Source organism: Oxyura jamaicensis, chromosome 8 (assembly GCF_011077185.1).
Source record: "Oxyura jamaicensis isolate SHBP4307 breed ruddy duck chromosome 8, BPBGC_Ojam_1.0, whole genome shotgun sequence".
NCBI classification, from domain to species: Eukaryota; Metazoa; Chordata; class Aves; order Anseriformes; family Anatidae; genus Oxyura; species Oxyura jamaicensis.
In genome coordinates, this window is record NC_048900.1 from 3,695,186 (window position 1) to 3,839,364 (window position 144,179).

Consider the following 144,179-nt stretch of genomic DNA (forward strand, 5'->3'; position numbering starts at 1 on the left):
TCACAAACTTTAGAAAGTTATGGTACATTCAGTAGGTAATGTTTTTTTGTTAGAATTTGCATTCTGGAAGCTGATATTTAGGAACATTGTTTTTTTGAGCATTTGATTACATACTGAATTAAACAAAAGCTCAGGAACTTGGGGAGGTGATACTATAGTGATGCTGCTCCTTTGACATCTATGGACCTGTGCTAATTCCCACCATTTATGCATCTGACATAATGTGTTCTCTGGAGTTCAACCTCTATCACCAAAAATGAGATGTTCCCACTGAATGCAGATATCAAAAGTCAGGTGTGGTTCTGTAACAGGTCTGTTTCAGTAGACCGAAGCTGATCTGTGCAGTATATCCCAAAGTTAGTAAGTGTACACCAGCTGCAGTCACAGTTAGGAAATGTGAATATAATTTAAATTCCCAGAAAAATGTAGGCGTTTTGGAAGTTCACCACATTTGCTTTTAATCCACACTTAACAATGTACTGTGCTTTACACGTACTTTCAACATCTTCACACCATTTGATGAGGCATACCAAAATCTTTCACTGCCTAGAAAAATTTCCTTTATCACGTACAGCCAGAGATGTGCACAGAGATTGACAGACCTGCTCTAGTGCCTGAAAATCAATGGTTAGGTTAGCTGCAGGGGAGCAGGGAACAAAGAGTCTGTCAGGGTCCTTATTGATTTTCTGAAATATGAATGAAGTGATAATGATACAAAGCTCTGCATCATCCAGTGTTTTCACATGAAAGGAGGAGCAAGAGGCAGCTTCTCTGGGAGGAGGTATGGTGCACATATGTGGATGGCTCTTCTTCATTGATTTATCTGTCCTGTCTTGCCTTTTGTAGTCATCAGGTTCTGGGTTTAAAGGGGAGCTAAGGATTAGAAATGAAGGCAGTATTTATTTTCTCTTTATCTTAATCCTTTCTTCCCTATGATGACAAGGAAGCTCCAGCTGGTAATGCTTAGCATGTATGTACCCCACTTACTGTGTGAGGGAACCTGCCCTGGAGAGGTCAGCTATCAGCTAGGAAAACAGAGCTCAGAGTTGACTGAAGGTCATTAAGGAATTGAGAGCAGAGGGTCACCCTGTCTGGCACCTTACATTTGCTTCATGAAGACATGAGTGTAAACCACTTCATGGTTGCTAAAGCTAAGGTAGACGCTTATCCTCTTTTTCATCTTTTTGCAGAGAAGACAATATTAAACTGCCAAAGCTCCATCATGCACTCAATTATCGAAGCTGGAAAGATACTTTATAGCTGAAAAACAAACACAAATTAGCTCTGGCACTCAAGTGCAGGAACATCCAGTTAATTGGAAATGGATTTTGTTAGACCAAACATTGATGGAGTCTGGATTTATTCTGCTTTTGTTTGACATGTAACTCCGTAATAGTTAGATTAAAAGGAATCAAAGTAAATGCTACTAAATATTCCTCTTCGCAATTTGATCAATGCAGTCATTGTTTTCCACCAGATATTAAATATCTAAGTAATACTTATTTTTCATTAATATTTAGGATTTCATGGAAGGAAAATGAAAGAATACAGCTTGTCTCTCTGTACCTACTTATGTATGTATTGCAAATTTCCCCCTTTTTTTCTAGATGAAAAATGACCGTGACACTCACTTTTGAAGATAACTTGTATGTAACCTTCTAAAGAAAGCCAAGTATTTTAACTGCATGCAGCTACTGACTCTCCTAGTTCAAAGAAGGAAAAAAACAAGCAGCGAAAAGAACAGATACTGTAGTGTGCAGGGTTTTTTTCTGATGGCTCTTAAGACATTATTTTTTCTTCATGCTGTGACAATTAAAATTAATATATAGTCATACTGCCAACGCAACGTGTATCCATCAGAACTGCTGCATAAAGGACAGAAGATAAAAATGTCACAGCTTTAGGAAGTAAGGATTATAAACGCTGATAGGAGTGTAAGTCCTGCTAGGAAAAGGAGTGTTACGTCTGCTGCAGTCATGGTCAAAAATACTGTCAATTACAGTTTACCTATTTATTTTGATAAAGATATTTCATGTAATCAGACCTGTTGGAGAGCAAATTAGCCATATTAATGAAAAGCATAAAGTATTCATAACTGATGGTTTTACACTCAGCTGTGAAGCGACTGAATGGACTTCAGTGTTAACATTCACTAGGCTTCTCATTTTATGAATAAAATTGACCTCACAGTGCACACTTACTGTATTTATCTTGTCCCAGTGATCAATGCTCTTTAAGGTGAGGAACTTCATGTTCTTGTGTTTCTGTCTATGATTCTTCCTTTAACTCTAAGGCGTATTTCCTTGCTGCTTAAATAGTTGAGAAAGGCTTGAATGAGTGCTAGGGCATATTTATCATCCTACGCATCCAACATTTATCCAATAGTTGTGAGAGTCTGAATTTGTTCCTGGCAGAAACTGGAGTAGGTAGAAGGAAGGAGACAATTCACCCTCTGATCTCAATTCAGAAAAGATGGTAGCCATTTAATTTTGGTATCTCTTTTTAACTGCGATACATCTCCAGGAGCTGTTCTGTTCAGGTGGTAATTCCTCACACCTGAGTCCTGTGCTATGTAACATCTGCTGGGGTATGGCAAGAAAAGAACTCATCCAGAACCAGCATGTGGTCCCTTCAGGTCTAAATCAAAGGTGTTCTTGGCACTATTTGGCAACACATATGATGCAAAGTAATCAGAATATTGTGATTTCCTGCCCTTTTCCTATTGAGGGCAGCGTAAGTTTTTGATTTATTATGTATTAGGCATTGGGTGCAGGGCTGGGAAGTATAGCTTACATTTGCAAAAGCAGATTGTCTTCTGTGCTAGATCCTGCTCTTCATTGATCTCCTTTGAAGTAGCCTGTAATTCATAGTTTGCTGTATCTTGTCACCTAGTCGCGTTATCAGCTGCTGCACATTTTTTAGTAGTTTTATGAATTCGAAAATGGTTAGAGGAAACGGTCTAAAAGCAGGCCCATCTAGGAAAGTATAAGGCTACTGTAAGGAAGGAGAGGGCTGCTCTTGGAAACACACACTGACACATTTCTCTTTTGTTTCTTGTTTAGTATTTTAGAGACCAAGGCTCCATTTCCTTCAGGGTTTTAGCTCCAACAGCACGTACCATTAAATTATGTTTTCTGGGGTAAACAAACAGGTTTTAAAAAAAAGGTTTAAATTCAGATCTGATGTCTTTATGTTGGTTGAATAATCTGATTTATTATTGTATATGGTGTACCTGGATGGTATGATGTACTCTCTTTCCGTGTAATTTCCTATCTCGTGTAATCTGAATTCCATAAAAGAAAACAAACAAACAAACAATAAACCCTACTATTTCTCTTATCAATACTGTTTTAAAAACAAAAAGCCTTGAAAATATTAATTGAAAATACTTGTTGCTAACAAATGTTAAGAAACTGAGAAAGCTTGTCTGAACACAAATAGTCATATAAAGAGGCAGAGCATTTGAAATCGCTGTTGTATGTAGGAAGAAGCTGTTAAAATGTCATTTTATATTTTAAAATGTTCGTTTGCAGTTTCACTTTGATAGGTGATTTTAAACTATTGGAAAATCAGCGTAGAAAATGTCTTAATGGAATTCCTCACAAAGGACTTATGCTAGAGTTACATGATAATAGATTTTTTTTTTTAACATGCCTCTCTGTGAACAAGAAATGTATTGGGCTCCAAATGCCTATCTTTATTCATGCAACAAAGGTACACTACTTGTTCAGCCACCATCACAGAGTTACTCAAACAAAATGCTCTTTCAGTATTGTTACTGAATTGAATATTTTCTAGGCTCAGTACGATGAGCAAGTATCCTTAGAGAGAAGAAAGAATAGCACCAAAATAACACTTTATTCCTAGAACCTCTAAAGTCTTCAATGTGTGTAGCATGTAATTAGCAGCTGAAGTACTGAAGCCTGTATCAGACTAGAAAATGGCTAAATCAGAAATAATTGTTCTAGGTGAGGTAAATCAACTTTTCTCTGCAAATAGCTCTGAATGCACTTGACATTCTGTGAGCTATTTCCATGAAGGATATTACCGATTTCAAAATGTTAGTGAAACAAATCACTATTTCATAACATATGTAAACTCAGTGACACCTGAATACTGAGCCTGCCTGTGTGGTTTTGAAAGGCGATGAGGAAAACTCAATCAGTTATTTCTTTTTCAGGAAACAAAGAATATTTTAGAGGTTCAGGATCTATCCTGAATTGAATGAGTGCAGATTTGGCTGGCTAAGGACAAGTAAGTATGCCGGATCCAGGCATACTCTTCCTTTTAACCCTTGGGGGATGCTATGAATGTAGTAATTAAGGCTGAAGTATTATAGTAGTATGCATGGGCTCAGAGACACTTGTGGAAAGATCCTTTCAAGGCACCCTTTCAATGTGGTGCCTCTAAGGGACTTGCTCTTAGTGTGAGCTATTACCGAGCTCATTTGGTGAGGAGCAGACGGAGGTGTGATAACCCACGCATGTGTGGTCCCTGCAGAGCCATACTGGTGACATGAGCAGGGTAAGACCTCCAGGAAGAAAATGTTAGCAAAGGGGTAGTAAGAATGGATGCCAACAGTTTGTCACTGGTGGTGCAGAAATGGACCCTTGTTTACTTGGATGGAAGAGGTTTAAGCCGGTGGCTTTTCTGGTTGGAAAGGTGGCTCCCTGCCGCTGACTGATTTGTATCTACCAGTTCCCGAACTGTGAAATTCTCAATATGCTGTTTGTGTTGCATCTAATTCCTGCCAAACAGTTCAATTTTTGGATGAATGACATGCTTCATAAAGTTAAGAACCTCCTTTTGTACCTAATGGCATAGTAAATCTCTCTCATTTACATGACGTGAAATATGTTAGCTTTGCACTGGTGGTTCAGAAGCAACATGTTATTCAAAAGCATCTTGTTATTCTACAAGTGAAATCTCTATACAAAAATATTTGGGGTGAAAGTGTTCTCATGGTTTGACCTGGATTTGTTTTTAAAGCAATTGAAACATTATATATCTAATATATTTCTTCTCCTTTAAAAAAAAAAAAAGGCTGTTTCAGATGAAATCTGTTCAATAAATTCATATACTTTACAACTATACAAGTTCTTCTCATACACCTTTCTATACTTCTATTGAAGTCTTTTATTTTCACTAACGTTCAGAGTATATTAAGGCAGTTCTGATATAATCCCTTATCTTGTATTCCTGACCATTCTACTGCTAGCATTACAAGTTACAATAGGAAAAGTGCTCATCTTTGGGAGTTTTTCTCACGGTTTAATCTTAACAGAAGTTCTTCAAGGCACTTATGTGATTAAAGTAGTATTGTCAGTATCCTCTTGATTTAGGGAGATTAAAACTAATTCTTTAAGAATCATCATTATTTTGTTGTTAAAGAATGAGCCAAGAATGATAGCTGCTAGTTCTTTCACAAACATAATCCCTTAGAGCGTTCTTTTTATTTATGCACAGAGCTGCCGATGAATGAATGGAAGTAGGATTTAGTGGGATTTAAAAATACTCTCAGTAGAAAGGCTTAATTTAATATGCAAATTCTAGTGGGAATTTTCTTTCCCAAAGAGATTTTTATTAGCATTTAGACATTTTAAATGTACAAAACAGAGATCCTGCTCTAAAGCACAGAAAACAAGTCCCACCAAATATTATTGTATTGAAATATAGGCCTCGATAGAAGCTGCATACAGAACTCATAAAAGTGAAATGTAGGCTTATTTTTCTTAAGGCTTTGAGGGGTCTGTCCTTTCTCATTACTGGCTCCATTTAATACTTTCTTTGAATTTGCTTGATAGTCCCAGTAAAGCAGAATGCCACAGCTGGTCAATTGTAAAGAACCATGAAGCAAGCGTCAACTACTGGGCATTCATCCTCACATGGTCTGAGCCTTCTCTTCACAACCTGCATTTGTCATCAGCAGTGATCCTGAAAATGAATGCCTTTCACTTTCTATGAGTGACAGATTTGCTGCAGCTGCACCACCCAGGTGTGATAATGCAGATATAAAATTAGCTGTAAATCTGACTAGTTGAATAGCTTTATACTACCACATGGTAACTATGAACTTGTTACACCATCTTCTTCCCCCAGAATTCACAGTGGTTGGGAACAACGCATTTGAAACACTCTAGCATCTTCTGTGTCTGTAAGGAATTATTAGCCTTAGAAAACCATTTTAGTGCCTCTGGGTTTTGTAGCTGAATGCTAGGATAGGATCTCAGACAGTCCTGCTGTGATATTGTTGGATGGATTTTGTAAAATTGAGAAAAATTGTTGGAATATTAATGTGGTAATAGCTATTTCTGTCAGCTGAGCTGGAGAAATAGCAGCTATCAGTTACTTAGTACTGGTTTGGAGATTCCAGAGGATGGTTTACTGAGCCAGAAAATTGTCTAATAAAGTGACTTTTTGTAGAGATGTTTTGTGTAAATTTATGGTTATCTGCTGAATTACACTCCATGTAATTGTAAAAGTTTGAAAGGTATTTATTTCAGCCTTTTCTACCGAGGTCAGAGCGATGGGCTTGGATCAATTAATAAAGAAAATACTTTCTGAAGAAAAGATTGCTTTTTTAGAAAGATGATAACTTACACTCAGGAAGATGACGCTGCTGTTGTTGCATACTTTTAGAAATATTTCTGCCCATGGTGTTTTAATATACTGACTTGGAAGGTGAGTAGATAAAGGAAATATGTTCACAGCACTGTTATTGTACCTTCAAGAGTGAAAAGCAAAAATGTACAGTGAATATAATTGGACTTCTCTCTGAAATTAGGTAGAAATATGGAAGTTTCTAACTCTTGTATACTTGTAAAATAAAAATACTATCTTATAGTTAAGATGGTTGATATTTACAAGCATCATCTGTACATACATTACAGTATTCACTGAAGTGAATAAGCAGCCAGTTCTGGACTCATAATGACATAGCAGTAAAGGTCATGCTAGCCACCAGATAACATCTGTCAAGATCATCTGGCTTGTATTTTTCCAAACTATTTGGGTTTCTTTAAGCCATACTGAAACAGCTTGAATCCCCTCTGTATTCCTGAGGCTTGTGTTTCATGTTGGATAGGCATCTTGGCAGGGCAGAGCAGGCCAGGAGAAACCCCAGTGTGGGGGATTGGTGTAATTTGGACAATCCCTGTAATGCTTCTCTACTTACCCAGAAGGGTTTACTCAGCCAAATCTGTAACTTTTTCCAGCTGCAGCTGGCTGGAAGACAGACTCTGATGTTATCAAAGTGAACTTGCTACAAAATCTGGAGAGGCCTTCTACTACAAATACATTCACCTAGGATGAAAACTACTGTCTTAAATCAGTTCTCTACAAATGTAGCCTCTTCCCTAATTGGCAACACAGAAATCTGCATCCCTCTGGCCCCCTTAGCCCAACTGTCAGTGTTTCTTCTGGAGGAAATGCACTATCACATGAAGTCTACCACCAGGATAAAACTAGCTCACCATAATCATCTATGTAGCTAGCGTATCATTCTTTTCTTTTAACCAAGGCAGTTTTTAAACTTCATCTTAAATTACTCCAAAAATAGCCAGTTTGCTGCGTCCTGCTGTTTGTAGCAGGTGCTTTTGGTTTTGTTGCTTTAACATTTATATTCTAAGTGCAATTTTAACTTTTGCTGTAGCCAAGGTAGAGGTCTGGAAGGCTGCACATTTTGTTACAATTCACTATTCAGTTTGTAATCACGTTCCAGAATTGTAGTGCATACTACATCTTTTCTGTTTAACTTCATTTCTAATTCAAATCCAAGAGTATCACATTTTTTTTTAACCTCATGAGATACTTGTGGCTACTTTTCCCAGTGTGTGTATCAATATATATAGTTGTCTACCTACATCCCCTTTTCTGGACTTCTTCACCCGAGATTATTCCATTTACCCATTTTATAGCACACCCCACCAACAGTTGTATCAGCTCAGGCAGGCTGTGAGCTGTGGCAGAGACATGGAAACAGGCAGCGAGATGAACACGGGAAGCTCTTTAACTGCTTTTTCTACTACTGAAAAGGAAATGTAAAACTGTCCTTTCTTTGTAGAAACTCGTGAGTGCAGTCTTGATTCATGCCAAATCTGGAGCATTCAGTTATAAAACAGAAACCACTCTACAATTTTTTCCAAGCGAAATACTCTTTCTAATAAATCCTCAAAGTTATTTTTAACAATTTGTCCTTTACACAAAAAGATGATTAAATGTTGGTATGTTATATGTATTATCAAAAGACAGCCCAAAGTAACCATTGTTTAAGAACAGTATTGTCTACTTTTGTATAGCACAAAGCCATAAAGGGTTTCCTAACAACTTTCATAAATCCCTGGGACTGTCTAGATCAATAATTCAATAAGCACACAAGAGTACGTGAAGCAAGGGGGCAATGTCTTTAACGTTAACCTTTTTATGTTTCTTGAAGCATTACTGTGTGTTTATTCAGTCTTTATAAATCTGAATGGAAGAATGCACCCGAAAGAGCTGATAAATGCTTCAGATGTAAATATGTCAGAGAGTCATGCAGTCAGAGTTTAAGGCTATAATGAATAATGCACCACCTAATCTGACCTTTCCTATTTCACAGACCATTACACTTCTCCAAAAGAGATTCCAGTATGGGCTCCTTGTTCAGTCCCATCGTTTGGGATTGAAACAAAACTGAAGGTGCCATTTATGCCAGTTCACACCTAGTTAACATCACTGGGTGAGAAAGCTTCTCAATTATTTTACAACTCATACTGATTTTAAAATGTGATTTCTTTAGAAGTTTTTCCTTAACATTTCCACTTTAAAGTTACTGCAGGGTATTGCTTATGTAGGAATAGAAATGGAAAATAGTGTTTACAGAAGTCATACCTCCTTATATCTAATTACTTGAAGTCCTAAGGCCCCTTGTCTGTAATGTAGTGAAACACTTCGTAAAAGGGCTGAGGAACTTAGGAGTGTGCCCAGCAGTGTCAGCAAACAATAAGTGAGCTGATCCTATTCAGAGGTGGATTCAGACAAGATCATATCCAAGCATGACAGTAGAGCCGATTTGTATGTCAATGCATGTAAATGTATGCTAATTTAAATGGGTAATTTGGCAGGCCAGAGGAAACCCTATTTAGCTGCAGATGAGCAAGGTAACCCAAAAGAATACAAATTAGGATAAAGTTGGAAAAAAAAAAAAGAGAGAAAGCTTGATTAACTTTACTAGGCCTGCTGTAGCTGTCTGCTTGTTTATCAAAATTTCTGTCATACATCTCTCATCTCCCTCACCTAATTTCTGGGAGGCCAGGTGGCAAACATGTAGAGAAATGCCCTGTTTGTGAGGCTGTGTGACCAAGTGGACTAGTTAGGCAGTGGCATGAAACTTTGGCAAGCGGGATTTATTCTGTCAGACAAAACTGCTTATGCTCAGTCCTTTTTTCTAAAGCTTGTTATGCTGTACAGTTTGCTTGACTTTATTAAAAATGTTCCTTTGATTATTCAGGCAAGCAAAGGAGGAACACGATAGCTCCTCAGGAACATGTGCTGAAAGCTTTACAGCTTCCCCTGGATAAATATCCAGCTGGGCGCACTGAACAGTGGCAGCTGCCAGGGCACTGGGGTCTGTGGCTGTCCCACTGTGGCAGGCTGCGGTCCCTGCAGGGCACGGCAAATGTTGTTCCAGGTAGCGAAATCATCTTGGGTTCTGGGAGTCCAGCTGGGAAGGGGGTAGTTTTCTCATGTTGGGTGTTCTTAGATTTTTTTCTGCTTCTGGTTGGTTTTGCTTCAGTTGGTGCGTGATTGCCCCAAGATGCTATATTCTCTCCAGGCTTGCTCTTAAATACCACATAGAATTCAGGCACAGTCATGTATCTATGATTACATCTGCTTCTATACTATACATAAAATCAGTTCTGTCCTTTTTTATTTGCAACTTGGAAGGAAAACCATGAAATAGAAATTTATGTAGCTCTGTCATTCAGATGTATTTGATGCACTGTACATACTAATTTATAATTTGCCTTTAACATAAGGATCACCTTACTCTGTGGTGTAAAATACTTCCATTCCCAGATCTGCTTTCTCACAGTTTTAACGTTGTTGAACAAGCAGTGTTCCATGCTCATAATTATGATTTTCTATATTTTGTGATCTAGTCTAATGACATAGTAAATACCCATTTTCCTACGGTACATAAATATCCGGTTCCATAATTATCTAGGCATATGTCATGCATATTGACATTCAGTAAACACTAATAAAATCAACAGTTTGTTTACTTAGTATGTTCTACTGAATAGCAGTAACCGAGTGCTATTAAGGTAGATGATGTATTGTGGAAAAGTGTACTGGGATCATTTCATTTATTTAATGTTATACTTTGCAATGTTTATCGCCTTTCAGACTGGGGAGTTGCTGCATATGGTAGCATTTTTCTGCTCCGTATCATGATATTGCCATGCTATTAGAATAACAGCATATTAACATTTGCCATAAAAGTGCAATTTAGTCTTTCAGAGTGAAATTCATGGCTGGGCATAGGGCCAGGATGAGGCTTGTGAATCTCCCAAGTCCTACTTCAGCTCTCCCATCAGTGTAAAGGCATATACAAACTGTCAGGCTTTCTTCCTTGTTTAGCCTGGTGAACAGATGCTTTTGTGTATACTTTGGTGAGGTTTGTGCTCTGAAACGAAGGGCACTAGTCTAGACAGATAAGAGCCTAAAATATGTGTAGGTTCCCACTGTTCTTTCCCAGAACATATGCACAGCATTGTGGGTCAGTGCAGGACTCCCCTAAGGGCTCTGAGATAGGTTATACCCATCCCTGGCACTCACTGTGGGAGCTTCTTGGTTGGATAAAATGCCCTGGGCTGTGGTTAATCCTGGTCACGAGCATGGGAAGCTGGTCAAGTCCAGCAGCGCTGGAGTTGCTGTAATTCAGCCTGTAGGAAAGACAGGCCTTTGCAGGTACGTGAAGTAAGGGCAGCATCAAAGCAGTCACATATTGCACCCTTTGGATTTCTTCCCCAGGAAAGGAAACAAAAACCTCCTTAGAGAAGTGGTATTTTTTTCTTCAGAAATCACTCAGAGCCTGTGATTAATGGCAGGCACATGGTAATCGTGAGCTAACTGGCTGCCTGTGCAATACGTGCTGCTGAGACTGGAAGTGCTGAGTTCAAAATAACACCTTGCTGGTGTGCAAAGACATCTTTGCAAGGCTGAAAGCAGAAAGAGCCATGAAAAATCAGTGTAAGAGTGCAGGAACTGAGGTTGGGCAGAGGTATTTGATCCTGCAGATGAATGGTATGCTGACTTGAGAGACAGGAAATCTAACATCAACTCTTGGTGAGCCAAAGAAACCTTATTAGTTTTAGCTTAAGCCTAGAAACCTTATTAGGTTTAGCCTAAGCTTAGTTCAGCTTACACTGAACTGCTCTCTGTCCAAACTGCTCCGTCTGGAGAACGAGATTTATAAAAGTGTTCTTTCCTCCCTGAAGGTGTGGGAAGCTTGCTTAATTATTGTCTGTGTATTGCCTTACAGTCCTGAGGAGGTGGCTGAGAAATGCCTGCTGTGCTCAAGAGCTGCAGGAATGAGTTAAAGCTGTTCTTCTGTGCACTTTAAAAGGCACTTGTCTCTTGAAATCCTGAGAAACCATTAGTCTGTTATGTCCTTCAAGGTGACAATAAGCCCAGTTTACCCAGATGAGGGAAGGCTGAATAAATGGCCTGTCTGCGTGCTGTGACACAGAGTTGGAGCTTAGCGTGAAAGGCATAAGCGTCTTTGACAGGATGCACACTCAATTACGGTGACGCCTGATGTCCTGGAGATGGAAGCGTTGCTGACCACCTTGAGGGTGTGCTCCAGAAGGGAGAAAAGGAGGATTAGCCTGCTCTGCTGAAAGATGATTCTAATTTAATTTCTCACCATTGCAGATATGGAACAAAATATTTCCTTAGCTTTATTCCCTTTTATTTATTTCTATCTTGAATCTGTTTTTAAATTATTTCTTTACAGCAGCCCATGATATACAATCAGTACTGCTTGTAGGCACTTTTATGGGCACAGTAGATCTAAACTTTACATAACTGGGAACATAAATTTAGGCCTTCTCCAGATGAAGCTTGCTGTGCTGTAAACCTTTTGTACAGTTTGAGTTCTATCTAAATAACCCTTCATTAAAATTCACACTGCAAGATGAGAGGGGTTGGGGAGTTTAAGTGAAGATCAAGAAGATTAGAATAGAACAAACAGAAGAGAAAACTACAAAGAAAAAGAAGCAGGAGAGGTTTGTGCATGCGGCTGATGTTGTGTGAGGGAAATCACAAGAATGACTTTAAGAAGCTGAAGAAAATGAAAGGAGCGACACAACTCAGTAATACAGTGTGGTACATTCCTTTCAATTTTTTTTACTTTAAAACAACAACTTGCCGTATAGTCATTTTTGTCTCCAGTTGTTTTTCATGCTGTCATCTTTCCAACTACATGTGTATCTTTACATAAAGGATGTATGGCAGTTGGCTCCTATGTACACAAAATCCCATTTTCCTCATGCTTCCAATCTCAAAGCAGTGAGACTCAAAGCGATCAGATCTCTGGGGCAGAAGAGTTCTTCTCCACGCACACCCGAACTGCATTGCCTCGGCGTGGGAATGAGCGACTGCAGACGGACTGCACCTCTCCAAGCAGCCCACGGTGGGCTCAGCCCTGTGCATCTGCAGAAGGGAAACTCGTCCATTGCTAGCCGCGGTGTAAGTGCGCCGCTGCACGGCTCCCGAGGAAAAGGGCATTTCTGTACAGTGGGTGCAAAGTTGGGGGGCGGGATGCAGCTGATCTAAATGATCTACATTTGTGGTAGCCTGTGCCTAAGACTGCCATTTTGGGAAGAAAAAATCCTGAAGAAGCTTTGTTACACTTTCATGGCTGAAAGGTTTCTGCAGTGTAATTTTAATTAAGTGGTCTGGTGGAATAGATAGAGGCGGACTCCACAGGCTCTGCTGCTACTGCTCAGCTGGCAAGCTGTGTGTATGAGTCTAGCAGAAACTTCTAAAGGTGATTTCCCCCCCTCCTTCTATCTCAGTGATAGACAGACACCACCCTGAGTCTTTAAGAAGTTGAACGCTTTTATGATAAGCTTCTGCAATCCCTATTGATATGCAGATCAATAAACATGCTTTGTATTTTAAGAGCAAATATTTCTTCCACATGCTGTTTCAGGGGGATACATATTTTGATATCTGGGGCCAATCCCTACATTTATGAATAATCCCTGTTGACTTGGATGAGAGCTGGCCACTGCAGCAAGGATATGTCCCTTGTGTCCCTGGTCTGATCAGAGGGACCGTCTGTTTGCAGTGTGGAGAAAATGGAGCGTCTCGTCTTCGTGACTCTGTGGTTGTATCCATCTAATCAACGCAGCATGTCTCCTTCCTAGGTCCCCAGCAGGAGCCATGCTGCACAAAACTTTTGTTCGTGGATAGTCTCTGGAACATGGTGTTGGGCAACCGTCTCCTGTTTCCCAGTAACTGAGTGTAGAAACCCTTGTAAGAATGAGCTTTGCATAATCTGTGGGGAGAATAACTTTATTAATGAACAATTCTAGGATTGTTTGACAGGATTCTCTGTTCTTAGCGAGGCAGAGGTTTCGGGCTAAGCCGTATGGCATGTGAAAGTCGCTGTGCATGCCTGAGGCCCTTTGTGAGCTTCTGGTGGAAGGCAGCTCCTGCAGCGTGTGGCAGGGCAGGGGGCAGTGCCTGTGGCAGCACGGGCAGCCGAGATGTGGCTCTGCGGCTGCATCAGCCTGTTGTGAAAAACATGCCCAGATGCTCAGCATTGCTTCCTGAATCCAGGGTGGAGAGTAACACTTGCTGCAGGGAGCGCTTAGATGATTTATAGGAAGACATATTCCCATCCAAAGGATTTCCAGAAAGATTTTGAGTAGCACAGAAATCAGTACAAATCACAACTGTTCCCTGGAAATTCTTGAACTAGAAAAGGACAAAACCTACCAGCTGAATAATTTGCTGTGAATGGTTTGTTCATGCCTTGCCCTCCTGTTTTCTAAGCACTTGGCTATTATAACAAAATACCAGGTAAGGGATTTGTTCATGCTGTGGTTTGAAACAATCCTGTTGTCTTTTGCTGCGGATCCAGCCTACTGAGCTGAGTGACAGCTAGTGCCCCGAGCTGTCTAGAAATATTCTCAGTTATAAGTTTTTATTTTATTATTATTTTTTTCAATTAAATATCATCTTTTCCTAGTAGTGATGAGAGTGGTAAGCAGGCTCCAGGGTCACTGCCAGTGCTCTGCTTAATGCACCGTGACAGATGGGAGCAGTTGAGCAGCCTGCCTGCCTAACTAGAGACTTGATGGTTACTCGCTGGGAAGAGCTGCCACAAGGGACTATAAGAGATGATTACTGTTCAGGGAGCCTTCTCTGTGGAGAGTAGTTGTACCCCTTTTGTCATGGGGAATGGTTAGCCCGTTGCAGGGAGGAAGCTGCAGGCCTGGCAGCCTGCATCGTTTGCAGTCCTCAGGCTCCTTGGGAGAGGCACGCGTGGGGCACCGCAGGCGTCCCCGCTGCCAGCCGCATGGCTCTGCCAAGAGTTGTTTGAGGTGCAGAAAGGATATGGTCCTTTTACATGCTTGAAGCAGGAGGCTGTGATTTGTCACCAGGTTAGTAAAATAGGCTCTACGACTAACTTTCCAGTGTTTAAAAGGAGATATTTTTTTTCTAAAGTATCAGTACCTCCAACAAACAGCCTATGCTTCAATTATAGGAATAACAGTTTACTTTGATATGTAGGTTTCTGCTATATTACAAAGATTTTCTGCTTGTGCTGCTCGGTTATGAAAGCAGAGTTTGTAACACTTACATTTGCACATACGAAGGCATGGTGTTTGCAGCCTTTGCGGAATATGACTTTGGAATTTCCCATGTGGAAAAGGCGTTTGGATCGACACAGGTTCACAGAAAAATGAGTGCTTCCTAGCAGGGAGCAGAGCTACTTCCCAGGCAGCAAGCAAACCAGGTTTTGTTGTGTTGAAGCTGTTATTTCGTGTTCAAAGGTATTAGAATCCAGCCCACTGTTATGAATTTAGAAGGGTAGGATTTCTCTAGTACGATACCTATCCTTTAGTGCAGTAGTTTCATCAGTAAGACAAATAGCCCTTCAGAGGTGCTTTTCTTACCCATATCCAGCACCCTTCAGTCATCTCTTTCCTTCCTTTGACTGATAGGAGTGTAGACTTTGCTGTTTAAATTGCTAACTAAATGAGATTAATCCTACTGTAAAAAACATTATCAACTTGTACTAATGTATGTATGATAATTACACTTTATGAAAATTCCATAAGCAAATACGGTAGTGACATTTTTTTTTCAGGTATGTTTATTAATGTTAGAAAGGAAGTTTAATTTCTCCCTAAATTTCTTGGGAGCACTGCATTTTCAAAATCTGTTTTGCTGAAGTTACTCTATGAGGAGGAAAGGTTAGTGTTTGCTTTATGGCCTTTGATTAAAAATCTGAAGATATTTCATTCTGATAAAACATTCCTGAATGATATAAAATACCTTTTAAATCAGCAGTCACGTACACTTGCACGTTGCAGAAGAAGGTTTGTTGTAAAGACACGAAGGTGTGGTACCAGCAAGTGGGAACAGGAACGCAGTGGTTTAACGTGTCTGTTTACCTGGGCTCTGCCTCCTCTGTGAGTGATTTTAAAGGATGACAACGATTGTTTTAGCAAGGTAGGAGAGTAACTTTTCTCTGGTCCTGTTGTAATGTACTTGTTGTTGTTCCCCTGCTTTATCAGTTCTTGCAACCTCACAGGTGTTCTTTTGTTTTGCAACCAGTATGAAGCACAAGGCAATTTGTTATGCAGCCCCACATGGGCTTATATTGTAAAGCAGACTTATTAGCGTATATACAATAATTATTTATAATAATGAAAACATTGATGAGACTTAAGGTGGTCTCAGCTGGTATATTGGAAAAATCAACAAATCAAATGGCTTCAAAATAGATCTGGCAAAAATATCAGTGCATTTAACTTTTTCTTCTTAAACAGGAACACTTTTGTATGTGTTTTTTGCTTTTCTATGAGCCCAGTTTCAAAGGGTTTAAAAGAGGAAAAAAGGAGAATCTCAGGTTTTGTGAGGAACAAAGCTTTTCATGCTTTCAGATACCTCTACGTTATGTGACAGCCCAGTTTAAGAACTAGTATAGACGTTTTATCAATGTTAGTTTATTTCTGTACATGTCAAAATAGGTAAATAGCACCTCATTCTTTTTCCTCAACAGAATACCTCCCTCACCCCCCAGATTTCCAATGAAATAGGGGGTGAGCCTCATTCTTTCGTCCTCAATAAAACACCCCTACCCTCCAACTTCTAATGAGAGTGCAGCAAGCCACATAGCCACCACGTTGCTCTCTCCCTTGCCAGAAAGCAGCCACAGCACTGACGCCAGCTGTTTGCAGAGATGTTTGGCTTTTGCTAGCAGTAGTATCGTTACTTATGGTCAAAGCTAATACCTTTAAGAAACAAGTATTTCTGGGAGCTATCAGGTGTCACACTGATCACTTGAACCTTTTCCTTGGTGTTTTCTTCCTAATTACTGTCATCCCCAAAAATCCTTCATCAACAGATAAATGTTCTTCTATCGTGAATACAAAGATGGGCAGATGAAGGAAAGGAACTTGTCTTCCAGCACCGTTCTGCGCTGCCCCAGAACAGCACCAGTGCGGTACATGCTCCCACCCCCGGGCTGGGGGCATCAGCAGCAGCCCACTGTCAGGGTCAATCTTGCAAGGCCCAGCCCAGAGAGGGAGCATAAAGGAAAGAAAATAGTGGGAGGGAAGAGCAGGAGAAAAAGACTGAGAGCTTGCAGGGTGGTAAAAATTGGACAGGGTTGTAAAGCTGGGATTGGTGTGAGGCTTCAGAACTGCAAATTTGCCAGTAAGCACCAATGGTAAGAAGGGATCTACCAAGCAAAGCTGAGAATGGGGATCATGCACCTGAGAAACTATTGATCCGTCTTTCTGAGAAGTAACACCCTTTTCTCTGATTTACCGCTTTCAACTGACCCATAGGCAGAACTGCAATTAAGCTTCAATATATTTTATAAAAAATAGTACTTAGTTTACTTTCACAGAAGAGATACAATTGCACAATGGTGGTTACAATGGTAGAAATACATACTGTTGATAAAATGTTTGCAAGAGATTTAAAAACATACTATACAGCACCACATCTGAAATTGGTTGATGGCAAAATGAGTCCTACTCCATGTTCATGTAAATTAAATTCCTAAATCTTTCCTTTAGAATAAATAAAAAATACAATGTGCAATATGTCTGCTACCAAAATGTTTCCTGATGTTGAACAATAGATTAAAACCAAAAATGAGGTTAAAAAAAAAAAAAAGACATTCATGCATTTAAGCCACCATAAGTCTCTGACTCTACAATAAGGCAGATCATAATCTTTTTAAAACTGTCTTTAGCCACTTAAATCCTCTTTAGTGCTTTTCACAATAAGGTCCATCAAGACCTTGTAGAATCATGAGTTAAGATGCTTTTATATCCAACAGGTCATTTTTGACAGGCTCAGCCATATTTGAAATGCATTGTGTAGTACAAAATGTTGCTTTTCCTTAATGAAAAACGGAAATGTAAATTAAAAGGAATGGAGAGAGATGAAGGCTTTAGAATTTATCACAAATGACACTGCTTTGAGGGGGGGAGGTGAGGGAAAGGAAAGGGAAAGAGAATTATGTATCATCTTCAGTCTTAATGACGTGGAAAAGGGTGACATTAAACAGGACTTGATGTCCGTTATTCCAGGCATAGAGAGCTCTATCCCTTGCATTGTAGTCAAGCATGGATATATGAAAATACTGATTATGGAAAGGAATGTCTGTGTATTCATAAGTGGAGGTTTTGGTGGAGTAAGAGTAGTAGACCTTGGCTCCTGTTAGGTGAGAGTTAGTAACATACAAGGTGCCACAGATCATGAAGGATTCCCCAGCACTTCTCTTTGGGTAGCCTGTGCTCCAGCTCTTCAGCACCTCCAGCGTGTCTTGGTTTAGCTGGCTGATGACGATGTTGCCTGCGTTCTGGTTGGTGGCATACACAGCCCATAGCCCAATCTCATCTGCCATCAGGTCAATATCAGAAAAGCCACCCCAGGTGTAAGGGTAGACATTGTGAAAGCCGGCATACTCAAGGCTACGCTGTGCAAGCACCCGCCCAGTGTCAAAGCTGTATTTGATGATGATGTTGCTCTGATACTTGTTGAAATAGAGGGAGCCATTGTAGACAACGTGGTTGGTTCCCGCCCACTTGAAAGGAAGGTTGTATGTCCGTGATTCAGCCCCACTGACGAAGTCGGCAATCGATTTATATTCGCGGACAATTTTATTGTTAGTGTAACTGTCCATGTACCAGACCTGGAAAGAAAACAAAGTTTGGAAGTGAACACGTGGAACGCAGTCATGGCATGGCATGGTGGATACATTGCCAAAAAAGACAGAAAAAGGTTTTGGGTGTGCAGCAATCTATCAAAGTACAATATTGTCCACCTTCCTGTTAAAAAGGCATTGAGGAACTCTTGAATTTCTAAATCAAAACTTACCTACACGAGTCAACTCTTAGGAAGACTGTTAGAGCTGCAGTGCCTGCAGTTATTTAATGTTTGGGTCTCTGCTATACGGGACTTGCTGAAGATATTCTCAGAGACCAATAATTAAGGAGAGAGTTGGAAAGGGCATGTGAGCTAAGCTTGGTTTTAGGTTTAGAAATACACTTGGCTGAATTTTCCTCAGTTGAATCTTTGACCAGTGAAAAATGGTGCACAAAACGTAGTAGCAATTAAACCAGTAAAGTTTGGGAACCATTTTTTCCCTTAAAACAAAAGAAAACAAATTCACTTTTTATTTAACATTCGGTATCCCCCATTTTTCCCTTCACGTATTTTGCCTTTTCTCCAGTTAGTTCCTCTCAGAGGAAAAATCAGATCCCGACTAACAAAAGAGCAGAGCAATTTCTGCAGGCGTTTTTGCGCAGATTCCAAAAGCCCTGATAACACACAATATTTGCATGGACCCCAGCAGAGCTCCCCATCTTCCTGCTAGCTGAGATCCTGCGAGGAATATGGTTTGCTGCTTTATTGGTGTGCACGGGGCAGCCTGTGGGCTGCTCTGAGAGGGGGGCACTGGGGAGGGCCTGTGCTGAGGACTATGGAGCAGCCCCGCGGGTGCTGAGGTGGCAGGAGAGACTTCTCGGGCAGCGCTGAGCGGTGTCTGCTGCTGTCCCAGAAGTAACCGAGACCGCTGGCGGCAGCAGCAGCAAAACAGCGCGGGTAGGAGAGAGCTGCGTGTGAATCTTTAGTTATTACCATTTGTACGCTGCCTTTCCTATCGGCTGTGGTTTTTGTCGTCGTTGTTGTTCAAAAGATTGACCTTTTGGATCTCACAGGAATGAAACCTACTGTTTTGACTTCAAAAGCCCTTTGAGGGAGGGAACACCTCTACAAAGATGTAGAGGATCCTCTCCTATTTGGGATCTTATCACAGACTGAAACAATAACCCAGCTTGCATCTGAGGAGGCCAGTGGTCTGAAGACCACTTATCTGGGGCTTAATCCTGTGATTTCTGACTGTCGTGTGTTATGGGTTATGCTCACTGGTGAAAGTGTTGATTTTTCTGTTAAATTTCTTAGGTTCTTAAAGAGCCAAGGTCAATAAAATGATAGAAAAAAAAAAGTGTAGCCATTTCAGATGGATGTTATCCCTAAACATGTAACGAAAGGGCACAAATGTGCTCAGCTGTCTTCTCTCTTTGGACACTTCCTAGAGGGAAAATCTCTTTTTAAAGATTTAAATCAAGCAAGTAAATCTGTAAAAGAACCCAAAGATATTTCAGCGCCTTAACATACTCGGTTGTTTTTCTCTGATGCTAATGGATCTGTCATCCAGGCTCCAAATCGGGTTCCGGAGATCTTGACTGTAATGGGGCCTGTAATTTTCATCAATTTGCCACATGCTGAAATTAGAAAAACAAATCCATTAATGCAAATAATTACACAACTCTCCTTGACATAAGACAGAGCACAAGACCAATTGCTCAAAACTAAATAGTGACTCCAGGGGATTTGGGATTAGGTTGAGGATGGATTGTCATCTTCGCTGTATGAACTTTTCTCTACTGAGCAACAGTAGAAATAAGTTAAGAAAAATGTTTTTTTTTTTTTAATGTATTTTAAAGTGCAGTCACTTTTCGAGACGTGAAAAATACAACATAGTAAAGTATCTTCGCAGCTGAAGTGAATAACATTTAATAATAAATGAAAAGACACAAAAAAAAAGCCTTATTTTTGTCTTCAGAAAGTTCAGTGAAAAGTTCAGTGAAAATGGATGTTTGTTTCCCATTGATCATGATACTTTGGAGTTTCCTATTTTAAAGACTCTTTTGATAACCACTTGTAGAAAACATATTATATATTTTTTTATCCAGGTATTTTTTGGAGATAGTATCACCGCTAGTTTGTGTGCCAGGAGCTGTTTTTCTACAGTGTTGAGCCGCAATTAGCGTGGAAAGTGGAGGGCTGTATCTTACAGTGGTCAAGCTCTTTTTTTATTTTTGAGTGGTACATAGGTAAATTGTCTCAGAAACGGGCGTTAGGCAAACCCAAACCTTTGGATGGGGCTGAAATAATTTCAAAGAAAATTATCAGAAAACTAATAGTGAATAGAAGGAAATTAAGAAAAAAAGTCATCACTCTTGAATTTGTAGCTTTAAGGTTATCAAAATACAAGTGTAGTATGAGTGAATGTATGAGTTAGAAGGGTACGCTGTGTAGCTTTACGACGCTGTATGGACATGAGTAGCAAAACATATGCAAAGGATTTGCAACTCTGAAACCCACCATTTTTTTACTAAATAAAGAAACCCGTGCAGCGAACCAAAACTGGGCCATGAAATTCAGGGTCTGCACTGACAGCAGTTGAGCAGCCCGTGGCAGAGGTTGGGGTGCAGGGAGCCCACCTCTGGCACACGCGTAGGAGCCTGCAGCACGAGCCAGAATTGCAGATCTCTCTGTGAGGGCAGCTGTGTAGAGCTTGAGGAGGACAGTGGAGCAAGCAGTACTGCAGAGGCAGTCTGGCAGCAGACATCCATCCGGTTTGGTGCGGGCAGCTGCAAAGCCACGAGTTTTGCTGAGGCCCAGCGGAGCAGTCACCTCAGCGGGTGCTGTGAGCATCCTGCGGGCGTCCGCCTGTGTCTGTGTCAGTGTCCGTGCACTCGGGCAGGCTTTCTCAGCGGTGTGTGGCAGGTTGTGGGGAGCAGCATGCGCCCACCTGTCCGGCAGGAGGTGTACGAGCAGGCAGTGCGCTCGCAGCTCGTGCTGGCCACCGTAGGGCATGCACACATAGCTCTGCCTGCGGTGCGTGCATGTGGCTGCAGCTTTTGGACACGAGCCACAGAAGGGTGGTCAGAAATTTGTAGGTTTATTAATGTTTCTTAAGTGTCTGCTGTTGTTCATCTGTTTTATCACTTATATTGATCCTGAACGTATAGTTCACTGATTGCCAGTTAATTTCGTGTCATCATTAACTCAATAAAACTCCTCAGTCCTGATTTGGTTTAACTGTATGAACTGAGCAGCTTCCCTGTGTGGCAGGAGTCAGATGCTGTTAGAGAATGGTCTTTCAGAATGTATTGAGCAAACAGTGAACAATCAGTTCAACGTGAAAAAGAGATGACATTGTACTTCAGTGGCTAAACGATCGGTACTGTGAATCTGGGGTATATCCATGTGATTAAATTTTTATTCCCAGATAGCATGTAGTGATATGAAGAAAGGAAGACAGCTAGGAGATTTGCTGGGTAGCTGAGGGGCAGCTGAGCGAAAAAGCGACAAAGCTCCTCTTTTCAGCATAATGAAACAGAACATCTTGTAAAAGGCATGAGGATGTTTTTATTCTCCTGCCCTACAGTCTGTCCCATCTTTTCCTTGTTCATTAAACACGCTCAGCCATCTGCCTATTTGTGGTATATCTCGATGGAACAGCTATTCAGAACTAAGTAATGTTACAAGTACTCTTTCCACCTATGGTAAAGCAGTCCCGTTATACCGATCCTTTTCATCCCATCAGCAGGTTTCCGCTATAAACCTCAGCGGTACCTGAGGTCTGTCTGCCAACTGACAGGTAGCGTGGGCAGGAGGAAGGCAGCCCAGAGCTCAGTGCCCACCACTGTCCTGTCACGACAGCTGCCTTGCAGCTTGGAGAAATTTAGGCACAAGAGCTTAATACATGAAGCCTCCTCCAATGTGTAGGTCATGTAAGTCTATACCCTGCTATTGCACACAGCCTCTTCATAAATTTGTTAATGTGGCTGTAAAACTGGGGAAATACTGTTTGCACTTGCCCACCCTCACCCTTACTCTAACTGAAGTTTATTTCACAACCTCACCTCTTCAGTTAGTTTGAAAAATATTTGGAGTCAAGTATATAAGTGGCATCAGTCTTTTGTTCTGAGCAGTCGGATCTCAACCCATTGCTTCAGACACATGCAGACTGGAGCCAGACACCAGGGAGGTCTTTGAGCTTGCAAAGAGCTGCTTGAAAGAACTGGGCAGGCCTCAAATCATGTCTCAGCTGAATGATCAACTTGATAAATCAGCTTATGTTTTTTTTGAACTTGTAAGGCTGCACAAGTAATCTCTATGGAAATAAACTATCCCAGGTATTCCCCAAATCAAGTGACGTGCTAAATACTGGTCTCGAATACAGTGAACCTATGCTGGCTGATGATCAGAAGGCAAATGTGAGACAATAGGCTTATACTATAACTAGGAAAAGCAATTGAGGCCAAATTTTCCTCCCTTCTCATGGAAATCCATTTGAAATTCATTTCATGCTTTATTCTGTCAAAGCTTTAGATAGTTATCTAACATGGTGCTGCTTCCAGTATATGACTGGAATGTAAAAGAATCAGGTGAATGCAATTAAGGAAACAGTAAAGCTGAGCTCTCATTCCTCAAGAGAATGGTATCGTTCTTTCCTCCAGTTCTGTCTTTTGGAGGCTTACTTTCTAATGTGTTTACCCATTTGTTACAGAAGAGCTGTAAAACGTTGCCAAAATCAGGGTCATTTGTGGTTTTGCTCATTCTGAAGTAGCAAGTTTGCTGTCTGTGCTGAAGTATTATTGACTTACTACTACAGTTAAATAAGTTATTGCAGATGAATAACAGCATTCTGATGACATGTTGCTATAAAATGCATTTTAACACCGATATAATTAGTGTTACTGACTTTATGAAGATAATTCCTTTATAGCTTGCCCAAGCTCAGTCTTTAATTTGATACAGAAAGGAAATGAATGAGAGCTCTTTCAGGAATAAAGCTCAATACAGTCTTTAAGAGTTCACTGACAAAGCAAGGTGTTTTCTGTGTGGTTGTAAATACTTCCAACTTTGTATTAGTGCAAGAAAATTTCCTCCTTCCTCCACCAGAATTGGAAACAGCTTCTTCTCATCTACCTAAGTGTGAAATGTGTTGATTTAATCCCAGCCTATATTTGCAATGTGAACCTTATAATTGTTCATGTAGCTATATTAAAACAGATTTTGAGTGCTGAGGTTTCTTGCTAGGGTGTGGTGATGCTAGTATACTGAAAAAACAGTATTATTTACATAAAACTTCTGTGGCATGGCATGCCTAGGAGTCTGAAATTGAAAACAAACATACAGGCAAACCAACCCCCCCGAACTCCAAAGAGTTTCCCGTTGAGACTTTTCTTTATCTTGGTTTGTAGGTAGGAAAACAGAACATAGAAAAACATCATATGAAATGGGAAGCACTTCTGAGCTAGCATCTGTTAAGCCTGTTAGGGACTGTCTTAGACAACCTGGGGATTCCCAGCTGCCTCAGTACCCTGGTGACTCTTCGACTCCTTGGGTCTTATTCTCAGAACATCTTTATCAGAGGATTCCTGCCAGGGAAATGGGAACTGTCTAGTGGGTCTGTCGGCCTCAAGCTTTGTTGGCATTTTGGTGGGTTTCTCTAGTCCTTGGTGCATCTTTGAAGAGATAAGAATACTTTTCTGCCCTAGGATTTGTATTCACAGTACCTCTGCTGTTCTTGGAAAACGTGACTGCAAAGGTATAGCTTCCCTGTTGTATGACCTGGGAAACTAGAGGCCTGTTAGTTTGACCTCAGTGCCAGGGAAGCTCATGGAGCAGATTATCATGAGTGTCATCATGTGGCACTTGCAGGGCAACCCGGTGATCAGGCCCAGTCAGCATGGGTTGATGAAAGGCAGGTCCTGCTTGACGAACCTTGACAAAATGACATGCTGGGTGGATGAGGGAAAGGCTGTGGATGTGGTCTGCCTTGACTTCAGTAAGGCTTTTGACACCGTCCCCCACAGCATTCTCCTTAAGAAACTGGCTGCTCTTGGCTTGGACTGGTGTACGCTTCATTGGGTCAGAAACTGGCAGGGTAGCCGGGCCCAAAGAGTCGTGGGGAATGGAGTCAAATCCAGTTGGAGGCCGGTCACTAGTGGAGTCCCCCAGGGCTCGGTACTGGGGCCAGTCCTCTTTAACATCTTCATCGATGATCTGGACGAGGGGATCGAGTGCACCCTCAGTAAGTTTGCAGATGACACCAAGTTAGGTGCGTGTGTCGATCTGCTCGAGGGTAGGAAGGCTCTGCAGGAGGATCTGGAGAGGCTGGACCGATGGGCTGAGGCCAACGGTATGAAGTTCAACAAGGCCAAGTGCCGGGTCCTGCACCTGGGGCACAACAACCCCAAACAGCGCTACAGGTTGGGAGATGAGGGGTTGGAAAGCTGCCTGGCAGAGGAGGACCTGGGAGTAGTGGTTGACAGTCGGCTGAATATGAGCCAGCAGTGTGCTCAGGTGGCCAAGAAGGCCAGCAGCATCCTGGCTCGCATTAGAAACAGCGTGGCCAGCAGGTCCAGGGAAGCGATTGTCCCCCTGTACTCGGCTCTGGTGAGGCCGCACCTCGAGTACTGCGTTCAGTTTTGGGCTCCTCGCTACAAGAAGGACATGGAGGTGCTTGAGTGAGTCCAGAGAAGGGCTACGAAGCTGGTGAAGGGTCTGGAGAACAAGTCTTACGAGGAGCGGCTGAGGGAGCTGGGCTTGTTCAGCCTGGAGAAGAGGAGGCTCAGGGGCGACCTTATTGCACTCTACAGGTACCTGAAGGGAGGCTGTAGCGAGGTGGGGGTTGATCTATTCTCCCACGTGCCTGGGGACAGGACGAGGGGGAATGGGCTAAAGTTGCGCCAGGGGAGGTTTAGGTTGGATATTAGGAAGAACTTCTTTACTGAACGGGTTGTTAGTCACTGGAATAGGCTGCCCAGGGAAGTGGTTGAGTCACCATCCCTGGAGGTCTTTAAAAGACGTTTAGATGTAGAGCTTAGGGATATGGTTTAGTGGAAGATTTGTTAGCGTTAGGTCAGAGGTTGGACTCGGTGATCTTGGAGGTCTCTTCCAACCTAGATGATTCTGGGACATGGGGTGTCAAATTTTATATCTCTGTCTCAAGCCCCTGTGCCTTGCTGCCTGGCAATGGGAAGATGCTGGTAGTTGAGCTTCTCACGTTCAGTGTGGCAGAGGTTAGCCTGATGTGACTTCTGTTGAGTTTTTCAGTTAGAGCTCATCTGGGTCTCATCAAATGAAAAGGAAATTTTGAGACAGAGTAACTAAGAGCACCTGCAATACATTTTTTTTTTTGAGCCAGAGTATTGGCTTAATTGGGAGGGGAACACACCACCAAAGTAAAATAAAAAGAGCAGAATTAATGGGCACAAAATTATCTGTATAGAGAAAATTTTGGTGGTTTCATTCTTTCAGTAAAAATAAAAAAGGAGCTCTTTCTCATGATGCTCAGTAGATATCTAATGAAAGAAAGGTTTTGTGTTTCTAGCAAATGTCAGGAAGTTCAGGAACATAGAGAATAAATAGGAAAAAAAAAAAGTGATATTTCTAGGCATTTTTCTCACCACTAAAGGCTCAGATGGTGTTACATAGAGTGGGATTTTTAGAAGCAATGTTGGTCTCTTTTCCTTGTCTTTGAAAGAAGCAGCTGACTATCTTAAGAAAGTCCTAATGATAACTCATTGTAGAAATTGGAAAATCAAACCTCTGAGAATTTATCTATCCTAAATGGGACTGTACAAGGAACATAATGCCACACACAGTCTGGGTGTTGATGGCCTCTCTTTGTAACAGTTTTGCACCATGGACTTCAGTAACTCTGCTTGTGATTTTGTGTATTTATTTATATTAGGGAAGTAGTTGAGCATGAGTTGGCCATTAAAAGAAAAAAGGTGGATGTACTCCTTCTGTGGGCTGGAAACGTCTGTGGGGCAGAAAGCATCTGGAAGGCTGTTCCAAAGTGAGCAAATACCGGGAGAAGGTTGTGAAAACCAATTGGGCAGAAGCTATTTTGAAGATAGCTAGGAAAGATATAATATTTCTAGCTGCTGTGATGCAAATGAATATTGTTAGCTGCTACATATACCAAGTGAGTGTATGATTTATAGCAGGACTCAAAAGGGAAATAAAATCAAAGCAACCAAAACATCCTCCTGAAGTGTTCATAAGCATTATTATTCTATTCATTGAAGGTAATAAAGAGGGGAAAATGAAGTGAGTATTTTTTTCTGTGGTTGCACAAACCAATTCCAAATGCTTTATTTCTTTCACTCTCCAGTTTATGATCAAATTTGTTCTAAGATTTCTTTCCCTCACGTTACAAAGTAGAATTAGTTCTTACTTAATTGGTGAATGTCTGTTGTCATACATAGTACAAATCCAGGAAGCTCTACAGTCTCATTATTAGAGCTTGCTGAGAGGAAACTCTGGATCCCTACGGCATGTGTGCAATGACTTGCTAGGTCATCTTTGGCAAAGTCACTTTTCCTTCCTGACATGTTTCTCCATCTACAAGAAGGTGATAATGATACATCTCTCCATTGCACAGATTTGTACTAAATGACATTCGTAAAGCTCTCCAAATCCCCCTGGGGAGGGTGCCTTGGAAGTGCATGTACCCTTGCAATAGGCAGTAATCTTATGCCTGCACTAATACGTCTTCTGCTACTGATATAGCAGCATTTCTTTGGGTAAATGGAATATTGTACTTCTGAAGTTTTAACCAAAAATATTAATGTAAAATCTTGTTTGGATTTTGTTATAAGATACATATGTGAATGAATCCAATGTGTATCTACTTGAACCACTTATTTCATAAGCAATATTAGGCAGAATATTGGCTTCTATGAATGCTAGCTGTCATTTTATTCATTGCACTAAGCAGATTATGACAAGAATCGAGGGGTCCCAGACTTACTGTGCAAGCAGCATTGTCTTACTCAAGCATGTACGTGGCTGCCAGTGACAGACCTGCACGTGCATAAGTGTATGTGAACTTGTGGTGTGTGCAATCGTATGCACTGTCTCCACATGTATAACTGCATGCACTCTTTTAAAGTTTTATGGCTAAATTTCTCAGCAGCTTTAGTCTGAATTTTCTCTTATTCCAAAGAGAAGGAGCAAGTTTCAGGCAACACAACTGCTATGGTAATCATTACATCTCAGTGAAAGGGAGACAACTGCTTACGGTATGCTAATGAGCATTGAAAGTGTTGCCAGTGCAGATGGAAGATCTCTTTTAAGTGGCCAGGACAGTATAAATAATGCATTATAATGCTGAAAAACACCTGCTAGGGACAAGAATGGAAAATAGCTATTACACACACTGGTTAGATAATTATATTGTGAAACACAACAAAATCTGTGAAGGTTCAAGGCAGATCCTGTGACACATTGGGGCCAGTCTGCCTTCTGCTGCCATAGGCCATCAGATGGGCATGGGCAGTCACAGCTGGCTCATCTCCAGCATGGTAAATATGGCTGGGAGAGGGGGGAGGCATGACAGCTGTTTTTCCTTGGTGCTTGCTGATCTGGGCTCACGCTACCATTTGTCAGGAGTTGCTCTCAGAGATCCTAACTTAAGCTGTTCTTAGACTAATACTAAGGGTGTGCAAGGATAGTCATTTAAGTACCTAAGCCCAAAGAATAAGGATGAGTAAGTCTGTATTTGTGCTTGAAAAGACCAAACCACTTAAAATAGTCAGAAGCCTCGCATTTGAATTTTAAAATATGTAAAGAAGTTGTACCTTTAATATGAAAATACCAGATTGATAGTAGACCTCCTAGATGACACCATGTTACATTGTTGTTACCTCAAATTGCACCTGTCTCGGGGTTTTGGAAAATGTAGCTTGTTATGGGACTGCAGTGGTTTGACCCTGACACTGCCACTTGCTTGTTTCCCTACGTCCCAGTGCAATGGGGTGACAACTGGAAGTGCCAAAAATAAAATAATAGAAAATAATAATAAAAAAAAAAAATGCAAAGGCAATCAGTCACCACAAGCAGATTGGTGCCCAGACAGTCTGAGTTGTGGCTACCTTGGAAAGCAACCTTACTGTTTTTATTGCCGAGCATGTTGTGACTTGGCAAGGAATAAACCTTTGGCCAACCTGAGTCAGCTGTCCCAGCTGTGCTCCCTCCCAGCCTCTTGCCCACCCCCTGCCTACTCTCTGTAGGAGGAAAAAGAGAAAGCCTTGAGGTTGTGCAAGTAGTGCTCAGCACTAGCTAAACATTGGTGTTATCAACACTGCTTTAGTCACAAATCCTAGTAACAGCAGCATGCAGGATGCTAGGAAAACAGTTAACTCCCCCTTGGCTAGAACCACTACAAATGCTTCAGATAATTTAAAGGAGAAAGGATGTCCAGGGAGCCACCCATGTACTAGGAACAGGTTATGTTTATCTGGAATGCATTGGAGGCATGGTTGTGCTCAATAATCTATTTCATAAAAAAAATTTCTATCTACTCATAGTTTTAATATATATAATTTTTCTGCATTATTACATCAAGAGAAATAGAATGTGCTACAGGAATGCAGGGTGGATAGGAGGGGAAACATGGCTAAAAATTAGGGAAATAGGAAATAAGTTGAGAAGAGGAGAAGAGATCCTTCATATGAATACCCCTGGTCATATGAATACCCCAATGATATTTAAAAATGCATCCTCTACTCTAGTCACGTCACTAATCATTTTTAAAAGAATACACCATAAAATCAAGGAAAAATGAAATGCTTGTTGAAGATGTGATGATGGTCTTTTGTTGCCTAATAAACTTACTGGAACACTTGCTATCAGCAAATACTGTTTATATGAATTTGCTTGTTTGCTGCGGTATTGTAATGCAGCCACTTTCTCTTGACTTCCTTCTGTCAATGCAGTAACGTGCTATAATTTGTGTACTGAGAGGAAAATAGGATTATAAGAAGTTTCTGTTTGAAGAAGTCTTTCATGTACTTAGCCCATCATCACTATGTTATTTCAAGTGTAAAACAAAGAAACTGAAAATAAATAATTTAAGAGGGGAAACTAACCTAGATTTTTCTCATTCCATTGCCTCACAAAAATAGCACTGCCTATCAAATTAATAACATCATGCATAGCCTTCAAAAGTAAACAGCCCCCACCTGATAACAGATACTGATCACAGGATTGAACCTGGGAGTTTCTATTTTATTTATTTTCTTTCTTGACTTACAAAGCATTTATTTCTCATAGTGGGGGTGGATTGTTGGCTATAGCGACCAAGATTTCCATAGCGATTCCAAGATTTCCAATCAGGTTTCTCAGAATGCATGGACATCTCTGAGGGCAGACTTTGCAAAGTAGGTAGGTACCAATTACCCTGTTTAGGCAATGAAGTTAAGGCTGACACTTAAAGATAATTCAGACTTTTAGTTTTGGTAGCTAATACTGAGCTAGTGCTGATTTTTGGAGATGCTGAACATCAACTTTTTCTAACAAAACCCAGCAATGTGAGCCATGAAGATGGAGGCTGCCTGGTGTAAATCTAGTGCAGTGCTCATGATGGATTTTTGCTGTGTTTTCTAAAAAAAAATAATCATGCTTTACTCCACTAAATTAGATACAATGCTAATTTTGTTGTGTTCCAAATTGGAAAGTGGCACATCTGTCTTAATGCTGGTATTACAGGTCTAAAGACAGTGCAGTTGGAGGGGCCTCCCAGATGTCACAGCAAGATTTGTATCATCATTATATGGACAGTGCCAAACTGATTCCAGTCTACTTCTGACTAATTTTTTTTTCACACTCGTGAAACAAAGATGACCTAAAAAAAAAATCCCTGTCTGAACTTTTTAGAAAGAACCTTTGTAGCTCTCCAATGAGTTCTAAGTCTCTTAGATTTAAAGTTGCTGTCTTTTATAATTTTCCATCTCAATTCCTTTTGTATAAAGTAGGGTAGATATTATCTAAAATACGCTGGTGCAAATTTCGAGGGGTATGACTAACCTTAAGAGGAGTTACTCTTGATATTTTCTAGGGTAGCACAGATCAGAATATGGAATCATAGAGTCATTTAGGTTGGAGAAGCCCTCTAAGATCATCTAGTCTAACCTTTTACCTAGCACTACCAAGTCCACCGTTAAACCATGCCAGTAAGCACCACATCTACACATTTTTTGAATACCTCCAGGGATGGTGACTCAACTACTTCCCTGGCCAGCGTGTTTTAATACTTCACTGCCCTTTTGGTGAAGAATTTTTTCCTAAATATTTTTGTAATTTTTCCTAAATATAGTTCAGTCTTTCATCAAAAAAGAAAACTTAATCTTTCTATAGAGAAAACCAAAATTGTACAGCTGTGGGATCAAATCTGACATGAAATTGTAAACTTACTGAGCTTTTTCATGCAGTCTCGAAGCCTGGTTTCTAAACTGAGCACCCTCTGGTGTAGTTCCTCATAGTCATAAGCACCAATTTCTTCCTGAATCCCAGTGAGGACAGTAGACAGATTCCTAATTTCTTCCTTGAACTGGGTAATTAGTTTGGCATCAGTTTTGTATTGTTCCAGAACTGGGATCAGTGGAAGGAGCTCATCCATCTTTTCTTTCAGCTCCTGTTAAAGGTAATCAAATGTGTATTAGAGCAGTTTAAAGGAATTCAATCCTCTTATTCCCTTTTATGTAATATTTACGCCTGATTATTAAAATGACTTGAAAATGACTACTGATTTTCGTTAGAGCTTTTATTTCAGTGTATTGTGAAAGTCTTAGAAATCTCAGAATTAATGGCAGTAAGCAGTAGATAAAATGTGTGAGACAATAGTTTGTTTCTACTGAGGTACATGATTACCTTCAGGTGATCTCAGCCAGACCTGTTGTGGGTCTGACTTTCCATCCGGAGCATATAAACCCCCATGGACTGTATCTTTCTTGAGGAAAGGTGATTAGACCTGAACACCTGGTGACAGTCAAAAACATCACACCTGTTCTATAGTGGGTAAGCTGTTCATTTTTATTTCACTCCTTAGAAATACTGAGTTCGTTTTTTCCTAAACGTCTGTTGGACCCTGTTTAGTTCTGATCTGGACACAGCGATATATACCTCTTTCTTCTGACATAAAAAATCCAGGGTTCTTAAACTGTTTTGTACGTGTGGTCCTTCTGCATCACTAGGTGCCTTTGAACTTCCTCAGTTCTTGGTTCTGGGCTGTAGCAAATCATTTTATTGCTATGTGCAGTTGGTATGGTGTTGCCAATCCTGTTCCTAAACATTGATTGAGGAAAGCAAGGCTCCACTTGGGAATTTTTGGTTGTCCCTTTCTCAGACTTTTGTCACGTACATGGAGAATTTCTCTTTGTAACTTATAATGACCACTTATATATATATATATATATATTTTTTTTTTGCAATAATTCTTTTACATGCGCTAAACTTAATCTTTACTAAATTAGTCTAGATTGAGGTTATTTTTTTTCTTTGTATTTTTTTTTTTTTTCTGTAGATAACCTCAAAGAATCCTTGCAATCAGAAGGTTTGGCTTTATGAAAAGCATGCAGGTTTGCCCTTGATTTGCATATCTGCTTATATTTTGAGAAAACAGCAGGACTTCTGTGAGCTAATGCCAGAGGCGTGAGGAGATGCAAGCCTGGACAAAACAAGAAAAAGGGTGGAAATTGAGACTTGTTAGGTACTAGTATTAGGTGATAATAGAGACTGAGAATGGATGAGGACACACAGGGAGGGACTACTGAAGAGATTAGTAAACGGAGTCCTGAAGGAATAGATGGAGTAGTCAGCAGGTTAAAAGGGAAAGCAGAAGAGAACTAAATGGATGCCTAAGCACAAGGAAGAGGTGCAGAAGCAAATGTGGCCAGAAGTTAGCATAGTCAGTGAGACGCATGGAGATACGTACAGTTTGTTACATCACTTGTAGAAATGGATGCAATAAACATGGTAAAACATTTTCAAAATAAATAACATAATGTCAAACAGAATGCTTGTCTACTGAGGAGATGTGAAAGAAGCTGATAGTCAGGGTTGGCATTAGATCTGCTTGAAGATCTGCCTCTGAGTTTTTACCTCTCAAACATGTTCTAGAACAGCTTGAGAGTTCTATATCTCTTCAGTACCCAGCTCATCCATGTAGTCTTAACAATTGCTGTCATATTGGAATTATTATTTGCTCAAAACAAAGACCTATGTGTGGAGTTGGGGACAATAGTTTGCGCGCAGGTTATCATAATATCTTGAAAGTGGCATTTGAATTACAAAGATATGTTGTTGTAAACGGATTAGAGACCATCAGGAGTTTTCTTTGTATCTTTGGCTCTGTTCTCAAGGGGTCTTCCAATTGTAGAATATTAGCAGAATTATTGATATGGACAGAAGGAAATGAAGAGTTCTTGTCTACAGGTAAAACTATTTTTTATTTGTCTGTCCTTATTAAACATTCAGCTTGAGCCTAATCTATCTGTAAAAACAAATAGTCGTGTCTTTCTTGATAGCAATGAGACTAGGTTTTGTGATGTGGAATGCAGAGCTCCAGAAGCCAAAGTTTATATTTAATTTTGAAATGATGAACTCAGCCTTTGGTTCTAGGGGCAGTAAGCAGTCAAAAATCATGGGTAAACCATGGATGGACAAACAAAAGTCAGCAAGATGATGCGTTTAGGAGAATTAGCGGAGGTAGCTTATTCCTGACAGAATTTATGTCAGATGAAGTATCATTTGAGCAAACTGCTGTAACTTTTTTGGAGGGGACCAGATATCTTTTGCCTGGCATGAATGCTGATTTGACAGAAATATGACCACGAGAATTTGTACTATTTGGCTCTCAGAAACATGGAACCATAGCATAAAACATCTCACTTCAGTAAATGATATAAAGATGTTTTAGGTGTTTTCATGAAAAAAAGCAAACCAAAACCCAAACCGTAGTGTTTGCTGACACTCCTAACTTGTTGCTATGATGAGTGGTATAGGAACTAAATTGTGCTGCAACATGAATGGGTGGTAGGCGTATTCTGGTGCTTTGTGCCTGCTGATGGGAGGGGTTCTGTGATATCAAGAATAAGTTTCTGTGTCTCAGGTAAGATAAAGCACTGGAATTTCAGTAGGTTGAATTTCAGGAAGTCAGCAGCATACTGTGTGATGTGGACCTTCTAAATTACTCTATCATTTGATTGGCTGGAAATCTGTTTTGTGCTCTTGGCAAACTATCAAACTGAGGTTAAGTGACTGACCAATATAAATACTGAATATTTAAAAGGTTAGAATACTGCAGAAGTCTGCTATCTTTGACATCACATATCAGACAGTCAAATTTTGATATTTTGTTCAAGAAAAACTATTATGAGGATAAAGAATATACAATGGCATTATAGAAATGTGTTGTAGCAATGAGTGATGAAAGGAAAAATGGCGGAGCTTTACTACCTGAAAATTACTGGAAATATGTGTTTGAATATGAAGAGTGATGACCAAGAATAATGATTAGTAGTCAGATCATTAACGTACTTAATTCCTGATGCTATTAAGCCCAGGATATTCAGTGTCTCTGGAAAATAAATTAGCTATGTAATTGTTTAGGTATACAACTTTAATGCTGATTAGAAAAGTATGTCCATTTTGTGTTTCATGAAGGGTTTAAATACAAATTTTGTTAATGTAATCTTTGGAATATATTTTCTAGATCCTATCTTGCTGTCTTGCAACCTGAAATACCGTTTATCAGACTTGATATTTGAAGAACTTAACTATGCTGTAAATTTTTCTCCTTAAAAGTACTTCAGTTGGGTGTTTTATTTATTTATTTATTTTTTATTTATTTTTCAGAATACACAAAGCTGTTTTGTAATCTTTGGAACCCTCCTTCCTCACAAAAAGATTGGCTTGTGGTTTTTTCTTGTCATTAAAATTCCTTAGAAGTCTTTTTTTAATCATACAGATGCGACTGGGAATGATTGCCCTCCTCCCCTATCCCAAACTCAGAATAGCAAACATTCAGACATGAAATTAGATCTTAATTCTACTGGATAAAAATTACAACAACCTGATTTATCACAGGCTTTCTTCCCTTCAACTGCAGTGAACATCAGGCAGCAGTAAAAGAGCAGAACTCTCCAGTTGCTTGCTATTAATTCCATTGGATCCCCCCATTTATCACTGGAGCTTGAATGAATATAAATTTCTCAGTATGACATGCACATTGACACAGGAAAAACAGGAATCTGTTTCTAGTGACATATCTCCAATATCTTAATAATTAATGGTTACTTCCTAGTACAATTAAACTGAACAGAGCAGAAGATTATTATCATAAAGGAAATCTTATTAAGCTTTTCACTTTAATGTTGCTCTTGTATGAACATTTCAAGCTGAGATCTTAGCAGTCCATGCATTGCTGCTTAGTACATTGCTTCCTGCAGGCTTTCAAAGTTATTGTTAAAATAAAACCTACTTGAAAATGCTTTGTCATTAATGTCTTCCGATCATCTTCAATTTGCCGAAACTTGGCCTTCAGCCCTTTCATTTGTGTTTCCATTTTTAAAACATACTGGAAATCCCTCTGAGTCCGTAGATTTAAAACTTCAATAGATTGGGACATATTCTGAACCTGTTAAAGAAGAACACTCTCTAAATGCACTTTTTGTTGCTTTACTTTTTTTTTTTTTTTTCCCTGCTTAGATAGTTAAATGTCAGGCAATAAAATGTGCTTATGTCAAGGCTTATGTCAAGGCTTTAGTCGTGAGTCATTTATACCACAGTATAGGTTTTAAATTCCGTAACTGCATGACAGTACAAAAATTGGGGGACAGGGCTAACAGAGGGCTAGCAGGAGCGAGATCTTAGAGCCACCGAGTATTTGGATAGTTTCCTTGAGGTAGAGAGGGGGATCCTTTCAGCACCATTTTCGATGGGCTGGAAAAATGCTGTTAAGTGTTAGAGTCTACTTTGTCTTTTGTAGTAGATGCTGCCTGTTCTTCAGGACGTTCCATGCAGCATGTGTTTCCTCCTCCACTTGAGGAACAGGACTAAGACTGGGAGAAAATTTCTGAGTTGTTACGAAGAGTGTGATTTTCATAGCTAGTAGGCATTGGTATAATAATTCACTATAAGGAATACATGAGACTGTCCAGAGATAAGCTGCGATGGGACCGTCATTAAATTGGGATTTGCTTGTGGTCTTACAAGTATAAAATTAGAAGCTTTAGCCAATTGTCTTAATAGTAGAAGAACATTTTGTATAGGTAAGTGAATGTTCAGGAAACTGTAGTACAGCAAGTGACCTCCTTTAGCACTTTCACTAAAATGAGGCAAGGACTTTTCATCTGGAGTTAATTATATATTATCCAACAGTACCTATTATTAAAACAATGCTTTTCCCAGTCATAAACATGACACATTTTGCAAATGCAGTTATTATTTTCAGTAAGTGTTCTGCCCACTAAAACAGGAAAAAAAAGTGGACTAGGGAAAAAAAAAATATTAAGTGCTATATTGAAGTTTTGTCTCAAAAAAAACAAAAAAAAATCGACCTTCCTAATAAACCACAAAGGTACCAGCACTCCTGTTGTCTGCAAGAGCATGTAAAATGTAAACTGATATTTGTATTTGAAATTAATATGTTGTAACCTACGGACTGCGGGGATTCAGAAACATATACTCTTAAAATAGTTCAGATCAGCTTTTGGACAGTTGCTCTGATTGCTCCTATCTCCTGTCATGGATGGTAGGTGGAAAGCCAACTAATTGAGTTTGGTTGGGATTTTTATCAGTTTTGGAAAAATATGAAGGTCGTGTGAACCCCATTCGAGGAGACTCTACCCTCACCTATGTATTTAGCTTGGAAAAATTCTGATGTTTTATTTCGACCCTGAGATGGAAAAATAGCTCATTGAAACCTGTTAATATATTCTGTGGAGGAGAGGGCAAGGAGAAATAACTGAAGATGGGTACCAGGAGCAAACGTGCCTGCCTGTCCTCCCATCTCCTTTACATTTCAACTTTCTTCTGAGAAAGGGATTGTTCTTGGCAAGTTTCTAAAACTACTTAGTTGCGTGTCATGCTATGGACTCTGTCAAAAACCGAAATTAAGTCCCTGCTGAAGTTCACGGAGGTTTATGGAGGGAACATCTGCAGGATTTAGCATTGGTGTGATTTTTATGTAGCTGGAAAAATACTGAAAATTGTGTGCTGAAAAATGCATATTTATTTTTTTTAGGTCTACATTTTATGTTGCTTTCTGCTGTTGCTGTTCAAATGCTGTGTCTCAGTCTCTCCGGTTATGAACTACTAGCTCTTACACAGTAGCTACAAACTTGGTTACCTTCGTAAGGAATGCAGAATAGTAGTTTGTGTTCTCATGGCTGCAGTGTTTTTTCAGTTCATACGAAATAACACTTTACCATTTTTAATATATACACAGTAGTGGATAATACTGGGAATAAGAATTGGGTTGTTTAGACAAAAATTGCACCATCAGAGAATGAAATAAATAGTATTAACTGAGGAAATAACAAATAAAAATAACTTAGAGCTGTTTCTCATCTGTACAGTCTGCTTTGATGGTGCTGTCATGTCTGTATCTCATTATTTGCTGATAAGAGACAGGGAATGACCTTCAAGAGACTTACACGTTTGAAGCAGGAGCTGTAGTTTAAATCCCACAACAACGAGGAAGTTTAAGGTGGGATTTGTAACTGCTTTGACACAGGGAAAGTCAGTCCTGTATGTGTGTAAGGAAGGGTTTGGGGAATGAACACGAGAAGACGCAGCTTCAGTTTGCTAGATAAGTGGCTTGGGTTGACAGAGGTGTGCTATAAGGAAAACAGACAAATTCAGGTAAGTGGTGAAAACACAGGTAGGGGATATACCCTGAAGGAATATTTTTATAGATAACACTTCAGGACACCGTTATATATTAAACTTAGAGAGACAGGAGTGGATTTCCAGGGGAAGTTCAGTGATCAAAAGGAGATACTCACTGGGAAGACTTACCTTCTCTAGCAGCTGTCTGAGTTGTCTGCTCTTGGCATCTCTTGAACATAGGTTTTGTTCGGGTGCAACAACAGTACAAATGCAACGGCCATCAGGATCTTGGGCTGAACTATAAACTTGCCACCCCTCCTTGGGGCTAATCTGAGTCTGTAACACAACAACAACAACAAAAATAAAGGGAACAGAACTGATTTCATTGTTGTTTGAAAACACCACCTAATTTTCTTTATTTTTGTATCATGTATTTGCAGTGAGGTTCCTCCGAGTCATCACTCATTATTTTCTTAACTAATTAGGCTGGTGATTTTGCACAGTTTTGCCATGTCTCACGTCTGCAGAAGAGTCTATGAGCATTGTTTCCAGTGTGGGTGGGAGCAGTCTCCTGTTAGTGATTCAGCACAAGTGGTTGATGTAATCCTTCGCAGAGGGATGGTAAGGTTTTTCATTAACAGAGAACAAATATGTCCTTTCAGCTTGAATGACTTTTACTTTAGACTAATGGAAGCAACAAAGACAGAAAAGAACAAATACAAAATCCCAAAGAGAGAGCACAGTCTGTGACTCACGCAATAGGGAATAGGCTGGGAAGCGGTTCTGGAGGTGTGTTCGCAGCTTTGCTCTTAAAGATGCAGCACACAGAAAACTCTTCTTGGTTGACTTCAGCCACACATACACCAAAGGGAAGACGGGGCGGTACTGAGAAGTACTAGGTTAGTTTGGATGATGGGGGCTGATGGCACAGGGCAGCAGAGACACCGCACTGTCCTTTACGGGCACGGAATTCTAGAGATTCCGAACCTGTTCTTTATCAGCAACCACCACCACCAGGAAGAGCAACGCAAAAAACTGTATTTCCTTCCAGAGCCGGCCAACGCTCCGCTGCCCTTAAAGCACATGCGATACCTTGCAAGAGTAGGCATCTACCTGCTTAATGGGATTTACAGAAATGCACAGCATCAGAACGAGACAGAGCAACATAATTAGATGATTGAACAAATTCAGGTGAGGGAATGAAAACTAATTGGCACCAGAAATATTTTGACTGTTTCCAGGCTGTAATTTCAAGCTAATGTTATGCATTATTCTTTTCTAATAATACAGTATTGACTCCTGAATTTTACAGTGCAGTTGCTAATGGATGGCACTGAAGCATTTTTGGTCTGGATGAAGTTGGAATAAATTAATTTTGGTATGAAATTGTACTCAGTGTCAGCACAAAGAGAGACTGTTAAAACTGCCAAGCTTTGATATGATGCTTAGTGAGGAGTAAGTGGTATAGTTCCTTGCCTCAGAAAAGGTACAGTATCTCTGTAGACTGAGGTTAGGACAGGTAGCAATATTTTTCTGAGTATCGGCACACTGTTAGAGAAGAGCATAGACTTTTTTCCCCCCACAATGTCTATTTTGAAGAAGTCATTGAAGACAGCAGTGACCTCTTTTACTGTGGAGTTAACTAAAATAAGAACTGTATTGTTCCCTTGTTTTGCAAGGAAGAATAAGGTATCATAACGCAGATGACTAAATAGAGGACAGTCAAACTTGGGTTTGATAGAAAGGCATTTCCAGAGGTCAGTGCTAAATTGTACCACTATGGTTGTGTTCTTGTAGCCTTAATTTTTACAGCACAGGTGATCTAGTTTAACACATGGAGAACAATAAAAACAAAACAAACTTACAACTGGAGAGATGATTTAAACTAGATGTGAGCAGCTACTAAAATTGTCAGCTAGAACAACTGAAACCTCTTAAGGCTGGTGACCCTTGCGAAGCGTAAGCTCTGCTCACAAGTTTCCATGCTTCTCTGTACAACGGCTGCCCAGTGTGCCCACACAAGAGCAAGTTCTTGTTGAAGTTCAGGAGCCTAAAGCTTGCAATTATAATGCCTACAGAACAGAAGTTTATGAATAAACTGCGATATTTGCAATAGCTGCTATTTGTAGATTGATAGCATCCTGATTTTACTGCATCCAAGTGAATGGAGTTCTCTGCAGTGGAGAATGGATGCAATAGCAGGATCGTGCATGGTCTGTGGTAAAGCAATTACAGTCCATGCTGTGTTGTCAAAGGTATTTGTGTATGCTAGCAATGTGTATCTCTGTGTTTCATCTGAGAAAAGAATATTTATTGATTAATTTGGCTGATGTTTTCTTATGGCACCTAACATATATCTTGATTAAAAAAAAAAAAAAAAAGACAAAGTAGCTATTTGGGAAAATATTTTTCACAGTGGAAGACCTTCAGGCACAATATGAGTGCGTTGTGATGGGCTGCCCATGCAGAAATGAGTGCTGAGATGTTTTTTCCCAGTATTCTTTGCTACCTGTGTGCATGCCATTGGGACACCTTTGTTAACTAGGATGGGTAATATGAATAATTGCAAAGAAAAATAAGCGTGTGCAGGTAGGTGCACTTAGCTTTTTTTTCTCTCTCTTCTTTGTCACTTAATGCCTATCTCAAGCAGAAACTGCTGTGCCACACGGAAGGAGCTAGAATGCATCAAAACCTTTTGAAAGCTGCTGAATCTACTCTCCAAATGCAGGCTTCCTGCTGACAGGCCTTAGTCAACAAACGGGGAAAGAAATAACGAGTGGTGAACAGCAGCAATGATGACAAATCATTCTAGTTCTTGGAAATCTGGGGAAAACAGAAGAGTCTCTACAAAGACCCATATTAATCTCTCTTGGCAGGCTGCTGAGCTACAGTCACTTTACTTACCTCCAAAAGATTTACTTTTTTCACTTGCACTCACATTCTGATAAAGCTGCTAGAGCTGCCTCCATTGTTACGAGTAATTGGGCAAAGGGAAATACATATAGTCAGTATCAGTGCTCAGATATAACAATTATGTCAAATTGTCTTGTGGTTTTGGTCCTGGGAGTGAAACTTTGCTGAAGAGGGGGGTCTTTCCCCTGACCCCACCTCACCATACATTTCTTCCAGCAAGGGCAGGAGAAAATGTTAATAAAGGTGGGGAGGTTTTGCTCTTTTCTCCTGGTGCAAGGTGTGCAACTTTTGAGCTGTGTATAGGGGAGAACTTCGGGAGAACTGCTTGCGCGGCACTGTTCGCTGGAGAAGCTGCCAGGGGATGACAGTAACTTGACAGCTAACTTTAATTGACAGCTAACAGTTAAAAAACCAGGTAGTGATGACCACAGCATCACTGGGCACCTGGGCCATAGAGCCTCAGCTAGAAGCTGAAGTTCAGAAAAAGGCAGCCGAGTTGTGGTGCTAGTTTTACAACAACACCCCACCTGATTGAATACCAGATGGTATTTTTTCCACTTGGAGGGTGTTGCCAAGCTCAGATAATTGGGTTTTTGTGCTTGTGTCCCCAGCTCTCGAGGCTCTCCTGCTAGCCATCTTGAAACCCCAAATGTGCATATAACTCCAACTTTTGAGTTTGAAGAGCATTACTAAAATAAGACTTCGGAGGCATTTGTCACATCAGTGTTCTGTTGAAGCCGCGGGAGGCATGGCAGTTTACAGTACTTGGAATTTGAAAATGACAATATATAGAATCATGCATTAGTGTGTAAATATATATATGGCTACATGTTACAACAGCAAGTCTGCACCTCTTAGCCACCCAATTGCAACTTTTAACTTGGATTTAAATTAGATAGGGAACTTTATTTCTTACAATATCACATTGCCACAAGAACTAGCAAACTGTATTGTAGGTCAGTGGGCATAAACTACATTTACAGAAAACAAAACGGAGCTTTTCCTTGTCTTCTCACCTTGATGCTCTAAAACTTAAAAGAATTGTTTCTTACAATATAATCAAATTTAAAGTAGCGATATTTAAAGTCTAAATGCGGTGACTTTCTGCAGTAATGCTTTTCCTGTGTGCATATATTCAATTAATTAAACGATTAGTTAATTAGTCAATGCATTTTTATTTACAACTGAAAAATTAAGTTCTGTATATTGTGCTCTACTGTACAAACAGTTAAATACATCATTTACGTAACACGCTATTATACAAACATCTGACTGCAGCTATAATAAAATAGTTTTACTAACCATTTAGAAAAAAAGGTGTTCCAGTTTAACTTACAAATAACTTATAAGTAGGATGGTGTTCCTTGTTGTCCAGCTAAACTATGACTTTAATTTTTACACTTTTCATTAATAGCTAATCACAGCTTTTCTGTAGGTCTGAATTAACAGAGGCTGCTGTATATGAGCATCAAACATACCAACTGATATTTGTTATTTCTACAATTACCTTTCTGATACCCAGCTTCCTAGTACCAATTTTATTTTAACAGCTATTTATTTGCTTAACCGTGCTCCAATAAAGAAAAACTAAGAAAGAATCAGGCTCCTTGAATATTGTAGTCAATAGCTTATGTATAGCACTAATCAGACACAAATTAAAAAGAAATCTCCTGATACCTGTTTTCCTTAATAATGCAGTACATTTTTTTCTGGAGCAGTAAACAGGCAAAATATCGAAGCAGAAGAAATGGCATTGCTGGGCTATTTTTAGCATTTCGCCCTCAAGATGAAGGCATTTGTTCTTAAATATTTAAGGATGCTATTTTAAAATCTTTTCTTTCATAGTAAGACCACAACATGCTCACCAATGTGCAGATTTATGATGCCCAAAAAGAAGCATGCATTAAGTGATGACAGGAAGATTAGTACTCTAAAAAGATTCACAAAGAGGCAACAGAGTAAAGCTTTTGCTGGCACTTACTAGCTCAGCATTCAGATGGATTGCAACACATCACAGCTACTTACTAGAGTATCTGAAGTGGACAGTCTGGTGCTATTTAGTCCTACCAGAGATGGGAGAGTTTGGGACATCCAGTTAGAGATCATTGCCACGGTACTAAGAACAGCACCAAGCTTCAGCAGTGGAGGGCTCATTGCTGTGGAGCTAATGAGTTTTCATAGTGACTGATTATCATCCCAGTGCAGGCTGGCGGTGAGAGGCGTGACTGCAGCACACGACAGCCTCAGCGGGGAAGGACCGCAAGGTACCCAGACTGAATCATCCGTTAAGAACACTCCTACCTTTATTTGGCCTCTGTCTTTGCTCTCACTACCAATGCAAATAAATAAATAGTATTTATTTACTATTTATGACTATAATGCTTATTATAGGACTTGGCAGTCCTTTACGTGCTAATAGCCATTGCAGTTTACCATTGCAGGAGATGGGATTGGTGAATTACCTCTTTATAGGTGCTGGAAAGTCAATTAGCACTTAATTAGCTTAGTCCTTGCAGAACGGACTCAAACAGTACATTTAGTCTTTCTGTCTGAAATTCAAAAGCACAATCACAAAACCAAAACAACCAAAACCAAACCAAAACAACAACCAACCAACCAAAAACCTCCCCACTCCCCATCACTGTTTTGGTACAAATATGCTCAGGTATATTTCAAAAGATGATACAGGAACTATTCTTGTCCCAGGGGACGGGGAGGGGTGAGAGCTGTAAGGCTGCCCATGAAAGCACATAGGCAGGCACTCTCAGAAACCTGCCCAAATGCCCCTTGATTTCTCGATCTCACATAAATGACAAACATCAGCAACTTCATAATTTGCAAGGCTTCTTACGATACTTGTTTATAAAAGCACACTGAAATAGTATGTAGGTTCATATATCTCAGTGTTTTTGTTACTGTGCGTGTTTTTATACTGAAAATTTTTGCATTACAGGGCTGGCAGACTCAGGATGTCTTCCCTGTTGTTTGGTTAGGAACACAAAATAAGTTGTGGGTTGCTCATATAGCGTTTGGGGGCTGCTTTTGGCTCTAATCTGCTGTTAAATCTGATGTTCTCTAGTGCTGTAGACTGATCTCCAGGTTCAGTAGCAATTAATCTTTTTCAGAAACTTAGTGTGGGGAAAAAAATGAGTGCAGAAATCATTGTGCTGTTGAGGAAGCTTTCCTTTTTTTTTTTTTTTTTTTTTTTTTAAGAGTTATTTAAAAAGAAGAAATGCTGAGCAGGGATTTCTAATGGCAATTATTTTAAAGAGAACTTGCTTAAAAATTTGCAGAGATGGACTACTGTGTGTGCTTCCAGAGGCAATTATGGATTTAATATGTTTCTGAATTTGTGTCCAAAGGATTATGTTTTTCTTAAAGAACTTCCAAAGTTTGTATGAAGGAAACCTGTAATGAAACTGAAAGCGATGCATTTTTAGAGCAGTGTGCCATCACAAATGTAAACTTACCATACTCACTATAAGCATAAACTTATAGTTTACATGTAAACTTGAATTTGCTACAGTCCTGCAGACATTTTTTCAGATTCTCAGACCTTGTACACCAAATTCAGGCTAACCTTTTCTCTTCCGACATTAATTTAGAATGATTTCAATCTCTGTTGTTTAACAAAGACATACGGAAAACTAGGTTTTAAAAAAAGAAACAGAAAACCACATGGAGGGCTACGATGTAATCTTAGAAGGGGTCTTCAGGCACAAAGATTCAGCAATAGAATACACGGAGAAATTCTTCGTACCCAGATGTTAAATATTTTCTGGGAGTCACACAGTAAGGTGACCTGCAAAATGTTTCAGGTACTCCAAACAAAACCACACCTAATTCACTGAAGAGATGCACTTGAAAACTGAAAGAATGAGTTGATTTGCTTATATGCAGCTTCTACACAGAAAAATAAGCTTTTGGCTAATTTCCGTATACATACATAGACATGAAAGTAAAAGATCTATCTGAAAAGGATAAATTAAAATGTTAAACCTGTTGTAGTTTTAATTACCTGACGCATGTTGAATGCACGCACTTGTGCATCCCAGTAAAAGCAGAGTTGCACTGGATCAGCCTTCCTGATTCATTTCATTCCTTTTTTTAGCAACAGCCAGCAGCAGATGCTTAATAGAGGAGCGTAAGAGAGGAAACATACTGCAATACTTTCCTTGCTGTAGCCTTCCAGCAGTGTGGTGCTGACAGGGCCTGAGGTTGTAACTGTGTTCAGTGGCCTTTCCAGGAAGCTTTCCTCCATTAATTTCTCATCACTTTTTAACTCATCTGTAACTTGGGGTGGCACATCATCTACTGATACGGAGTTCCGCGGTTTAATCTTGTCCTTTGTGAGAAGTACACTTACCAAAAGTTGTGAGTAGACTGCCAATTTAAGAAATGCTGTGTTTAGTTCCAATCTGCTATTTTCCAATGAAAAATGCATTTTTGGTAAGTATAACCTTGATCTACTTCTAATAACCAGAACATCTTTTGGTTACTTAGGAGAAAAGAAATAAAAAGTCATCAATGAGACTGAGAGGCCGGTCAGGCGTTACCTCAGCATGATGAAGGGCAGAGCGAGTGGAGGTGTTTGAGTGTTCAAAATAGAGTTCCTGTACCTACGGAGATGCTTCGTGGCTCAAAGTTGGGTTTTGTCCTGTGGAGCAGATGGGCTTGTGTTCAGGCTCCGTTTTTCCCCCGGACATGAGGTTGCTGTGCAAAGTAGTGTGGTAGAAGAAGAGCACATAAGATCTTTTTAACATGACTCGAAGGATCAAGCATAACATTTTCTTAGAGCAGCAAGAAAGAGACAGAAAATGTAATGGAACATCACTGAATTCAACCTTCAGCATTGACTTTTTTTTTCTCTTTCCCATTTCAGGGTGTAGTTACGTAAAATGTAAATCACAAATAGAGAAAGCTAAGGCTATAGAGTAGATATGTGAATGCCATGCCATCAGAATGTTGAAGACTAGAATAACAGCAATGTTGGACCTTTAACACCTTTAAAGATCTACGTAAGATTAAAAGGGAGTGAATTTCAGTCCAGTGCAATTGCCCAGGGCCATGATATCAGTCAGCCAAGGTAGCATACAACGTACTGTCATGAAGAAGTGTAGACAGAAACATAATAATCACTTTTCTCTCTAATATGATTACAGGTGCAGAATTCAAATTACAATATCCAGGCCCTAAAAATTGAAAGAAAACATCTGAGACAGTTTTCTTAACAGGAAAACTTAATGGTCCATGAGAAATCATTAAGACTACTGGATGAAGGAAAAAGAAAGATCTGCTCTCAAGAGTCTCCCCATTGTGTAAAGGTATTTCCAAACTTTGCTGCGTTAAAACTGTTAGAGCAACTTGTCAGAGGCTGGGCATTGAACAAACGGTAGGACACACATTCTAAATGCCTGATAATGCAAGATACCAAGTGCATAAGAGAAACTAGAGTAAAGCCCTTACACGGTGTATTAACACGTGCACACCAAAGTTATGCAGACATATTACCATGTCCCTATATTTATACATACTATTTATATTCCTTCAATAATTTCAGTGGTTACTTTAAATGAATATCCTATAAATTTCTTCCTCTTTCCTGTACCTCCATTTGTTCTGAAATACATCAAGAGCCAGTCTCTTTGCTGAACTCTTGCAATTAATTGCCAGCCTGTCAATTTCACAAGTAATTCTTTTTTTCTCTCTCTCTTTTTTTTTTTTTTTTTTTTACTTCAGAGCTAAATTGTTTATAATTTCTCTCTGTTGTATGATTTTCTCATATGGGTTCTTCTGAAGCACTTCAACATTCTCTCTAGATCTGACTAACACCAAAAGATTCTGCTGTTCACCAGTTTTATCACCTATTTTGTTCCTGTATTCTTTAGAGGTTTAATAAGGACATGAATACCCCCAGTTCCAACACATTTCCTTGAACAGTCACACTGCATTTGTACCACATTGAGCTGCAGCTGTTTATATTTTTGTTTTTCTTTTAAACATTTTCTGATCCACAGAGGACCATAGTCTGTCCCCTCGTGACTGTTTTAACCTTTGACAAACTGCATTGCAAAGACAGTAACTTTTCCGAAGTCCAGATGAGTAATTACTGCTGATTATCCTTAATCCCATGTATCGTCAGCTCCCACAAAGAATGCTCTTTGTTTGGGCCACGTGATTGTTCCTAACAGATGATATGCTGCTTGGCTTTTGTGTATATTCATTATATTCATTACATACAGAATATTCATTAACGTATTTTAGAATTTTATTTTCTTCCAACTAGTCTGCCTGCTGAAGTGAAAACCGGCTGATGGGCGATTCACAGTATTGCTGCTAGATATGTCTTTCAAGGTAGCATTCCAGGAGATACTCCTCTAGTATTCTTGTCTGGTTCTATACTGGCAAATTACCCCGTGGGTGATATCTGGATTCCCCATGGTGCTGAAGTTAGATCTGCTGTAAGTGCGTAAGGGCTTTAAAGCACATTAACGTTGTGGTGCAAAGCTGCAAAAATGCTTTTCTAGGACCTTAAATATTTAGAAGCTGTGTCCTATGCTGCTGCTAGACTTGGGTTTGTTTACAGAGGCTACACCTTTCCTCCAGACATGGACTTGAGTTGTGCAGTGTCAGCATAGGCAATATTTCTTATGTCACGCATCCATTTGTCAAACAGCTGTTTCAGGGTGCTACTGCAAGGGAACCTGTCCATGGGAACAGTGAAAACATCATTTTCCCTAACCAGTGGAAATGCTTACTGGAACTATATTTTACTTGTGTTCTTATTAGAGTTGTAGGAATGCTTTCTGTTAAAGAACAGAAACTTTGAAATAATTTTAGCTCTATTTCACCATAAATGTTTAGGGAAATTAAAAAATGGAAGGCAAATATTAGAAAACTTTTGTGAGAAACATACTTGCAATCATATAAACAAAGACCTTTTCAGAAACCATAGAAAAACTGAAGAGTTGTTCTCATCTAGTTAGATCATAAGTTTTTGTTTTATTTCCTATGTTTCACGTAAGCTCTATTTTAAAGAAGAGAAAAAAGGTGCAATTTCACATTTCCAGTTCTTGATATGCTGCTAAGAAATGGTCTTATGAGCAAGAGCTAGAAAGTACTAATGCTTCTAAAATCTAAGTACTATTCTTTTAAAACAAGTTACTGTGATTTATTATTATTTTACTGGCATAGTAACTTTCTCTTTTTGGAGCCAAATTATCTTAGAGTGAAAGCTAAATTATTTTTACAGGATGACTGCACGTGCCATATTTTTATCTTATATGGACCTGTGTAAACCTACCAATTTCAGTTATGCCAGCTTGGTACTGTTCAATTATATCATAAATTATTTGCAGTGTAAAAGGTATTATTAAGGGTAGTATATGAATGCCCCAATTTATTGGTATTAAATAAGAAATATAAGGCTTTTCTAGTCTATGATATTTAATTTACTTTGAGTTCCTGTTAGATTTTCATATGGTTTAAATAGAGTCTAATATAAATGAGAATACAGCCCTACTTTATGTTGTCACATTGAAGTACAATAAACTCTGTACAATGAAAGTAATTAACATCAGAATTAGGAATATCAACACAGCAAATGTTCTGAGAGTCATAAATATGGGAACACACACGTAAATGCATAAAAATGTCTCATTAGATCCTGGATGGAGGAAAAGGAGCAGTGATTGTAAGAAAGAAGAAAGAGCTAATTCAGTAGCAGTCACTTAACCCTCATATCACCTTATAAATGTGTGTAAAAAACGATGTTAGCCTCCCAAACAGTTCTTAGAATTCAAAGCTGTATTCGTGGATAAATGCTACAAACCCAGTTTTATTTGGTATGAAAATACGTCACTTCTGTATAAAAGCTTTGCCTAAAACTGCATTTTGTGTAGATAGAGATCAAAGTGATGGCACCGACACGTCTCAGATTTCTTAGTTTCCTTTGAAGCAGAGCACAGTCAGGAAGCTTAAGCCACTCCAAGTTAGTACTTTGACAGGTTAGGTTTAGAAGGTAAGCTTCCGCATGGAAGTCACAGCTTCCCATGGTACGGTGGGGTTCTTCTGTAGCGTGTACTTTTTCTTCATGCGATGTATTCTGGTGGTGACTCAGCAGTATGTGGATTTCAAAAAAAAGTCAGTGCATTAGTCATGTTCCTGAGCACTGTTAATTATCCAAGCGAGGCTAATGTGTGTATAAACCCAAATTCTCAAAATTTGCATAGCAATTAAAGTTCTTAGTCCACCTTCAGCTCTGTGAAAGCACATCTTTGCCCTTTCAGTTCAGTTCCAGTTCTCTCAGTTTAGAAACCCTGAGGAATCACGAGCTGCTTCATCTAACTCCATTTATGTTCAACAAAAACCTCTGGCTCTGCAGTCTGACTTGTAAGTAGTAATGTCCAGGTTCTTTGCAAGAGTGGATTGAGAGGCACGTGGCCTTCCTGGAGAATGTTCTTACACCAGCCTGGTCTTTGCTTACATCCATGGTGGTTACTCTGGTCAGGCATCTCCGCTGGTGGGAGGAGTGTGAAGGGAGGGCTGATGAGAAGTCTGTTCTACCCTTACTGGTGCTCTTGAGGTGACATTCTTTCTAAAGTCACCTTTGCTATCTGTTTGTTTATTTTTCAGGATGCTCTTAGTCCCTTTGAATGAAGAAATACATTGTTCTTAGAGAGCATTTTCATTTTTTCTTCTCACCAATTCCCCTGTGCTGTGCAGTCAGCAATTCCCAGGCGCACAGAGTAACAAAGCAGCGTGTCTGCAGTGGGCTTAGTTGATGGTGTGAACTGCTAGAAGTGAGGACTAACATCTACCTAGCTGAGAATGAGAAAGATTGTGCAGAGTCCTTTCCCCCCAGCAAAGGCTGAGAACCTGCACGCTTTGGAAAATCTTGAGGTTCCTCCTCTTGTTGTGAGCAGCCACAGAATGACTGGGTGCAATGTGATACGCTCCTGGCCCTGGCGTTGCTTGGGCTCAACACTGTACTGCAGTTTAATTCTTTTGAAAACCGCTATGGCTGCATATAAGGATTTCTGCATAATCCCTCCAGCGGTAATCCTCTTGCTTAAGGCTTTTAACCACTTGTAATTTTTCCCATTCTCAAAATACATGTTATTCTGCTGGGGGAGTGAGCAAAGCCTCAGTGACGTTGGCAGCTGAGGTAGCTGGCTTTCACAGAAGGCAAATGTAAAAAGGAACTTGGCTCTTCTCAGGTATTCAGAGGCTGAAATTCATTCTGCAGGTAGATCATATAATCCTGGAGTAGGCCTTGAGCCATGCAAATGAGTGAATTTGTTATAATTTAGTCAATTCAGTGTTTTGGATGGCTCTGAATTCACCTGCATGTCAGAAAACAGAGAGAAGGAATTTTCTAAGAACAGCAGTCCGTCCCTGTGAAAGTGGCTGGTATACCTGAACCTTCTTCGGGTCGATGCGTGCTCGCAGTGTTTGGCGGTCAGCGGTTACGGGGAGCTGGCACTATTTTCTCAGAGGCAGGAGTGTGGTGGCTAGGGGATCAAAATGGCAAATGTTTAAAGCTTCTATAATCCTGTGTACTACAGGATTACAAACATTCCGACTATGACAATGGTTTAACTGCAAAGAAGGATGGGTACAAAGAAGGAATAGATATTTATACTCTATTTTAAGGAAACTCAAAAACCCCGTGTACGTTGCAATTTGTGGGTAAGGTACTCTTCCAGTAAAGGGGTCTGACTTGCCATTCTGCAATTTAATAAGCATAATGTAGAAATGATTACAACTCTGCAGTTCTTTTCTGTACTTTACAATAGTCTGTCCTGAGCAAGCAAGGATTCTGTTCTGAGCTTTTGTCTTGCATTACTACATTCCAAGCTAAGGTTTACATTTTCTGGCATCGAATACATTGCCATATTCAGAATCACTTTTTAAAGGCACCGAGAGGTTAAACAATAAATGTAAAGACTATTAAAATGAAACTGGAGAAAAAAATGATACGTCTTAGCCAATTTGTCAAAGTGCTGGTGTTGTTAAAGCAATTAAATAGCAATAAGAAAGCAGTCACGTCCATCATTGTTAGTTCTGGAAATCACTTTTAGATTTATAACTATAATAAAATGATTTAAAATCTCTATAAAAAGAGATGGTTTGACAGAAATAGGAAGAAGCTGAAGAAAATATTGCGGAGGTTGAGTGGGAAGTGGGAACCTGAAGAAACTACATTTCACAGATGCTTCTTTTTTATTGACTTTTCACTTTTGATGGACTAGCAAATTATTGTTCATTGGTTTTCTTATGAATCTAACCCGTATTCAGTCTGTCACAAATAAGGACAGATGGAGGCCACCTCAGCTAGTGCTTTGGGATGATGATGTTCATCATTTTCATGCTGGATGAATGTCATTGGACCATTTACAAGAAGGGTTTTTTCTTTAATGAAACATAATGTGGGGGGGGGGGGGGAAGGAGAAAGTACTTTCTCCAACTTGAAAACATGCTTGCTCTAGGAAAACTTTTGCTGCCTGTGTACTTCTCACAAGATTTCTTGCAGTTAGGGGAAGGAAGGGGTCAGAGGAGCAAGGAAAGTAGAAATATTTAAGCATTACTTAAGTGAGCAGTCAGTAATAACAAGAAAAGTTGCACAATGTGTAGACAGTATGTAATTTTAAAGAAATTGGCTTTGTACATAGTAATAAAATAAACAAGTACCTAGCTGTTGCAGTTTCTCTATTTTAGACTATTTAGCAAACAGAGTTCTGCAGATCTCAGATTTGATGCAGTGGGTGACCATTTCAGGCTGAGGGCTGTTATTAATATTTTTATAAATTATCTCCATCAGGAGCTCTGTTTCTTTTACTACAAAATGCATGTTTTACAGATAATAGAAGTCATTTCCTGAAAAGCACTTCAGCAAAACCCAGCTTGAATTTATGCCAGATTTTCATGGAAGAATTTAAATGGAGTTTTAAAATGTGCTAAATTTTAGCTCTGGAGTAACTTAATTAAATGACAGTCACTTTGCAAATGGCTTTTGCTCATTATAGTCACAGTCAGTTTAAAGGCAAAGCATGACTTGCATGATTTGCACAGGAGATACATGACAGTTCTTTTGGCTTGGATGAATTACTTAATTACTTTGTTAAGCTGTGCCTCTGGACAGTGAGATTTTTGATTTGTTGTTCAGTGTGCTCAGGGTACAGATGAGTTATCCCATGAGATGAGTTCAAGGGAAACTCAGGAGATAAAGTTAGCAACATGCACACTTTTACATCTTTAATATGATGAATTAAAAATATTCTGGATTGGTACAGCCCAAAGCTGTTCAGCTCTGTAAGCTGTTGAATGGCTATAGTACTATCTGCTGGAGGTGGACAACCATCAGCATCGTAAATGTAACAAATGGAGTTCCTGAGCCTCCCCAGAAGGTAAAAAGAGCTTTGGGTAGCCTGAGCTATATCAGTAGTAGCCTCTGTCGGTGCTGCAGTTCCCCAGAATGAAGTAGTAGCTACCTTTGATGGTGCATCTGTATTTAAACATAAGAACTGTAATGTTCTTATTTTCTGAATATCTCAGAGAAAAAAAAAAAAGAAAAAACGAATGAACAATGTTACTATAGGATTTGTTTAAAAGGTTTAACTTCTGATTGTTATTTTATTATTATTATTATTTTTGCATTTAACCAAATAATTGTTCAAAATGTTGAGTATCTCAGTATTGCAGCAGGTCATTCGAATAACTGTTGTGACTTTCAGGTTGGTTTGATGAGAACACTTTTGAGGAATCCAAGTAGGCGGTGTGCAGAGGCTTAGATTAAGTGCTGGTAACGTTCATTAGAAAATTATTATATTCTTTATTAGATGAGCTGATACAATTAGGAGAAGCAGTCGAGTTTTTTTCAGAGAGTAGCTGAAGCACTGAAGCAGTAGCAGAATTTGCCTCAGAAGCAAGAGCAATCTTCAAACTTCTCAACTTTTTTTTTTTTATTATTTTTATTTTTTATTTTTGGAGTGGTTCTTTCTACTTTGGGCTTGAAACTGAGCTTGTGTTCCCAAGAACTCTTTGAATACTTTTTTTTTTTTTTTCCCTTAGTGATATCAAAGAGTGGGAACACCAGATTTCCTCACAAACTCTGTTGTGCTTATTATGCTGTGATGGCTACAGCAACAGTACTGCTACAGCATGGAAGCCAGAGTGATGCTCTCTGCTGTTCCCGACTCATGACTTTGGCGGGCTTCAAGTACTTTCTCTGAAATCACAAAATGCAAGTGACTTTAAATGGTGATATTTGGCAAATAGGCTGCTTTGAAATTACAGTACATGTTTGCAAAGGAATCATCAGTTTAATAGTTAAAGGCAGAATCAGAAGGAAGACTGGGTTACTTCCATGACCTGTGGTAAATATTGTTTCTTAATAGAAGAGATTGAGAAATTGAGATCCCCTACCACAGAACACAGAGTAACTTTGCTCAGCTAGTTTAGCACAAATAAAAATATCATATTTCTTTATTCTGTCTGAAGGATTAAACAGAATTCTTCAGAAAACTGTCACCCAGTGTGACACCCAGAAGAATTTCATAGTGATTAGAGGTTAAAAAATAAAAATAATGCTCTTAAAAATACATATATGACAGCCTATAAAGTCCTGGAGCAGTGTGTTCAGGAAATATCAATCAGGTGCTGTTCTCTAAATACCATATGTATCAACCGTACCAACCTGTAAGAGCTGCTTTAAGAAAAGGGTGATCACTACATGGTCACGATGTGCATCTGTACTTTATAAAGCATAGCTAAAACTATACCACAATAGTATAGCCACCGTGGTGCCACCTCTGTGTTCTTACTTAAAACATCATTTCTCTCCTCAGCAATATTCTCCAGCAATGTGAAATTAGAGAAAAAACCTCATCAGGTAATAGTTACTTTGCAAAGACTACAGAAACATTAGAGCACATAGAAGGACGAAGCTCAGCCACCTGAAAATGCACTGAAACAGAAGTGCGCTTTATTGGGACTGGTTAAATGATTTCTATTATGCAAATAGAGATAGTAATTAAATAAGGACTGTATATCAAATTAATAGAGGAGCATAGAAAAATGGAATTTCAGGAGCAGTATAAATATAATTTGCAAAGATACACAGATCATTTAAAAAATATGTAAAACCAAATCCCTTCTGGATCACTAAACAAGAAAAGCTGTGTTATCATGGTGACACAAAAGCAAATCTGTTCTACTTGATTTTTTTCCAGGCAAGGGGAACTGCAAGAATAAAGTGATGCGGGTTAATGCCATATGCACAGATGTGAAAATGGATGAAGAGTTGCAGTTATTGGAATACAAAACAACAACAACAAAAAACTGGCAATGAGAGGAGAAAAACTAGTGGAGATTGCCAAAACTAGTAGGGTGAAATACCAGATTGTGTGGCAAATACTCAAGTGACTGTTGATCATATGGAATGCGGCGTTAGATTTACCCAAAACAATCAGTGGAGATCTTGTTAAACAAGTTTGATATAAAAACAAACATTTTGGAATGCTACCTTTGAATTAATTGCTAATATGTTAAAGAAACCAGTCCCTAGGTTACAAATGGCATTGATCTGGGGAAAGCTTTCAAATCAGGTCATTACACATCCATTTAATGGTTTATTAACAATATGAATAGATATTTTGGGCTGAAAAACAAATTCTCATTTCAAAGAGATGAGAACAAATACCAGCTTAGACAATTCTGTTCTTTTGAAAAATACGTAGAGACTTGAAAAATTCTTCGGTCATTGTACAACACAATACTGGATATAGCCACACAACAGGATACTGGATATAGCCACACTATAAACACAGAAGTGAGTCTATGGGAATGGGTTAGAGCCTGGGAAAGCAGACCACAAACACACACTTACTGGTGACACTCAAGCAATCTTGTTTTATGCTGAAATCTAACTGAATGTTTTGCTGCTGGCAGTCTTTCATGTTTGCTTATTGTTAAAATACATGCTTGAGCTGCATAGAAGCTGATTGCAGTATGCGTCCTGCTTGATTCTTCAGAACTCATGGTTATGGTTTCCTGAGCAATATCAATTGCCAGATTTTTTCCCTTAGCAAGCTGTTTTATCCAAGTCTATCTGTTAGTTTAGTAAATGATAAGAATTTTGTACATTTTTGCATGGCTTATTTATGGACTCCCGTTAAGATGGGTTAATTTTCTGTGCTGCAGTTTGCTTTGTGCTTAGAACAATTGATTTTGGAATCAGATTCCCAGGTCTAGATCTCTTTTCAGATGAACTCTCCAAATTCAAATCTGGCTCCAGATTTCCCATCTTTCCTAGCAGAATCCAATATGTTAATAAGGTGTTGTAGCTTGAGGATACCCGTATTAAGACAGTGTAGACTTAGATTTGCTAAAGCCCAAGCCTTCCTTATATAAACTTCCCTGGTAGTTCTTTGAGGGTATGAATAATTGCCTAAAAATGAATCTTGGGCTGTGCAGTATGTTTAGAATAACAAAACATAAAGCGGTATCCCAAGCAGTGTTCCTTGATGACTTTGTTTCCTGCTACAGATTCCCAGATGTTTACAGCAAAGTGTCATGGCTCTAAATCCCTTGAGATCGTCAGTCCCAGAAGCAAATTAAACATGTAGAGTTTGTAAGTATTTATTCTGAAATACAATATCATATTTTAATGGAGCTCATTTGTTTGATGCTATCCCTTCTCAATGCGTAGTTAACTTGAAACTTATAGGAAATGAAATGTTATTAAAGTAAGGCTGAGGTAAACTGCTTTTAGTGGGTTAAAATAGCAATGGCTTGATCATGAGTATAGAAGAAAGTATGTCTGACTCCTGCAGTCTTAAATGGGTTATTTTTCTTGAGCCTGAAATGTGGGATCACAGACAATTCTGTACCTGAAAATATCAGACCAAGGAGGCAGAGTGGAGGAGATAGAAAAGGACTGGTTTATACAGAAGATGAGAGAAACTTCAGCACCGTTTCTCTTTGTTCTGTTCTACTTTAGGGATAAGATCGGAAAGCCAGGGTTACAAATATAAAGGTACAAATACTGTGTAGCTATAAAAGCCAGTCATTGTTTTTATTCTTTCTTTTTGTACTTTGTGCCTTTGGGGAATTAGTGTTGAATTCAGAAGACTGTTCCTGTGTTGCTGCAAGTTTATATTGTCCCGGACTTGGTAAGCATGCCAGAGCCTAATGACACCAATATAGGAGTGAATGCTGGGAATCAGGAGATCAAACAGATTCATCACAGGAATGGCTGGATCTCTTGATTTGACTTAGAAGTGAGGTATTAGAAGTCAGATGCATTAAGTATGCATTTAAGAGGGAATGAATGGAGTCTCTAGTGCAGCTTGCCTGGCAGTCACAAGAATGTAATTATAATGGCTTTTTAGTAGGGCAGAAATATCCAATTTCCCCAAAGACCAATCTGTCTTAGCAATGCAGACTTTCTGACCTCAGTCTAATGCTTACTTCACAAGATGCCTCATTTCTCCTCATGTAATGAATTGGAAATAACATTGTTTCAGAGCACAAAATGCAAGTACTGCTTCATTAGACAAAACAATTCTTCAGGAGCTTGCTAAACAGAAGAAGAGAGAAAACTGGCCCTGCAGTCTACCCATGGACTTAAAATTTTAAATATTAGATAATTGTAGAGAAGATAATTAAACATATTACCCAGCACTGAGATAATCTGGAGAAAATTGGCTAAAATGACCACACAGACCCTTTACAAAAGAAACTGAAAGGATTGACAGCGGTAAGTATCAGTGTTTTGGAAAAGAAAAGCATCCCTGAAGGAGAATATGGCTTATCAGATGTTGAAGGACAGATGATAAACCCCATATTACTTACAGCCATTAGTTATGCCAAAGGCATATGAACTGCAATGCAACCGTAACACAGTATACTGATTCATGCATTGTGAATGTAACTATTAGGATAAAAGCCTTCCAGCATTCTGTATGGACAGTTACATTAATGCACAAAGTCAGTCTTCAGTAATTTTGAAGAATCTAAGGCAATTCACAATCTGTATTTGTACTTCAGTTTTAGCCTTCGGGGTCTGGGACACAGTCTGCAATCTCTTGTAAAAAAGAAAAAAAAAACAAACAAACAAACTACATAGGCAAAGACTTACAAGATTAAGTGAAAAATAGGGAAGAAGGAAAACAGAGCTATCCCAATAAAATAGTAAATTAAAATGGAAGGAAATGTATGCAGTAACAGAATAACCTGAGATTTAATGGATAATTCCCTCTTTTCAGCTAGAGGCAGTCAGGGCAAAGAAACAAGAGAGGCAGTAGGTGTATGGGCTTAGAGCAATTGGTGGAATGTAATTATGGAAAGCCAAATGAGGTAATATTCTTTATTCGTTATTATAGTGACCCTTTTTAATAAGATTTTTCCTCAGTCTGGCATAATATTCCCACCAGGTAATATATTAACAGTCTACGAAAGGAAAACTACTGTAGCTGAAAACTGAACCCTTTCGCATTGAGGGAGGATGAAACAGAAGAGTAAGAATTAGGGCTGACATAATTCAAGAAACAGACACCTTCTGGTTTGTTTGGATGCTTTGGGACTCTCAAGCTGTCCTGAGCTTGCTGAGAAAGGATGTCTCTGCTTGAAGAGGTCTCTAGGCTATAATAATGTGACTCCTTTGCTCACTGTCTTCCTGGACCTCTAAGATGATCATTTGTTGGTGTTGTGTGCTTCAGTCAGCTCTGATTTATGTTATGACAAGCAGGTTCTCCTGGCAACACCAAGACTTCAGTAGTGCAAGTGATTTATTATTATGTTAGTCCTCCTCCTCTGGTCTTTTATTGGATATGTGTCAATGGTTTGTGAAAAAGCTGTGATCTTTAGGAAACTGCAGCGCAAATGCCAGGTTCTAGTGCTAAAATACAGTTTAGAAGGAAAAGGAACAGTGTTACTGCTTCTTCTGAGAAGGAGTGTGCATGTGTCACTAAAAAATCTTGTGTATAGTGTTGCTTTTTGATTTTTTTTTTTTTATTCTATGCATAAATTAAACTACCCAAGTCTGATTTAGTTTTACTGAAGCATAAAGAAACTTAAATGAGAATAACATTTCCTGTAACCAGTACCCAGTGAAACCTCTTTCACTCCAATGAAAAACTGGAGAGAGTTTCCTGCTACAAGTTGACTGTATTTCAAGAATCAAATTATGGCAGAAGACCTCTTATTTCACCATACGGACCCACTGACTGTTATTGTGGCATTTTTTTCCCCTGCTTGTGATACTGTCATCAATATCTTCTAGTTAACAGAATATGCTCAAGAATGTGAAATATAAATTCTGCCTCTGCTCATAAACATAAATTACAGGTTATTTGCAGGAACTGAAAAGAATACTTAGAATTGAGGAAACTGTGTATGGAACTTTGCAAAGAGTTTTGTAAAACACGCTATGAATTTCTAAAAATATAGGGCATTATTATCATCACTTCATACATTGGTATTTCAACATCACATGATCAAATAACATTGGTTTCAAAGATGTGCACTTCTGTTTAGTGCATTCCTGAAGCAGAAGCACTGAGGTAGACCTTTCCAGGCACACGTGTCCTGTGCTGTGCAGGTGAGAAGAGCACTTCCAGAGGGCAGCAACACCCCAACTTCTTGCCCTAGACCTTGTGCAGTGCCCTAAGAGGGAGGATACATCTGTGAGAGGCTGAGGTTGTTTTAATACAAGTACCATCCTATCAATTGAAATGTAAGTACTCTAAGAAACTGTTGTGGGAAACAGATGGAAAGTCACTACTGTATTTCAAATAGAATCATAGTATAAAGGATAAGGATAAATATGGTATATCTTCTGTTATAATTAAGGCAACACTCACAAAGAAAATAATGAACTGGAAGTAACTTAAAGCCTAAAGGGAGCATAGGGTATGCCAGTTGTGTGTTCAGAATAAAGTTTGTGAACTTCAGGCCACACGTAATTTACAGCACTGACTGCATCGCTGTTTTTCCTCTCTCTTCCATAGCACCAGCTTTTAGATCTGCTCATTCCCAGTGGCACATTCCATCACGTACCCCTGTGCATAGTTATAGGTTACAAGTGACAACTCTGTAACTCTTAGATGATAAATTCCATAAGGTGACCTCAGAGACTTCAGAGCAAAAAGAAAGAGCTGCATGGCCTGAAGTCTTTGTTTGTTTGAGGCAGATTTGCTCATTTCCAATTTAACAAAAAAGGTCTTATGACAGCCTCTGTCAGCGTAAAACACTCAAAGATAATTCAATTTGGTTGTATTTCTAGGATGATGCAGGGCTCAGAGTTTATGAGAAAATGTACCTCAAAAAGTCAAACAGAAGAACTTTGTTATCTTAGTATATGTGACTTAGCCGCGCCTCTTAGCTTCTCGTCAAACCAATTGATACATTTTTATCCCTTTAAGACTGGTTTGTGTTCATCTTTTCTTTGTGTTTGCATGTGTGCTCAGGCTATGAAGTGCAGAGATGGCATAATGAAGGTTAATGGAGCTCTCAGATTCGTGTAACTCATATGAATTAGAAATAACTACTAAAACAGAGAAGGCTCAATGAAATCAATTCTAAAAATACTTCATGCAGAGTTCATAATGGACTAAATAACACTTCCAAACAGCTGCATTGTGATTTTGCCAAACTGAGATAAAATAAATGCCAAAGAAGTGTCAGAGTGAACAAAGGAAGGATTCCTCCTGTTTCCCTTTACAAATATTTTTTCTACATTACTCCTTCAGTTGTCAGAGATGGAGTAAGAATAGAAACAGGAAGAAACACTCAAAACCAAACAGCTCTGGATGATTCCCTTCTTCCTCCAGTTGATAAAGGAATATGTATTCCTGAAAACTCTCATCTGAAATCAAACGTTAACAGTACTCTCTTCCTTATTTTGGTAAACACTGCAAGCATTACAAACTGAGCCTTACATTATGAAATCAGCTGTGTGCCTGCTGAAGAAAATAAGGAGGAATGAGTCCTGTTCTTCCCACAGAGAGCTATACAGAATTACAGAGCAGAGAGGGATACAGGAACAGATATAGCTTTGCCTTTTCTCTCCCCAAGATACCTGCCTCTGCAAATGAGCCAGTGTGACAAGAATAATAAATTTTCTTATCACTAATAGCTATAATTAATGTCATTGAAAGGGAAGGGGGAAACAATTCTTTCTCTGTGCTGTTCATGTAATAGTAAAACAACGTAATGCTCACTAAGAACTGCATCCTGACAGTGTAATTTAGATATAGACGACCTATATAGTTTCCAAAGGCTTAATCTTATAAAGACAGGAAGAGTGCTCTGAGATCATCCAGAAATGAATCGTACCCTACACACTAGAAAAGCTTGAAGGGTTTGGAACACAATTTTCATTAAGGAGAAGGGATCAATTTGTGTCACTTGGAAAATAATTCTACTGCACTTTCAACTTTTCAGGTTCAGTCAGTAAAGGGCAGACTAATTTTACAGTAGGATTTCACGACAGGCATGCTGTGCAGCCTCCAGGGAGGTGGAAGCTGGCCCAGCAGCCCAGTTAATCAGCCAAGCTCCCCAGTGCCACGGGAGTTCCTCAAAGGGACTCCACAGAGCTACCACCCAGGGGTTAGTTGCAGGTTATCCGATCTCAGGTTCTTTGATCAGCGAAATTTTAATTCACAGAAAGACATTAAGCATTTAAGTCCAGAATAAGTCCGACTGAACTCTTATCATTTCATTGACTCTCACTTTCAAATTGCTCCTTAATTTCTCTTTGGTAGTAATACTAATTTTAATTGAAATATCAACTTTAACCTAAGGATGTCATAGTATTTTAAAATGTTCTGTCCAGCCTAGCCCTTGCCCTCCCACCCCCCCCAAAAAAGGCAATTCTAAAAGCCTCCTATATGGCATGAACATTGTGACAATGTATTCTTGTCATGGGTACAGAACTACAGGTCAATTCCTGAAGCACTGCAGTGACTGCAGTAGCGATAGAACAAAACGTACATTTGTTGGTTGTACTGGAGTCCTCCTGTGACGGAATCTAGCCCATAAGCTGTAGGTTTGGAATAGAAGGGGTATCCTAAACATGATAAAAATGTGAGCTCTGTGTGACTCTCAGTAGCATGTCTATACGCTACTTCGCAATGTATGAAGAACATATGTGCATGTGTGAGACAACATCACCCGAATGCGCTTTGTTTCTAAATTATGCAAACATTAGGCACTAAGGGACAAGATTACCTTATTGTTAAATGTGGCAGTCATATATTAATAATGTGAAACAATTGTTATGGAGAGCTAAATCTCTAAACTCTTATTCATTTAAGGATTGAGGATTTTGCTCCATATTGTCTCTCACTAAATGTATTTTCTCGATTGCAAGTGTGCATGGTAGGAGAAATGCTGTTGTCTGTCACTGTGTACAGAGACAAAAGACACCGTTCCATTTTTCTCATCCTGCTATTGCACTGTTCTCCAAATAGTCTTTGAAAATTGAGCTGAGGAAAAAAAAAAGAAAAAGATATGAATTCAAAACTACCATATTTGTATTTCATGGATTTTCAGTCCTAGTGTTAGCAGATACTGAAACAGTGCCTGCATGGTAACTGACAGCAAAAAAAGGTGAGCAAAATCTTCAGTACCAATGAGCTTAGCATGGTAGGCTTTTCTGGGCATGAAATGCAACTCTGAGCGTACCTTAAGGTGATCATCAGTGGTGCCTCTGAGTATTCAGTGGATGCAGATTGTGTAAGTTCATCTGTATTCTTTAAAAATAGAGCCCTGTGGTGTCTTTAGCTATTTAGGAGCAAACCTGAGAGCTGTGATCAGAATACTACCTTGTTTGCACACCCGTTTATGGGAAGTTAGAATTTTGTTCTCGTGGACATTGCTTTTGCTTGTTGGCTCACCAGATGCACAGAATGAAAACACTCTGGGTGATTTATCCTTTCCAAAGCATAACAATTCTGTTTACTGTCTAGGGGACGAAAATCTTTATACATGTCTGGTCAGCTCAGAGCAACCTGTAATAATGGACAGCTGTTTGTCAGAATGTGTGGGTATTTTTTTCAATACTGAGGTCTTACCAGAATAAAATACTTATGTTGCAGTTTTATTTAGCAAATGGTGATTAGGGAATGAATGGTAGCATTGCTTTCTTTGTTAAATATCTTTCAAGCAGAAGAGAAATGATGATTGAGAATTTTGCTGCATATGAAACAGTCAGACTGCTCTTTAGTGCTAGAATGGGTCCAGCTCCTGAGTGACCCTGACCTCTCCGAGGAGCTCTGGTGACAGAAATGCCTCCCAGAACATTGTTTTATTTCAGGGTAGTGAGGAGGAGGGAAGGAGAGAAAAGGGGGCAGGGAGGTTGAATAGTGGCCAGATTCTGTATCATCCCCTGAGCTTTTTAGTGATGTGTAGGTGTCATCCCAGGGATAACCAGTAATTACTGGCTTGGGGATGGCAGCATCACCTTAGGACTTGGTAGCACCACAAAAATATGGCAGAGGTTGGTTAGGGTCAGACCCTCAACTGATACAATTCTGCCTGCCTGACTGCTAACAGTGCTTTCGGGCTGGAGCACCTTCCAGTTAGAAGTAGCGGCCAGAGAGAAGATAATTTTATGTCATTCTCGTGTACCACACAACCTGAACGGCCAAAGCAAAAGGGCTTATCAGAAGGCTTACAGCTTCTGGCATCCTTAGTAAAATTCTGGTCTGTTCTTGGAAATATCCAAAGTCACAGAATGATCCAAGCAATATGCTGTCTGCATTGATCTGCTGTGCCTGGCTCCTCCCCTTCGGGCACAGTCACTTGTCTGGTATTAATGAAGAAATTAATTTCCATCCTCCCTTTCCTGCAGCACTCATATGTTGGCTTTTACAGTTCTCAGTGTAAGTTGGCTTTCCCCCCAGCCCCCCTTTTGAATCTTCAGAAATCCCAGAGCAAAAATAACTAAGCAATCTGAAGTTTGAGAAACTTTCAAAAAGTTTTATTTTTTCAGGCACTAAAAGAAAAAGAGCTCTGAAATAGGAAAATAAAATCATTCTTTTCCCCCAAGGACTTGCTTTGGAGTGCAGTGTGATTGTATTTTTCTGATACAATGTCTTTATAACTTTGCAGCATAAATAAATAAAAGCTGTAAAACAGCTCAGGCCTCTGCCTCCCTTGGGTAGACAGAACTTTTAGAATCAGTTGCCTCTCTGATGTTCTGTGGTCATAAGTCAATCCCTAGTCTTTGCCTCTATTTGCCTGCTGCAGTGCAGATACTGTTTGCAACTATATCGATCCTTGAGCAGAAACATTGGCCTAGGTGTTCTAATGCTTTTCAACTGTACCTCACTAACTTAAGTCCAACACATGCCTTTTGTGGCTACAGAATAAGGAAATTTATGACTTTGAAATTGTGCTATATGCACCCCGCATGGATCCCAAAATAACAGTCTTCTTTACACTTTCTCATATGGAAGTTATCTGTAGTTTATTCTGCCTACTGTATGATTTCCTCAGGAGGAAAAAAAAATGGACAGACACAGAAGAGGATGGCTTAGCATCTCCCAGGAACATGATTAAAGATTTGGTTCTTTTAGTTTAAAGATTGAGTTCAAGGCAAATCTATACACCGTATCCATTCATAATTATATATTTACTTACATATCCTACATAATAGTTATATAATATTACATAATAGTATATAAATATATATTATATAGTAGGCCCATGGTACAGTATTTATTTCCCAGATGGACAAGAAAACATAGATATTGTGTTCTTGCTTTTCTGCAAGTACTAAAGCTCACAACTTTGAAATTATATGTATACATATTTTAATGAAAATCCAATAGAAAAATGGTGTTGAAAATAAATAAAACGAGTAAGATATAAAATAAGTAAGAATTATATAATATATATATATAGAATAATAAGACTTAGAAATGCTATTTCATATAGCATTTAGCATGTAGCATGTAGCAGCAAAGAAGATGCCATCTCGTCTTAAAATAGTATTAGTGTCCTCATTTATGACAACACCTAATGAGACTTTGTTCCTTCTATTCACAAATATGCACCTATCTATCTGTATAGAAAACATCTTTCAAAGATCTGTATAATTACAGAAGAAAAATATAAGCAAATAAAAGTGAAAGGAGAAATTTAAATCTAAGCAGCTAATTATTTCCACGTATCCTTGTAAATGTATTTATGTAATTGTGCACATTATTTAAAGGTATGAATAAATGACTTCAAAGTCTAGTGTTGCATGAAAGTATAAAAGTAGCAGGAAAGAACAATTTTTTCCTTGTTGCAAGCTACTTTAAAGCGATGGCTAAAGAGAATGATAAAAACTTGGGAGCAGCTGTATATCATCCTGTGTAAGATTCTATTTCAAATACATTGTAGCTTGTTCCATGCTTTGTTTGTTTTCTGACACACTTCTCTTTGGAGAAAAAGCTATCACCCCTTACTCTTTCAGTCTTCCCTGCCACTGAATAGTACTTGATATTTTCCTGCAAGGTTTCAGTGATTGTACCTTTTCTTTCCCTTTTTATCCTTGAGTCTATGCAACAAGTCAGAGGCCCCTTGCCTATTTTCTCTACTGTCTGCCATAATTGTATGGAATTACTTTTTAGCAAGAACTTCAGGATAATGCACTTCCCTTCCCAGCAGTGAGTAAGACAGGTAGGGCTTTGTATGTGTTACTTAAGTGATACAGTTTCTGATTTTGACACATCGGATAGTGGAATGAGAGAGATGTAATTGGTTCCACATAAACTTTGGGTGGTTTTGCTATAAACAATAGTAGGGCATATTGAGTATTCATACTCAATACCTGAGTATGAATAACTCGGAAATAAAAATTGCAGTAGTAGAAGTGTTGCATTGTACTCTTCTGAGAAGTGCTCAGAAACACACTGCCAGCATAGTTAAAAATAGACTGCACTGTATACTCAATGTAAAGGTTGAGCAGATACTGTGATCTAAACAATTTAACAAAATTAGCTTCCTATTTAACTAGAATCAGTCTAAACATAGAGTACTATTTTCAGCAACATTTCCATAAATAGTTCCTGGTGTGTAGCTTCTATGAGTAATTCACAAATCTGAATACTCAAGTTTGAGTTACTCTGGACTGATAATCCATAAATGTATTGGTATTTCTTTAACGAGCAGGCAAAACTGTACACATGCAAGTACAAATTATAAACTCATTTTCAAAAATATATCACAATACTCATGTAACGTTCTCCTCTGTCATTAATTTTGCTTGCTAAAAAAAGGAGCAGAAATGAGCATAAACAAGCTACGCTTGTTTAAAACTGGAATGAGTATTTGTGGAAGATTTTATTTCTGGTTTTCTTCCTATCTACTGTGGACACTGCATTGGGAAAGGAAAACATTGAATCACTTCATCTTGTTCAGCCTCATTTTCTTTCATAGGCATCTTGCACTGATGTGCTCGTCTAGTAGGAGATTATCTTTGATGGGCATGGGCCAGCTGACAAGTACTAGACACAGTAACATATTCTAACTCATGATTGATTGATTTGGAAGTGAGAAATGAACCTAGCTTTGCTGCTGTGGCTATTTGCTGGCCAAACAGTAATGTATTTTTAAATTAAATAAATCTCAGTTCCAATTTACTTTGGTACAGTAAAGACCTATTTTTAATATGCTCTTTTATTAATAGGTCAGTACCTTTATGAAAGACAAAACAGTCCTGAAGATATGTTTTTTCAGATACTTACATTTTGAGTGTTTCCAGCAGAATTATTTACTTTAATCTCACACTTTATCATTCGGGTTTCCTCTTATCATCCATGCCCAGGACTATTATTTCCACTGCTCAGTGTACTTAGTGCCTTTTTCACAGTGTGCCCACTGTTCAGAACATTCTGCTAACTTACACCTGCCATCCTTCTTCCCATCACCAGCTATCACTGCATCACAGTCTGCTATTTAAGATGGATTTTGTAGTCTACTCTACAGGGTGGTCAGAAAACTGGCTGGTCAGAAAACATTCCAAGATTGCAAACAAGGAGTATAACAGTGTTTGGGAAGGTGAAGAAAGGAGAAAACTAAGGGCTTTGGTATGAAATTAACTAATAATAGCATATTTTGCACAGAGGAAGGAGAAAAAAAATTAGAAAAGAAAGATATCACTTGTAGTAGTAGCTTACTTTCCTAAAAACTATGAATGTTTGGGAAACCAAAGATGAGATGATATGGCAAGTCTACAGAACCTTAACTGAAATACACGACAATGGATAAGAAAACAATGATATTTTAACAAGAAAAATATTGCCTAAGAGACTGATTTCTGGAGGGAGGGAAAATAATTAGCAAGTGAAAAGATAACATCAGTGCTTAAGAGTTAGGGTCTATTAAGACAGTCAAATCACACAGTACAAATGGTTTATGTCCAAGAATACTAATGAGTGTGAGAAAGTAAGCATTAGACAGTAGTTAATTGCATGTGCTTCAGGAAAATCCCCAAAGAGAAAAAAAAGGACTTTGTTTCTATTCAACAGAAGAACTGGGCAGTTAGGTCATATCAGGATTTTATCCTTATTTTTATTTGATTATTATTATTAATTTTTATTTTTATTTGTAATATCTATCACCACTGTTGCATTCATTTGGAAACTGATTTGTGGAAGCATTTGAGAAAACATTAACTGGTTGTTCATTTCCACTGTACGGAGATGAACTCCGTAACTTAACCTGCTTAACCCTACATCTTTATTTCTGCGGCATCCAGCCTCCCACAGGAATCAAAGCCTTGCTGAGATAGGAAGGCACCTCTGGATGTTGTCTAGAGCAGGGCCAGCTCGAGCAGGTTGCTCAGGGCTCTGTCTAGTCAGGTTTTGAGTAGCTTCAAGGATGATGACTCTACAGCCTTCCTGGACAGCCTGCTCCGGTATTTGATCCTCTCACAAATAAAAAGGAATTTTTTTTGATGGAGATTGTTACAACTGCATACTCCTAAATAAATCTCATTTCTAAATGGAAGAGAGCTATAAGCAAGAGCAATTTATTCTATTTTTGACAGTCACCTGTGAATATAATCTGATACCAGTAGCATCTGGTAATTTTTTCTTCTGTATAGAGGTGAACCTTACCATTAGTGTAGCTTTCTGACTTGTCAAATCTAAAGCTTAGCAAATCTGAATACTACAGCTACTGCCAGTATTAAATCAAGATCCTTCTTTCATTTTCCCCAAAAGTTCAAGGCTCTCAGTGTTGCCTAGTCGCTTCTTGTACAGTCTTCTTGTCAGAGACATCGGCAGGGTTTTCTTTTTGCCCAGCGCAGAATTCCACAAACTATTTCCTGGTGACACTCACAGAAGCAAAGTTATTGGTCAGCACCGTCCTTTACCTGCCTTACTAAAGTCATACCTGAAAGCACGTTAAGTAACTGCTGTTCAATATCAATCAGTAACCAGAACAGCAACGATGCCCACGCTGAATAAAGTGAATATAGCGTTGTCACTGACACTTTAACAAGGTATTTGGGTATCTGAATAATAAATACTGATTTAAAAAGGAAATCAATGTGTGTATTAGGAAGGGTAATTCAAAAGAAAAGTCTGTTGAATGATGCTGAAATGTAATTTTACCTTGAAGCCAACAACCACAATTTTGAACATTCTTTGAACAATGAAACTTATATTTTAAATAATTCCTTCGTAAGTTGAGGTGTCAGACTCAAATCTGCTTTGCAGAAATCTTTTCTCTCAATAATCTTTTCTCTCCATTTGTTGTCAGTTTGAGGACTATTTGTGTGGGGCGTATTGTAAATAATCCAGGAGGTCATGGTTCTCCAGGAATGTCAGAATTTAGCAGTTCCGATTTTGTTAAACTTTTTTTTTTTTTTCCATTGATTTCTGCAGTAATCTTAATGATAGACTAATGTGATTATTACATAATAACTGTTTTTTCTTTATTAATTTAGTTGTAGCTTTTTGTCATGTCTGAGCTTATGTGACTTTTGTAACAGGACACCAGACTTAATTGGTAGTTGATTTCTCCTGATCTGAATTACCTATTAAATATGAAAAGTTCCCTACTTTATGCTTGAGAAGGATCTTGGTCATTACTCTGCCTGATATGCATCTCTGTATTCTTCATGAAAGTGCCTATAAATATCTGCGATGGCAGCAAATAATATTGATCTGAAATCTCATTATAAAGGCAAACCAGTCACCTAAATTTTTCATACCATCATCTATATGATAATTCATATCACGCTCAAAGTTAAGATACTTACCTTCAGGGCACAGAGCTGAAAGGACCTTTACTGTAAAAACTAGAGGGCAGCAGGATCTGCGGACATGTTTAGTACAAGTACTATATATGTACTCTTGCAATGACAAGGTTGAAGAATTAGCTAGCTCTTGCTAATATGCAAGAAAAGAAGAAAAGCAAAGAACGAAACAAAAAAATTGAGAAAAAACACCCTCCAGCATTAAATGGCTTAGTAAATTATGATATGTAAGAGAGATTTTGCCTTTAAGAATATTTCTTTGTAATTTCTCTGCCACGCTCACATGCCATAGCCTCTGGAAATTTTATGACCGTGCAAACAGAATGAATGTCCTAAGTATGCTCCTGTGTATCTTCAGAATTATTAAAAAGTTGAGAATAGTGAAACAGAAGACCGAATCTCACTTCTAAAAAGGGTGGTGCTGTGTTGATTTAGTGCATTAAAATGGACAATGAAAGGTCTGATGAGTTTGGTGAAGTAGAGGTGGAAGAGGGACGGGGCAGGGGGTGATGCTGGGGCAATTAGCAGTGTGGTGTTGCTGGGGAACTTTAGCTCTTAAGAACTTGGATTCAGTGATGGGTTAACAATAGATAATTTGAAAATAATGATCTGCCACTAAGCTACAACTAATGGGCTGTCTTTACTTCTACAAAACAAGAACAATGAAATGCCTATTCAGTTCAGGTGGAATAGACCTGGTTCACTTGGACCCAGACCAGCCAAAAATGAAAGCAAATTACTGATAGCTCACATGTTGAAAAGCAGGGAAATTTCACTGCAAAATTACATCTAATCTAAGAAAGCTAATGGAGCTGTTGGGGTTGCAGTCTGTATTCTGTGTATTGTTTCTTTCTTGGTAAAGTATCTCAGTGTCACAGCTACACTGTTTACTTTGTATTTTCTTGGAAAAGTCTCAATATTGAAAATGCTCAGAATCTTATTAGAAGGTGGAGTTGTTAGAATACTATGTAAAAGGCTATATGGAAAAATGAATAGGAAAAAAATAATTGCAGTACTGAGGCTGGGACTTGCACAAACCAGTTTAATTTGAGTAAATAATGATGTAGTAATATATTATAAATACACTGAAGTTTGTATTTCTATAAAACCAATTTTAAAACTAATGTCCAAAATCAAATAGCATTTACAATTTCGGATGTGGAAAATGATTTAAATGCTTAGTTATCACAGTGAAAGCAATACACGGAAACACATTTTATAGTATTTTCCTAAAGCAGTTCTAAAACAAACAAACAAAAACAACAACAAAAACCAATGGGTTCATTAAAATGCATTTTTTAATAACATGCACCAATAGTTAAACATTATTCACAGTGTAGTGATAGGCACTTAATAATAGAGTTCATGAAGCTGCAGCCCTCTGCACGGAGTTTTTTCCACTTATTCTACATGTTCCCCTTCCCTTATGAGTTAGCAGCTTCAGGAGGATTTTAACAGTATTTCCCCAAACTACAGGGGTGAAGCGGGCTACTTGCTTCCAGCATTTGCTTAAACTATTGTTGTGCTGATGAACGTATGTTTTTCAGTGAGGTAATAAATAAAAAGATTAAATCTGCATTGCACAGTTGCAAGGATTTGTTTGGTTAGATGGCAGTGCAGCAGGCCGATAACTTTGTTCTTCAGGGAATTGAAGGATGAAAAAATTACATTTGTGTTATCTGGGGCTGCTTTAAGTAGTTTAATTTAAGTGAGAAAGGCTCAGAAGGGGGTCAGAATATTAAAATTATTTTATTTTTTCTTGAGGAAGAAGTTTTAATAAATAGGGGATATTACATTTTTCTTTTCTGTGGAAAAAAAATAAAAGTACTTAAAGAAGCAGCTAGGTAAGAGTTTACAAAATTCCATATCTGCAGGCCTGGTATTTCCTATGCAGCCTCCTTTTGGCTATAACTGAGGTTCCAAGCTATGATTGTTTAGTGACTTATGACAAATATGCCTGGCTGTTTCGCTTTTGTGATAAGTCAGCTTCTGTCACAAAATTCAGGACGGTATAGGATGGTATGGAAAAGCATAGAGTATGTGTGATACCGCAATGAAACTTGAAGGAATCAAATTGCTGTGCGTACCCTCGTAGCCATCATTAACAGAGTTCTGTCCTTAACGTGAACTGCTTGTATCACCAACATTCTGTGTTCAGTGTCACCTTCTCGAAGTATGGAAGTTCTGCAGTATGTTGAGTTCATTAATTTGAATCACCCTTATTGTGAGAAAACATATTAGGAAACTATTTCTAGAAGATGGTCAGTAAAAATGAAGGCTATGGGTCATGGTTTTAGTCTACACAGAGGTAGCTAGACAAATGGTAATGATTTCCTTTGTCCAGTACATAAAACACACGGTATTTCCCTGTTTGTAAAAAATCTTTTAGTACTGCTCCTAACAGGGGCAGATAATCTGTGTTAACTGTAAATAAGGTTACATGCCCGTTTTATTTGCATATTAAACAAGTTATCTGCTGGCCGGTAGTCCAGTTTGCCACAAAACAAGTTTAGAAATGCTGAGAACTGAGTAATAAAAGCAGGACACAGTTACAAAGGGCCTTACAATTTAGCACTCTGGTGTCTGTTCTTTCAGGCAGAGACATGAATTCTCTAATTCCAGATAAACCAAGGTTAGACCTTAAACACCTTTAATGACAGGAATAAAACAAAGACACTAAAAATAGTAACATTTTTGAAATAGTTTCAAGTGTTCTGATAAATTAGGCTGCTGATAGGAGTGGAATTACCTTTAAGATTGGAACCACTAATGAAAATAGCTGAAGCTGCAGTCCGTGCTCGGCGTGAAGTGTCTCTGATTTCTCTATGCTTTGATGTAACAGATAATATCTGAGTTCACTCTCCTTTTTTCTCAGATACATCTCTCAACGCTGTGCTCAGCTTTAAGAAATAATCTAAGAATTGTCCTGGGCTTCACCATCACCCAGACACTGTAACGTGAATTTTAAATTCCCAGATGCAAATGCTCCCTTAACTTGTCATGCTGGGTTCCTTCATCTTGAATTAATTTTATCTCCTTTATCTCAGCCTGTGAAAGGTATCAAGTGGCCATCAGTGGTGGATGGGTGTCCTTCAGATAAATAGATAACGTGTCATAATCAGAATTGTTGAAGTTGCAACTTTTTATCAATTTCTGAATAAGAATTCTACGCAGTTGTCAACACCTTTACACTTTTTACACCTTTGCACTTCTGTTTTACTAATATTCTTACTTCTTGGATAAGATGCGCCATACTTTGCAGTTAATAGGCAGTCTGTCCCAGAGCAAATATGATGAATAGAAGAATCGACTTTCTGAAGGGGCGGTAAAGATAATTTAGTACTGAAGTAAGAGGAGTTATGTCCTCTAGAAAATGTATTTCTTTCTAGTACTAGGAAAATTTCCCAGTTGACTGAATAAAGGAATGGCTAAGATATTTATCATCCATTTTTTCTTCTTAGCAAACTCACCAAAAACATCATTAATGCCAAGACTAAGTATATGAAGATTGATGCTGTGCACTTCAAGGGTTCTTAAGAGATCCCCTTGTGAACGCATTAAGATCATTACCTCTTAGAAAAATAAAAAGTCCGTAAAAAAAGCTGAAGGAGGCAGATTTGGAGCTGTCACATTTTGAAGAAGACCTTTTTGAAAAATGACGGTCAAATCAGGTGACCAGTAAATTGTTCTGTTCTGCAGGTGCACCAAGCGCACATTTATTAGCTGACCATGTGGAAAGTAGTACACATGACCTCATTATGCTAAACAAGTACAACATAAGCTCTTTGATCTTCTTTGGGCATTCTTGAAGTACATAAAAACATCTAACTCGTGAATGTTTTTCTATCTGTAAAGCTATCTATCTGTTCCTGGATGCTGGCATTCTCCCTTGTGGAAAGAGTTCTGTATTTAAACCCAGGCACACAAAGTCCTCACTTCCCTCAATTCCATCTTAGACAAGAAATTGACTGCCCTGTGAAGTGAAGCAGTACAACAGATTGATGTTCCTGTGAAAGATGGCCTTAAAAATACTATTGCTGCAAAGATTTCCACAAGGGTTTTTAAATTTTACCTGGTTTTCAGTGAAGATCCAGTAAGAATGCCGAAGTGATGCCCTGAAGCATTTGTGTCATGCTGAAGTATTGAAAATGGGTATTTCAGTGCCCAAAGTAAACCAGAGCTTCTCTGAGGACTTCCTGTTCATTTCTTAATAGGTCTCTTAAGAATTGCAAGGATCTGAACTGGAAATTTGTAATTGCTCAATCTGTAGGCAACTAGAAACACATTTTTAGAGCTATAGCTGGGTATTGTTTCAATAGCTATTAAACTGCATTTCTGCAGACTGTTACCCATGGAGTGAAGTTACTAGACTGAGAGTAACATAACTGGAATTACACCTGGGAGAAGACATAGGACACAGCTCTGGACTGTTCTTCACTGGGTTTTGAATCATGTTACTCAGAAATGTTAAGGCAAGAGTTGGCCATATTCAGCAATTCTTTATTTAGAGCATTCTTAAGTCCAGTAGGTTTAATTATATATGATTTTCATATTGACTAATGACTAATACTGTGGAAAAGTGTCAATTAATTTCCAAAAATGTAATGAGATTTCCATACAATTTTGCAGTGTATTATAGCACTATGACTCAGTATTTCCAACAAAAATTGTGTATTACGGTAACCCTTGTTTTTACATAATATCCTTGGTATGCAGTCTCCCAGTAGAGCTGAATTAGCTTATACTCTGAAGCAGCATTAAAGTAGCGCACTCTTCCTACAGAAAAGTTCTGTTGGTCTCTGGGAAAAAGGATTTTAGCAGCTAGTTGTGTGGTCTGCTGATGTGTGAAAACTGTGGATTTTTGAAATCTAGAAACATGGCTGGTCCAAAGATCAAAATGCAAGTTACAGGTGCACTCAAAAATAGATAACTTTTCAAATTTGCTTTCATTTTTTTTTTAATGTTAATGCTCCCAAAGATCCTGTTATCCCAAGCAATGAGCACAGACAACAGATGCTTTTTGCAACTGTCCTTAATGATAGTATACATAGCTCCTGTTTGGGATTGGACCCACCAGTCTTCTTTTGAAACACTTCTTTTGGCGAAGTTCAAAGAATAGAAACCCACCAGGTGTAGGACATACATTATAAAAGCTAAAGGCATAAATTTTATTAACTGCATGGAAAAATACATATTTTTTAGATCTGTTTAAATCTTCCAAAAATCAAACTTAAAAAACACCATCTAGATTTGGCAACCTGCTGAGCTTGTTCTCTATCTGCTGCAGCATTACATGACTCTAAAATGCTCACTTGGTTATACTGCTGTGGTTATTTGGTTATAGCGATCAAATGATGGCCAGCAAAATAACACAAAAGAAGTCCACTTTGTATACTATGAAGGTCATTTCAGAAAACTCCAGGCTTGCAGAAAAGCAGCACAGAGATGCCATCTAGCAGTAGCTCTTAGAAATTTCCTAGTACTTAATAGTTCATTCTTTCAAGATACTGCTTTTGAGTGTAGGAGAAAGAAAAAATTTTATATTCCAAGTCTTTTTATATAGTTGGCTTCCTGCTGAATATCTAATCATCCTGCTGGAAATAAAACTTTACTGAAACACATTATAATGAATAATTATATTTCCTTGTATGTTTCAGTATAAATACAGAGCAAAATTAGAATCAAATTAACAGATGTGACATTTTAATAAGTGTCTTAAAATTGATATTCTACAATTAGCATTAAGAGTATTTAAAATTAATCAGTAGTGAGCTGTCTTCCATTTGTTAAAGGCTAATTTCCAGAGCAGGTCAATATTCTAGCAGAAACAAAAACAAAAACAAAAACCAACATGGGCAATAAATTACTGTGATTGAAATAAAATTGTAATGTGGCAGGAATTTAAGAATAAACTATACATATTTTTAGCATATATTACCATAAGATGGCAATACTTAAATACTTTACAACGAGTAGATAACATAGTAAGTTTAGCATAAAAACCCTGTCATAGTAAGAGTGACTGTGGACAACAGTCTGAAAAGCCAGTGATAGCCTAAATCAAAGCTTTTTTTTTTTTCTTCTAGTAATAGATCAGTTACCAAAGTTATTACTTGGATATTAATTATGAAGGACATGAATAGGAATGTACTGAGGCATGCTTTGAAACATCTGGCATGATTTATTTTCAATTGTGTGTGTGTCAAGGGCATGTAAAACGTTGTGTGTCTACTCATGAGCATGTTGCACATTTTTTTTTTTTGTAAAAGAAGGAACCGATCATCTTGTTTCCTATGACTAATTTAACATGATAGATTTGCTTCCAAACCTGCAGGGCAGAAAATTGTTATTCCATTTAGCATGAAGTGAGCTAAATATCTGAGCACTACTTCCATTTTTAAAGTGATTTCAATCGTAACTTGTATTTATTTGCTGAAAACAAACAAAACCAAAACCACAGACCTTGTATTAATTTTGCATACATCATTTTTCACAGAAATATGTCAACAAAACTCAACTATTATCTGCTATGTGGCACCTTTTCATATGCTTAATGTGGAGTAGTATCTTAATCAAGGATATGAATAACCATTTGTTCTCCTGTTTTTATTTCTGAAAACCCAATTTCTCTCTGATAAACAACAGACTTGGATTAAGGGCTCTTGTTTTTACGTATTCTTAAGGACTTTAGAGCTTCTGGCTCATGACCTCTTCGCAAAGTTAAAAGGGCCTGCAATGAACGTTTTAATATCCCTCAAAATGTCACATACAGCAATGACTAAAAGGCCATTTTTCTGCCCTCTGCACAGTATGCCACAGCAAAAAGGACTAGAAGCAAAGTTTCAAAGATAATTTATGCAGTTCCATTCCAATGGCTCATCCTGCTTTTCAGTGCTAGATGGTAATAGATACCTAAGATGGAACATTTCTTCCCAGTGTTATTATGGGGCATATCTCTGACACCCAAACTAAGCAGAATTCTGCCAGCTGAAGCTCGTTTGCTTCATTAGTGGTTTTACTCTTCTGTGGATAGACAGTGATACAAATTGTGTTTATCCTGCCTTCAGGCAGTCTCTTTGCCTGCAACAGATCTAAGTGTACCAGAAGATAGAGAAATGACTGTAGAAACCTGTGATTTTAATGTGGCCATGTGCTCCAGTTCACACAGATGTGGAAGTCCTGTTCACTGCCTGATGAGTCTCTTTGCAGAACACAGATAGCCGATGCTGTCAAATAGCTGCTATTTAGCAACATATGGATATAATTCATTATTAGCTAATGTTATTTCCTATATCATTTTTCTTCTTTTATGTTGTCACCGTATCTTATGATTACTGCAGCTCTAAATCTGTTTTTCACTAAATTGCTAATTAACTTCCGTCGTTATATTTTTTTAAGAGGAATACTCTTTGCATACTGTCGGAAATTCCGTGCATATTTTACATGATTAATTCATTTATTTAAAAGGAAAGCCAAACTGTCAGAAGAGCCAAATGCTGCTTCGCGTGGCTGTCTGGTGCCTGAGCGGTACCAGGGAGGTGACATTCACCCGCACAGGTTACACAGAACACGGAACGCTCTGCTGGTGGCGATGCCTGCAGTGCTATCGGATTTTCCTCCTCTCCTTACTTTTTTACGACGCTCACGGTTACAAGATGGCATGACACCAAAGGACGGATGGCAAGTTGTAAGTTCACGCAGCACCACCGACACCCGCAGGCCCGCCGGATTTTGCTCACGGCAGCAGTTAAGCGGCGCAGCGCGGTTCTGCTCTTCAGCGATCATCGAGAATCGCCCCGGCCAGCCGGGTCGCGCAGCTCAAGCACACCGATGCCTTTTCGCCGTGGCTTCGACATCGGACTCGGCATTTGGCGAGCTGAACGCTCCCCAGAGCGGGGAGCTCCGGGGGAGCCCGGCTGCGGGGCCGGACCCCGCGGGAGGGAGCCGGGGAGCCCGGGGCCGCTACTTCTGCCGCGATCCCCCCCCCCCCCCCCCCCGCCCCGGCCCGCTGAGCCCCGTCAGCCGCGGCACCCGGCCGGCTCCTACCTGGGAAGGGTGGAGGGCGGCCAGCAGGGACAGCAGCAGGAGCCTGGGGACGCTGTCGGGCGTCCGCATCCTGGCGCCGGGGCCGCCTCGCCTCGTTCGCCTCGCCGTGCCGCTCCCTCACGCCGCTCCCCCCGCGGGCACCGCGCCTCCCGCCGGAGCCCGAGTGGAGGCGGCGGCGGCAGCGGCAGCCGCCCGGGGGACGCTCATTCCGCGGGCGGGCGGGCGAGGACGGCGCTGCCCGTGGTGCCGGAGCGGGTCCGCTGCCCTGCCCCGGCCCGCCTCCGGCCCGCCCCGGCCCGCCCCTCCGCCAAACTTCGGGCCCGGGAGGCGGCGGCGCGGATGCGACATCATGGCTGCCGCCCGCCCGCTGCCCGCCGGCTCTGAGGCGCCCTCTCGCGGGGCGGCTCCTGCGCGCCCGCGGCCCTTACTGTGCCCCCCGGGCAGGCGCTGCTCGGGGGGCTCGTTGCAGTACCGGCTGCCGGTGCGGTCAGGCAGCTCCGGGGGTGCTCCTCCTGCCCACGCACTGTGCGCGGTCCCTCTTCCACAGCTGCAGGAAGGGGAGCAGCCAGGGCTGCGAGCTGCCTGCCTCGGGCTGCCGCCACACAGCTGAGTGAAGCCCAAGTCTAAGGCAATGCCTGTAACAGCGCTGTCCTGTAAGCACTGGTAAAAGATGTTACAATTTTAATTATTTTCGCTCACAGCACTCAAGTTCACGACCTATAGTCAGCATAATCTTAGATTTCCTGCGTTATTAGTTCTCAAATAGGCTGGGGTATGCCTGAGGTGGAGCTGGAGAGCAACCGACCGAGCCCTCGCCCCGTTTCACCCACAGGCTGCCCGAGGCGGCTTCTAAAGGCCTGAAGGCAGCGGCAGCGCCCTCGGTAGCCCGAGGAAACCACCCGAGGAAAAGAGCACAGCCAAGTTGGGTACCCCCAGGGCCGTGGTGGTGGTCAGCTCTTTGCTTTCTCAAGGACTTTTCTATTACAATTATTACTGGTGTTAGTTAATCTTAAATACTTGTTTTATATACATATAATCCTGAGGTCACATTTTTTAAAAATCTGATTTGGCTAGAGAACTTAAGCCTAGCTGATCATCAGAAAAAGTGAGTCTCCCTGCTCACTTTATCCTAGTAGGACCAGGAAATGTTTCTTCATTCTCTCCTCACAGCTCTATCCTATAGCAGCAATTCTAAATGCTTTGTGAACTTAACAGTGTTTGCTGTTCTATTTGAAAGAGCCCCGGGTCCTGGATGCGGTGTAAGATTTACTAGCTTTTATTAAAACATATACAGCATTTCTAGTATTCAGTGGTAGCAGACATCCTTCTCTTCACCAAACCTAACCTGAGGGTAATTTAAGTACTCACAGAGTAGAAATAAACTTGGAACTGTAAGATGTAATCTTTTCTGAGGGACTGGCACATTTTTACTACTTGGGGCTCATTGGGAAGAAAAAGTTTCCATATTTTGCTATTACAATGTGATTGGAGCACCATTCCTCTCTCTTTAGGAACTTGCAGGAGGCTTCCTTTTCACCTTCCCATGAAAGGAGAGGAAGAAACAGCTGCTGACTGGGGACTGAGCTCCTGTGTGCAGGCAGTAGAAACAGTAGGTAGAGGATTATTTGGCTGCATCCTCATTGTTTCGGTTTGATTTGGTTTTATCGGTTGGGGTTGCAGGAAGTGAAATGAAAAGAAGCTCCATTAGTACCAGGATTAAAGAGGAGAGAAGGGAACCTGATTCAGGGAAACTAATAAGACAGACCTGTCACTTCTATTGTGAGATACAAATGAGTTTTCCAGCTTTGCATGGCAAAATGTATCAGCTTTACTGCTGGCGTGTGTTTGTTATTGTTGTTTGGTTGGTTGGTTTGGTTTGGTTTTGGTCTTGATTAGATGTTAACTTCTCTGGGGTCTGCATTTTCCCTTTGTGCTTTTTCAGCAGCTACCACAGGAAAGCCAATGCTGCCATGGATTTTCAGGTGCTGTGTAATCTTAACAAAGAAAATAGGATCAAAAATATTCTTAAAGAAAGAAGATAAATAATATACTATATATATAATATAGTATATATAGATATTATTATATATAGATTATATATCTATAATATAGATATTATTATATATAGATAAATAATATACTATAAAAAATAAATCAGCAATGCAAAATATTATTTAAGGATGCTTCTAGGTACAATATGTTGGTGAGTTCTCAAGCCCAGGAGAGTGTTTTGGTTTAGTGCTCATTAGGATGAGTATGAAAATGGCACTGTTTTCTAATCTGTTTCCAAGTCTACAAGATTGGTGTCTTATGTCTTCAGGAGTTAAGACCACTACTGAAAGACACATGTAACAGAATCTGTTCTGCCCACATGCTATCTGAAAGGATTGTATATCAGTGGCATAATAATTGATCAAGGATGCCAGTTTTCCCTACAGTGATTTATTATCTTTCTGTGTTCTGAATTTCTTCCAGGATAAAAATAATCAGGTTTGCTTTTGTGAGTGAATCAAAATGTATGTTTTATGGTAAGACGACTTAGAGAAGACTTCTTTCAGTCATCATTGCCTTTTTCAAAGATATGGTCTTAAATTTCCATGTAAGGTAGATCTGCAAAGTGTGGATCAAAATAATAATAAAAAACCCTGCAGAATTTATGAATGAGTTTCTATTGAAATTCCATGACCTACAATGGAAAGAGAATACCCTCTGATACAGACTCTATTATAGAGTTTCCATCCATAAAGAAAATACAGAAAGATATAGAAAGGAGACTGGTTTCAGCCGTTTCTATTCTCTATGAAATAAGGATAAGAGCATATCAAGGGGATAACTGCATATATGTGGCTTCAAGTAAAGGTAAAGTAACAGTACCAAAGCACCAAAACTCTGAAAGTTCTCCAAAGGATGAAGTGAATGGTGTTTTCAAAATAGTCCATTTCTTACAAAAACAAAAACAACACCTAGATTCTAAAACCACAAAGGCAGATATAAAGGTATTTAGAATTTTACTAGAGTACATCAGTGACTAATTCTCTAATTTTGCCTTCTCTTTCCTCTACACTTTTTCCTCTTCTTTGTTTTCCTTCCTTCCTTCCTTCCCCCCCCCCCCCCCCCCCCCCCAGTTTATCGTAGATGAAATTGGCAAAATGTATGAACTATTAAATATGGCACGCAAACTTTCTGAGGAGCTTCAGTAAAGCTCTGTTTGTCCATTTCCTCATGCTGCTTGGAACATCTGTCTATGAAATCAGTAAAATATTGAAGAGTACAAGTTAAAAATAAAACAAAAAGTTCCCAAAGCCTCTGAAAAAAAAGTGAGACATCAGATCTCCTGAACTCTTCAGATACTTTCATCTGTTATGGAAACTAATCATTTGTTTGGTACATGCAAAAGCACCAAAATGTGTTTTAAAAGGATGCATGAGGATGATATAAAGTGACCCAATTCTATCCTGCTTGATTTTAACAGTCCATTACAGAGAAAAAGAAACTACTTAATAGACAAACCTGTCCATCTTCCTGCAACATGACAAGTAATTTCAGAGTCAGAAAAGACTGAGATCTGGCTAGTGAAAATTACTAGTAATTGCTACCTGTAATAATTGATTTTGTTAAAACATATCTGAAAAAAATAAACAAAATTCAAGCTAATATGAGAAGGTTTTGTTTTTGCTGTGTCTCCTATAGTGGCAAGGGAATACCTCAGTCTGAGGATTTCCTTGTAACAAAGCTTTTAATCATATCCTTAAAACCTATCAAATTCTATCAGTATGGCATTTCTTCTTGAATTCTTTGTATGGAGACAGTTGCAGTCAGGGTAAAACACTCAGTCTTGAGAAAGAAGAAAAGAGATATCAAAAGCTTTCCTGCAGGCATCAATGACAGTGTATTAGCAAAATGGTGGCAAGCTGAATGCAGCTTGTCTAGACAGTGAAGGATATTCTCAGTGTGTGGCTAGAGTTATAACATCTTTTTGACACTGTGTTGCAAGAAGCATTGCTAGCAGTTGGAATAAAGACAGATACTTGTTCACTTGGGTACACTGGAAACTGAAGTTGATAAATTGGAGGTAGGTACTGAATTATATATAAGTATGTTCCAAGTTCTGCAATCTGAATTTGACAGCTCAAAAGTACTGACTGGAACTATGATAAAAGACAGCATACATACACATATCTAGAAGGATACTTCTAAAATTATTTATGGCAGGTCACGTCTGAAAGCTGGTTTTAATTGCAGTACTATCAAATGTTTTCCTAGAAAAGAAAATATTTTATAAAATCTATCTATCTTATACTCTCACTGATTATTTTGTGGGTGTTGGATATTCCACCAAGTCAGGAACGTAGTCCAAATTTGCAGTTTCAGGCATTCTCTATGTTTATGATAAGGATGAAAAGTTTAGGAAATTGGGAAGAGAGGGGTTAAATACTGACCCTGTTGACTTTAATGAAGCTGAAATGTCCTTGGAGAGCATTATTACATCTTACATTAAAGAAAAGATTTTGATTCAAAGAGATGAAAGTTAGATAAAGATGAAAACAAAATTGAACGACTATTGACGCAGAAGCTAAACTTCTGTGATAGGTGACTACATCTGTAATAAACATTAGAGAAACAGGTTGCTTAAAGTGTTGTAAACTCAGGTGAGTAGAGGATTCAGTAAAGTACTAATTCATTGAGTTTAGTGAAGAGTACGTAGATGTTAAATGAAACACAGAGACATTGCAGGTATGGGACAGAATTCTGGACTACTGTAAATCATTAAATTTGCCTGTGTAGATTTTACCATCATATATACATATGTATCTATGTATTGACCAAAGTTCAATTGCAGTACCAGGCTTTGTCATAATTATTTAAAAGCACAAATACTTAGAAGAAAGATTCAGTCATAATTATAATTATAGTGCAAACATTCAGATGAATTTTATGTTCTGATCTGTTTTAAGGTTATGTGTGTTATCTTCATACTTGATATTTTTCCCCCAAATGAAGAGTCAGTGCATCTAGTGTCCTATGTGTCTCTTCAGTGCTGGACTGCAGAAAGAATAGTTTGCATAGGACTTGCCACCAAGACAAATGAGCTTAAGATGTGTTTTTTTTTTCTGTAATACAGTGTGCCATCGCTTTGATTTTTAATCAGTTTCTGTTTTAAAAAGAACGTAGCAGCACAGAGCTCCCTGTGGTACTATTGCAGTATTTGTGGTTCTGTCCCATATAGCCAAGGATGCTTGTTATAGCTGATGAAATAAACTCAGGTACTGTAATGATCAGTTTTTAGTTGACATATATTAGATATTTTAATTCCAGCTGAATGCTAGAATGTAAACTGATGCTTACTGGCATTCCCCTGGTGCTTCTGTAGTGCTTGATTTTGAATACTGATGTAGGAAAGGTGTTCTCTTTGAGATCAGTTTAAGAAGGAAGACAGCTTTTTAAAGATAAATGTGAGGAAGAGAAGGAAGAGAAATATTTAAAAAAAGGTCTTTCAGTTTACTTCGTACAACATTTGTCAGGTTCTAATGCAAGTCTCTTTATAAAGTGAGTTGATGTGTCTCCTGGCAGTTATCAGATGTTAGTTATCTACTATTCTTCATCTGTGAGGTTATCCAGGTTATACACTTTGTCATGAATGAAGAGATCTCCAAACTGGTGCCAGGCAAGTCTCAAGGCAGTGTTTGCTGTGTTCGCTGACAGATGAACTGGGTTGTCCTAACAGCTCGGCAAATTCAGTGTCCCACAACGTATGGTGTAATTTCTTTTCTGTTTTCTCATTACAATATAAAATTTAGGAGACCATAACTTTTTCTTTTTTTTTTTTTGTTTGTTATAGATACGTTCCATTCATCCAGTGTTACCCCAAATACTTTACTGTTGGCTCAAGTTTTGTTTTGATATTACTCCTACCCAGTTTAACAGCCGGAACAGAGGAACAAATTAAATGATTCCATTCATTTCAGTTTCAGTCAGAGTATATTTTTATGGATCAATATAATGTATGTTATATAGCTTTAAACAGTTATACCCATATACGATTTTTTTTGTATAAATAGCTTAGGGCCAGTTTGAGGTATAATATTATTTACAGGAACAGTAGTGTACAAATCACTTAGTTTTCTAATTTGATGTGGCTTCATTGAAAATGAAAAAGAGAAAAGATTATGGGAAGAAAAAAAAATTGGTGATAGCAGGTATATCTTTTTTTTCATTAAAAAAAAAGGTAGTCTGTAAAAATGGTAACAAGATGACCAGCATTTTATTGGAACTTCAGTTTATACATGATTGCCACTTTTTTTTTTTTTTTTTTTTTTTTTTTTTAAAGCCAGAGTACAGCTTTTTAAATGAGGGTGACACTGAGGCTTGACAAGTGAGGTGCATAAACTATGAACTCCTTTGCTCACATCTGCACTGCATGAGTGTTCCCAATAAATCTCATGAGCTCTTTGAATATACCCTAGGTCTAGCTGTTAAGCTGTGAGCTCAAAACCAAAGTTTTAACGAATACTCTAAGATAGTTTCCTTCTCCATTTTAAACATGCAGGTCAAAAAATCCTATGACACTACCAGTTCTCTTACAGATCCAGAAGACTGTCTTTATTTGACTTGTTAAATAAGCTGTGAACGAGGGGTTTGGTAGCATCTTTTCTTGGAAGGCCCTACACTACTTGTCTTTCAGAGTAGTACAAATCCCTTGCTGTCATATTCAGCAGATGGCAGCATGCATATTAGTCGGCTGGGTATCTGCTCACGTCTTTAAGTTGCCATGCCATATTGACTAGCAAGGTAACTAATCTGTCAGTGTCTTTAAGGTCAGTCGCACTGGAAGCTTCCTGTCTGTTAATGTAAAAACATCATCTTTACCCAGAGGGGGCACTGTCACGGCAGGTAGGAATTAATCGTGGAATTATATCAGTTTATTCCTAGGATACAACTGTACTGGGAGAAGGAAAATATATAAAACCACAGGAGTGCAATTCAGGACCGCAGCATTTAAAACATTAAAACAAGGGTTTCACGTTTGCCCTTGTGCATATCATAATCAGGGCCTGAGGATTACACAAAGCTCATGCAAAATACATATATCGTGACCAAACAAATGTCTGTGTGTGACTTTTTAAGAGCAATGCCTGTGTGCTTTGAATTAGGCCAGGTTTTATGTGTCACACCAGATCAAGTGTGGTGTAGTTGCCATGCTATCAACCCCTGAATAAGATCAATGAAAGCATATGATAACTATTTAAGACAAACTGCCAGGTAAAACAAACAAACATTTTTTTTCTGATACTGACAGGGCATTGAGAGGCTTTGCATATCACTGATCATATCAGCTTTGCAGAAACAGGAATAATGGGATACTGAAGACAGAATCTAGAACGATGTGTGAACTTTTCAGCTATGGTGAATTTTGGCCAGACCTCCAAAGGTGAACATGCGTGAAGTGAGACTTGCTGAATATTGGAAAATGTGCTTTATTTAGAACTGAATGGATTGGCCAGCCTTTCATGGGAAAAGGGACTCTAAATGAGATCCTGTAGTACCCTGTCCAACTGCATCTTGAAAGCAATATGGGCATTTATGGCATGGACTTTAATATCTCTTTGTAAATCGCACTGTTTCTAGCCTAAGTATTTGCAATCATTGTTAAAAAAGAATCTTAGAAATCGGAGACATCATGATTTTTTTTTTTTTTTTTTGGTAACATGAATTTTTGATCTGCCAGTGACCTCATAGAAATTTTGAGAAGAAAAGGCAATTGAGAGTTATGAATCTCTCCCTCTTTGGAAGTTACTGCATTGCAGCTGTTGCTATAGAATAAACATTTACGTTTAAAGACAACAAGCTGAAACTTTTGGAGTTTCAATTTCATAGAGAATTGACATTTGTTTCTTTCTGAAATAATCAACATTTATGCAAAACATTTCATTCAAAACTACATTTCAGCAAACAGGTACGATTTTGGACTATTATTGAGTTTGGGAAGATGTTTTACAAGTAGCTCTCATGGACTTTCTATTACTAGGCACTTCCTTTCAGTTCCTTAATTTTTTAGTGAAGTTTTTAATTTTAATAATGTTTTTCAGATATATATTACATATTATTTTCCCAGCCAATTGAGTTCTGTAGTTAATATGGAGTGTGAGCTTAGGTGAATCTTCTGTAAAAGTCAAGAGCAAACTATTATGGTATCTTTGACAGCATTTAGGTTATACAAGGGAAAAATCAGTGTTCCTGTTTTTATACAAGTGTAATAGTTTCTTAACTAATTAAGGAAGACTGGAGGGAAAGGAAAGTTTTCTTTAAATAATAGCTTCATTTTTCCTTATACTTAAAAGCAAATATTTGCTTTCTCGTGTTTGAGCCTGTTACAAAATAAATGCTACAGTTCAGAATATTAATGTAGCACTAGAAGAATAACATGAAGAAAAAACCCAACAATCGCCTATAGACTAGGAACCGCTCAAGTCTGTTCACAGTTTTGGTTAAATCATTTGGCCAAAAAAAACCAACAGTGTGGACCACTGCAAGCTTTCAGTTAGATTCCATTATACCTGGCACTCAAAGTGCCGAGATGCTTACAATCAAATAGGTTCTTGGCACTGTCTGGATCGATATTACTGAATGTTTTGCTTATAAACCCTATTGTAATGCAAATTCTGTTCACATTATACAAATGGTTAAAACTGTCCTAATTCTTATAGGCAGTTTTTGTGCATAGACATTTGATACTTATATGTGATTATATGTGATTATATATGATTAGGCCTAATAGGGAAAGAGGAAACATTCCTCATTGGGCAGAACTGTGAGATGAGTCAGGAAGAGAATGATAAAAGCTTATAAATTTATAAAGTCTTAAAATTCTGTAAGTGAATTAGTTATTTGGAAAGTTACTGAAGACCTTAATGGGTTAATAGAATATTTTCTATGGGTATATATTAGTTTTTAAAAACATCTCAGTGCTATAAATTACAGAGGAGACACATAATGGTTACAGAGAAATAAACTTCTAATAAGTATGACCCTGAATCTTCAGTTGAGGAGACGCTGTTCCCATCTGCCAAGGAACATAGGACTTACGCTGTTAAGGTATAAGGCTTATGCTTAATAGAACATCAAATACTTATAATTTATTGTCCAGAGAAAAAGAAGTGATGCTTTTTGAAGAAAAAAATCTATAACTATATAAATATTCTAACTATATTAGAATGCAGTATTCAGTTCCCGTTCAAACACTTCTGAATTATGCTTCAGATAGTGGAGTAACAGTGCCTTTGAAACAGTAGCCTGACTGGGCTAGAATATAGGCTTTTTTTTCCTTAGTTAAACTCTGTAGGAATGTGGTTAGGTATATTCTGAAACATAATTTCACAACAAAATGTCTTCACTGAGGTGAAATTGATGGGCATTTTGTGTATTTTAATTGTTTGAAAACAATGAAGTCGAGACTTGATTTTATTATTCAGTTTTCTAAACTGAGAAAATGTTTTGCCTACATAAGTCTAGAAAATTATTTGAAATTCATTAACATTATTCTAAAAATTAAAAACTACTTGAGACTACCATCTTCCAATAAAAGCTCTTCAGAAATCATGCTAAAAGTTTTTTAATAGTCTTGCTTTTTTTTTTCCTGAAGTGTTAAATTGTAGCTTTTATAAACATACTCAGGATTTTAATGTGGCTTGAGTGTTAAGTTCTGTGAGACTTGACTAAAACAAGAAGGTCAAAACAGGATCAAAGACACATATAAGATAAAAATCAGATACAAGCAGTAGGTGCTTTCTCAAGAAGTTTTGCATAGGACAACAAAGATTGGTAAAGATGGCATAACTATCCAGGCTAGCAAGGGAAGATATTGGAAGTATTTCTGTAACATTTTGCTGTTAATGTTTCAGTAGACTTCAGAGCATAGACTTGGGCTGATTGAACACTTTCTATAAAAATGATTATTTTGTGTGTATATATATGTATAACTTATGTACACACATAAAAGACCAACTGAAACAGTTTTCAGTTTTGGTAAACAACTTTGGACCTTTGTTAGGAAAAATATTATTTGTTTGGTAATTAAGAGCACATCACATAGAAAGAAATCTTTCCTGACATTTTCTGACCTGGTCAGTTAAAGATTCTTTTTTTTTTTTTTCTTTAAAAAAACCCTTTTGAATGGAAATGTATGTTTACACTGCAGAAATTTATTAATTTTATATGTAGCAGTGGAAGTAGAATGAAGGTACGAGAAGGGGTGGGGCTGTGAATGGTATAAAAAGAGGGAATGTGACTGAACCAAAAGGTTTGAGTGATTTAAAAAAAATCTGAGCCATATCGGTAAATAGGGTAAAGGCTGTCTCTTAGGGTACAAAAGCTGTTCAAGATGTCTTGGAGAAGGAAGCAGTTGCTGTGCATGAACACACATCCCCTGTATTGCTATCATAAAATAGCCTCAGAAAATATATGCGAGCTAAACTGTCAAAGATGTAGTCTCAATTAGGTGTAGGTTTACTTAAAACTTGCTTTTTACCTTTGGTGCCAAGCTGATAAGTGCATAAGCCTCCCCATTTTTAGTTGGTTTACATAAGAGCTAATGCACTCTTGTCTTCTGGATTCTTTCCTAGGCTCAGACTAACAGTTATAAAGTCAGTAAATTGGGAACAATGAGACTGAGTCTAACCACTTACAAGAAGTTGAGGATAGTTTTTAGCAAGTGAGAAACAGCAGTATGCACAAGATCCTGGGCATTATTATTATTACTATTACTATTATTATTACTATTATTATTTTCCTATTCATTTCAGAGGGATAATTGCTGGAATAGTGTTCATTTCCTATCAGTCTTGTGATAAGCTGTCCATACTGTGTACTGTCCATTCACAGTGTATTTGTGTGCAAGGTCAGGCACAATCTAGTTGTAGTGGTCTCTGCACTCTTCTTCCAATTGTCTATGTTGGTGGCGGTTTGGTACTCCTTCAAATCACAGTGGTCTAGATCACTGCAAATTAAATAAAAGATTAAATGAAAGCTCCTTATTTGTATTTGCTCTGCTCTCTAAGAGTGGCATGTTGTCTTGTACAGACTAGGAAGTAATTTTTATGTCAGATTAAATACCCTAAATACAGACAGCATATGAAAGCTAAGCTAAAAGAAGCTTATAATCATGAGCAAAATGGAAAGTTAAGCACAAAAGGTACTCATAAGCTTAAGTATATAGCATTAGGATCTTTGCATTAGCAGACATGAGAATTCATATACTTTGCTCTTTTGTAGATGTTTAATGGCCCTAAGGGAGCCAAATTTTACCTTCTGAATTTGCTTGCAACTATGAAGCAGTTCAGATTTCTTGCCTTTTCCAGCTGTGTTGTATATGAATCACCACAGGGCTTTGCAAGCGTGGGATATGCTAAATATTATGAATTCCTATGGGAAAAAAATTTGGTCAGTAGAAGGTGGTGATTGACTCTGTCTATAGCCTGCTCTTGTTGGGAGGGTGTCGAGGTCCTTTGGAAGGCATGTCCTCTGTTGCTTGGGAACCTACCCAGGGGCTTTTACGCTTTCAGATCTACAAAGACTTTAGCATGCACTTGCAGGGTTAGGAAGAAGAAATAAAGGTCATTGATCTAAGGGGTAGATAAGGAACATTCCTTCTCTTTTTGCTTCTGAGTTGTCTGAGTGAGGAAGCAGAATAACGGGTTGATGATAATGTAGGGAGTAAGTTTCTGCACACAAGGTGGAATATGTGCAAAGCTTGTTTCTCCATCTTGAGAGAAGGGTGTAGCTTCCACCCTTCCACCTTTTGATTTAGAGGTTGTCTTTTTTTTTTTTTTTTTTTTTTTTTTTTTGTCAGCTGTAAGTGTTGTGTTAGCCTCTTTGGGGAATAGGAAGCTTTTACCCTCACGTCCAGTTTAGTGTAGGTTGGCAGCTTCACACCAACCAAAGCACCATCTTGTCTGGTAGGAAGACAGTTCAAAATGTCTGTTTATCAGGCTGTCCCAGCTCGGTCAGAAGGGATCTGGAGCATTAATAAGCCGTAGAACATGGTGGTAAAGGAGAGAAGTAGAGTTATCACACTGAAGGAGGAATTGTAGTCAGTGCACTGTGCAGTCTCAGCAGTGGGTAAAGGGACCACTGACAATTCTTTAGCCAAGAGAAACAATTGAGTAATAATCCAGGACCTTTGCTGTATGAGGCAGTGATGAGTAGTTCCCTGACGAATTAACAATGTTTCTGCTGAGTTAAACTGTATCCCTTGCGTGTTGTCATTCTTTCCCCCTGTTTGGCCAACAATTTAACCCTAACTACCTTTTCTTCAAACTAGTGCTTGTTGAAGAGGAAAAAATTTCAGCTACAAAAATAGCCACGGAATTAATGTAGATGCAATCTGAACTCTGGAGGAATCCCTCAGGAGCTCCATCAAACATTTCAGACATAAAAGTACCAGAGTCAAGGCCCACACCAAAATATGATAGAAATGGGTTCTTCAGAATTTAACAAGAACAGTTTTGTCTATATTGTTATTTATATGTAGGTTTGAGTGTATGTGAATGCACGAGTACAGGAATATCCAGGAATTTGTGTCTCCTAAACGTAAATATTATAAGCAATTATTTTGTACTCTTAATTGAACATGGTAGTGTAGTAAATCAAAACATAGACGTACGATTCTGAAGGCACGTGATGAAGAGCAGCTCAGTTCACTATTTGAACGTGTTGGACAAACCAGGACTACTCAGTCCATTACTGAGCTGAGAGATCCAAGTTTTAGTATTACGTAGGACAGTACCTGATAAATTCTCTGATCCTGTACCATGCACATTAGCATTTTAATTCTAAGCAGAAAATTTAAATTGTAATTTTTTTTCCTGATGCTCAATGGACCAAACATTTCCACCATTTCTTGTATGTGGAAAAAAAATCTCAATCTTTCAGCTTAGAGAAGGTGGCAACGATGATAAAAAGACTGTATACATTCCAGTGAAAGCATTTACCTGTTTAAATCTGGCAAATATTTTTTTAAATGATGAAATCGAGTTAAAAATTAGAGAAACACTAAAGGGGAAATAAAAATGTTTCCTGTCTGAAAACAGCGAAGTATGTGCCAATGAAGAAAATTCAATGGTTTTGATCTATAATTCAATTGTTGCTGTATCATTGTTTTGTTTGCATTTGTAAAAATAAACCAAAAATCTTACAAATCAACTCAGAACTAAAATCTCATTGTTTAGATATACATGACAGTGCCCAATATCTAATTGCTGTATATTCAAAAGGATGGTGGGGGCATGGAGAGAGAGAGAAACAAAACAACTTCATTATTTAGTGAAAACAATACCCTATAAGCAAGTCTGTTTTTTGTTTATTGACTGTCCATCTTAACAGCTACATAACCACAAAGGAAATATCTTTCATTTAAGGCACTATAGAGACAGTTCTGTCTGAACAGGGCTTATTGCTTACCATCCTTCATGAAAAAATGTGGCTTTTAATGAAATATGCATAAAAGTCATTTCTGATATATAACCTACATAATTATACCTGTCCTGAGAGGCTGGGTTCAAAAATTATTCTATTCAGAATAATTAAACTCCCCCTTTGTATTATTTCTCATTAATTCAATATTCTTCTGAAAAATAAAGCTCCCACAACAGTTTTAGTAATCAGCCTTTCAGATTTATGAGCTATTTTTATGCTAGTATTGTTGTGTAAGACAAGGCTCCTTGATCAATTGCTAGGTAACTGTTCCAGTCTTTTCCCAACACCCTGCTAATCCAACACATTGACTTGTTTTTAATTGAGTAACTTCATTATGCAGAAAATCCCCTTTGTCATACTTCCAGAAACATTAACATTATTTTATAAAAGCAATTATTTCAACTTCATCATTTTGCACCTCTTAGTCCCCAACTTTTTCCTGCGCAGGAAAAAAAAAGTCCAAAGCATAGAAGGGAAAAATTAAAGCTTATGGTCATTAAAACTATTGACCGAAGTGCAAGAGTAATTTTAATCAGAAGCCCACAAATCAGAAAGCTCTAAGATAACTTTTTAAGAAGCCTAAAAGTGATTTCAGTATACTCTTATGAAAACATAAAAATACAGATGATCTTCTCATTTGCAAGGAAGTGTTACATCTGAAAGATCATAAATGCACATACAATGAGAATGTAATAATAGTAGCTGAAGAGAAGTGATTCAGGTAGCAACATTTTCAGGTTGAAATATGGAAGAGTCTGCAATATATCTTGTGTATAATTTAAATATTGACTTAAAAGTGCACTCTAATCTGCCAGGTTTGAATGCAGCTACAGATACATGAACATATAAGTAATTTTGCAAGAAAAGAGAACTATTTCACATTCTGGTCCTGTTAACTTAGGTACTGTTGCACTTATTTCACTAATACTGAAATAACTTTGACACTTGTTTACCCTTTCATCCACTTAGTCTTAGACTGCAGATACCTCTGAAAACTTACTAATCATTACTGTCAATTTCTGCAGGAATTTCTGCTGTTGTGTTTTTGTGTGTATGTGAAAGAGACAGAGCATAGCCTTTTTAAATGAATTCTGAATCACTTTCCACTCTTGTTTATATTATCTGACATATCTGTATTTCTTTTAAAGTGAGAAAAAAATCCATAGATGCTTAGAATATTCCTCTTCCATAATCAGCTGAGAAATGTCATGTTCTATACTGTTAGCTGTGTGCTGGGAGATGATGAACAGCTGCAGACAAAAGGCTTTACTTTTTAAACTGTACCATTCATTCAGGCCTACAAATTATGATTATTATTCAGAAAAGGTAGTTCTCAAATCTGTTCTTTTTTCAGCTGGCAGGCTTGGTGTATGTCCATACTTAATAGGTGTCATTCTGTGTCACAAACTTAAATTCCCTACACATAACACCACTTACATGGTGATCAACAAAGAATCCAGTTATGTATATCTGTATTTTTTCTAAATCAAGCTTCTTTTTAGCATGATAAATGGAAACATTTCAGACCTGGACAGAAATAGATGTATTATTTGGTTGACGTTTTCTTCAGTGTATGTTGCAAAGTTTTAAATGTTTTGCCTGTTGCTCAGTTTTAAATGAAGGCTTGTCTTACTAGTAGAAGATGCAATACCTATTGACGTGGATGTTTTAGTGCAGCCTGATTTTTTCCATGCTTTCCCAAAACTGCAACGTTTTCCATATATATATACTGTAACATGGCTTCCCGTGCTGTTGTTAAGTTCAAACCGCTCCCTCATCCAAGTACAGTTTCTATCTCGTATGTTTGCCATTCTTGTCACATGCTACTCCTCTTTCATGAATGATGTTGAGGTGGCATTAGGTGATTTTCTGGTTGCTGTATGTTACCATATGTTGCGTTTTATTTTGAAAAGAATGGCAGATTTGTAGGAATGAAGTCTCCTGATCATTTCTTAATGGATGGGTACTGTATTCTGTGTCAGTTGGAATGCTTTGGAGAGAATGGAGTGCGTTTCCCTTGATGCTGCTGCTATCTCAGCTGGGAAACTTTTTGAGGTGTAAACTGGTTCAAAGTCCTCCTTTTCTCCCATCATCATTCACAATTATTAAAAGAATTGTTGATCATTGAAAGGAAGAAGTAAAGTAAGAAATATAGCACAAAACAAACAAACAGTACAAGAAGATGGGGGTAAAATCATATGTCATTTCTTTGTACTTAGTGGGAACATAGGAACTAAGGAACTAAGGAGCATCAAGTCCAGTGCCCACAAATGTAGGCATAGACACAGAGTGCCTGGTTGGGAGACTTACAAAATGCTTATGCTGCAGGCTCTGAACCAGCTCCCTGTAACAATGCCAGTGCTGTGGTAAAGATGAAAGAATGTGACTATAATGTGCTACAAGTAGAGAATGTGAAGACTAAGTGAGCTTTGTAATTATTTGAAAATACGGTAAACACCCTAAAAAGCTGCCAGATGTGCTCATGCCCCATTTTGTGGAGGATGATGAAAAAAAATACTATTCTGATGTGGAGAGGGAAAAAAACCACCAATAACCTTTGACTGTAGCTGGCAAAAAGCATGCAAATGGGTTTTCTATAGGATGTTATTGAAAGTAGGAATGAGGCACATTTGCTTTGCCTCCCTAGGGAGCCAGTGCCAACATCCTGTGCTTCACCTCCGGACTTGAATGAAAAGGTAGATGTAGACCCCAATAATAGAAATCTTCCATGTTTCTTGTTTATTCAATTCCTGCTTTTCTGGCAAATTGGGTTGTATTGGTACTGATATGAATCCAGTGCTTTCAAGTTTTGTGGTTTACCAAAGTGGGATTGGAATATTTAGAAATCAGAGATTATGAAAAAGATAAAAAGCCAAATTTGGATTTGACCTTCATTTGAAAATCCTGGGATGATTACCATTAGCTAGTTGTTAAGCCTTTGAATCTTTTGGCTCAATGAAGCAATTTTATTCCTTCCCTTGTGTGTCTTTTGGAAGAATGTATAGTAGGATTTTGCGTACAGCAAGACTATCGTTTACAATATTGATTTACAGTAAATTGGACTAGAACCAACTCTGAATACAGGTCTTTCTTCATACTCTCCTATTACCATTTATAAAATAAAATTAGATAATGGGGAAATGCAATTTTGGACTTTTTGGTCTTTTTTGGAGATAGGAATTGTGTTAAATTGTCATCTCTCATCTAAGTGTCTCTTCTCTTACATACACTTCTCTTGATGTATAAATGTGTACACACATGCTTGTAGTAGAGGAATAATACTTCCCTGTTCCTACATTTTTTTTTTAAGTGTTTATTTTATTATTATTTTCTATTTGCAGATAGTAGAACTGTGTTAATCCATTTGGCCCAGGACATGATGGTTTATAGAGCTGATTATTCATCGTGAACCACAAATTCTTTCCACAGTCCCTGCTTTCCAGAATAAGTACTTTCTCTTATCCAGGTGACATTTATTCTGTGCTTTCAAGGTGTAGAACCTTTTCTATGTGATGCAGATGATTCTATACTGATTACCCCTTGTCTTTGTCACTTCCAGTTTTTCTGATGATTGTCATCATCCAACTTTTACAGTGATGATTTTGCATTTCATTTTGGATTACGTATATGTATGTATGCAGCTATACATCTTAAAGCATGATGTTCCGCATAGGGCACAATATGCCACTTCAGACCCAGGATAAATGGATACTGGGTAAATTCCTGCATTTCGACAGCGATCTGAAATTGCTTTGACTATGATTTCCTGACAGTTTTTGCCCGCATTTAGAAGTTCTGTATTACCACTATTTCCCAGCCTTTATTGTGAGGATGTCATTTTAACCAAACAGTATTTGAAGGCCCCACTGTATTTTTAAGACATGGTTCCTTCTACTCTTATCCTTTAACTTTGCGGAGGAATGAAGGAGCTGAATGAGTTTAGGATACAACAGATATATTTAGCCCCTCCAGAAACAGATATATTTAGCCCCTCGTACTTTCACGTATGTTTCCAAATAAATTATTTCTAGAAGCTAGCAATTTCTAGAAATTATTTATAGATGTTTACATTACTGCTCAGTTGGAATGATTGATTCTAACTTGTGCGTTCTTGTTCATTCTTGTGCATTCCAACTGAATGATTTTCACTTGGAATGCACAAGAAAAATCAGATATATTTCATATATGTTAGAGACTGTTCATTGCTACAGAAAAGTCCCTTAAAACTTACATCTTGTAACTGCGTGAGCATTTGAGAGTTATGTAGCATAGTCATTCTTTTTCCCTTGCCATTGCCTACCATTTTTATCTCTGGCTTAGCCCCACTGACATAGCTGAGCAAATATAGCAGCTGTGGTAAATTTGGGAGAAGGGAAAACCTGCTAAAGATGAGGTCATTTTCTTTAAAAGTCTATTTGGAAGAAATAGTCTACACTCTGATAAAAGGTAAAACTGATTTATTAGAGTTGTTTAATGTTCCACAACCTAGTTCAAATCTAATTAGGGGACTGTTAAAATTTACTTTTCATTTGGCATCATCACTAGAAAGGACAACTGAAAAAGGTTCCTAGCACCCTTGCAGGAACATAAAGTGTGGCTCACAAATGCTTCTGTAGCCATTAAAAGAGAAAAGGAACAGCTTAATTATGAATTTCAAGACTAGATTAAAGAAAGAACGAGCTTTGAGATATTGTTACATTTTGTGAAGTGCTGTATTCTTCATATTGAAATGCTGATTTTATAATACAGTGATTTAAGAACAATTATTTTGTTCTTTCTAGGGCTTTTAAAGAAAGTTTTCTAAGTAACAGATCTGTCCTTACAGGGGAATTGAATTTGCTCCCTTCAAGTGTTGGTTTTGATACATATTTCACCCCAGCATTCTACCACATCATTTCAAAGTTGATCACAGGGCTCCAAGTAATGTGTCTGCCTATATTTTAATGCAAAGGATATCAGCTAAAATTACTGAGTTTAAAAGGGATAAAGTTTATTATCACATAATAAAGCCATTCTTTTCCTCTTTTTTCCCATCTTCTCCTCTTCTCTCCTGCCTTATTTCTTCTTTAACAAAGACTGAACTGAGTATCAAAGGTAGTTCTTCATTTCTTCTGTTTCCATTCTAAATTATGTTCATATGCAAATGAAATGTATTTTAGATTAAAAAAAAAGAAAAGAAAAAATCCTATCCATTGATATCGTTGTGTTTATTTGTAGTAATCTAATAGTGTTCTTCATCAATCACACAAGCTTTATTACACTTTAGTTCTGTATTTCATCATATATTTACGGATGTAATAAGTTATTTTCAAATTCTCTTCTCCATTTGCAAAGCATAGTTTCTCACTATAAACATTTATTTCTTTTTCTTCTGTACATAGGGTTTAAAAAGCTTACAAGGTATCATTTATAGATGAAGTTCTCCCTCTGGTAGTGGAGCTATATAATTCCTAAATAAGCAGGCCTAGATGTAACAGGACAAAAATGGTTTCAACGCCTGTGGGGCTAAATCCATACTAAAAGAGCATGGGAGCTGATAATTGGCTGCTGAAGCGAAGTGTTGAGTATTGTAGGGATTTGGGTTATAATTCTGTCTAATGGATATACTTTCCCTAGTCACTAATATTTAGTTTGCTCCTAGAGTCTCCTCTTGCTTTCTGAGACTGGAACGATGAGTGTTGGATAGTAAGGTCAGTGAGGAAGAGGAAGAAAAGATCACCATTTCCTGCTGTTGACACTGGAATGGTGGTTAAAGAAACCGTTAGGCTTAGAGTATGACAACGGCCAGATTATGCCCTCTAGAATCCCCTTTTTGCTTAAATACCTGCTCTGTCTTCTGATGATGTCAACTTCTGGTTTCCTGAAGCTTTTCACTTTCTTGAGAGTCTAGCAATAATGTAATTGTCATGCTAGGGATGAAGTCTTTTGGTAATTTACTAAACTAGTTAAGATACTTCAGAATGTCATAACTTAGGAGGAGATAATTTAGTAAGTGATCCTTAACTTCTATATATGTGTCTTTGAAATAATTTGTGCTACCTCCAGCTTTCTAGTATTAGCTATAGGGAGTATTGAAAAGAGCTACTTGGTAAGGATTTTAATAAAGACGTTATACCTTATGTAACTTCACAGCTTGTATAATGAAAGGTCACAGCAGCTAGGAATAGAAAAATGTGCTATTATAAATAAATACTCCATGATGAATATTCAACATACCTCTAAAGCCTAATTTAAGTACATTTGGTTGTTTGTTTCATTTCTTCTTCCCTCAACTGATTTTCACCTGGATGACTCTATTTTAAATAGGAACAATAAAGAAATGAGTAATGACTGAATGTTATCTTGGCTCAGCTTAAAATCAGTGCCAAAATGTAATCAAATGTTAATGTAGGTCAACATCATCCCACTAGTCAGCATAGATGTGCAGCACTTGATATTTTTATTTGTTCAAGGTCAGCATCAAGTACTTTCTATTAGCACTGTCCACAGTACTCAGTAGCCCCTGTATTTGTGGCATAATTTTTCTTTTGATAGCATGTGCAGACCAAGAGCCTTCTGAGCTGGAGTGTCATTTCATTTAAATGCGTGTTTTACCATTTGCAACTTCAATAAAAAACATTTTATAATACAGCTCCTCTCAGAAGCTGTAGAAGACAAATGAAACATAACCTTCATTTCCACAAGGTACTTTCCTTGCACAAAATAAGGCATTTAAAATTTATTTTTAAAATGTTGGTAATAATGTATCTTTTGAATCTGTTTCAGTTAACTATATGCTCTAATGAGAAATAAGACCTGGTTCTGTTGGATAGTCTTGTTTTTGAAAACCCAGTCAAACAATACGGATCTCAAAGACAAGGTATTTAATAGAAAATGTTATAACCTTCTCCTCATTCTTTTCAATGTTTTACACAGAGAAAAGTACTTTTCATCTGCAGAGTTCAAAGTATGTTTGTCTTTCTCCGCCATTTTCCAGCCTGGAAATGGAAGATTTTGATTCAATTTTAAAATGCATCTTGATGATTATTATTTTCTCAGAAAGTGTTTGGGACATAGAAGGCAGAAAAGTGTCAGCCAAGATAGCAAAAAAGTCCCAAAGTGCATAGATTTATTGAAGTGTTCTTCATAAAACCTTTGTCACACTCTTTGGTGATTCCCTTGCTGTATTCAATATACAAAATAGTTTAACATTCCATTGTATTAAGGAATTATCTAACTATATTTTAAGGCTCATAGTGAACACATTTTATTGTATGATTAGCAAAAACTAAAATACAGATCTGTTAAAAAATCTGTTGCTTGCATTCTTCTCCTGAACTTTGAATTAAACCCCAAGCGTTGAAAATATCTGTAGCATCAAACATAAAGTATCACACTGAATTACTTCTGAGAAGTCATAGTGAAGAAAGAAGCACCATTCGGTATTTTTAGATTCTTCTGATTGAGCATTCTGATTGATCATAAATTTGCTACTAAACAACATATGGGCAAATCCCAGAATGCTAGGAGAGATGTTAAAAAGTGGTCAGAACATCAACATCTTATTGTATTTATAATTAAAACATGCAATGCAGAGCACATGCGCATAAAACCACTGAAAAATACAGCTTGTCATCCTTTTGGATGTATTTGAGAAAATAACACATTTCAGTGAAATACCATGGAAGATTAACAAATCAATTATGTATTAGCCGACCTCCTGTATCCTTGGGCTGTCAATGCTATCTCACCCTTGCAATGCTACTCTGATACAATTTTAATTGGAACTACATTTCCTTATTGCCTGTTTGAATTTGGTTTTGTTGTTTTACTGCTGCTTCCTTGCATGGGGAGGACTACCTCTGAAAGCAGGAAATATGCATTCTCTTTAACAGTTTTTCCTCTGCTTCAAATACAAAGACTAAAGGAATATAAAATGCAGATCCTACTGGACTAGATATTGGCGTTAGGATTAACAGTTTATTTACCAGTTTATCAAAAATGAAATATCCTGCAAATAGCATTGAGTACGTTACATGCAAGAAACATTGTAGAGAAGAGCAGATGCAAGGAATAAATATCATCTGTTCAACAGTTCAGTACACTTCCAGTGTAAAGCTCTTCACATTTTTTTCTTCCATGTTTTGGGAGCCATTTCGAAATGAATCAAGTGGTATAGCAATGCCCTGCACCTAGAAGAAAAAAGCATCAATAAGCAAAACTCTGCTTTCTCTCTACTGAAAATCTTTCTTGCCTTTGCTTGTTCAGTAATTTATTTTATTCATTTATTCTCTCTGCTTCTAATAACTCTTACTATTCATAGTGTTGTCACTGAAATATTTGTACAGGAAGGTAAACTGTATCACAGTCACATACAGACTGCACAGGAAACAGGACATAAGCAACGATGCAATTTTTTTTAAACCACACTTCCTTGAACTCTTTACTACTTCATATCACAGAAATTTTTTTGATAGAAATCACAGAATTTTTTCTAGGTTGGAAGAGACCTCAAGATCATCAAGTCCAACCTCTGACCTAACACTAACAGTCCCCACTAAACCATATCCCTAAGCTCTACATCTAAATGTCTTTTAAAGACCTCCAGGGATGGGGACTCCACCACTTCCCTGGGCAGCCCGTTCCAGTGTCTAACAACCCTTTCGGTAAAGAAGTTCTTCCTAACATCCAACCTAAAACTCCCCTGGCACAACTTTAGCCCATTCCCCCTCGTCCTGTCCCCAGGCACGTGGGAGAACAGACCAACCCCCACCTCGCTACAGCCTCCCTTCAGGTACCTGTAGAGAGCGATAAGGTCACCCCTGAGCCTCCTTTTCTCCAGGCTGAACAAGCCCAGCTCCCTCAGCCGCTCCTCGTAAGACTTGTTCTCCAGACCCTTCACCAGCTTCGTAGCCCTTCTCTGGACTCGCTCAAGCACCTCCATGTCCTTCTTGTAGCGAGGGGCCCAAAACTGAACGCAGTACTCGAGGTGCGGCCTCACCAGAGCCGAGTACAGGGGGACGATCACCTCCCTGGCCCTGCTGGCCACACTGTTTCTTATACAGGCCAGGATGCTGTTGGCCTTCTTGGCCACCTGAGCACACTGCTGGCTCATATTCAGCCGACTGTCAACCATCACTCCCAGGTCCTTCTCTGCCAGGCAGCTTTCTAACCACTCATCTCCCAGCCTGTAGCTCTGTTTGGGGTTGTTGCGCCCCAGGTGCAGGACCCGGCACTTGGCCTTGTTGAACTTCATGCAGTTGACCTCGGCCCATCGGTCCAGCCTCTCCATATCCTCCTGCAGAGCCTTCCTACCCTCGAGTAGATCGACACACGTACCTAACATGGTGTCATCTGCAAACTTACTGAGGGCGCACTCAATGCCCTCATTCAGATCATCAATGAAGATATTGAAAAGGACCGGCCCCAGCACCGAGCCCTGGGGAACGCCACTAGTGACCGGCCTCCAACTGGATTTGACTCCATTTACCACGATATGTTCGTCCTTCGCTGTGCTGGAGGTACCCAGAGGCCGTGCTTGTAAGAACACTCTGTGGGAGCCCCAAGTAGCCATACTGTGTGGCCCAACACAGGAGTAATAAGAGAAACCAAGCCAACTTGCCCTTTCTCTTTTTTGCTACCACGGCAGCAAACTGAGTGATTGCTACAGAAAGCTCTCTGCCTGCTGTGCATTAAGGGAATGTTCCCATCAGATGGAGGGGCTAGCAGCAGGGAGGGACAATCCTTGCTGATTATTTTCAGAGTCTTTACAACAAGTGTAAACTGGTGCTGTCGTGCAGATCAAGTCTGGTGCCTAACTTCATTCTGCAGGGAAGCTCCTCTTTGTTGCCACAGTTGCACATCTATTCCTCTTTTCCCTCATAGTAAATACTTTTTATTGCTGGTGTAGAGCAGCAGATACCCTATATCCAGATGCTTAACCTGACCTTTAGAGATTAAATTAAGATTTATATGTAATTTTTTTCCTCTTCAAATTCCTTGGACCTGTCTTAAAAAACAAAAAATCTGTTCCCATGATGGTGTCGATAATTTCTTGACACAAAATGCACTATTATCTAACATCTCCACTTTTTGCCAAGCCACAGGGCAATACCTGCGGTGAAGAACAGTCTGAATATTGTAAATCCAGTGCTTTAGACTTGTCTTTTTGGGGGGAGGTGTGAAAGGAGCGAGAAATGTCCTGGACTGTGATTTTGAAATGCCTGAGGAAAGAGAGAGAATTGTTTGATGGGGAGGAGGTGTGCTTTCCAGCCAAGCCCGAGCACAGACACTAGTGGGATGCATGACACTGTGGTTCTGGACTGCGGATGGTGTGTGGAGTCCCACAGTAGAAGAGACTCTGTTGTACTGCATTACACATTCAGTTGATGACAACGTTGTAGGTAAAAGAACAGAACTCAGTGCAGGTCTACTGGTAGCTTAAGATTTGACAGAACTGCTAGGTAAAGACATCATATCTTCATAGCTAGCAAATATAGCCCTTGAGAAAATTTTTATTATCACACAGTCTAAGCTCTCCTAATGAAGAATTAGACAAGGTTCTAGTTCTTTAAGAAACAGTACATACTCTGTTAATGTCAGTGTCTAGGAAGAACAGGGGCAGCCAAAGGATTCGCTGGAAGAAGGAGTTAGGGGGACACCTTAGGAGTTAAGGGGCACACATGAATTCCCTGGACTGAAACAGAGAGAGTTGTACTATTGAAGCAAAATACATTTCCTTTCCGTTCTCCTCCCTGGCAAACAGAGGCTGTCCAGAAGAGCTGAGTGGTGAGGGCAAAGGAGAAAACTCAGACCTTTAGAATCACTTGGTAATGCTATCTCTTCATTGCAGTATGCATTTTGGACCTTGTCCATTAGGTCACAAGGAGAGAATAGCAATTTTTCTTCATGTCCTATCCATTTCCGTTATCTCATTAAAGCATGAAGTGTTTAATTTGTACCCATTTGGGCTTGTCCTACTTAGTACCTTGCAGTACTGCAGGTACGGAGGTTTCAACGTGCAGGTTAATGGTTTTCTAAGCATCTAAAGCACTGTAATTTCATTGTTTCTCCTACCAATTCCTTCATTACCTCTCCCATGCAGTTCTCTTATTTGATAAATATGAATTACTAGCCTTATGCTAATCATTTATTGTACTTAATCACATTGTACAATGGTGAAAATGTAACTACTTGCTTTTGTTTTAATTATAACCTCTCCTAAAGCACTTTGTAAAGATATTTACATAGAAAGGTGTGGTAAAGATATAGGAGAAGATGCTGTTCCACAGAGGAATATTTTTATCTGCTTAGACTTGCTCATCTGTATCCAACTGAAAATTTCTTTAAACTGTGGAGTGTCATGAGCTCTGTCACATTTTAAAATTAGATAATTTTATATGCTTTTTGCTTGATGATTGCTAAATGAGATCTAGAGCAAACACAGCTTTGATGTCACCTTTTGTCTATGTGATGTCACATAAACACAAATGTGTCTAAGTACAGCAAGTTGATTTTTATCTCTTTCCCTCAGAAAGTCCTATGAATAATCCTTGTAGAATTATTTTTTCCTCTCAGTTTTTAGTTTTCTTACCTGCCCCCATAAGTATTGGTAATTTTTCTGTTTCCTGTCTGGGCTCTCTCACACTCTGGTTTATAGCACTGGCCTTTCAATAGCAGCTATGCCAAACATCTTGGTTCTTTTCCTTGTCATTGTTTTTTTCTTCAAGTAATGCTTATTTTGCCTAAAGAAAGAAATATTACCAAGCAATAATTAAAAAAAATGAAACCATAAAGAGGCAACAAATTCTGTATTGCTTTACCTAGCCCCCAAATTCTTCAAACCTACAAATACCTTGAAATTAGGGAAATTTTCCTTCACGTACTCTCAGTCTTTTTTTCTTTAATAAAATACAACATCCAGTAGCCAATTGTCAGTTAGAATCCATTAGTTTTCAGTCACCCCTAGATACGGTCACATGCAGCGCCTGTAGGTATGTGGAACTTTCTGCTTCTCCAATTAGCATGACCTCGGATGATCCTGCTGGAGGACAGTGAGGGAACACATGTCCCTGGGAGCACACTGCTTACCTGAAGGTGAACTTCAGTGAGGCACGTCTTACAGGCAACCCACAGAAGATCAGGCTGACTAGTCCTCTTTCCTTCCTAGGGCTAATACGTCAAGGTATGGAACTAACTCGCTGTGTTGCAAATGCAAGCAGGCATAGTTATGTTCTGATTGTGCATTTCCATATTGTAGCCTGATGATAAATTTCTCAAATTTTTGTTGGTCTCCAAGAGAGAAAGCACTTTTTCAAAAAGTGAATAGTGCCATAAGATAAAGGATATATACCCTATTTTTGCTGCTTCCGCTGAGGGCTAGGTCACATTACTGGAGTCAGTGGCCTGCTCACCTGGAGCACCTTTTACAATCACAGTTTTATTCCTCTAAAAGATGGTGTCAGTGACAAATACGAGTTGTGAAATGCCTTGAAATAGCAAGTAATGTAGGGTGATAACCAGTGGAATTAAAAGGCCAAATGTGTTGGCTTATAAGACAGTATTTCTAACAAGTACATTTCCCACTCTACCGTGTTGTGTTATATCTAGCTATGTGTTTGTATATGTGTGTGTTGTATTTTGTTTATCTTTATAATATTGCAGTACTGTCAGTGGAGTCAGTAATGCATTTAGAAACCTTTTTTTGTAAGTGAGCCTCTTCAACTGCAAATATTCAAATATACAGATCAGGAAGGGCCAGTCATAGTAAACTGCTGGATTTTGTTACGTTTTATGAAGCATTTTATTTTATGCAAATGAACTGCTTATTTAGACATCCAGTTGGACTGAATCCCAGAAAAGCAAACCTGATTTTGTTGTTACAGCTAGAAATTGGCTCAAGAGTTGAATGGAAATTATAGGGAATGGTGTACCACAGTTTGGAGTCAGAAGTTTATGTGACACAGTAATGATATCTGGTGCTTTATGATCAGTGCTGCCCTCAGAAATCAATGTTAGAATGAGAAAGTGAGGCCTTCACCACCTCCTAGGTGGTTCTGGGGCGTGAGAGAGACAGTGAACCTGCTTGCTAGGAATTAATCTTGGACTTCTTCAGTCCCTGTAACTGACAGGAATAGGTACTCTAAAGAACTCTCAATGAAGGAAAAATCATAAAAGAGAATGCTGTTTAGTAATTCCCCCTCCCTGCATCAGTCCTTGACTAGGCCATACTAAGCTAATAACCTTTCTAATTGATTTCCTTTTTTTTTTTTTCTTCTTCAGTCACTCACATAATTCTCATCAATCAATCTTTCTTGCATTGTTCATCATTCAGGAGGTTCGTGATTTCACACAGAAGCCATTTACTTGGTTCATTGTGAAGATTTTCTGAAGCCATTTCCCCAAGTTAATAAAATATCTGCAGCACTATTGGAAGAACTAAGTGTACAAATTACTTTTGCAGACATCGTCACTTTTAACCTGCAGTCCTTTACGTCTTCTCCCTCTCTTCTCTTCCCTATGGACCACCAGAAATCAGTGGCCCACTGCTTGAATAGTATCACTTCATTTCACCAAAATACAATTGCCTAATCCACCAATCTTTTGGAAAGATGATCCATATTTAAGGTAAAGAATAACAACAAAAAAAATCCCCCCAACTTCATTTAGGCAGAGCAAGCGTATTATAACAGTACAAGAGGAATTTTAAAAACATTTTTTTTTAATAAGATTGAATACAGAAAAACTAAAAGACCCATTATATTTGTGTTCCATGTGTCATTCAGGATACAAAACAACACAGTGAGGAACTGTTGTTACTTTATTGCTCCAGCATCTGATCATAAAAGAAATGGGAAGGTTCTACATCAGTCATTGTACACGGTAGAACTAAAATGATTAAGGTAGAATATTGGCACAACATCGGTGTCTGTTGCTTTGAAAATAAACTTCTTTGCTTATTTTATGTATCAGCTGGAGCCCATCATGCCAGGGCAGTTTAGTATTCTTTTGATGTTGTCCAGAAAATTATATAAAAGAAAACATTAGTCTTTTACTGTCACTATTCATTTTCATTAAATAAATTCTATTCTGAATTATAAAAGCAGAATAGTAGTACTGGGGATATTTTAAAATGTGAATGATGTTTTATTTTTCTTGCTTGTTTCTGTCATGCTAACTTATTCTCTTGTTCATTTTAAAATTTGCCTATCAGTTAAGAAATGGCTCGTGATAATCCAAGAAACTTCTGAATGTAAATCCCATCTGGTATAGTCTGCAGAATGCTTAAGTAGTACTTCTGTCTCTCTCCAATCTTCCTTTGAAACACTGAATAAACTCAAATGGCTTATTAATGGCAGCACACAGTCAGTGCTAAAGATTCTGGTTATGCCATATGAAACTGTCCTCTTTTAAGTTTTGTAGTTTCTTAGAGAAGTACCACAAAGATACTTCAACAAATGTGTTAATGTTAGAAGTGAGGGAGTAGGAGCATTTCTTGTTCCATTCGTGTCATGTAGTTGGTTGTTTATATGCAGTAGCAGTATCTTCCTCTTGTTATTTCTGATCGCAACAAAACTATGATAGAAAATTATGGCAGTTGGTTGCTTTGGTAGCAGAATGCTCACGCTGAAACTGCCAGTGAGATCAGGTGGTGCTTTCACGCCTAACGATTTTCCTCCTAAGTCAAAGATGAGGTATGGTGTCAGGTAAAGAAAAATTGTATTCCTGTTAGCCATGGCAGAAGGTAGGATTTGAAACAAACTGGGAGAGGCAGATTGGATTTCTCTTGAACTTAGAAAAGTAACAGAAAATGCTTTGGTGATCACAGAGAAGAATATGCATTAATATAAACTGACAGGAGTATAAGGAAAGAGGGCTTGAGGTTAGAATGAGCCCTATGATAACAAGAGATGTTGGAAAGGAAAATCAGATAAAAATAGATTAAAATATAAATAAACATACAGCATGTTTTAAAGCTATAGCCTGATATGTATGTGGATCTTGATTTATAACTGGGTTATATTTGGTTATTTGTGTTACTAACTGCCTGAAGCAGGTATGGGATACAAATAGCAGCCCTCACTAGTCAGATCCATGTGCTAAATCCACATGCTACTTGCAGGTTGTTATTTGAGTATCTGTTAAAACCAAACACAGAACAAAATTTCAAAAGCAACTCAAGGCTTTGAAATTCATGCAGAGAACAGCCCACATTTCTGTATTGTCTTATTCCCCCAGTATATGTCAACTTTTTGTATCACTGTGTGGTAGGGATGTGCATGTACTGACCTTGCTTAATGACTGTAGCAAGTAGTGAATAATGTATGAAATACACAGCTTCTACCTAGTGCATGAAGATAGATAGCGCTGGGCAATCAGGGCTGTTCTGAACTGCGTTGTCATGCTCACAGTGTTCGGTACTATCCCCAAAGCTGTCCTTGTATCAGAGCAAGGCCAAAATGCATTAGAAAATTAAATTATTTTGCAATTGAGCTATTTGTACTTATTTCATTTTTATTTTTATTTCTGTAATTTATCAGCTTGGTAATTATGATGGCAGTTTCTAACTCTTCTGTTTGCTACTACAATTTGCCTTCTCCTAACATACACAAATGCTTTTGAAATACCGATCCCAAGAGGCATAACTAGACAAAGTTTTCATCAGAAAGACAGTAAACAGTCTTTTACCAAAGATGAGTATAGCAGCTACTGATGGATATCATACTTAAAATTATGTAAACAAATTTCTTAAACAAAACACTTAGCCATAATAAATGACCTTCTCCCTGCAGATAGATAGTACTTGATTTAAACTCTTTTCTAACTTCATATAGCATATATATATATTAAAAATGCACATAGAATACATCTGTAAAGAAATGGTGAGTGTGGCTCATAACTAGCTCTTCTTGACTTGAGATGCTTGGGGTGAGTTATGCTGAAGCCTGGCTTCCCAGTGCTTGTTATGTCCCTATGTTATTTCCCAAAGACTACATTGAAATGTATGAAAAACTGTCCTGGGTGCTTGAGAAAATGCAGGTAATTTTACAGGCTTTTGTTTTCAACAGCACTTTGTAAAATGAAACAAACCAGAAATTAGTAATACCCTCTGTCAGAAATCTGGAGATGGAATGAAGCATGAGAAGAACATCTCTGGATAAGTCACAGAACTGAGAAGGTTCATGTTGGAAAGCAGAAAACACTGCATTAAGTTTGATAAGCACTTTTGAATTCATTCATTTACTTCTCATGTACTCAGACTTCATTTTTGTATGTACTGAAAGATAGGTTAGTTAGATTAGTATTTTCTGTTAATAACTTCCTATTTTGAGCAAGGCATCTGAAACAGAACGCTGCCTTAGGTGAGTCCTTCCTTACAAATTTTTCTCTTTCTCAGGTTCCAGCTGCTTCATCTCTATAACATTTGGGATCACTTCCATAAGTCACTGATGAAACAACAGAATAAAGATCTGCCACAGGTAGTTTATTTTCTTCCTGTATTTCTCCAGGGGAGAATAGCTTCTGTAACATAAAGTTTGTTTTTATGGGGTTTTGAATTTTGGTTCATCTTTTGGGAGCAAGGGATTTTGTGTATGTATCCATACTGTTTTGTGTTAGATGAGACAGTGTTTGAGGGGGAGTTTTCTAATAATCCATATCATATGTGGCTTTGTAGCAGCTGGTACCACAATCATAACGTGACACCTGAGAAAGTTTAGTCTCCTGCTGTGTTTATTGTGACTGAGGGTTAGATAGGTCTGTCACAGTCTTCAGCCAGAAGCAGCAGATTCATTGATGCTCCAGGCTGCTGAATAACCTGAAGACATGACTTGCCTATGAATTTGAAACTATGTTCTATGAAAACTGTAGAGTAGATAAAAAGAATCAGGATATGTCTGGCATGATTGTGGAGCCTGCGTGACAGTGGAGGAGGATGACAGTTTTCTTGGATATAATTTCCTAAGGGTTATTCATGCCTGATTTTGATTTGTTGAACTTCTCTACTCCAGATGAAAAATGACAAAGGTACAAATAAACAAGGAAGGGACTCACAAGGATCGTAGAATCCAACTCCTGGGTCCCCAAAGAACTGTCCCAGTAAATAAATAAATAAAAATCAGATCACGTATCTGAGAGCATTGTCCAAATGCTTCTTGAACTCTGGCAGGCTCAGTGCCATGACCAGTGCCTGACCACCCTCTTGGTGAAAAACCTTTTCCTGATATCCAGCCTGAACTGGCCCTGTCACAGCTCCATGCCATTCCATCGGGTTTTATTGCTGGTCACCAGAGAGCAAAGATCAGTGCCTGCCCCTCCGCTCCCCCTCATGAAGAAGCTGTAGGCCATGATGAGGTCTCCCCTCAGCCTCCCCTTCTTCAGGATGAACAATCCAAGTGACTTCAGCTGCTTCTCATACGTCTTCCCCTCTAGACTCTTTACGATCTTTGTTGCCCTCCCTTGGACACTCTCTAACAGTTTTATATCTTATACAGTGGCGCTCAAAACTGCACACAGTGCTCAAGGTGAGGTTGCACCAGTACAGAGCAGAGTGGGACAATCGCTTCCCTCGACTGGTTAGCAGTGCTGTTCTTGACAAAGCCTAGGATACTGCTGGCCGCCGCCAAGTATATTATAGTATTGTAGAATCATTTAGGTTGGAAAAGACCTCTAAGATCACCAGGTCCAACCATTGCCTACTGTAAACCATGTCCCTAAGCACCACATCTACATGTCTTTGAAATGCCTTCAGGGAAATATTTAAGCATCATACACATACTTAGTAATAGCTGTATTTATTACCTATGTATATAAATGTTCCACTTTTTTGGGAAGTTGCTATGTGGCTGTTTTTGATATATTTGGTACCTTTGGATTGCAATCAGTAAACTTCCCAGAGCAGAAAGAAGTCCCAGGAGCTGAATGGACCTGTGATAAATGTTATCATCAATTATACTACTCGGACAAGTGAAGCTTGTTAGAACACTAGAAACAACTCAGAGAGAATTGTTCACTGTTTGTTTTTGTTTTTGTTTTTCATTTTTTTTCCCCCTTCCAGGAGCAAATTAAAAATAAAGATAACAGTAGTTTATGGGCAGAGTAAGTAGAGATGGAAGAAAAGTCTTCAGAATTCTTTATGTTCAAAAAAAAAAAAAAAACAAACCCAAAACTTAGAGACCTCTTAGTGACCTCTTAACCTCATTTTCATAGTAGTTTTACTAGTTTTACTGCCTTTTCTTTTTGTCCCTGAGAAACTAGCCTTAGTTTGAACTGTTAGCCTCTCTAAGCCCAGGGTAGTCACGGGTTGCACCTACAGCAGATTAGCAGAGACAGAAGTGCTGTCTTTGCACAATCTCTCCTTTTTATTTGTTTCTGGTTTTGTTCAACTTCAGAGGCAGTTTCAAGAAGACTGTTTACTACATGCCCCGCAGATATGGTTTGACCTCTTTGAATTGTTACTGAAGAAGCTGAAAAGAGGGGTGGAAAGCTCATCTTGATTTAGTTTCCTAATTCAATGTATAAATCAGTGTAGGCCATGCTGGTTATAATGGAGGAGAAACAGCTTTTTTTTCTGAGCTTCTCTGTCAGGCATATTAGATAAAGGCCATGTTTACCCTGTAGGTTGGACAGTTCATCAAAGCTTTGCACGTGTATGCCATCTTTACGGTTCCTTTTGCTATGATTGTGCTGTAGCTGGTGTCTCTAAATCCACGCTGAATGACCGTCACCATTTACCAGGCAGGCACAGACAGACAAGGTGCTGGAGAGGACATGAATGACAAAATACTCCAGATGACAAAATGCATGAAGGCTTATAGCAAACTGAATTTGTGGGGCTTTGATATATTTTATCACACTCATAACCTGATTTGGCATTCCTGAATATGAGAAAACCTGTTCACTTGGACCATGTGCAATTTGTTAGCTAAATATGTCATGCCCTTCTCTAGGATAAATCTGCTTTTGCTGTGACAAGTGACAGAAGAGAAAATATGAGCTAAGATTTCTAGAGCAGTGCTAGGAGTTAGTTCATATATTTCCTACACAAAATAAAAATTATTCCTTTTCTGCTTATGCAAGATCAGGGCCCTTGAATGCTGCAGTAATATTAAAGTTGTAATCATAACGGTATGAAGAAATCCTAAGTCCTGACACAGGGCATCATGAGGCCTGAAAAGGGCAATAATAATATAATGATATGTTTACTAAATTTTCTAATGGATGGTGCTGAATATGCTCATAAAGTCAAACGATTGCTTTTCAGATGCAGGCAGCACTGAGAACTTCTGACTTAAAATGTTTGCACTTCTGAAAGGAGATGATGTGATATTCATGATAAAAGTAATGATGAAATTAGATGAATCCATTGTTAATTAGCACTGATTAGTTTTACATTATCTATAGTGGAGAAGAGCATCAGAACATCACAGGTTCCAAGATGAAATCAGATTTACCTCACTCTTAGAGCTTCAAGATGCAAGTCTTTCAGAATATCAAAATTTAGAGGGAGCTGAGTGAGCTTTAACCCTGTATCTTACCAGAACATTACCAGAAGAGAGAGTGGTGGTTTCACACAGAGCTAACCTCCTACACAACCGCTCTCTCACTGCCCCTCCTCAAAAGGAGAGAAAGAGAAGAAAGTATGAAAGACAGATAAGAAAAGGCTCATGGGTTGAGATAAGAAAAAATTAAAGGGAAAAGAAAGAGGAAAAAACAGGCAAAGGCTGTGCAAAGAGAAGGAAAAAGCATTTCTCTACTTTCCATCAATGAGTGATGTTCAGCCATGTTTGGGGAAGCAGGGACTCAATATGTGCAGCAGCGTGTCAGGAGGACATTCTCTTAATGAGATCCCTCCCTTTCTCCTTCCCCTTTCCCAGATTTTATTGCTGAGCATGACATCAAATGGCACGGAATACCCCTTGGCTGGCTTGAGTCTGCTGCCCTGGCCATGGCTTCTCCCCACCTCTTGCCTACTCCCAGCCTACTGGCTGTGGGGAGTTTGGGGGGGGGGGGGGGGGTGATCTTGATGCTGTGCCAGCACTGCTCAGCAGTAGACCAAACACTGGTGGGATACTGGCACTGGTCTAACTCCAAGCACAGAGCCCAGCGCTGTTTGGGCTGCTGTGGGGAAAGTTAACTCCATCCCAGCCAGAGCCAATCCAGAGATATATTTCTGTGGTAAACAAATAAAACCTTTATACTCACAAAAAGAAAACAGTACTATGAAGAAAACAAATATATAGAGAAATATCAATTGGTAATTCACAGAAAGTGAGAGCTCTACACAGTGCTCAAGTTAAGAAGGTATATAATCAGAAATATATTAAAGATAATGCAGAAAAAATACAGGTTTATTGTCAGATTTTGAAAAAAAAAAAAAAAAGAAAAGAACAGTAGGGAGCATTTAATGAAGAGTATGGAAAAAAACATCCAAAGAACAATGTGCAGAAGGGATAATTGCCTTCAAAATTGGAATCAGTTTCTAATATGAAAAGGTCAGAAGAAAGGTAAAGTGGGTTAAACAATCCAAAAATAATAAATAAATAGTTTGAAGATCAGATGTGGTGACAAGGTAAATGCAGCAAAGCACCAATGTGCAGAACAGAAAAGGTACACCATAAGAGTCTGAGGAAGGAGAAAGTTTTTTATTTAAGAGGTTACATTTACAACAGGACAGAGGGATTATATAGTGTTTTATAATTCTAAAATGACTGAAATGATTTTTTTCAGATCCCAATCACAGCTTGGTGTCCTACCTAGTTCATCTCCAAAATTTCACCATTGGCCTTTTAGTTTCAACTTTCGCTTTACTTTTTGTGTTCTTGGATTTAAAAGTATTTTCTTCAGTTGTCTTTTTCTGTGTGGAGTGCAGTGCTCCTCACTTTTAAAATGTTGACATATTTGTTTCTCTGTGCTTGAATTAAATCAGAGCTTGATATTACAGAGTTGTTTTTCATATTTCTAGGGAATTTCAGCTTTGTTGAACTTTTAACTAGTCTATAAATGGACACTGCAGCTTTTATTGTTCCATTAGAGTTAACAATGAACCAGATTATTGTTCACGTATTAAAATGCTCCTGTATTGGGTATTGTACAATAAAAATGTCTTACAGTCTGAGCATGAGAAAAGTAACAGTATCTAAAGATAGGCAGAGAGTATGATATTGAATAATACCAATGCTAGTGTCTGTTAAAGACAGTGTCTAAAGACAAATATGTGATGGAATGAGTATATCATTTGTTTACTGCTGTGTCAGATGCAAAGTTAGGAATTTTGCCCTCTACTGAATTTTACTGTTAAGTAAATGTGAGGCTCATAGGCTACAGCTATTCTTTATATACAACTCATTCAATCTAAGATGATAGTTGTCTTTTCTATCCTGCCTATTTCTGTCAGTGCAGCGGGAATGGCTTTCTGCAAAAATTTGTTTTCAGGAAGGTCATCCTTTTTTTACCCTCTTTGGAGCACACCTAGATGATTAATATTTAAGGATATCTTCTTTACAGAACTTGATGAAAAAATGCTTTAATGATTTTAACAGCAGAGATTTCAAGTAACAGACCAATACTTACTTCATTCTACCGTAAAAATGCCAGTAAGATTTGAAATAAGGAATTTGGCAGATATTCGGTCATTAAGCTAGAGTGGTGGTTTTCTTTGATGTCATTTATACTGTTAGCATTGTAAGTCACTGTTGCACATGCAACTTAAATTCCACTAGAACTCTTGTGACAAAATTAATCTGTTGATGCAAGTTGGTTAGTGATTCGTATCTATTTTATCGTTTATGTATCGTATACAAAGTTCTATTCCCATGGGATGAATTACAGGAAGTCATATTTTGTGGAAAGCATAAAACTCTGTTCCATGAAGATTTCACAGTGAATTTTTTTTTTTTTTTTAACCTATATCTATTCATACTAAAGTTTGCAATAAAATCTAACAGTATTCTGCTGCCTTTACATTTCAATTTCATAAGAATGTAGAAGTTTTATAGGTCTTCCATAATAAAGCTATTGTTCCAGAAATAATCCTCTTTCCTGGGTTTAAGATTAGGCCGAGGCTTTATGAGACTAAAAGCTAATTCACAGCAGTCACAAGTTACAAACACAGACATTATGAGATCTGCAGCCTAACGGCTGTTACTAGTTCACACCATGTTGCATGAAAAAGGCTTTTGCTTTCTAACTGATCTTTTCTATGAATGTTTTGGAGGTGAAGCACCCTGTTCAGGTGTGCTTCTCTGTGCACCACTTGGGATAATTAGTTATTAAAGGCCTTTTTCCTGTTAATGTATGGTCTCAAGGCTTAATTACAAACCCTTTCAATCTTAATTACAACCCTTTTTATCTGTGGTCTTTAAATTTCTTGCAGCTCACAGACTCATCTGATGCTATGGGCCTTGCTGAAAATACATCATAATAGAAGAGATGTTCTGAAAATTGGCAGGTATTCTTGCACATGTTTTGTCTTATCACACCAGTAGTAATAATTCTCCTTATGTGGCAATGGGGAATGTTACACTTTTACAAGCGCAGCAGAATCCACAGAGAATTTAAATGTGGAAGTTTAAGATAAAAAAACATCTCTATTAATGTTATGATTTACATATTTAATAGTTTTTGGAGTTATGAAATATCATCTGAAAAAACTGTGAGAATGTCAGATCTCGTCCTGCAAAGTTCTGCTTTATTTTCCTTCATTTCATAATTTGGTCTTATTAGTGAGGACTGAGAGTTCCTCAGAATGAGACTTTTGTCATATCCATTAGATCCTTGTCTGTGCACAGAAAATCAAAATAGCTTGGATTACTAAAAATGCAGAATGTAGGCTTTGTGAACTTCTGTTGTGCCCCCAGCAGAAGTCTCCACAAAGCAGGTGAAAATGAAAGCATTTTAACAGCTTTTACTTAAAGCCATACATTTCTAAAATATGATGTTAGAAAAGCTATTACAAATCCAATGTTCTCAAAATTCAAAAGGCTGTGGCACATGGTTTAGCATCATGCAGGAGAAATGAATTGTTCCTTAGAGAACAGTGACAAACTATAAATCATTTGTGCTTGTTAGAACAATGTGTTATGGAGAAAGGATTGTGGGAGATCATATGGGTCATATTTCATATCCTCACCATAAAAAGAATTGCAGTTATATTGGGAAAATACTGGTTCAGATACATGTTGTGAAAGATGCTCTGCTTTTACACCCTGAAGCTAGTGCCACTGGCGGCAGCACTGACCAGTTTTAGGATCCTACAAATCAGTGTCAGAGCCTGTAATTAATCTCTGTACACTAAAAGTATAAACCAAAAATTTGGTCTGAAAGGAGTCTTATTCTCCAAGGTAGCCTGTTAGTAATACTGACACAGGGAAGTACTGCATTGGACTACGAGTGCCTGGCAGGGTCACCTGGGTTTCTAATGACTAAATGCTTATCTTCAGGCATTTAGGAAATGCAGGTTAAAAACGTAATTTCTGGTGTAACTTCATGGAATTCAGCTGGATTTATGCTGAGTATGAGTTTAATTCTGACTAACTTTCTGGCATTTTAACTGTTTCACCTGTCTGGACATGCTTTATGCATGTCTAGTAGTCATTGTAGGAGTGTATCATAATGGTTTCCAACTTGCTTGTTAATTTTCAGAAGAAAAATGTCTAAGATTTCATCTTCCTTAGAAGGCAGTTGCGTATTTTCTGTGTATATGGTACTAAGGAAGAAGCTGTTTCAACTGGAGTACTCCAGTCAAAATGTTCCTAACACAGATATGCTAAATTAATAAGTGGCACTGATACTGGCTAGTGTTACCACTGTTCAGGAAGGGGGTATATCAATAGCTGAACGAGTAGGAGAATTTAAAATCAAGTTAATGGTCCATATAATCTAATGTAAATCCCAAAGCTCAAGAGCTATGAAGGTTTTAACAAAGATATCATCAATAACGAGCTTAAGAAAGAGTTAGGAACCTGAGAGTTACCATCCCATAGTATTCTGGGTGTCGTTCAGAGTAAATTTTAATGTTGGTAAATAAGCTTTTGACACATAATGTCAAAATTACTGTAGCATTAAATAACTTTATTGTGTCTTTTTTGTTAAGGTGTCAATTTATAAACAGGAATGTTATGCTTAGTTTTTATATTGCACTTCTCATTAGTAGGTGAGGAAGGAGGTATGTATCATAATTTTCTTTCTTTGTATGTGAGGAAAAACATTTTTTTTTAATGGGACTCATCAGAACGGCAGAGACAAGAACTCAAGCCTGTTAAGTCTCCTCTAGTATGCAATCCAATAAACCACTTGTTCAGTTAAAATCTTTAGAATGATACATTTCAATTTAGCATGATACATTTCAATTATGGAATTTTCTTTAACGTTCAGGGAGAAGCCTGCAGGCTTTCCTTCAGAATGGATTAAGCAACAACTGTTAGAACACTGTTCATATTGCTTTGTGTAAAAGCTCAGCACTCTGTGATCTCTCATGTTTCATGCTGTGGGATGTTAAGTGGAAGCTCCACGTTTTGCAGGTGATTCGTATAACTCCTTGACTCTGGTCTTACATATTTCTGTTTTGATTTATACGATCTTGATTTATTTTTGTATTGATGACAGTAAAACAAATCCCATTGAAAAATCCAGCTACATAAATACAACTGGTCTAAGTGTAATGGAGTCTGCTTTAAACCAGGAAACAAATAAAACAGAAAAATATTGCTGTTCATAATTTAATTATTTCATAGGTTGAAATGACTGCAGCAGTTTCTCATCTCAGTTGTGGTTTTTTTTTTAGACAACTGTAGCCTCTACTATGTAGCCGAGCCTTCTCATCAATATGAGGAGAGAAATTCTGTTGCTTATACTGTGAGATGGTTTCTATTTATTGTCATACTTTTACTTGTCTTTTTGTGCTCAGTGAATACAAATTTTACTTTTCCACTTGATATTTTGGAGTTAACTCTGGTTCTTGTAATCTTTTGTTGTAGTTGTTTTGATGATAGCAATTCAGCACTTATAAACAATTAATCAAACAGCCTTCCTGCAGGCTTCGGAAGTTAATAAATGAAACCAAGTTGTAAGCTTTTGAAGCTTACCTCCTGTGTGCCAGGAGGTCAATGACTGATGGGTTGACATCTAATCAATCACATGTGCAAAAGTAATACCAGTGGCATTATTATTTTTATGTTCAGATAAAATGTTTTACTGACGTTTTCACAGTCACACAAATAAGGAATGGAAGTTAGACCAGTGAGGTCACAGTCCCTTTCCAGTACAGCACGGTAAAACTGTACCTCCTGTTTTTTGTAGTTGTGAACTGGGAAGATAAAGATTAATTAAAAATAATTCACGTGGAAGCAGAAATACATTAAGTTGTACTTAATATATACTTGATCAGTGTGTGAGAGCTACATACATAGCCAAGAAATGACTTTACATATATTTGCCTGTCTGTGTGGACTGCCACCTGCGGTAGGGCTGTGTTTTATTTAAAAACAATACAAAACACACACACAAACAGAAAAAACACCCCAAACTGAATAAACTCACTAATTGATATACATGAGAGAGGGATAGATAGCGTCCAAATTAGCAATAAGTTTATGCATCTCTACGTTATTTATGTGCAATTTTTCTGTGCTATAGCATTGCCTTTGTTTTTCTGTTACTTTTCCATCTGTCTTCTTGCTTGTTTTGTTCAACTGACTGAATTTCTTTTATTTGCTTGTTTGGGATGCTTTCTCGTTCTGAGTACTGGATTTTGCATTTCACCCATGATTCATCTGAACGCTTGGGATGCAAGAGAACTTTTCTCAAGTCACATATTGCTATGAGTGACATTTTCGCATTTGTTAGAGCATACTAGAGCTTCAGTAATTTTGAACTGAGATGCTATTTATAGGATTCTAGAGAGCATACATTGAACATATTTGGAACAACTACATAAACTTCTAACAGTTATATATCACGTTGTTGTCTTAAGTAAGTACAACTTACGTTGTATAAAGAAGATGTAACGGAATCAGTAATTTTCCCAACTTCAACTTGAGAGAAGTACGGTTTTCCATTTCAGTTTCTCAGATATCATACATAAGAACATATATACTGTATGTTAACACATATAGGAAATATATATGTTTTAATGGCTCATCATATGATTTAGGATCAAGAAAATATTCATCTGCTTGAGCAATAGTAAATAGACACATACTTCAGCATATTAATCGGGAGGCTGTCTTGTGCTATGTCTCTTTGGCAGTTGAATAGATATTCTTCCAGAGCTGCCAACTCACATTAACTATGCAAGAAGAATGATGTGTCTGTAGCATTAGCTTTTTGGCTGTCATGACACTCATCAGCAGCCATCTTTCATCACCACGGTTACCACTGAGAGTTTTCCTGGGATAAATAGATCTGGGTTGTATAGAGGAATAAATCCTAATGCTAAGTGGATTCTTTCAATTTTCTCTTCCCAGAAATGCTCAGTCTTGCCAGATCTCCAGAATAGACAATTGCCCTAATATTACATATTCAAGATATGCCATGTATTAATATTAATGTTTTCCTAACTATATGTTCAGCCATGTTCTGTGGAACCTAACCTGTGTCCATGCAGTGAAACAGGTACTGTTGTAACCAATTAATCCTTTTATGTCTCAATATGTGTTTGTCTCTGCCTAAGAATGTGGTTGCTAAGACTTCCACTTTTTTCAGTCATGGGAGAAAGCAGTATCCATAAAAGTCTATGTGTAAGGTAAGAATTGTATCAATAAAATACAAAAAGAAAAGTATATTTTTGACCCCCATAATACTGCTGAAAAAAAAAAAGAGCAACTTCTGAGTGCTTAAGATTTTGTTCAGGTCACTGGAAATTGGGAGTGAGTTTGACTAGCAGTTGATAGGCTACAGTTCATATTAAAGTTGTACCAAGCTGTAAGAAAATGTACTTTTAGAAATCTTGGCCTTTAATTATTTTGACTGAGGGAATCTCTTGGCCATCAGTACTAAATTGATCTTTGATCTGAGTATCTAATGGGATTAATGATTGCTAGTGGAGCCCAACAGATGACTACTGACCTTTCAGTTCTTTTAGTTATGACTAGCAAGTAGACAGTTCACCTTTTGCTCTCTGGTGGTAATAAAGGTTGATTGCTCACACCTGATTTACTCATCAGATGGAGTTTTATAATGACTTCTTAGCTAATTTTTGTGTAGTAGGGTAAGTGTGTTATGTCCATGATAAGTGTTCCATGAATACCGTTTCATCAGTCATATCTGCTTTTTTAGCTGGGTCAGTTAGTAAAGCAGACAGGTCAAAATAGTCCATACTGTTGAATGATTTTGTGTATTTGTCTTTGAGACAGCAGCTGTGAAGAATACAGCAAGTATCGTACTGAACTGTAGCACTTTGCTAGGGTACGAGATGAATAGGTGCACAGCAGTTACAAGCAGAGGAGAAGTAGACTTGCCCTATCTATCCCACCCAATCTATCTATCAGTGAAATATCTATGTCAATTTCCAGGGACAGGAAAGTGTCAGTTTTCCTGAATTACATTTAAAAAAGGCTCTGAACTTTGTTTCCCACAAAACCAGTGATCTGCCTCATCATTGACACTAAAGTGTGTTTGTAAGTGCTTTTCTGTCTCATAGCCTGTGTGTCTGAATGCAGAATCTTACATTTAAGGAACTGCTGTAAGAACAACAGACATCTCACTCCTGGAGTATATGATGATTTTCTACACAGATATATTTAAAGAGTTAGAAGAAATGAGGAACATTTGGTCAGTTCTAGGTAACTGCAGCTAAAGGGGAATTTAGTTAGTTTTGATTACGGTTCTCTGTATGAGTATAGGCGTTACCTATATGTGATACAATGCCATTTGTAAATGCTCTGTTAGGCTTCATGGGTTAATCAGAAATATTTGTCAGCTTTCCTTTTGTTTGAGATTCAGCTGTTTAACATCTTGATGAATTTGGAAGTAAGGGGCACAAATTCTATTTAGCTTGACATCTCCCTCCCCACAGAGACTGAAATATTTGAGATTGAAAGTAGCAAACATCCTAGCAAGCACATATAAGCAAAGCTCTGACAGAGGGTGATTTGCTTGCACAGTAGTTATTCAGCCCAAGGACAGGACAGAAAGCATGTAGAATAATACTTGTGGACCTAACAGAACAGAAGCCAGCCTTGCTTCAGTAGGTCTCCAGAGCTGTCTCTGAATATATCAAGTCTATTGAGCTGCTTTTGCTAGGAAGAAATTGTTGAGGAGCCTCTTGGTAGAGGTTGGAGTGTATGTGTCTAGTTCCCATGTTGCCACAAGCTAAGCTTGAGGGTCCCTGCAATTGTTGCCACACTGTGTTAAGCTGGGTCGGGGGAACTGGAGGGAGATGAGTATGGAAATATTTTACCAAGAGAAAAAGGATTTGGGTCTTTAATGAGATGTATGGTACCTAGGACATGTTAATTTACATTTATACACATAGGTTACCTGCTAGGTAATGATAGGGTGATGGTGGAGCAACAGTGACAAGCCAGCTGGGTGCTCCTCATGCAGAATAGAGCTCCTAGATGGCTAGGTACAGACATAACCCAGATCCTCAAGTACCCCACAAAACTGAAAATTTTTACTGCTCGTGTCTAGATAAACTACCTTTTATATGCTATATATTTGTGCATTCACTGAGTGGAATATATTAAATTCCAGGTGATGTGAGCTTGTTTCTAAGCAATTTGGTTTTTAAACCAGCTGGAAGATCAGGATGACCCAAAGGTGTCGTCAAAGTGACCCTGATTTTAGCATCACCATTTCTTTAGACAGAAAGTGATTAAGTGGGAATTCTACATACAGCCTTTTTTTTACTAGGGATATAAAAATGTGTTTCTAGCTAACTAATACAGAAGAAATAATTAAAAAAGTATAGCAGCAGCAGAGGTGTAGATAGAAAAAAAAAAAAAAAGAAAAAAAAAAAAAAAAAGAAAAAAAGATACCCAAGCTTTGTCTTGACATATCTAGTATTTTTAGGGTTTTAACAATTTCACCTTGGAAGACCTGGGCTCTGAAAGTCTTGTTTTATATGACGAAACAGCACATTATTTGGCATGACAGCTATACGATTCAAGAGAGAAATGTCCAGACGTGGAAAGCAGCTCATGTGCAGATGAAGGTGACATCCATTTGCAGATTTGAATAGAAGTTTGTACGCCTTTCATGCTATGTGCTTTAGGCAAATGAAGTGATTGTGTCTCCTTAGCTTATATTTATACACTACTTCTGTGAAGTTTAACAATGAATTCTATAATTTAACAAACCTATATGATTATGAATATTGCACTCAGCTGAAGTGGATATTGTCCTTGCTGCCAGGATGGTGGACATACCGGTTGTGGTGATGTCAGATCTGCTACCAGAAATTTTGCTTTGACTGGACAGTTGGCCACTATTTATATACCTTGGTTGCTCTTTGATGGTTAACTGGGATGCTGATGAAAGCCAACCCAATGACCAGGGCAAATGTTATTCAGATATAGACAAGGAGCTATTGAATCATAAAGAAATTAAGTCAAGGGTAAATACTGATAGCTTTTATTCAGAGATATAAAGTAGCATTTTGAGAATGTACTTTTTTTTTAATACTACATTTGTATTATTTGTTTAGGGAAGATGATAAGTACACTGTGTGTGCTGACTTTTACAGTGGTTTTGTCATAGACATGGAAAAAGTCAGATGTAGAAGAAATATTTAGAAGAGAAAATCCAAGCAAATCATTTGTTAGAGCAAATGTAAACACATGCCTGGGAAGGGAAAACAGAACTTGATCTAGAAAAGGGGGGCAAAACTGAACTAAGACAAGGAAGGCAGAACAATGAGGAAGGAGATAAAGACTTGCAGGGGAGATTTTTTTTTTTATTATTTAAGAAAACATCTTTCAGATCAATTTCTGTTTGTGCAGGCTGATGCAGACAACCAACAGGGAGAGCAGAATAGACTTATTGTAATCAGAAATGCAGAGCAATGTTTCTGCCTAACTACGGAGATGGCAGCACACAGTCAACTAACCTAGCACTTACTAGGTATATCATGGGACTTTGGGATTCAACAGGAAATTAGTCGGTTTTTATTTTATTATTATTATTATTATTATTATTATTATTATTTTGGACACCAGTGGTATCTAGACCTTGGCTAAATAGTTGGTGTATTTTTACCAAAATCTATCTAGATAATAACTAGATTTTTAGTTAAACTTCACTTCCAAAGGCCTGTTTTTAAAAGTTCAGTGTGTAGCACTTCCAATTTTGTGCTGTAATGCCTAATCCTTGCTAAAGCACTGATTTTAGTAGGACTAATCATCAGCTTAAATTGATGTGTGCAATACAAGGTGTTGCTGGAATGCAACCACATTTATGCAAAAGAAGCATCTTTAAGTAAAGGAAGTTCATGTTTGCTTGCATTGGATTTACAAAACAAAACTTTGTTTCTGTTACATGTCACTGTAAAGTGACTATCAGTAGTCCTGGTATCCTCTTTTTGGTGTGATAGCCCATTTTCCATTCCTAGGTATTACCTAGTACTTGTTCCTATCGTGTATACCTTGTACATATAATTCTAATTTTAAAGAGCTATTTTAAAGAGTACCACAGAGATGTAATCAGACTACTTGTTCAAAACACCTCTGTAGAGATTGTCCAGAAATGTAGGTTCATAGCAGTGGCGTATGGTTAGTGAGTGAAAATCACTCCTTTGGAAGGAGGTGCATCTGTTGGTCTCTAGCCTGTCTTCTACAGTACATTGCCCCCACTGACCTGGGCCAGTAGTGTTAAGTGAAGTCCGTGTCTTCCAAACTGTCTTCAAGGCGTTCTGAAACAGTCACCTGAGAGAGCGGAGAAGGAGGCTGTGAGGCCTCAGCTTGGCACTCGTGCTACCTCTAGGGGATCGCCTTAGCAAGTCCTGATGGTCTAGTCACAAATATATTAAACATTGACACATCTTCACTGAAGAGACAGTGCAGTCCCGGAGAGAAGACAGCTTATAACGTGATCTCTGTCTCGCAGAAGACAGCAGGGTCCTGCAGGGGAGCGGGGGAGGGGGGCACAGCGCCACGGGGCTGAGGCGCGCTTGCAGCCTCCTGCGGCTGCGGTTCCTAACGGTCGCCTGCTGCCACCTGTTGCACGCTTCTGGAAGGTTCTCCCAGCTGCCGCAACAGCCGCGATTTCCAGGTTAGTGATGGGGCAGTTAGCTGAAGGAAAGCAAAATTTAATCAGTCCCAGCCCCGTGGTGAACAACCACAAAGTATAGTAAAACCATATGTTTACGTATTTTTTGGTTTGCAGACGTTACCCATCAGTGGCTGGCACATGTTGTGCCTGCGACTGGCAGAAGATGACCAGCCCCTTATCTGTCTCTTTGGTTGAGATGTGTCCCCGTTTAGTTATCCAAGGGTTAGATGTTAGACCTCAGCTGCTCACTTAGGCTTCCCCTACTGTTGATGAAGAAAGATATGCATTTAGGTCTTCCAAGCATAGAATAAACTTAATCGCAGTATAAAGGTGATTGACAAGCTCTTAGCTTATTATAGAAGCATCCTAGAAAAATCTAGTTTAAATGAATGCTTGACTTTTGTATGTCAAAACTAGATTAACTCCAAACATTGTTTCAAGTGAACATCCTTTGACTGTAACTAAAGACACTCTTTAAAAACTTGGAATATTTCCTGAAATGAGCAAAGCAGTAGATGTGTTTTTTCTCCAGAGCAATCAATATTAAGAAATTATTTCTTGGTACTCCTGATCTCAAAATAAAACTGTCTGTAAAATAATTCCAGTGGACAGTGAAATTAATGCCTTTTCCTTTGCTAGTGTAAATTAGAATTCCCATAATACCAGCATGGTATGTTGTTTGTATGCTTTTTAAATAAAATAGCTATTACAATTTGATATTTTTTTCTATGTAAATAGAAACTTTAAAACAAGTTGTATACATTTAATTCACTTAAATGTGCTTTTGAGTAAAGTCTTAGCTGGTTTATTAACCAATATAAATTCACATTATGATAATTTGTATCTGCTAGGTAGTCACTATTTTCCAAGCATGTATTAAATATGGGATGTTTAGAATTGGAACAGTATTGAATTTTGGTGTTTAGATGATAACGTGCTACCATGGGTGCTAAAGGATAGACTTAAGAATTGTGATCTTGATCCTGTAGGAAATACAGAAGTAATTTATGGTAGTGAGAATGTATTGCTAATAATTTTCAGAGTTCCAGAATTAAACAGTTAAGTTTATCAAAGACAGTTTTGAGGATGAGGTATGAGTCACTCTGAGTTTCAGAAGTTACTGTTTCTCTTCTTCATTTTGTGTTGTTGAACTGGTTTTGGTTTTTTTTTTTTTTTTTCCCTCCTGCTTCTCAGCTTCTGTGAGATGTTGGTGTTATAACTTAATGAAAGTTCTAGCACTTCCTCACACTTGCTTCAACAACTCTGTTATGAAGAATTCTCACTTCGGGGTTGCTCTGAAGTATTATCAAACTTGTAAAAGATATACTGTGTTATTCACTTAAAATACAAAAAGATTCTGTTCCTTAAGACTACCTTTTAAAAGCAGAAATTCATCCTAGTCAAACAATTGGTTTACATCAAATAAATAATGTTGAATACTTCTTTCGGCTGGGAAGCACCTGCTGTGAGGTGTATCCAATAATGCAAAACCTCACAGTAAGACTGGGAGAAGTGACTATGAGGCTGACTGGACTGATTAAGTTGAAATAGTGCTTGCAGTTACTCAGACTCTCTAGGGTTTGACTATACACACTCAAAATTCAATAAATCCCTGAACCTAAATAATTGCTTAGGTCCCGCTGTCTCATGATCATAAGGAAAACGATCAGTTACACTTGAGGTTTGCTACACCCCAATATAACATCGCCAAAGAGTGGTTTGCAATTGAACTGTAGACTGAAAGGCCCTAGTTAAAATGATTCACTGACACACATTTTTTTTCAGAACTCCAAAACCTTCCTGGGGGGGGGGGGGGGGGGCAGTTTACAATGAGTCATATATAGCTGCTTGTTTCACTCTGCTAGGATTCATGGTTGTATTTCTTCCTATAGATACACATAGCTCACACTGTTCTTCTGATGTTTTGATTAGTGTAACTTATGAACTTTAGGAACAATTGTCAGATTCATTCATATAATTTCATGTTGTATCATGTAAAAGCAACGTAAAAATATATATTTTTTTCTGGTTCATGGCTGACATTATAAAGTATTCTAGTTTCTTTGGAAATAGTTCTTAGATGACCAAGGAGTAGCCTGCTAGTCATTAAAGGTTTTACAATATTTTAAAGTGGAATCATCTGAGTTCCTATATAATAAAATTTGAGATTAGTTGTTAATGTTTATAAGACCTTTAGTTACAAACATACTTAGCTACTGATGCAAAACCTAGGATGGTTCCAGTATATGTCTGTGTTTTACTGCCTGTCCCCCATGAGGATCAGTCAGCTGCTAGGCAATATGGGCAACCAGGGAATTTGGGCTTTTGTCAGCTAATGTGATAGTAGAGCTGTGCCCCTAGCATACCCAGCGATGAGATATTGCCTTCTCTCTGTTTCATTGAAGGATAGTGCAGAAGGAAACAGATATTAGTTAGATAAGAGACAAAGGCAAGACTGAGAGAAAAAAAGACAGAAATCCATTGTGTAAAAAAAGGAGACAGTGTGTTCTGGTGAGTATGTGCTGGACTTGGATGACAGGGAGAGAGTACTAGGGTTAGAGAATGTAATTGAAAAATGTTTTGTGAACTATTAGTATGAAGAGAAGCCCTCAGGACTTTTGAATTTGTTTCCAGTGTACATGGGAATGATTTGGAGCTTAAATTTGGTGCTTTAATAAGCCACCTAAACTATATGCCTTTGTAAGTTATGAAGCAGTTGAAGAAGAGTATTATACAAAAAATTATATATGTAAAACAAGTGGGAAAGCATACAGTGTGTGTATGTGTGTACAAATCTTTTTTATTGTCAGGCTAGTCCCATGGTATATGTAGGATGCACTGGACAAGTTTTCAGATATCTTCATAAGATTAATTAGTATAAGATGAAATCTGAAAGCTGGCTTTATCAGTAGATAAATTAGTGATAGTATGTGAGCTATTAACAAAAATGTAATGGAAAGATGTGTTAAGGCCAAAGCCTGAATCCTGTTCTGTAATTACTGTTCCAGATGACTGTGGCTCGTAAGAGAGAAAAAAGGCAATTGCCTAATAGAAGTGGAGCTGTATATTTGTAGTATTTGACATAAAACATCACCAGTGGAACTTCTCTTTCTAAATCATTTCCAGTAGAAATAATTTACTGTTTTTGTTTGACAGGAAGTGGGCCATGAGCCTGTTTGCATCTGTGGTCTGTGTTCATTGATTTTTTTTTTTTTTTTGTAAATGAATACTGACAACTTAGCCATAAAGGTGAATGTTTGCTGATACTGCTTAGATTGAATCCTGAGTACGAAGAAGCTTGAGAGCTTTCAACATCTGCAGGGCAGGATGGGCCTTCAAATGAAATGTCAGAAAGTGGTGTGATCCTCGGGATTTTAATGGGGGGAAATAGCTGAAGGTGAAAAACAATGAACCATATTATATCGATTAATTCTCATTTTAACAGCCGGATTCTGGCTTTCAATAAACCACTACTGAATTGGCACTAGACACAATTCTACTTTTATTTTTACTTTCTAAGATGCAGTGAACCTACTTAGTGCAGCTCATAGAAATGGAAAATTTTGCATGAGGATAATAATTACAGCGTTCAGGTAGCAAGCACAATACATGCAATTATCTGAACTGTTCACATTTTGTATAAATTCAGGATCAACTTCAGAAAAATTAACATTTCACAAAAGGCAGCTGTGAAATGGTTCATCAGATAGATGAGGAAAGTACACGGAACTTTCCCACTGTGAAAGCTCAGTAAAAGATGCATATGTGCCTTGACAGGAAAGGAATGAGACGTGGACAGGACACACTGGGCATTCAGTCAACGTAGCCTGGCACAAATACAGAACTATTGCCAGACAGGCATCAGACCAAACAAGGAGGACAGGCATTTTATCATCTTTATGTCTTTATTTACCCAACTTCTTTCCTACTTCTGAAAGGCAGAGGAATAGCAAAGGAGATGACATACTGAGTTCTGTGCATGAATTAGGGATGGCAGATGAGCACCATATTGTGAACCACTGTCTAGACAGTGTAGTAAGTCAGTAGAAGAAATTTCATTTTTGTCCTACATAAAACCATTCCTTGCCCTTTTTATATTAGCCACTGGGTATTTCAAAAGGTAACAGCAATATCAGATGAGTCAATGTTCTTTGCCCAGGTGATGTACTCAATTTTGGAAGCAAAGAATCAGCCTCTTTTCTGCTCCATTAGCTTCACTAGTAGCACAAGGACAATGTAATTATTTACACAGCTCAGTGGGAAAGATTAGCTGCATTTGGTTTTGCACTGCCTTTTTTTTAGATGTGTCAGGAACAGGAATTTATCATTAGGAAACACTTTCATGTAAGAAATGTACTAGACAGGCTTGGACCACTCAGAGAATAACAATCCTTCTATCCTGGAGTCGCATTTTTGTTTCCTCACCAAACTGAGATTGGTTCCTTGGTGAGCACATGCTATTGTAGGTTACAGATAATTTCATTGGAATGAAAGGGTCTGTAAACCTTTTAATTCCTACTGTATTACTAAGTTAGTGCTGTATTATGAAAAGCTTTAAGTACTAGTTGTTGCAGGTAATGTTCAAGCTTAATCATGAAAGAAATGATGAAGCTTGATTTTAACTGCCACCCCTCCTCCAACTATACAACACCTTCAATCTGTTCAGTTATTAAAAGGAAATTTGGGATCTTCATAATTGGATTCAGATGATACTTATGTGGCATGCAAGCTGCCATAAAATATTTGTACATTGATATGAAACAGAGATTTCATTCAGTGTACGATAAATAATTCGGTGAGTGAGAGTAAAACAGCTTTTCTTTTTATCTTTCCTCTTTTTTCTTTCCTGAAGAAAGTTTTAAAGCTTTATATATGTTTGTATTCTGTGTGTTCGATATCACATGGAAACTTCACAGTCTGAATGATATCTGTCTGTTATGATAGAAACTGTATGAAATGGTGATTTGCTGTCACTGCCAGCTAACACACAGTCCTATCCATCTTTTCACTGAACATGCAGTGCTTTCTCTGGTGAGATTTAAGAGAAGCAGATCTGGTATTGTGATTCCCAAATGTGGAATCCACAATGTGGACTGCACTTGAAAAAGCTATTTTTGGAACTGTGAATTAGTTTGTATAAAAGACTGAACTGGGCATTCCTGGTATAATTTGGTACTCTTTCTTCTGTAGTTTTCAATTATTTCATTCACTTTCTCCTCGTATTCCTACAGACCATATCCTCCTTGAAGCCATTCATACCCCTGTCTTTTGCATATTGCTTTCTTTTAAGCTGGAATGTGGCAGCACTCTAATTTTGCTCAAGATTATTTGAATTTAATTCTGTGTTTTCTACTGTTTGGGCATTGGGAAGATACAGTGCTTCTATAGTCCTTCTTAGCTTTCTTAGTGGAATTTGCACATTTTGTAGCAAACACTTCTGTGTAAGAAATCTTTTTGCAGTTGCATCAAAATTATAGAGCTGAAGTATGTTTTTGCTTAAAGAAAATGGAAAGGGTACTGAATAATAATAGCAAAAATAAATTGGAGGGATTGTGGAAGTGTAAGAAGAAATGCTGTATCATATTGACTGTAAAATTCTTAATTGGACACTTATGACTCGAGTATATCACTCGATGTTCCTCTTTGTAGGTTGCCTTATTGGAGAGTATTTGCATTTGCCCTTTTACATAGTGCTTGTGTTGGTCAACTAGCCAAAGGTTTTCAGCTATAATTCTGAAGGCTTAAAATCAATGACAGCTTTAACATCAAAGCTGCTGCCATTTTAAAGACAAAAATTCCATGTTTGTGAACTGCAGAATAAGTTTTTAAAAAATGTATTTCGTTCTGATAGCTAGTTACTTCTAGCCAATTTCCTCTTGCAGTGTAGCTTCGCTTCTTTGACCTCAGGCTTTGTCTTTCTGCAGAGTATAAGATACCTTCCTCCACGTGTACAGAATAAGAATAGTAGAACCTTTGGCCAGGATTAATCACCATGGTAAATACTTGACAAACTTTTGGAGATATTTTAATGATTTTTAATGATTTAATCATTTTCAAATGAATAAATTAATATATACAAAATACTTTAGAAGTATCCAAAGCCAATATTTTTCTGTTGGAATAGTGGATTAGGGCAAACAAGGCCTCTGTGCATTGGAAGTCCCTCTGGGATACAATAAGTAGCCTGGCTAGTTTGAAGTACTGTCTCATTTTTTGTGGTACCTCATGGTTTATGGTGTTCCCAGTCTATTCACACCAATACTGGATTCCATATCTGCAGAATTCCTGGTAAGGAACATTTCAATCCAACAGTTGCAATTGTATTTGGAGTGAGTAAGACCTTTTACTTTAGGCATTTTAAGTACCTTCTCAATACTTGAATAAAATGGGTCAAACTCACCTTTTTAATCACAAAACCCCAGAAACTTAATTAATAGATGGAATGGATCTTTTACAATAATAGTGAGACAACGAATTGCATATTAAATTATTTCTTTTTCTCATTGAAGTGTAATCTTTTTACCTCTGTCTTAGAAATTGGTTGGCTCCTTAAGCATCCAGCTGATTCAATCATGGTTTTAAGCTGTAAGCTCATGATAGTTCCTGCAGCTTTTCCTACTTAGGCAACGTTTTAAGGTACGGGATTTCCTTTCGCTAGAGGCTATCAGCCAGAGAAGATTAAACCTAGACAGCCTGGGTGGTGCCAGACCACTAGCTACCACCTGGTAAATAGCTGAAGCTAGTGTTATCTTAACTACCTTGAAGCTATCTGCTTTAAACATTTCTTTCATTGTCCTCTTTGCTATTGATTTTTCCCTTAGCAGCCTTGCTTGATTTAACTCCTGTCAGTCAGATGAACTGATATCAAACTGATAACCTGAACAGCATATGGCATTAACAAAAGCAATGGATAACTATCTAATTCTCCACAGAAGCCTTCTGTGATACTCTTGCCTAAGAGAAATTTTACAAAGATGAAATGTAATCCCATTGTTCATATATGAAGGGTGTTCAGTAATACGAAACAATCCTGATCCTGTAACTGTACTGTTTTTTGCATTAAATGAGTTCTAATGACATGCAGTTAAACTAAGCACATTTTTGACAGTATTTTAATACTGTAGCCTCATTAATACTTCTAGAAGGTGCTTTTTTAAGGTAGAAGTACTTAAATGCAAATGCAGTTCTTCAGACAAGTGTCCTTTCTTGTGTTTGGACAGTGAAACAAAAGCAGTGCTTAGTTTTGATTCACTGCAAGGGAGTCATTTTGCACAGGTCAGTCCTCATAGATCTAAAGAAAAAAATCACAAGTGATTTATTAGTTATGAAAGGAAACCAGCCTCAGCAGTATAACCTACAGTGTCTGTAATGTAAAATGGGTAGTTGGACTTGATGATCTTGTGGGTCTTTTCCAACCTAAATGATCTGTGATTCTATGAGAGCAGTCAAGTAAGGGAGCATTTTGCCCAGAGAAGTTGTATTGTCTCCATGCTTGGAGGTTTTCCAGACCAGATTGGCTAAAGCCCTGAACAACCCAGTCTGGTCTTGTAGCTGGATATGCTTTGATACTAAATATAGTTTCTAACATTAATCTGTGCAAATTAACTAAGCATATAAAATCAATAAATACTCTTAAAATTACTGATTGATCACAGCATTAGAAAACTCCAAATAGGACCTTAGCTTTAGAAAAATCCTGGTCCACCAGCTATCCCAGCTGTGCTGTATCAATGCCCATTGACTGTAATAACAAAATTTCTTGGGACTGTAACATTTTAAAATGGTTGGATAGCCTCTGATCACAAAATGGCATAAGTCATCTGACCATGCAGTGAGTGAGAAATCAGTATAAAGTGATTGCAAAATGCCATTACTAGTTCACCATGTAATAGTTGTGGTCCCATTGTAAAGTGAGTCCAACGATGGTAAGCTGACCACAGACTGATGATTCACAAGAGAGCAATAGGTGCAGCTGAATGGCAAGTATATGAGGATAAGTTCTATACATGGCTATGTGTGAGATATGGTTATGGACAATTTGCCCGAGAAGCATAATATGTGCTTACATCACAGTACTCACAATCAAGCCATATAAAGTTAGGTGCTGTATCTAGTGTTCCATAGCCAGAGGGCCTCCTCTCTGACAGCAGGTACCGTAACTGCTCTGACGCATTGCAGTCTAGGTCTCTCCTACTACTTTCAATTTGCTATAGGCCAGCAGAGCTTTCCCCCTCAGCAGTCATTATCCATCAAGAGCAATCATTAGCTGCTATTGCAGAAGTAAAAACAGAAAAATAAGCATAGGATGAATAAGGCCTAAGGCTTCTGACTGAATCTGCTTGACTCTTATTAGTGAACAAACTGCAATACAATTTCATCAGTTTCATCATAAACACTTCTAAAATAAATTTATCATATATGTTATTCTCAATGGTTAGGAGTAATGCACATTCAGACAGGTGGAATGCCAAAGTACACCTGCTTAACGTGCACACATCCACAGAATCACAAAGTATCCTGAGTTGGAAGGAACCCACCCGTGTAGTTACTTATGAAACAGGTATTCTCTTTGAAGACTTAAGTAGATAGAGGGTTTCCCTTTGGAGCTATTTATGAATGTAAAACCCAATCTGTGTACATGTGTGTGGCTTTCAGATGTCTTTCCTTCTGATTTAAGGAAATACTTCAGGTATAAGTGCTTGCTGAAGTTAATGAGAACCAGAGAGTAATGAATAGGTGTTGCTTGTTTGTCTTATAATTGATAGATCCAAAATTTCTACTGTCCTATTCCTGTACCTAAACTTTTATATTCATTTTTTTGCAGAGTTTTGTGTTTAAGGAGGAGGAAAAAAAAAAGTGAAAGATTTATATAAAACGGTATTTAGGAGGATCAGCACAGCTGTAAACAATGCATCCCTAAGTTTGACAAAAAAGTCCTTATAAAATATGTTTTGTGCTTACCAGCCAAGTCAGTTTATTCAGTTCCAGTACATGCTTTACAAATGTTCTGAAAACCAGTGTTTGAGATTCTCAGGGGAAAGACAGGCTATTTATTTAATTTGTCAGTTCAGGTATAAATCATAACCCTGTTGCACTAGATGTTGTACAGACAGAGTTAATAGATGATCCTTGCCCCAGGCACTTAGGAATTAAGTATAAGACATAAGATGCTGGATAGGTATGACAAATAGAACAGTAAAGAAACCCAATAAATAATGCCAGCCAGAAAGATAGATTACCTTCTGGCATTCCAATGTCAAGGGTTTTGTAAACTTTTCAGAAAGGCAGGGCTTTCATAAAGGATTTAAAAAGGGATAAAAAGTATCTTTAAAGTCTTTATAGGGAAATAATTGTAAACATGAAGGGGAATATATATATATAAGAAAAGCTGGAGTTGCTTGTATGGAAGATAGACAAATTAGCTTGTTAATCAATTTCAAGGTATCACATTTCACTTGTGACTGAAGATGAGATGTAACCTGCATTAGCAGTGTTGTGCTGTAGCTTTAGGGCATAGGTAGGACACAAGGTAGTAGATGGAGGTGTTAACTGAGGTGTTCTGGAATTACTGAGGAAGATCCCATTACTATTTTTGCTTGAGGCATTTTGTTGTTCCCCACTCATTTAGACCAATAACACTGAATGCTGAGTGATAGAACACTCTTGATAGCACTTCAAATGTTGAGTGAAAGTGCATGAAAAAGCAGAGTTCATTGGGAGTTGCCTTAACATCTAGACTAGTTTGTTGAATTACTTTTATGAGTAAACAGATATATATATATATAGAGAGAGAGAGAAAGGGACATATTTATATAGTGAGAAGGAGAATGAGAAGAAGCTGACTATCCCATAACAATGCAATAAATTACTTCCTAGTACCAATAACAAAAAGGAAGCTAGCAGAGTATATAAAAATAGAGAAGTAAAAATAGCTCTAGTTCATTATTTAGAGGAAATTATCCATAGAGAGGTCTGGTAGACTGCCAGTGTCTCAGCCTTCATACCCAAATGCAAAGGAAAAGTAATTAGACAATTAATGAAATGATTTTTTTTTCAGATACAAAGATTTTTTAGATGGTTCTATTATGACCTTAATTATTTAAGGACAGCACTAATTCTAAGCAGAGATTTGAAAATGTAAGTAGTTTTTGCAAAACAATCCCATTTTCACTGTAGATAAACAAACAAAAGATGATTCTTAATGGAAAAAATAAAATAAAACCATATTTATAGATCAAATAATCAAAAATAAAATAAGAGAAATGATGAAAGCAAAATATAAAGCAACAATATTTACAGAACTAAACTAAAATCATCCTGATTCAAAAAAGCTAACCAATCTACTTCTCTGCTCTATGTTAAGCAGCTATACTATTGTAATGTGACCAGACTGCACAAGATAGATGTAATCCTTAGCAACCTTTAGTCACCATAAACTGGAAGGAAAGGAATAACACAAATGCTGAGGAGTGTCAGTTCAAAAGAGCAGAAATTTCATCAATAAACAAAGAGAGTCTGACAGTGCAACAAGTCAGGATAAACTGGAATGCCTTGGATAGGAGAAAAAGTTCAGTATGGAATTCAAGATAAGATGGTAAGAATGGTTTGACTAGGGCATGACACTTTTAACTTGAGTTACAATTTGTGACAGAAATCAACTAGACCACTTGCTGGTGTTCTTCTCTGTCTGAATGTGTTGAGGATTCAGGAACCATACTCCAATGAATGAAGTACAAATGTTAGGATACTTACTAAATATCCTAGATGATTCTGCTATTTAGTTAGGCCAGTTTAGTTAAGTTATCAGGGCCAAAAATGTGACAATGAGATTTGAGAACATGGCATTCTGGTGTCACTGAAGTCAACGAAAAACATTTGTTGATTTCAGTTAATGCTGCCTGATGTTTATTCTGATACTATTTTAAAACTGCTGGCAGCTCTATCGTATAGCATGGACTTGATGCTGGAAGATTAATCTAATGCTTATGGGTTGAAGTGGACATTTCATTTGTACTAGTGTTCAGAATAGCCTCAGCGACAGAAGATGAGGGAGAATCTAGAATTTGGGTATACTTTAATGGAAAAATGGTGTAGTAAGTTAGGGTGATCTAGAGAAATGTAGAAAAGAAGGATTTGAAGTCTGGTGAGAAAGGAAAAACAAGAGATGATAACAAAAAAAAAAGTTTTTTTAAAAAAAAAGGTAGTAGTTTGAAGTGCTGAAACAGAAATGTTAACTCCTGAACAAGAAGAGGGTGGAAATTCAGTATTGTCACTATCACAGAGAAATACAAGTCAACACAGATATTATACAAGAAATTGATTTCCACCCTTGAGCATAAAGCAACATCTCAGAGATTTAAAAGCACGGACATTTTCATGTTCTCTTGATAACATTAAACTGTTTGGTGACAAAGGAGTTAAGCATGTTAGTCAGTTTAAATGAACTTCCAAAGATGGTGTGCAAGGCTACTCAGTTTTAGAAAAGACAAGACATTTTAACCAGGGAGCATTGGTCTTTTGCTTATTGTAGTATCTAGCCAAAATGCAGTCTTTTATCTAGGTATCTCAGGGTCATTTGAACAGTGTGCTAGACAAAGAAGCAGAGATTAATTGTCAGTTACACCAATTAATCAAATGTAGAACTTGCTTCTTTCTGTTTAATCAGTAAAATTTATTAAATGATAAATGAACCACCATGGCAAAAGCGTGTATTTGTTTTTCACATTTACACTGAATTCCTGGGATGTAAAGTAACAAGGTATGAACCCAAAACATGGGAACCAAAGAAATTTAGAATTACCTTTAAAATAACGTTTTCTCAGACAGGAGGTTTGTTACTCCTGTAGTTTAGATGATAAAGTGGTTGAGTTTTGTTATTATTTATTATTTTTAGTGTTGACACTACTGGCATCCAACTCACTTTGAGTTTTAGGGCTGTGGAGGAGATCAGAAATCAAATGCAGTGCTTGTTTACTGCATACGAAATTACCTAATGCCCACTCAGAGTCCATAAATGACAGAAATGATTTTAACTGTTCATCATTGTATAATGCTGACCTCCCTTAATTTGTGCCATCAATTTTCACAAGTCATTACCTTTACATTAAGAATAATCCAGTGATAGCAATCACAAGCAATATAATGTATTTGAATGTGTGTATATATATATGTTTAGAAGTTACTAGAGAGTTTATAGGAATGCTAGATTACATATATGTTTTTAGTGACAGCATCAATGCCATTCTTCATAGACTGATGGATTAGAAACCATAGTTTGTCCTGTTCTGTGCGAAAGGGTAATTTTCCTCTCATAGTTGATCAGGGCTTCCTTGAAAGCCTTGAGTGGGTGATTTATTTATTTATTAATTTTTGCTTTATATTGGAACAAAGTTGGACATGCTGAAGTAATTATGTTTTCAGTATTGTGGTTTTGTGATGGAACATAGTGTAATAATTATATCAATTTTTGGTATAATTATAAGTGACAGATGTTTGAGGCTTACAACCATTTTAGTCTGACATTTTCAATTATTGCAACAGTATTGATAGAAAAGGATTAAGGAACTCTGAGATGCCAAACCCCATTATTTCAACTTTATATAGAGCTGTCAAGTTCTAATAATTCCACAGGAATGTAGCCATCTCAGGGTAAGAAGGCATGCAAAAGGTCTTTATAGCAATCTGAAAACTATTATGGACTGTCAGAAAAGGAAATGATCATAATTTAATGAATATCTAATTTTATAAATTCACTCAGCAATTTTAAATTATGCTCTACTCTTTGACACAGTGGTCAACAGTTAGTAATGTCCATTCAGGTGACTTAAAAATGTCTAATTATTTATCCTGGCATCTTAGAAGTGTGCCTCATTGGAGTGCATAGCCTAACCTGATAAAAATATATCCGATTCACTATAAAGTGGATGGGATTTTTTTTTCTTTTCATTTGATGTCCTTATATCAACAATTTGCAGGCTCGTCTTTCAAGTCTTTTCAAAGGGAGATAATTCATAAAGAGCTTCCCTGCTTTATTGTTAAGACACTTTCATGAAAAACGAGACATACTCAGTACGTTGCCGAACTCTTTCAGATTGTTGTAGCATACTTTAAAATGAAATGATTCCATGAAGAATTGATTTTAGCCTTTACCCTCTTCCTTTGGAGATTATGAGTATCTACCTATAAAAGTTTCTTTCTTTCTTTTTATCTTACCATGCTCAGGAAGCTAACTTTAAAATCTTTAGTGATAGAAAAACAATCTCTGTACTTAGACTTAATTGTTTTTCTTTTATTACATTTTTTCTTTATTTTTATGTGGTCTTTTTTATTTGACACCTTCAGCAAAAACACAGATACTTGACTGTGCATTGAAGATGACCCTCCATATCTGTTGGTAGCCTTCTTAACCTGAAGATTCTTCCTTGCTGAAGATTCTATTTTTTAGTAGCTAAACATTTCAGAAGCCTACATGAAATTTGGTGCTCTGATGAGCATATTTATTTTCATCTTTATGGATAATGTTAATGAACAGGCACTGAAAATGTTTCTAGACAGAAAGTGGCCTCTTATGAAATAACAGACCAAGGCTTTATGTACTGTTTGTTCAAGGATAGCAATGAGGCCCATAGATTTCCAGTCTGCTTTGGACTCTTTTGAAGAGAAAGTTCCCCTAGAATGTAATCAGAATTTTGTTCAGTTTCTCAAGGTCTTTTTGAGTTCCAGCCACAATTAGTAATAGTCTCATAGTAAATATGCTGAAATAAAATGTCCAGTTTATCCCTTGGACTGCTGAAACTTTCATACTCCTCTTAGCCTCTCATGATGTCTTTGGCTGTGTCAGGAGGGAGGACTTTGAGTATCTATGATTTTGTTTTGCTTATCTTTTTCTCATTGCAGTAAGCATGGACTTGAAATCATAATAAAAGCCCCTTTGAACTCTAGTTTTCTCCCCTTCTGTTTTCCAAGGATTTTCCAAACCTTCCAAGGCAAGTGCTGGCTTGGACCCAGTGTGTTCTGACACTAGGTCAATGGAATGGAATGGAACCCTTGACCTCAGTGATGTCCCCTTCTTGATCAAGAGAGCTCAACAACAAACAATGACATTTTTTTGATGTTATTTTTTAACATATATTTAGCATATATTTATGTTACATAAAGCAAATGCTTATTTTTCAAGTATAACCAAAACCTGAGATTTTGGGGTTATAACACTTAAAACTCCTACCCATCACTTCTGAATGCTGAGAGAAATATAGAGATAGAAACCCAACCTCATTCAAAACAGAAACCTTTCTTGTTCGGAAGGCTGTAGGATGGTGAGAGTAGGGCCTTATATCAGTAAATGTCAAACAATCCTTTGTGAGATGCAAGACCCAAAAAGAGAAATAAGGATAGCAAGACCAAATGAAAATAGACTTATGAGTAAGGCAAAATTGATAAGAAATTCTATGTCCAGTTCCTGAGCCCAGTTCTCAATTCTATTACTCCAATGTATATGCTATGTAATTCTACCAAACATTTATTTACAATGTAAATAACAGATCACAGGGTATTTTGAGGTGCAGGCAGCAAAATGGTAAGGGTACAGTTTTATGCAAATGAAAAATAAGGGCAAATCTCTCTACTTACTAGCGAGTTCACTCTGAGAAGTTAAGTGGCTCTAGGGAAACTGTGGAAAAATTCTATTTAATTATTTGGTTTGGACCTGATGATCTCTCAAGGTCCCTTCCAACCCCTACAATTCTGTCTGTTAATCTTCTCTGGCCAGAAGAGTTAGAACACTGCTAAACACACAGAAATGCAGCAGACATGCTTGAGATGAGGAGGTACATGGCACCTCTGATGTGGAATTGTTCTTATAGAAATGTTTTCTAGCTGTAAGTTTTTCCTTAGTAGGAGTTCTAATCAAATCCCTGGCTACTGTACATCTGTTGCTTGTATTTTTATCTAATTATTGACAACTTTTTTTTTTTTTTTCATTTATTAGTCACTCAAGCATTTTGATGTATTCGTTCCTGATGCTTCCAGGGCCATCAAAAATCAGGCTATTTGTTTGACTCTTGGGTTTGCTGTGAATGATTACTATAGGTCTTATGCTCACCCTTTTTTTCCACTTCAATTTGTAGTTAGCTAGTTTGCCTGGATCCCAGTAATTTGTTGCTATGACTGTTGGATGCTGTCCCTTGCTTTGTGTGTTCTAATGAGCTCGATGGTTCATTTTGAGCTTCTGCATCTGGTAAAGATAATAAGCATGACATCTCTGTTAGTCACAGCCGTGCCTGCAGTGAAGGGCACACTGGGTTTTGAGTTTAAAATAGATTTCTCTTCTATAGTCTGTGCTCAAGCCCACAATAATTACTGAACAAAATGTTCTTAGACATTTGCCCGAATAGCAACAATCAATGGCACTGCTCATGAAGGAGAATGCTATTTTTGAGGCATAAAGAGAATATGCATATAAGCTGGTATTTACTTTCCTGAACAAAACCCAGACATTTTTGTTTTCATTTTAATTTAATCAATAGGTACACTTTGATCAGGCTGCTAAAAGTCTGTATGTGCTCCTTCTGTAAAAAACAGGACAATGAAAGAACCACTCCCCTTTGTTCCGAAATAATATACCATTAGTTACAGGAGAGGCTGTAGACGGTGTTACATCAATAGCTGTACTGGGGTGGCTTTAAGGAAAACTCATAAAGTTCAGCTGTGCAACAGGGAACTGAAGGTAACAGGAATAAAATCCATGGATAATCTTTATGTACTGGGCATGATGAAGAGGTATTGTGAGAATGTGGATGAATTTTGGTTTATACATTTTTAGTCTGTCTTTTTGTAAACATCCTCAAAGACTGATTTAGCCTTTAATTATCGCATGTTGTTCTTAGTAGTCATCCTCTTGACAGGTAGAGCATTTGATCAGGCAGCTTCTGCGGAGATCTCTATGTATGCCTCTTCATAAAAACACGTAAGAATGTATCTTCTGAGTCAGCTAATGCCCCTTCTGCACTTTCAGTAGACATAGGATGAATTGGTAGAATATTTATTTTGAAATGCTGTAAATTGGCTGTATTCCATAGATTAGCAAATCAGGAAGTTATGGTTATCTGAACAGAAACGATCAGTAATTAGAACATAGTCATACAAACATGTTGCTCCGGAGTGACAGGTTAGGACTGTTAGCTGATCTGAAAGAACTGCCATGAGGCACAATCTTAGTTGGTCACAAATGCAATTAGAATTAGCTGAGCACTGGGAGTTGTCCAGGCGTGTAAGCCATTACTTAACAAAATATTGCTTCTGATATGCAAGTTACTCAAGAATGACAAGGGAGTAGCTATGTTATGGCCATAGGATACAATTAGCTTTTTGAGAAATGACAGCGTTTGGAGGAAACATCAGTACTATTCCTGAAACAAATTATCCAGTGTAAGTATTAATTTCACAAGTCTAGTTCTCTGATAAAACAAAATCAGGATAGGATAAAAAGAATTTTAAAGTTGGAGAAGAACACAGCAACAAAACAGAACATGTCCAGTCCTTTTCTCCTGATACAAGGAGCAACTAGGTCCATGTGGGAGTGAAAAGAGTGATGATTTCTACCACCAGGTGAAAGAAGTCATCCAGATTGTATTAAATAAGTTATTGCCTGTGACTCCCAAAGGGGCAAAGTTAGTAAATTGCAGGGTAGTTAAACCAGATCTCACACGTTTGATTTTTCTTCCCACTTGAAAGTCAAAAGAGGGGGGAGAGCACAAGGGTACTGTTTTAGAATCTACAGAACCTAGATGTCTACATAGATTTACAGCAGCTAAGCTTTGCTTTATAAATAATAGAAGGGAGAGGTGGTATGTTCTTTATAGCAGCACTTTCTGATGAGTCTTGTACAACAGACGAGAATTGTGAAACATGATGTAAATAGGAATCTCAAGACATCCAGTAACGATTTAAAGCCAAATACGTAGCTTTAAAGTACTTAGCAGATACAACTGTCATTTTGAAAATACGTATTCATATTTGTTTTAGTTTGCTACTGCTGGTGTACAAGTAACCAGTAAATAGTCTGTGATTATAGAAAGCCAAATCAGTATCAAATGACAGGTGGAGATACAAGTAATAGTTTGATTGTCTTATTTTAAGGAATGCAGTCTTGTCTAGCAGCTTGAAAAAAGTTAATTGAAAACCAGTCTTTTACCATGTGAAGAAATATCTGCATTATTCCATATATTTCTGAATTAGGGTCTAATGCAAAATTGATTTCTCAGAAGACTGAAGACTACAATTTCAGTTTCAGGCACTGTAGACTTCTAAATGTAGAACTGCCTAAGAATGCCATTTCTGTTGACATTACTGTTAATACAACTAGCCCATGTGTGTACAGGATCTAGACTTTGCACATTCACTGGGTAAGTGCTTTGTATATGTAGGTCACATGCAAATATATAGAGAGAGACAGAGACGTGAATTTGGCCTCGTTTTCCTGCTGGATGGTTTGTAGAAATAATGGCAGGAAATGGCATTTACTCTTTTGAGTAAATGGAGAAGGGAGAAGGTTTTAAGTGAAAGCCATGTTATTTCAAAGTGTAGAGGTGTATGACATGAAGTGTATAGGTTTGAGTCCATCTTCTGTGAAAGTGAAACAACATTTATAAAAATGATTTAAAGGCAAATAGTGCAAGGTTTTCTGTTGTACTGGGTACAGAGTCTAAGCTGTTGAGACGCAAGGATAAATAAGAAGCCTATTTTGTAATTTACATTTGTGCTGACTGAAAATGCAGGACTGAACTAAAATAGGTCACACTTCTCTTGTGACATTTAGTTTAGAATCCTTAAAATCTACAGAGAACCCTTTAGGATCCAAGAACAGCTTTTATAAATCAGATTTCTTTATTCCAAATTGAGTGCATCCATCAAACAGGCAGCTTGAAACTGGCATGAGTTGGAAGAAGTAGGTCTTTTCAGGATGGAGGGTATGATTAAGACAAGGATATGACTGATAAGATATTTTCCTCCTAAAGGTCTGCTTTCCTGGTTGGCAGACTGACTCAAGACAGTTGTATCCAACTATTTTACTTGCATAGAGCTCTTCAGAGTTTTTCCAGTCTGTAACAGAAAGAGTTTCACCATATAAGTAGCGTGATGAAAGTGTATTATGGAAGGGGGATGTGATAAACATTCTCTCACAACATTTAATGCCAATAAGATGAAATCCAAACAAAACCGATACTGCATCTAGCATACATTGTAAGTGCTGGTGCCCAGTCACATCACTCTGATCAGCCTTGTTCCCTTTCCCATGATTGCATGTTTCCTGCCTGTATTCCCTTGAGAATTCTCAGAAAAGAAGCCTTGACTTTACAACTGCATCTAATATGGGAGCCAAAAATTGCTACCACTAAATTGTTGCTAGCCATATCAAAGCTATACAGAAATGGTAAATACCTCAAATTTTGCATCCACCTCCAAATGCTAAAAGTAAGATTAAACAGGAACTTTTATATTCCTTTAGATTTTTTTTTTTTTTCCTTTTAACCAAGTTCCTGGAAGAAATTCTACTTATCTATTAGAAATCACTTTAATTTGATAAAAGAGCAGTCTGCCTCTACAATATGCAGAAGAAGAGACATTAATAATAAAGGGAAAACAGGTAATGGAGAACTAGGAAAGCATAAGGCAGTTGCTCCTTCTATAACTAACGTCTGTACAAACTGCAAACAATGGAATGAATAATTGGGATTGGGGCAGGGTCTAGTTACCAGTTTGGAAAATGTTTTACCTCAAATAATAAGGTAGATATGGCAAATCTTCCCAGCATCCCTTTGCAAGTGGCCTTGCTGTTCTGGGGACTAAACACACTTCCAAATGTTAAAAACCTCTCAAAGTGATTTTCCCAAGAAATTAAAACGTATTTTAAACAGCTACTGTATATATAGTTTGCTTCATTTATGTCTGAACATGAAACTGTAACTGCTTCAACTTTTGAGTGTGACAGTTCCTCAAGAGTGGTGTTTTATCACTGAATAAGTTTTTTACTTGCACTTGCCACTGTAGCAAAATATAGGAACTTATTTTTAGAGATGTATACTTTTGCTTAGCTACACAATAATGTTAGAAAGGTAATGCAGCACAATAGAGAAAAAAAACACAAAACACAACAAAAAATGCATGCAGTTTATCATTGTGGGGACCACTGTCTAACTCACAGGCCACAAAACCAATTTTAAACCTTTTTTAAGTTGCAAAAGAAATGTAAATGCAATTTCCCTCCTCATATATGCTCTCCGCTTTGAATTTATGCAGATTGGTCTAGTCACAGGTTATTTAGAAACATTAGAAAGTCTTGGGACTTGGTGGGCTCTGATTCCCAGGGAACATAAACTGAGATTCCAGTCTGAATAGTAATGTTCACAAAACAAGAATGAAAAGGATTCTGATATTCTGTCTCAGTTTGTGTGTTTAACTGAAGAGAAGGACCTGGGAGTATTGAGAAGGACCTGGGAGTATTGGTTGACAGTCAGCTGAATATGAGCCAGCAGTGTGCTCAGGTGGCCAAGAAGGCCAGCAGCATCCTGGCTTGCATAAGAAACAGCGTGGCCAGCAGGGCTAGGGAAGTGATGGTCCCGCTGTACTCGGCTCTGGTGAGGCCACACCTCGAGTACTGCGTTCAATTTTGGGCTCCTCGCTACAAGAAGGACATGGAGGTGCTGGAGCAAGTCCAGAGAAGGGCTACGAAGCTGGTGAAGGGTCTGGAGAACAAGTCTTACGAGGAGCGGCTGAGGGAGCTGGGACTGTTTAGCCTGGAGAAGAGGAGGCTCAGAGGCGACCTTATCACACTCTACAGGTACCTGAAAGGAGGCTGTAGTGAGGTGGGGGTTGGTCTATTCTCCCACGTGCCTGGTGACAGGATGAGGGGGAATGGGCTAAAGTTGTGCCAGGGGAGTTTTAGGTTGGATATTAGGAAGAACTTCTTTACTGAACGGGTTGTTAGTCACTGGAATAGGCTGCCCAGGGAAGTGGTTGGGTCACCATCCCTGGAGGTCTTTAAAAGACGTTTAGATGTAGAGCTTAGGGATATGGTTTAGTGGAGGACTTGTTAGCATTGGGTCAGCGGTTGGACTTGGTGATCTTGGAGGTCTCTTCCAACCTAGACTATTCTGTGATTCTGTGATTCTGTGATTCTGTGATCTACTTCCTCACAGTGCCCGATTTAAACTGCTTTGAACCAGGTCTTTTGAATGGCTCTCTACATTGTCATTGATCAAAATCAGGAGGAACTGGGCTTGCTCAGCATCTGGCAGCCTTACACAGTGTAAGGATTAAGATCAGCGGGGAACTTCTGTTGATTTCAGTGTAGGTTGGGTTGAGAGCTCTGCAGAATCAGGTACCAGGAGAGCTGCTGAACTGTGGGAGAGATGTGTGAATATGACCATGTACCGATGCCATTGAAATAAGACTGAAGGTATTACAGCTCTTGTTATATTTGCAACACTAGCAGGAAATAATAGAAGAGGAATAGTAATTGTAAGAAAAGTAATGTGACAATATGTTACAGTTACCTGGGACTCAGGTGGCAGGCAATTATAGTGCCAAGCAGTTAATACTTTCCTAAGGAAAAGGTAAGTTGGAGCTGGTGTTTTCCAGAGCTTCAAATACTCACCTACATCTTTTATGCTACTTTCAAGTCTGTGTGACATCCACTTGGTTTCTAAAATGTTTAGGTTTTGGCTTTTTGAAATTGGCTGGCAAAGGAGAGTTGTTTCAGGCATCTCCTGTATACAAAGTAAAGCACTTGAGGAGGTCTTCAGAATAGACTGATCGTATGCTTACGCTGTTATTTGCTGTAGTCTCGTGGAAAAGAGGACTCTTCAGAACTTAGTGATTACATAATAATATTGTAGTGCCAGTGCAGGAAAAGTCTAGTGCAATTAAAAGTTTGTTCTAGGATAGACTGATACCTTTCTGAGAATCCTGGTTTGGGATTTTCACCACAGAGATACTAAGTTATATGGACTGGCAATAATAATAATAAAAAAAAATAAAAGGAGGGGTGGGAAGAGAAACTGTCTTGGCTTGTTTTGTAGTTGCTGTTTTTGCTACTATAGGTGTTAAACTGGGAATACACAGAGCTTTGGGACTTAATACCATCAATGTTCCTTCAACCCAAGTGAGAAAGATTCCATTCTGGGCATTTTGCTGCATGATGAACTTCTGAATAAGATCCTATTTTCCAGGAATTATTTCTAGGCAATCTGAAGGAACACGCTTATTTCTCTAATGTTCTTTTATCTCTGCACAAAAATTTACACACATAATTTTAATCTGTGTATGTAATTATGATCGTATCAGTTAAGGATGCATCCAAGAAAGAAAGCTTTTGTACAATTCTCAGAGCTTAACAGCTTCTACAGCCCTCTCCTAAACCAAAGTTTTGTAGGGGTTGAAAACAAAGTTTAGTTTGGTAAGTACTGAATTGCAGTATGCAGTGGGAGAGGACCTGTTCAGTCTCTGCAGGCTATATTTACTTAAATCTGAATGAGGATGATACCGTGGAACATGGAGATTTGTCTTTGTTTTCTTACTTAAGCTACAGAGGGAATGTATAACCAATATATTTTTCTTATTCCATATATTCTCATTAGAGCAGTTTTGAGGACATTTCACTTAAAAAAAAAAAAAAAGGAGTAGAGGTAAAGCTCTAAGTGCATAAAAACATTAGCGCACTTAAAGACAAGTCTTTACAGATGAATACATTACATTAAATAATGTAATTAATACTTCAAAATGAGAGTTCTAAAAAAATGCTATTTCAAAATAAAATTTAGTAACTTTTCCAGCGTTCCCATAAAAAAACATTTCAATGGCATGCGAAGCAGCAATTTTAGTTTTGTACTGGTCTGTACTTTCTTCCAAGATAAATATATTTTTCAAAGTGGTTGAATACTTGAACCAGAATTCTGGCATAGAGTCTTACTGTCAGCTGTGGCTGAATTTACAGAAGTGCTAAAGCCAACATGTCAGGATAGCTAGAGAGACAATGCATGGATTTAATATCATTTGCCGGTGGGAATTCCTGGAGCACAAAGTAATGTCTTCTACATTAATGTGCAGTGAAGTGAATGTAGTATTAATCTTCATTGAAAGTTCAGTTCTTCTGAGACTGTAGAAGGGTAATCTAAACTCCATTAACAGAAAGAAGCTAGGTAACATCAGGTTACTTTCATATAATTTTAATCCAATTGAAGAAAGTATCAATATTTTTTCTCTGTGCAGTTTGTCAGAATTGAGCATTCAGGATGACAGATAACAAGTGTCTTGATACAATGAGCACCTGTATATGTGGCTCATACATCTTGCTTTAGTTTGAAATTTTAACACAATTCAAAAAAAAATATTTCTGAAATGACTGTACCATCAACATTTATGCTATTGGATCTGAGGATCTGTCTACATTTACATTATAAATACCTTATTTTCTGGAGGCTGCAATTGCCCTGCAAAAAAAAACATGCCTTAAGCTGAATCTTATTTCATAATGTTGCCACCTGAGAATCAAATATTTAGTGGTACAGAAGATTGTTTGTGTATGGGGAAAATGACGGAAGGTGGGGTGACTTCAAAAAAAAAGTACAAAAGAATACAAATGGAAATACACACCCATGCTTTGTCTTTTTTTTTTTTTTTTTTTTTTTTTTCTTTTTAAACACAAAAACTTTGTCTTTGCAGAAGTAGTTTGTCATTGTTCTTTTAATTAAAATAACTCTGACATTAACTTTCCCAAGTCATGACATTTTTCCTTTCTGTCAGCGTGATTTGAATGTCATCACTTGATTTTAAGAATGACTTCACTTCAGGACCAGAAGGACGTGGGGTAAAAAGAAAGACACCCTGATGGTCATTGAATTTGATCTTGCAGTTGAAGGTGTTTGTGTGTGGGAAGGAATGCTGAGCTACAAGTGTGGGATTTGATAAAGAGGTCAAAGGGAGTAGGAGGAGTAGAGTGGTGATCTGGTAGGAGAGCTGTGCCCTGCATTCATTATGACATTTGTGCAGGAGCAGCAAGAGCTTTTTTTCAGATATGTCAGAATAGGATATCTGTCTCTATGGCTAACCCATGCGACAGTCTCAGCTTACACTTTTTGTTAAGGTCAGCTCTCCAAATACTTGCACAAAGCTATGCTCCAGGGAGGCAGAAAGAGTAAGATGACAAGGGGGCAAGGGGACTCTAAGCTACATGTGTACTACTGGATTTTACCTAAATCAACAGGACCTTACCATGCCTGGTCTCTGCCCTGCAGCATAACTTCTGTCTCTGTGCACGTCAGGCATGTAAGTTTACTTACACTGCTGAATGCTAGGCACAATTTTACACCCCCAAGTTTTGTTGCACATTCATTTTTTCAACTGCTTGATGGATCACATCCATCCATTCTGGTAGCTGAGGAGACAGGGCTCATGTTGTGATTCCTTGTACAACATGACTTTTCGTGGCGTCAGGGGAATAGGGCTATCTAATATCTTGGTTTACACTTGAGAAACCATTGGAATTCTGCCTTCAGTGAAGTAGTAAGGTTTAATTTATGGATGATCATGCAGCACTTTGAAATTCCTGGGTATATGTATCACTCAGTAAGCAGCGCAGTGCAGTTTCCTTCTCTTTCACAGAAGCAGCCCAGACTTTTGGTAACTGTCCATAAAGTCAGTGAAGCTAGGTAGATGAATGCAGTTTTGGTTGGTGAATATCTCAGTTATTCTTGAAAACAATGAATAATTACAAAATCCCTTTACCAGTCAAACCACAATGAATTTTTATTAGGGGCAAATTAATTTTTTAGTTAAAACATTTTTATTCGAAAAATGCACACAGAATTATGATTTTTGCATGAAATTGACTGAAGAGCTTTGGCTAAAATAAAAACGGAGTGAAAAAGGAATATAATAAAAAAGTTCTACTTTTTCTCCCCAAAGTGGTATTTACCTTTCTGAATGAAGTCACTTACTCTGAATGAAATAAGATACTTTGTTTAGCCCTAAATACTTTATTTTCCAATTTTCTAATTTATTTATAATAAGCAAGGAATGACAGACT

General features: G+C 38.1%; 1 protein-coding gene and 1 long non-coding RNA gene across 5 annotated transcripts; one reads left to right on the forward strand and one right to left on the reverse strand.

Annotated features, from left to right (window-relative positions):
• Positions 1 to 17,082: 17,082 nt before the first annotated feature.
• Positions 17,083 to 75,739, reverse strand: OLFM3 (olfactomedin 3). 4 transcript variants are annotated; one of them, XM_035333441.1, is made up of 6 exons: positions 75,443 to 75,738; positions 37,414 to 37,560; positions 34,874 to 35,029; positions 30,808 to 31,027; positions 19,921 to 20,027; positions 17,083 to 18,433 (listed from the first exon to the last, which is right to left on the reverse strand). In XM_035333441.1, exons 1-6 carry the CDS (start codon positions 75,509 to 75,511, stop codon positions 17,756 to 17,758), a joined length of 1,377 nt encoding a protein of 458 aa, XP_035189332.1. In that variant the 5' UTR covers positions 75,512 to 75,738; the 3' UTR covers positions 17,083 to 17,755. The 4 variants fall into 4 exon arrangements, with proteins under 4 accessions (XP_035189332.1, XP_035189334.1, XP_035189335.1 ...); XM_035333443.1 differs by lacking the exon at positions 75,443 to 75,738 and adding an exon at positions 44,694 to 44,841; XM_035333444.1 differs by lacking the exon at positions 75,443 to 75,738 and adding an exon at positions 42,163 to 42,980.
• LOC118170856 lies at positions 45,339 to 46,943 on the forward strand. Its single transcript, XR_004752898.1, has 2 exons — positions 45,339 to 45,461; positions 46,726 to 46,943. It is a non-coding gene; the product is annotated as an uncharacterized LOC118170856 (long non-coding RNA).
• Positions 75,740 to 144,179: the final 68,440 nt, after the last annotated feature.

What these genes read in the sequence shown, in the direction of transcription:
- OLFM3 (XM_035333444.1), bottom strand. Translation starts at nt 42,291, where the DNA reads ATGAGCCCTCCACTGCTGAAGCTTGGTGCTGTTCTTAGTACCGTGGCA. An exon ending in TAATGACAAAGCATTTTCAA is followed by an intron (nt 31,028 to 34,873) that starts GTAGGTTTTATT and finishes TACCTTTAACAG; the next exon opens with GAGCTGAAAGAAAAGATGGA. An exon ending in CATCAGAGAAAAACAACCGA is followed by an intron (nt 18,434 to 19,920) that starts GTATGTTAAGGC and finishes TTTTCTTTCCAG; the next exon opens with GTCTGGTACATGGACAGTTA.